This window comes from Talpa europaea (genome assembly GCF_964194135.1).
Source record: "Talpa europaea genome assembly, chromosome: X".
NCBI classification, from domain to species: Eukaryota; Metazoa; Chordata; class Mammalia; order Eulipotyphla; family Talpidae; genus Talpa; species Talpa europaea.
The window spans coordinates 5,412,745-5,555,391 of record NC_140081.1 but is presented as its reverse complement, the minus strand read 5'-3'; the positions used below and the strand labels follow the sequence as shown (position 1 = coordinate 5,555,391).

The 142,647-nt window shown below is 49.3% G+C and overlaps 4 protein-coding genes across 7 annotated transcripts; 2 read left to right on the top strand and 2 right to left on the bottom strand.

Moving 5' to 3' along the window:
• Positions 1 to 28,485: 28,485 nt before the first annotated feature.
• On the top strand, positions 28,486 to 62,508 carry GPM6B (glycoprotein M6B; the record flags this gene model as incomplete). Of its 4 annotated transcripts, none has more annotated exons than XM_084258286.1 (8): positions 28,486 to 28,546; positions 35,936 to 36,055; positions 53,317 to 53,503; positions 54,031 to 54,187; positions 56,978 to 57,149; positions 58,748 to 58,821; positions 59,684 to 59,749; positions 62,359 to 62,508. In XM_084258286.1, the coding sequence occupies 8 exons, from the start codon at positions 28,486 to 28,488 to the stop codon at positions 62,506 to 62,508; spliced, it is 987 nt and encodes a 328-aa protein (XP_084114412.1). The 4 variants fall into 4 exon arrangements, with proteins under 4 accessions (XP_084114412.1, XP_084114413.1, XP_084114414.1 ...); XM_084258287.1 differs by lacking the exon at positions 62,359 to 62,508 and adding an exon at positions 60,931 to 61,011; XM_084258288.1 differs by lacking the exon at positions 35,936 to 36,055.
• Positions 62,509 to 69,487: 6,979 nt separating this feature from the next.
• On the bottom strand, positions 69,488 to 92,063 carry OFD1 (OFD1 centriole and centriolar satellite protein; the record flags this gene model as incomplete). The annotated part of the gene is made up of 18 exons (XM_084258181.1): positions 91,959 to 92,063; positions 90,367 to 90,503; positions 89,898 to 90,071; positions 87,891 to 87,997; positions 86,263 to 86,382; positions 84,636 to 84,709; positions 83,406 to 83,497; positions 82,266 to 82,455; positions 80,999 to 81,129; positions 80,451 to 80,562; positions 78,025 to 78,639; positions 77,444 to 77,570; positions 76,162 to 76,262; positions 75,058 to 75,180; positions 71,004 to 71,158; positions 70,163 to 70,300; positions 69,582 to 69,649; positions 69,488 to 69,539 (listed from the first exon to the last, which is right to left on the bottom strand). The coding sequence occupies exons 1-18, from the start codon at positions 92,053 to 92,055 to the stop codon at positions 69,488 to 69,490; spliced, it is 2,613 nt and encodes an 870-aa protein (XP_084114307.1). The 5' UTR covers positions 92,056 to 92,063.
• Positions 92,064 to 109,555: 17,492 nt separating this feature from the next.
• On the top strand, positions 109,556 to 114,232 carry TRAPPC2 (trafficking protein particle complex subunit 2; the record flags this gene model as incomplete). Its single annotated transcript, XM_084258812.1, has 4 exons — positions 109,556 to 109,648; positions 112,296 to 112,437; positions 112,851 to 112,957; positions 114,134 to 114,232. 4 exons carry the CDS (start codon positions 109,556 to 109,558, stop codon positions 114,230 to 114,232), a joined length of 441 nt encoding a protein of 146 aa, XP_084114938.1.
• A 5,920-nt stretch (positions 114,233 to 120,152) lies between these two features.
• Positions 120,153 to 120,758, bottom strand: RAB9A (RAB9A, member RAS oncogene family; the record flags this gene model as incomplete). The annotated part of the gene is made up of 1 exon (XM_084258508.1): positions 120,153 to 120,758. One exon carries the CDS (start codon positions 120,756 to 120,758, stop codon positions 120,153 to 120,155), a length of 606 nt encoding a protein of 201 aa, XP_084114634.1.
• Between the last annotated feature and the right edge of the window lie 21,889 nt (positions 120,759 to 142,647).

Sequence of the window (142,647 nt, the reverse complement as noted above, 5' to 3'; positions counted from 1 at the left end):
CCTAGTGCCCTATTCGTGGGGATGGAACGCAGAGGCTACTTCACAGGTAGGGGGAAGGAGGCAAAAAAAAAACCCGCCAAAACCTAACACTCAAGAAATAATGAGACAGGGGCCTACTGAATCTTGCACTCCAATTCCATTAGTATGTTTTTTGAGTGTCCACTCTATGCAAAACATTGTATTAAGGTTCTGTGATACAGAGATTAGCAAGGGTTTCAGTGGTTTTCTTTTGATGCGTGGAATTTCGCAGCTGTGATGGGCCCTGGACTGGAGCTAGCTCACTTGCAGATGAGGAAACAGAGGCTGCAGTGACCTTTCCTAAAGGCACAAGTGAGTGACAGAGAAGCCAGGGCCTGCACGCTCCCTGCACCCCGCTGTGGGGGTGTTCATGGGCTCCAAGATTCACAATTGGTCATCTCTTTGGAGAGATTTACAACCAAGGTGGTCTCAGGATGCCTCTGGGAGAAAAAGATGGATTCTCTGCCTTGCCCTGGGGTTAGGTTACACACTTGTGTGTGTGCATGTACACCTGCGTGTGTAAAATCCATTGGGTTGTGTACTTAAGATTTGTGTGTCCTTGACTGCATGCCCATTATTCATCAACTCAGAATTTTTTTACCAGCATTTCATAAAGAGCATGCTGAACCCTCTTAGTCGCCCCAAACGGAAGCACCCCAAATGCCCTTCAGCAGAAGGCTTGCGTAAACAAAGTGGCCTGTTCGTGCAATTTCTACACAGGTTTCTACACGGCCCTGAAAGGAAATCGACTCCCTTAATGTACAGAGCATAGATGCTTGTTGAACGGAAGAAGCCAGATACAAAAAAGAACATTCCACATGATTCCATTTAGATGAAAGTCAAGACTAAGCCAGGGCATCGGTAGTGTTAGAAGCCGCAGTAGCTATAGCTGCGAGAGGGCTAAGAGGACGCTAGTGATGTGTCTTGTTAACCTGGTGTCTGGATACACAGGTATATCTGTTTTGTGTGGGGTGTGTGGCTCTTGGTGCATTTTATTTATATCTGTGTTTCCATTAAACACTGCGAAAGGAACGCGTCACACAGCTTTCTGTGGTTGAGCTCAGAAGAAGGCCGGTTTCTTGTAAAGACACGGCATGCATTAGAAAACCGGTGACCTTCAGAGACTTGCTAGAAACTAACCTTCTGTGGAGAGACGCCTCCCGCGCAGGACTGTGCATAGTTGCACCTCAGCTGTAAACCAAAAGAAACTTGTCCTGTCGTCTGCTTCCGCCCGAGCCAGTACACTCTTTTTTTCGTGACAATCTGAGAAGCCAGTGCCGGCCCTTGGCCCCCCTTTGGTGCTCTGCCGCTCTGCAGAATGAAAGGAGGGGGCATTTTTTAAAAGCAGCAGCTTGAAATAAACAGTAATTTGTGAGGAGACGCCGTTGTCACGCGGGGCACACTCTTCTGCAGCGGCGCCCGACCAGACCGTGGGGTTCAGATGCTGTGCAGTGGTTGGAGGCCGGCAGCCGGCCAATGGGGCGCTCCCTCGCAGCCAGCGTCACCCAGCCCACGCCCGCCTTCTGCTGCGGGCTCTGTGCTTGCCAACAGCTGGTCAGTTTACCTGAAATCTTAACCTTCTTTCATTAAGGCAACATCAGTCTACAGCGCTGGGCAGGTTTCGGGCACAGAGTGCCTCACCTCAGCCACGGCCCACCCTCACCCTCTCTGCCCACCCTCACCTCAGCCACGGCCCACCCTCACCGCCCACCCTCACCCTCACTGCCCACCCTCACCTCAGCCACGGCCCGCCCAGCAGCCCCACGGACCCACCAGCTCCCCTCCTCCTCCCTCCGGTAACCACCCTTCTGCTGTCAGCTTCGGAGGGGCTTTACTTTTTTTGCTCATTTCATATGCATTACCTCCTTCACCCATTTTGCACTCCCCCAAGCGCCAATCTGCCCTCTGTACCGGGGAGTGCTTTTCCCCGCTCCCCAGCTCCCACACACAAGTGAGAACAAATGGTGTTTGTCTTTCTCTGTGTGACTTATGTCATTTTTCTTAATGTCCTCAACGTCCATCCATGCTGTTGCAAATGGAAAGATTGCCTTTTTTTATGGCCGAGTGGTATCCCCGTGTGTGTGTGTGCACACGTGCACACACATGCACACATGTTACAACTTCCTGATCTAGTCATGCATCAGGGGACACTGAGGTGGTTTCCATGCATTGGCTATAGTCAGTAACGCTGCAGCCAACATGGGGGTGCAGTGATTTTTTTTTTTCAAGTCAGAGTTGGATTCCTTTGGATAAATACCCACAAGTGGAGTTGTTGGATCATATGGTAGTTCTGTTTTTAATTTTTTTGAGGAATCTTTGGCTGTTTTCCATAATGGCTGCACCAATTTATGTTCCCGCCAATAGTGCACAGCTTTGCCTAACTACCAATGTTGCAGTTAGTCGTTGCAATCCTAACAATACCACGCTCATTGATTGCATGGCCTAGGGCTCCACGTACTTTCACTGATGTCTTCCGCTGACATAGTGGAAGATGTGCAGTGTTCTCATTGTTTTCAAGGGGGCTAGATGTTGATGAACTTAAGTGTGTTGCCCATGCTCACCTGAGTGGTTCAGCCCTGCTCCAGAGGCCTAGCTCCGGTGCCCTATTCTGTCCGCTGTGCTACAAGGACTCAAGATTTGAATTAGTAAATGCGCACACCCTGAGTTAGGAGGACACGTGTTCTTCAGGAGGACACGTTCCTCTATTTTATTTCCCCCATACACATATATAGCAAATGTTGCTTTTAGCTGACTCTGATTCTGTTTTCTGTTCCCTCTTGCTATCAGTTATGGTGGTTATTTTCTCACAAATTGATTTTTACTCCACCATTATGTTGATGACTTTAGCAAACTCCTCTGTGAAGGTAATTGCTAGTTTTATTGTCTTAACGTTCTAATGACAGTTAATATAATCCGGAATAATCCATACTCTTCCTCCTGGGACTGATTATGTTCGGTCGTTTCACCATTCATTTGTTTGTATTTATGGCACACCCATGTACACATCTGGCTTCCAGGCCATGATCATGTCCAATACCGAGCTGTAGTGGAAAGTCCTGCGTGATTATGTGCAGATGAATGGGACAGAGTTTTGGTGCTGGAGGAGTTCCCAGAAGGCCGAAGCGGGAAGGGAAGGCCTAGAGGAGCGCCGAGCCGTTCTCTCTCTCAACTACTTCTAAATCCATCAGCGCCCCTCTCTCTGATGTCATGCTGACCTGCTCCAGCCACATCATCTCCGACCTGGATTACTGTGTCTGCTTTCTGACTGTTTCTCCAGCCTTTGTCTTTCTAAACAACTGTCTGGAGGTATAATGCACACACCATCAAATTCACCAGTTTTGAGACAATGGAATCCTTTTTTTAGTAAATTTCGTGAGTGGTGCCGCCATTACCACCATCCAATTTTAGAACATTCCCATCTCTCAGTGAGCTCCCTGAGCTTATTCACACTTCATCCGCGCTCCTACCCGCAGCCTCGGGTTCCCCTGGGGCCATTAATATTCTGTCTCTACTACTCGCCTTTTCTGAATGTTTTATATAAATGGACTCACAAGTATTTTACGTCTGGCTTTTTTTTCCACCGAGCATGTTTCTGAGGCCCCTCCGTGTTGTGGTGTGTGTGGTACTTTGTTTTTATCGCCAAAGAGCCGGCCACTGTGCATGAGCCCCATTTTGTTTATCCATTTTCCAGCTAAAGGACGTGCGAGTGGTTTCTGCTTTTTGGCTATTTGACTAGTGCTGCTGGGACCTGCCACGTGTACGTTTCTTTGTGGACATAGGTTCTCATTCCCCGTGGGTGTGCGCCTAGGGGCAGAACTGCCCTGTGGTAACTTGTGGAGCTTTGAGGGGAGCTCCCATGTTGCTTCCCACCGTGGCTGCCGCCTTTTGCCTTCACTGGCAGGTAAATGTGTGAGGCTTCTGGTTGCTCCATATCCTCACCTGTCTTTTTGGTGGTGGCCGTTCCAGTTTGTGAGACGTGGTATCTCGTCACATTTAGTTTTGCCAGATGAAGAACATCTGGGATGTGAGCCGGTGATCCAAGTAAACTGGAAAAGGGTGGGAACTTCTTAGTTCGTCTCGGCAGCAACCTTGATAACGTGATACCAGCCATTGAATAATCACGTGGTTGCAGGAATTAGACCATAGAAAGAAAACGTCGATGTTCTTCCTGTACCTCACCCTCCATGTCTTGAAACAAATGTAATTAAAGAAATAACTGAATTTTTAAAGTCAGTTCAGGTGTAAGTCACAGGGGTCATAAAGTGGTTTGTAAGAGAACCCTGCCGTTCTGCTGGGGTTAAACCTGTAACTGGAGGGCCTTCGGGGCTTTATTTTAAAGCCCAGCATTGGAATTGCTCGTTGGACGTGATGTACAGGCGCCCTGTTCTAATGTGCCAGCATTAATCCACTTAGTGCCGAGTGGCTAACAGATTAGCACACAGTACCATCTCCTGTGAAAAAATGGAGACTGTGAGGGCCTGAGTGACAGCAAGTAGGAGGCGGAACAGAATCATAATTCGTGCATTCAAACTATGCAAAAATATCGGGGCTGATGTTGCATTCAACTTTAGATGGGGTATGTATGCTTTGCATTTAGAAATAGTATGCTGAAATCCATAAAGAATTCGAATCCTTATTTGTCTAGACTTGGAAAGAGAGCAAGCGAGTCCTTGGTAAATACCAAAATTTTGGTCTCGGAATACTTAATCATATTAAAAGTTGTTTAGATTAAAAAAAAATGCCATACTGCACCTGTCATTGGTTTTCTGCCAAATTTGTCCGTCCAACCTTTGGAACTCCGGCAGCAACTCAAGTGTAATGCTAGCAGACATCAGAGATGGTGTCTTCCCTCCTCTCACATGGTTTCATAAGGCTTGATCTTTATATTATCCCGACTTAGAGATGTGGGATTTAAAGCGCATGTTTATGTATTTCGCATATGGAAACAGACAAGTGTATGGGGGAAGCCGATACAAACGCACATATTGACAACAAGCCCAGCCATCTGGGTCATCCACTAGCAGTAGATGCTCTGGTCTTGCTCATCAGAAGCGCTCGCCCTGACCACCGGTGCTTCAGATGAGGCCGGGAGAAGAGGCACGGCTGTGCGTGCTGGGCCCCACCCCAACGCTGGTATTTGCTTACAAAGTGTGAGTCAGTTCTAGGAATGGTGGCTGGGGAAGAAGAAACAGTCAAGAAAGAAAAAAGACAGGGCAGGGCGGGCCGAGGACCAAGTCCGTGTTTGCTCCGGTGGTTTGGAGCAGGTTTCTTGACTTTCCTAGCTGAAGCGAGAAAACAAGAGCGGGCTACAGTGAGAGCAGGGCAGCCTTCTCCCAAGTAGTGGAGTTTGAAAGAGCCTGTGTTGGGTTCAAGGAAGGCCTGGGATCATGGATCGTCGTGCCCAGGGACTTGGATCAGAATCAGACGAACAGTCCAGGAACTCTGGGAGAGGCCATGGATGTGTGGAAATTCCAAATTCATAGAAGACATTCAAGGGTGGAAAAGGAACAGCGTTTAGATGGAAAAACCAGAGGTTTAGGGAGACAGCCAAATGTCAGCACCAAGGGGAGATAGAAAGTGAGGAAGGGGGACAGGAATGGCTTGCTTTCCTGGGGAGCAGGCTCCCTTGTCCCCCCCGAGACAAGCCACCCCTTGGACACACTGCCCCTTCGTGGCCTGGCCAGGATGCTCGGGACACTCAGACTCCTGCGTGGAGAGAGGGAGGTTTCAGAGAAGATGCATGGTGAGGGCCAGGGATTTGCAAGTAGCACCGTTTCTGTGTGGGCGTGTGCCCCTTCCAGAACATGTGGCTGGAAATTTAACACTTGCTAGCGAAAAGTTTCCTTGCAAAGTTGCTGGCTATCCTTTGTCTAGAGATGCTAAATAAAGCATCTCGTGGAAGTGGTGGAATGTTAAAAGATTTCACCAAGCCCTAATATTAAAAGATTTTACCGAGCCCTAAGAGTTGATGTATAAATATATTAGTAGCGTCTTATCTAAGTACATTTTAGGTGAACAGAAATACCAAAAAAATCTGAAGGAGGATTTTTTACTCACATGCTACGTGGAAGGATAAAATCTGTCTTCTGTGTCTGTCAGAAGGCTTTTGTTTTTGGAATAGGTTGTTGGAATAGGTTGGCTAGAAGGCCATTTCACACAAACGAACACACATTCTGTGAGATGGAAAACGGAAGCCTATCCTAAATAAATACTGAAATTGCTGGAAGCCTTTCAGGTGCTTAAATTTCCACCGTAGGAAAGGAAATATTCTGGCAAATACTAGAAGGTATCCAACTAAGAGACAAAATATTTCCCCGCTTTCTTGGTCAGACTTCATGTTAAAGACAACAGAATGTCTCTGGTTTTCTCCCTCTCGTTCAGAGGTGGTAAGGAAGGTTCACAGAGCCCCGGGCCGCAGAGGACTCACTCATGAGGACGTGTGTTGGGAAGTTCTGAGGGGAAACTACCCACAGCTGGAGACAAGTGGCCATCACTCTAGACCATACCACAAGCTATTTTGTCTTTTCTGACAAAATCCTTGCAGATCCTTCTACATCCCAGCATTGACCTAGAGAATGACATTCTGCAGTTCCTGTGCCTCTGGGTTTCTGTGTCTAAGGCTGGGCAATCACCTTATTGTGTTCCAGCTGGAATAATAATTTTGATGTTATTCAAATAAGGGATTCAATAGGTGTTTCTCAAGAAAAAAAGATGCAAATGGGCAATGTTCTGCATCATCCATCATTAGGGAAATGCAAATCAAAACCACAGTAAGGTGGTACTGCACACCCACTAGCATGGCTAGGAAAAAAAAAAAAGACAACAGCAAGTGTTGATGAGGATGTGGAGAAATTGGAACCCTCACACATGGCCGGGGGGATGGACGATGGTGCAGCTGCTTTGGAAAACAGTCTGGCCACTCCTCAAATGGCTAAACTATAGAGCAACCCCATGACCCAGCAATTCCGCTCCAAGGTACAGACCCGAGAGAAATGAACTCTGAGGTCTGTGTGGAAACTTGGGCACAAAGTTCACAGCAGCTTTATTCACACTAGCCCCAAAGCGGACACAGCCCCAATGTTCACAAGCCGGTGAATGAATGCACGGAATGGGGCCTGTCCTGCCGTGGAGGATTGTTCCTCAGTGTAAAAGGAGGTAACGCTGCCCCATGCTACAGCAAGCAGCGCATTTGGAGACATTGAGGGAAAGAAACTAGTCCCAGAGGGACCCCTGTCACATGTCAGCCCAGGCACATTCATAAAGTGGATTCGCCCCGTGTTTGCTGGGAGCCAGAGTTGGGTGGGGGAAAGATGGGGTCCATTGCTTTTGGGGGCGACAGATGAGTTCAGAATTGCATGGGATGGTTGCAGCTGTAGACTTGCAGCAAGCAGGAAGGAAGGCACACACCAAGCTCACTTGAATTCCAGTCCCCTATAAGCGGGTGAGTGCAGGGTGGCGGGAGGGCTCAGTGGAGCTGGGTGCTTTAATGGGCTGTGACTTAATTCTACGTCATAACCAGTGAAGGAAAGAGGTTGAGTGGATGTTAATAATGCAGTATTTTATGCTGTGCCCGTTGAGTCATATTTTAATTAGGGAAATATACATCTCTAATTACTGCTGTCGCGTGCCCGAGGCTGCAGTGTTTGGCTCGGTCTCGTTGAGCACAGAAATAGTTGTTCTTTAATCGGGTCAATACGGCAATTACTGCTGACAGATGGATGTGCCTCCTGTTCAGCACTGAGGTCATCCTGACCCCCTGGGCTTCTCAAACTGTAGGTGGGAGATTAAAACCACTCAGTGTTTCTCCAGATTGAGCCCTGCCAATGGGTCATACTAAACATGCAACTTTATTTATTTATTTATTTATTTTAATGGTTGGAGACATATTGTTGCCTGTCATTTGAACAATATCTTCACCAGTAAAACATACAGAGAATCAGAACCCATTCTGGGTATTTTGAGCAAAAAAGATTACAAAGTTGTTGGAAAGTCTAAAGATGCAAACAGCGAAGTTTTTACTTGAGATCAGGAGCAGTAGGAAGGTCGCCGCCACTCAAAAAGCTGCTACCACCGTTGCCAGAGCCAGAAGGGACAATGAATGGCGGTGACCTTTCTTCTTTATAACGCACCGCGCCAGCTTCTCCCTCTCTGATAATGAAGTGTTGTTTACTGACCAGCTTCTTAAAAGAGATGGTGCTATGGGGTCCATTTTTATTTCTTTTCAATAGAAAAATTATGCTGTTATAAAAAAAGAAAAGCATGAACACTGCAGATATTCCAGTAATTATTTGACAGGTCCGGCTGGGCCTGGGCTCGGCGGCAGAGAATACACGTCCTCCCAGAAGTCGGTCTTCTGGGAAGGTAAGACTTAGACACAAGGAGGAAAGGGTAGAATGTGGTACTATGGTAAACGGGAGGGACATGGAGCTGAGCGTGCCAAGAACTGGATCAAGCTGTGGCCCGTGAGCTGGGCCCTGGACATGAAGAGTCAGAACAAGGGGACGGGGCGGGAAGCGTGGGCAGAGCGCGGAGCTGCCTGTGGGTAATGGGAGGAGCAGGCGGGTGCATATGGCTGACGCGCAGAAATATGTCCCACGTGGGCCTACAAGAGCTCGCCTGACATAGAAGGCTGGGGTTCCCCTGGAGGTTGGGGGAACAACTCAGTGGGGTTCCTTTTGGACAGACGCGCCTGTGCTGGGAGTGAGCTGGGAGGTTGTGGAGGTTGGTAACCAGCTAGGCAGCCGTGGCCACCTTCCCGGCCTGAGGCCAGGAGAGACTGGACCAAGGGGCCGGGGTGGACTCGACACACACACACACATGCACGCGCGCACCTGATGACCGCAGAAGTCAGCCCATAAGCACGTGTTTCAGAGTGTGTGTCCAACAGAATGAAATGACCGTTCCCAGCAGTGAGGGGACGTGGAAACGTACTGTGACCGCTCCACGGAGTAGACGAGGCTGGCCAGGGAGGGCGAAGTGAGAGAACGTCTCCCGGTGACTTCGCTGGGGAGCGAGGGGTGGGATTCCGAGCCCTGCCAAATACACCTGGCGTGACGGCGGCGCTTCGGGCAGGAGGGAGAGCTCTGGAAGGAAGAGGGAGGCGTCAGAGGGGGGCGGGGAAAATGAATTCAACTTGAGCACATTTTTGAGGATAGAAGGATGTGGAATGTTTGAAAGTGTATATATGCATAAATGTGTTTGTGTGCACATGTATCCATACGTGTAGGTGCGCACACACGTGCAGCCATGTGGTTATAGCACAGGTGTACCTATACCCCTGCGCGCGCGTGTGTGGGTGAGGTGTTTGTGCATGTGGGTATGATGTGTGCGCGTGTGGGCATGTCACCTAAATATTTTATATCCTTCTCAATTCAGAGTACGCTGAGCTGAATTAATCCCCCCAGGCCCCATCAGAAATGTCCTCCTCCCCCTTTACAAATGTGTACGTATATCCACACACACACACACACACACACACACACACGTGCTGAGAAGTGTGTGTGTGTGTGTTGTAAATGCACCACTGGAGCTTTGAGAAGCAATTGTAACCTAAAATTTAGAACTGGGAGGTTTCCACCCGGAGGATACATTGGAATCTGTTAGGAAGGGTGACGTCATGAAAGGGAGACCAGGCACCCATGCCACGCGCAGTCCCAGATGGGCCAGCAGGGGAACAGGAGGGTGGCCAGAACAGGGATGGGGATGCAGGGGAGGGAATTCTTTCTTTCAAGGGCAAGTGCTCGGGCAGAGCTCAGCTGGGCTGCGGAGCCCGACGGGTATCACCTGAATGGTGGTCAGTGTTGTTGTGTGCTGTTTATCGTGTACCTGTGCTGTGGCGGGCACTGAGTGCGGGCATGGGACATCCAGAAATCTCAGGCCAGGTACCAGTGCTCAGAGTCCCGGGCAGAGAGCTCGCGCAGGCCACTAGCATCACGCAGCGTGGTGAGCTACGCAGCGCTTCGGCTTCAGCGAGCGGACTTTGAAACTTACAAGCGAGAGGGCTTTGAAACTTACAAGCCAAACAGGACCTCCTGTCACTTTGGTAAAGGACACCTCAGCCCGGGTTTCGTTGGTGGATCGTGCTTTGGGCGTTGTGTCTAACACCCACTGCAAACCCAAGATGATGCCAGTGTTCCCTCCTGCGTTTTCCTCAAGAAGTTTTGTCGTTTGACATTGGACGTTGTGGTCTGTGTCTGTTTCGAGTTGGCTCTCGTGTGAAGTATCTGAGCTCAGGGTTTGCGTATAGACACCCCGAGCTTCCAGCTGCAGTTGTTGAAAAGAAAACCCATTCTCTGTCGCGTTACCTTTGTGAAAAGTCAGTTGGGTGTTGGCTTCGGCAGCACATATACCAAAATTGGAACGATACAGAGATTAGCATGAACCCTGCACCAGCATGACACGCATGTTCGTGAAGCATTCCATATTTTTGTAAAAAATATACATTAAAAAAAAATGTTAGAAGAACAGTCACCCAAAAAAAAGTCAGTTGACTGAATTTACGTGGGCCTGTTTCTGGGCTGTCTCTTCCACTCCCCCAGCCTGTGCGTCTGTCCCTTTGTCAAAGCCTCGCCGCCTTGGTTACGTGGCTTCACAAGGTCCTGAATGGGGTGCGTCAGTCCTGCAACTTTGCGCCTTCGCGGAATGGTCTCGGCCATTCTGGTTCCTTTGCCTTTTCCAGGAGAACTTCAGAGTTAGAACTGTAGAAAGCTACAAAAAGGCTTGCCAGGATGTCAACTTGATTGCTCAGACTACAGCTCAAATCAGAGAGCATTCATCTGTGGCTTAGAGCATTGGTTTGCTGCTCCCTAGAAGGCCAGGAATCAGCAGAGGCCAAGCCGAGACGGTCCGGACAGTGAAACGTCAGTTAACAGAGAAAAGGGGCCGGCGTGTGCTGGGGCTGGGAGCGAGAAGGGGGGAGCCTCAGGCTTGGGGCTGAATGAGAGAAGCGAAGATGAAGCCATGTGAGGATGGGGCCTGCAGGGGGGGGCGAGCACGCCCGAAGATGGGCCTTGGTCCTGGTGTGAGAGGCTGGTCTGGGGGAGGGGCAACATCGACTCATCTAATAAAGGCCGAGGCTACAAGAGCGGGGTCGGGAAGCCAAGCAGATGGGCCTGACAACATTTTTCATCATTTCCTCTCCCTGGGGCAAGGGAGAGGCAGGAGAGCCTGGGCCTCCCTCCAAAGCCAAGCTTAGGAGGACCCTAACTCTGGGGATCGCCCCACTTTTCATTTGTGGGCACCTGGAAAACCTGTGTGCCTGGGCCATCACGGGGGACCTGGTGCTCCTGTGAAGAGGGGTGTCGCTGGAAGTATGCCTGAGCTGGAGGAATTCACTTCTCCCCCTTGAACGGAGACGTGCTCTCTCGGAGGATTAATACTCAGTGCCACGGAGCACAAGTCATTTCTTCGGTTGGCCTCTTAGAGATGGATGGTTTTTTGATGACCTCTCGTGTGTTCCAGATTGGTCTGCCAGCCCGCGTCTATTGCAGCTGTAGGGCTGTCCTTTAGCGGAGACAAAGGTGACAGGGACAGCCTCGGAGGAAAAGTGATGTGAAATGATTGCGTGCACCCCGAGTCAGGTCTCGGGGGATCAGGGCATCCGTGTCGCCTTTCAGTGTTCTTTTCCCTTTTCATTAACTGCGATTGGAAACGTACAGAGAACCACGGGAGGGTGTCCCCTCTGACGAGCTCCTCCGTCCACCAGCGTAACTGCGTTTCCGCATTCGGTCAAGTGCTCCGGCGGGAGGGAGAGGCCACGCTCCATCGCGGGTCTGGAGGAAGAGTTAAGGGCCTGCAATTATTATTATTTTTTTAATCAAAGCATCTAATCCCAACTTCATGACCAGAGGGAGGATGTTTATTACACGCTGGCCCCATAAATACCTTCTAATCAGTTTTTAGGCCAGTTGGGAGGAGGCTGGCTTTAAAAGAATTGAAAAACAGGCAGGCGGCTGGGAAGGAGGGAACCATTAAATCTCCGACACTGTTGCTAAGAGCCGCCTTGCTCTTTCCTCCTCCTCTCCCTCCGCTGCTTTTAAGAAGCAGAAGCTTAAAAGCCTCCATTGTGCAGAGGGGAGACATATGCTAATGTGAGGCACATTTCGCCTCGCAGGCTTTCTGGGACTGTCATAGCTGAGATATGAATGATGATAAAGAGGGCAGCGGGCTCGGAGGGCTGGGGCTTGGCATTGTGCGGGCGAGAAAGGCTGAATGGGGTGGCAGCTCCGGTCACCCGTGAAGCCCCTCGGGCCTGCCGGCCGCCCCGAGTTGAGTGGGTTCTCACGGGCTTGCTCTGCCGCTCCTCCCACCCCAGGCGCTGCCTCTTGTCATCTTGCTACACAGCCCCTTTCTAGAGGGGCACAGGCGCCCCCTTAGCTGGAAGGAGGTGGACTTTAAATTATTCAGTGCGTCAGTGCGGGGAAGCACTGTGGGGCTGGGGGGGCTCCCACCTCCTAGACACACCCTAGCCGAGGAAAAAAGAAACCCGAGCTTGGCGGCAGCAAAGACTTGATGGCGCTGGGTGGGCCGGGACGCAGAAATCACCACGCTTGTACTTTCCAGGCCCTTCTGATCAGAGCTGAATACAGCTTGGGTTGTGATTCTTTTTGTCAAGGCTTCAGCTTAGCACCTGGCTCTCTCCTGGGATAACTGACGAGATGCACAGCTACATTTTTAATGCAGGAAACTTTGATTTTTCTGTGGCGAGCGGAGCCAGGATGTCAGTGCACTGGGAAGAGGGTATTGGCCACATACCCTAGGGCCACCGTTAGGGACAAGGTGCTTCCTTTCTGCCCTGAGTGGCCGCCTCTTCTCCAGGGCACTGATTTCCCCCCAGTGGAGTTCATTGAACTCAGTTAAGTTTCTTAAACTGTGCGAATTTTATAACTGAAGATGAACGCGTGCGTCACCGAACAGCCACGCAGACCTGCGACAGCGCTTCCGGCTGGAAATGCAACAGGGCTGGCCGGAGGCAGCGTGGGCGTTTGCGTCAGTACACTGGCGGCGTGGGCTAGGGAGTTTGTGCCTGCCGCTTCTGTGCCCCCGTTTGAAGCCAGAAAGTGAATGCTACTTATTCCCGGGGGGGGGGTGTGGGGGGGTATTTGTAGACCGGGAGGGTAGGATGCTGTCCGTGTGCTGTGAGAATCTAGGACTTGCCGTGGTCTCTAATCTGCTTTTTAAATAATTAAACATTGCCCCTGTGCTTCCCTTCATGCTCAACTCTAAAAGCTAAAGCACCCTCCATCTTTGCACAATCCTTACACCCGTGGAACTCTATTGGAGAGAAACCAGGGTTCGAGCTCATTCTTCCACTGGCACAGAGAAGTCCCTCCCGGCCCTCGATGCGCAGTGAATCAGCGTCTTCCTCAAAGTGAAGTCGGGCTTGACTCCGCGGGTGTGGTGAGCGTGGTGTAGTGCTTACGCCAGCCTGGAAACAGCTACGGTTTACCTTTTGCTCTAATTACCATCACAGCAGGTCAAGGATAGAGTGTAGAAGCACATCCGCCACCTATTTTAGCGACTTCGTGCCAGCTGCTCCCGGCGGCAGGTCTCAGACACAGCTCACTGGAGCGCGTCACAGTGCTCTGGCTTCGCGCACGTTCTGTTGGTCCGTCCTGTTAACCTCCACAGGTGGCAGAAGAGCCGTAGATGCCATGTTATTCAGGGGCACATCTCACACATGTGGAGTCAGCCTTGGCTGGCCTGGCAGCCCAGCCCTGTCTGGCAGCTATTGTGCACTTACCCGCATCGCTCTATGGTGTCTGGTGGAGCACCAGCTTTCCAAGAGGCCCATGCCAAGGGCTAGCTTTGATCCACACTGAGGTGTACTTCACGCTCACCTGAGTAGTTGGGAACTGCGCTCACCACTTTGCTACACACTCATTTCATCTAATAGTGTCCGACAGGTGCTGGACACAGAGGAGTTGAGTAGCTTTCTTCCTGGTAGAGCTGGGAAATTTTTTTTAATTGAGGTAACTGTATAATTTCTCACCTCACAACTGTAGATTCCCCCCACACACACCCACCACCCAATGTCCAGTCACTCTCTACCACCCACTAATGGGTTCCCTCAACTCCTCCCTTCCCTCATCCTTCCCTTCTGGTGACCCCCATTCTATTATGTAAGGGTTTCTTTTTGTTTTATTTGTTCATTTGCTTTCTTTGTATTCCACAAATGAGTGTAGTCAAAGGTATTTGTCTTTCTCCTTCTGACTTATTTCACCAAGCATCATCTACCCAGGTCCATCCATATTGTTGCAGGTGGCAGCTTTCATTTTTGAGGGCTGAGTAGTATTCCAGTTGCATAGATATACCACCTCTTCTTGATCCATTCATCCATTTTCAGGTACTTGGGTTGTTTCCTTATTGTGGCTATTGTGGATAGTGCTGCAGTGAACATAGGGGTGTATAGATCCCTTCAAATTACTGTTTGTATATTCTTTGGGTAAATAACCAGAAGTGGATTTCTGGATCATATGGTAGTTCTATTTTTAGGTTTTTGAGGCTGCACCAATGGTGTGCAAGAGCTCCGTTTTTTCCACAGCCTTGCCAACTTTTGTTCTTTCTGGGTTTTTGGATAACAGCCATTCTAACCCATATGAGGTAAACTCTTGTGGTTTGGATCTGCATTTTCCTAATGAGAAGTGATGTAGAACATCTTGTGTCTGTTGGGGAAAATCTTCAATTCCTGGTTTTTACAGCAGGTATAGGACTCACAAAGAAACTGTAGAACTCTTGCCAGTATCATAGGGATACTGTTCCTTATGCCGCAAGTTCCCAATGAGATGCTGTTCCTGCAAAGCCTAGGAAGGGAGCCCCCCCGTGCCCCCTAGATGTTCTCCCTGTCAGGTTCACCATTGCTGTATCCTTACCCTGTGGATCCATCTGTGGCAGGCGGAAAGATCAGTTCCCTCTTGTCGGCCAGGATCAGCTGCTGGAGAATGAATGGGACGTGGAGCCCAAGGGTTCTGGCTGTCTGGTGAGATGCGCCGTGGTCCCAGGCGCCACAGGAGCAGGCTGAGCAACAGGAGAATGTTGGTTTCCCGCTACTCCCCTGGAGTCCCTCAGCACCTCGATCCACAGTGCCTGGCACTGTCCTGGCACGTGGCTGTGCTTGATGAGCATGTGTTAGGTAAACAAATGAGCTTTTCAGAGTTACAGTGTTGAGAGCTGGTTTTTGATGCTGCTAGCAGTAAATTACAGGTATTTAAGAAGGAAAAAGTGGCCTTCGTCCACTTTGTTTCTGACAGTGAGCCTTCATATTTATTTTAATTGAGAAATCATAACTGATCTGGATTTTTGGTGAGTGAGGAAGAGAAGGACAAAGATAAAGGAGAGGAAATGTTCTGGCTGAAACATTCAAAAGTTAGAATTTTAGGCAAAGGCTTTACGTTAAGAACAGTTAGGCCCCCCTAGCTGAGATACATTAAAGCAAATATACTAAGTGACTGCTTTTACTGACAATGATAAAAATAATTATTTTTAATGATATAAGCTTAACCCGTGAAATCATTTCCATCTTTGTTCCCACCAAATGCATTAAAACACATTGGGGTTAACAGGTTTGAAATTCATATCTTATTTCTTTTGAATCCATCCACTAGGATGTATTAGCAGTAATTAGTGAAAAATAAATTACTTTTCAAAAGGAGTAAATATACTGGATAATTAACATACTGACTGATCAACTCTTTGGTGTGAACATGACAAATTACCTGTCACTTTCACCCATGAAACTGACATAGCAGCAGGAAAGATTACACAGCAAATCCCTCAAACAAGATTTTCGACATTTTAAACAAGCTAATTATCAGGATGACCAATTAGAAATGAAAGTGATTAAATTTTCTAAATACATTTGCGTTTCATGGTACATTATAGTGCCGTGTTCAGTCTTTAGATGCCAACCCCTAGGAACAGACACAGAAAAAAACACACAGGTATACACTCATTCAGGGATTAAAGAATTAGCCCAAGTTGAGGATTTCCTCATTTTTCTGTTCCTGCAGGTATTAGTGAGCAAGACAACAGCAGCAGCAACGGCCTGGGTTCTTCTAATGCTTACCCATTTTCATGTTTGCCCCGGAGCCCCCGTTCCGAGCCAGTGAGGGGAAGGTATTACTCTCATGTGCCACAATTATTGGTGACAATTTCAAATTTACTGCTGCTCCCAGTGCAGGGTGTGCTCTGATCTCATTTTTTCTGAACAGTTGCGTCTCCTCTTGCCACACACCACTGTGACTTCCCAGCACCTGGATACGTTTCGCTGAGTGGGTAGGAATGAGGGGTCCGAGCGTGGGAGCTGGGAGTCGCCCATAATCCTCGCCTGCCCGACTGTGGTGGCGCAGGTGACCATTAGCCATTCATTTCGCGCTGGCTGAGGCTGTTTGACAAGCTCCATCCTGGAGCTTTACTGCCTTCGTGGTAAAGCATTTCAAGCCCTACTGTGGTCTCAACTATCAGTCGTAACAGCTACTTTTTATCGAGCGTCCCTAGCTCTTGGGCAGAGCCCGGGCATGCATGAGCTCGCTCCGGCCGTGTCACGGTTTATCAGTGGCTTTTCATTAAAAAGGTAAATTGACGTTCATCATTGATTTCCAAAGATTTATGTTGTGTGCTCTCTTGTACTCTGTCTTGACCCAATCCAATTTTCCTTTTAACGGGTATTTTATAAAATACACAAAGGTGTTTTTGCAAAGCTGTTATGTGTACTTTTAGGAAAAATTATCTGTGGCTAGTGTATGCGTTACAGGTTTGGCATTGGGGCCTTATCCTAACAGAGTATTTACTTTGATAACTATGTGTCAGGCAAAACCAAGAGCATGTTTGGCTGTCAGTCAAGAGGACTGAGTCTCTAGTGCTGTCTTTTTTGATTACACATTGGGCAACAAGAGAAGAGCTAGGCAGTTTTTAATCTTCCTCCTGTTTTAGAAATTCCCTGTGTATATAGTGTTTAAGCAAGGGCAGAAAATCAGGGAAAAATCAAATACAGTTCTTCTCATGGTAGTTGGTGTGAAGAAATTCTAGGTTGACTGCAGTGACTTCTTAAATGTCTAGGTGGTCACATGACAGGAAGAAGCCATCCTCTCAGGACTGTATGTGACATGGGCGTCTCCGTAGCGCAGACCAAGGACAATGCCAAGGGCATAGCGCTAGATGTCTTCCTAAGTTGACATCCCTCATTTAGTAACCAATGTGAAGGCACGTTAGCCCATTCCGACTTCATTTGAGTCTGTGATTAAGTGACCTTAAGTTGTTTGTTGATTGCAAGCACAGGACGAACACAAGATTTTACAGTATCCAGGCACGTGGCCGACATCACATTAACTCCCACAGTTGTGGGGGGAAGGGTTTTATCAAGTTGTGAGGTCAGCTTGGAAGATGGACTTTGCCTCAGTTATCCTGTCTTAAAAAAAAAAGTCTTCGCTTTTGCGATACAGGATGCCCCTGATGCAGGACGCCATTGGCGTGCAAGTGACAATATGCAAATTGGGAGAAGCTGCAGCCTCCTCCCGGACGAAACGCTGAGTGGGTCTCTGTGGGTTTTGCGCTAAGTGCTGGGTGTCGGCTCTGAAGGAAGCAAAGATAATGGGCTCGGGGCTGTGGTTAGGTGACCCCAAATGGCGCCCCAGCGACAGCAGAGGTGCTGATGGGGAGAAGAGTCTGCATGCGTACTGTGTGAGAAAAGAAGTCTTTCTCACTTACGGTTACTGAACTATGTTAAGTGCACAAATTGAATACTTGAAAAAGGAAACAGGTTTGTTTGGTGTTAATCCTCAAGAACCTATCTGTGGTGACTTCTAGAAATCACACGCCTCCTAGGCATGTTCACAAGTCATCTGTCAAAAAACTGCTTCTAGATTTTTCTTGGTGATCAGAGGGAGCTCTATTCTCTTTGCTTTGGTTTTGGTTCCTGGCATCTCGCTTCTCGGTGATTACCTAGCACAAGTGTGCAGTCAGACCCGAAAGTTCTTCTGGGATCCTGCTGTGCATCGACCAGGCATGGAGACAATCCTTCATGTTTCCAGAAGATCATAAACACCCACATTCAGCCACAACAAACACATGCTAAGTCACAGACCTGGCTGTGCATATGCAGCACGTGGTTGGCTCCATTTCTCATGTCTGTTTCCTCCAAGATGCTCCGAACCTGTTGCTTTTGCAGTACAAACACATCCCTTGCCATTGGTTGGTGTAAATGAAGCCTTGCCGGTAGTGCTCAGGGAGACGGGCAAGACTTAGGCCTCACTGTTGCCCTTTCTGCACCCCGGGGGGGGGGGTCTCGTGTCTGATCTGGGCAGGGAAGGTTGTCCCAATGGTTGACTCAGTAGGTTCCAGTCTTCAGAGTCCAACTGATACTTTATTTTTCTCTCTTAAAAATTTTGTTCATGTTTGTTTTAACCACAATAGAAATTTCTGTTCTAAGCATTTTTCTCCCCGCCCACTGCCACCGCCCCCCCCCACCCCCGGAGTCTCATGTTGGCATTACTTTTTAGTTTTAATTTTTGCTTATTTTTTTCTTGATTGAGATCGCGTTGGTTCACAACACTGTACGGGGTTGAGGGGTACAGGGTCGCACCCCCTCAGATGTCTGTCACCACCCACCCCCACCATCCAAGCACCCAGTGCCCTTGACCCCGGGCCACTGGGCCCCTCCCTCCCCCTCTAGGAGCCTCCGTCTGCAGTCAGATTTCTAGTGTTTGTTTGGGTTAAGTTTTGTCAGTTCCTTTGTTTTTGTCTTGTTTTCTCTGTATTCCACCTGTGAATGAGCCCGCCGGTCTTGGTCTTTCTCCTTATTTCACTCAGCACCATCCCCTCCGGCTCCATCCATGTTGTTGGCAAACAGCAAGAGTTCACCCGCTGATATTTTAGTGGGTGAAGGATTTAAATGCCTTCCTCTTAGTTTCCCTCATTCCTGTCCCAGAAGGTAAACAGAAGAGGCGAGTTAATACTGCATTTGAATAAGTATGAAAATAATTGAAAGGGGGTGGTTTTTTCTTGGCTTCCCATCAGCCGTGGACTGAATGATCGAGTTGACGTTCTTGTGCAGTGGGTATTTTATACCAGTTCTGTACCCCCAGCAGCTGACCCACCCAGGCACCAGTTTCCTCTGGGCTTTCTTCTGAGAGCTTTTGAATTATGTATCTAAAGTCCTGGGTGTTTCCCCGAAGCAGCGAGAGCAGGTGAACCCTAACTCTAAACATTCCAGCGGCCGGTCTGACTTGGTCTCGAGGACCCAGAAACCAGGGTTGAGTCTGTGCTGGAGCCTGCCCTCGGAGCCCGCCTTTCTGAAATCCCTTTCACCCGAGTTCTGTCGATTCAGCTGTCGCTGACGCACAGGCACCCATCCGGGCCCACCTCCAGGGCCCTGGGGAAGGAGGGGGTCAGAGTGGGGAGTGTCCCCCCAGGCTAGGCAAGGGCACAGAAGTCACCCCACAGGGGCAGGGAACGATCTGGAAGGAATGAAATAACCAGTGATGAGTTTTTCTCTCTCGCCCGTGGACCCGGCTGGGGCAGCGGGAGCCTGAGGAGCTTTCGGGACGCCCCTCTCCTGTCCCTCTCTGCAGCCTGCGGGATACAGCGCCGTTTTGTTTGGGGTCTTCCATCCTTCCGTATGTGGGTTTCCACGGGCCAGCCAGCGCTTCTCCCGCCAGAGGTCTCCGATTTTACCTTGACGTTTACGACATCTGGCACAGCTGGCCAAAGACAGAGACTTGTCGCCCAGGGGGACAGCATCGAAGGTTAGGGTTGGTCCATGTGGCACAGGCTTTCGCGCCACCTGCGTGGGAGGCAGGTAGAGGCAGGTGAGCGCCTCCATGAAGTTGATGAGGTACGTGGAGTCAGGGGGTTTGGAGTGCGGGGTCCTGGGCCCGCCCTGGGAACGGTGTCCCCAGAGCTCGTGTTGCAGCGGCCCACGGCGAGTTCCCCAGGCGAGTTTCTCCACGAGACAGAGACGGGAGTTACAGTTGAAGAGCAGGTTTGTTAGGGAGTGGGACAGAAGAGTAAAAGACACTTGCACGGACACCAGCGGGCAGGACGAGCTGCCCCAGAAGGGACAGGTTTGCTGAGAGAGGCCTGCATGGTTGCAGGCGGGCGGCCTTGAGGAGAGAGGCCTCCGCTGAGGGAGGTCAGGGAGGAGAAGCCCCGGCAGGTACAGGGCACGGGCAGGCAGGAGGCTGCTGCCCTGCAGAGGGGGGGAGTGGGTGAAAAGAGGCACCTGCACAGTCACAGGTGGGCGGTGGGAGCGCTGCCCCGAGCCAGGGCAGAGACTGCAGGAATATGTCCTCTTCTGTTGGGGAGGGTCACTCCTTGTGAGCCTGCAGTTTGTTGCTGATTTGGGATAACCACGCAGAATTTGAAAGGGGCCAGAGATTCCAGGATGGGCCCCTTCTCCATATCTTTCCCCTCCGGTCTGTGCTCCACTCCCTACAGCAGTCTGTTCCTGCTGGGGTCTCATGCCTTGTGATAAGGCGCTGGCGCCTAAGGGTCCCGATCTCTACAGCTGGGTTAATGGTCATGTTAGTCCCCTCGACCCCCACCTCCTTGTGAGTCGGGTTCTGGTCTTGGGGCATCTCCTTTCCAGTCTTTCTATTCTTGTCCTCCATCAAAGCTGGCAGCCGGTCCTAGGGGTTTGCATTTATCACAGAAACCCAGGGCTGGGCACAGTTTGGAGAAGAACACCAGGGGAGTTAACCAGGAGGCTTCCTGAAGGAGGCGGGCTTTGGCCGAAGCCTCCAGGAAGGGAAGAGGATCTGGGGAGATCGCGTGGGCTGGGGTTTTGGCAGAGGATGCCAGGAAAGTCCCCCGCAGAGTGGCCCAGCCTCACCCAGCTTTGAGGCTGAGCCACCAACTCTCTCTGGGTAAGAGAATGTTCTAGCCCCCGCTAGCTGCAGTTCACCCGTGAGCGTGGGGCTTGGGGAGGGGCACAGACCTGGTCTTGCTCATGGGGTTGGGTACACGTTTGGTGCAGCAGATGATTTAATTGGGAGCCCTTGCAGGGGAGCTCTCGGCGGGAGCACCGCTTGGCATGGGAGATGCCAGCTCCCCGCGGGAGGCGATAATTAATCCGGAAGCGCGTTGCCAGCTCATCAGCTGTCTCTCCGGCGTGTGCCTTGTGCACACAGGAAGGGGCCAAAACTGGCCTTTTTTAATCAAAACCATGAGTTTAAAAACCCGTCATCTGGTCTTTGTTTCTTCTTGGGCCGGCTGTGTGGTTCCCTCACTTTGGGGTCCGCCCCCCCACCCCCGCGCCGCGATGAGCCACACGAACGTGCTGGCCTTCCGCGCCTCTGGATGAGCCACACGAACGTGCTGGCCTTCCGCGCCTCTGCTTCCCGACTCGGGGCAGGCCGGCCGGCCCTCCCGCCTTGCTGTCCCCCGCCATGGGGATTCAATCAAGTGACAAACGTCGTGTTCTCAGCTCTGGACAGGCTGCCCGTGAACTGCCCTGTCACCACCACCTCTTCCAAGATGAAAATCCCTGAATCTTGACTAAACTTTCCTCTGTCCCCCTTCCCTGGGCAGAGCACACCCCCCCCCCCCCCGTGTTAGGAGGTGGTGTTTCCTGTAAAGCAAAGTGTCATGAAGCTACAGGAGGCGCTGAGGAAGTAGATGAGCAGGGAGACTAAGAGGAGGGAGTCGGAAGGTATGAAAACCCACACTGGGTGTAAAATTAGAAGCTGAATGCTGCTGATGGGGGCCAGAAGCTTTGCCAAATGGATGAAGCTTCCGGAAGGTGTTACTATGGAAAGGACCCAGTGCTGAACAACTTGCTCTAACTTCCTGGCTCTGTCCAATATTTCTAGTTTTTGTGGTTTTTTTCCCCAAAAGTAATAATGTTTTAAACATGATTGCTACTTTCTATGAGTGTCTTTCCTGTCTCACAGGTAAGATGTAAGAATTCTTGCTGTCTGTGACTCTGATCTCTCCAGAGGCTCAGGTTTTTGCACTAGAGCACATCTTTGATTTATCATGAGGAGTGATATGAAAAGAGGGTCACACCACAGAAACTTTCTTTTAAACCACAAATGAGGTTCAATTCATCCACTCGGGCAGGTGAGGGGTTTTCATGTGGGGTGTGCAGGGAGGTGGCCTTTGGTTCTGGGCTTGTTGCCCTGGGGGTTGGTTTCAGCAGAAGCGTGGACAGGCGAGGTCTGCAGGAAGCCCCTTGGCCTTGGCTGTGAGGTGTCTGTCTCTTGTCAGATGTGGGCACCGTGATGTCTTCCACAAGTGCACTCTTACTCGGGTCCCAGGTGAAGGGGCTTGAGGGATGGAGGGGGCATCCTTCACTGGAGGAAAGAATGATCCAGAAAGAAAATAGAGCCAAGAACAGGAACTAGAGGTGAATGGAAAGGGCATGACTAAGCTCTGTCCCCAGCAACTGCATGACTCTAGGAGGCCCTGTCCTGGGGTACTGAGTGGAAGGCCCAAATGTGCAGATTTCTGAGGAATTAGCATTTGAGGGAATGTGGAAATACCTGATCTTGGCTATTCGTGACTCCCCACTGAGGGGACCTTCTGAGACCAGAAGAAACCTAAAATTTCATCCTAGATAGTTGGAAGTAGGCATTTGACAAACTTTACGGACCGTGCTGATGAGGGCTTATGGGTAGATCGCTGTGTACCTGCATGCGTTCCCAGTTGACTGAACAATTGTAGACTTTATGACAGAACAGAGACTTGATTTCTGCTGTGCAGTCGGTGCTTAATGAATCTTGGTTGAATGAGTGAAAGAAGAGAAACCTGACCAGGGTGATGTCCGGGGTGGCCTACACAGGATCCTCTCACCCTGCTTTTTGTGTTCAGCGCTTCCATCCATTACTTGACTCACAGGCATGTAAGATACACGAAGCAAATTTGCTCCCCTTGGAGACTGCGATTCTGTAATCTATAACAAGAAATATAGATTTGGTCTTTATCCAATTCCCAGCACTGAGCTCCTAAAACCCTTGGCATTTCCTGTGGCGGAGAGTGGCAAACATGTCTGGTTATGTTAATGAGGCAACTTTCAGAACCTAAGGATGGGGGCTGGTTGTCCAGGGGCTAGAACTTCCTGTCTGTCCGCATGACCTCCAGGAAGTAAGAGGGGCTGGAGATGGAGGTCTGTCCCCAGTGGTCAATGATTTCATGTTCCTGTCTCTGTAATGAAGCCTTCTCCATAAAACCCCTCAAAAGGCAGGGGTGGGAGGTGGGAGAGCTTCTGGATCAGGGGAGAGTGACGCACCCAGAGAGTGTGGGGTGAGGAAGCTTTCTGCCCCTTCCCAGTGCCTGGAGCCATGTCTTCGTTTGGCTTCATGTCCTATCAGCTCCTTTGTCATAACCTGGTGATTTAGAAAATAAAATATCCCTCAGAGTTCTGTGAGCTGTTCTGACAAATAAATCCTAAAGAGAGGTGGTCATTGGAATCCACAGTCTTCAGCCAGCTGGTCAAAAGCACAGGCGACAGGTAACAACCAGGTGACAGCCTGGACTTGTGATTGGCATGTGACGGGGGTAGGGGGAGGTGGGCGCGAGGGACCAGTTATGGGACTGAGCCCTTAACCTGTGGATCCTCCAGGTAGATGGCGTCAGAATTGAGTTGAATTGTTGGAGAGCTCCTTGATGGTGGGGAGACAGACAGAGAGAGAGAGAGAGAGAGAGAGAGAGAGAGAGAGAGAGAGAGAGAGAGAGAGGCTTATTAATGGACTAGATCATAGAAAAGAACCAAATTTTCTCTGCCAGTTGGAAACTAAACCAAGGTGTCCAGGTGGCACGAAGCCCTAGGTATGAAATAAAGATTTTAGTTGGACCACGGGAGCGTCCTTTTTTGAGAATAATAATTGTGAAAAAGACTTGACAGTCTTGCTCCTGTGCTTGTCATTCAACCAGACCTCTTCTAGGGAACTTCCAGCGGCCGTTTGCTGGTGAAAGGTACGTTTCGCATGCCCGTCCGCGCCCTCCTTTGCTCCGCCAACAGCTTGGGGCACCAGGAGCCTTATGCCCGTCATGGGACTCGCCTGCGATGCCATAACCCCGCTTTGGCCTTGTTCCCCTGCTTTTCTGATTTTTCTCCTTTTTTTGTAAGGGGGGGGGTGGGCAGTGTTAAGCTTTTATTTATTTTTGCATAGAAGAGCTGGGGTGCAGGCCAGAGGTGAGGAGGGAAGGTAAGAGGACTCCCGAGAGACAGAGCGGGGAGCAGAACGGACGGATTGACTGAAAGACACTGCTGAGGGGAGCAGCGGGGAGACAGGAGAGGTCTGCTGCGCCACGTGGGCCGCTCCCAGGCTGGGAATCAAACTCAGGCCATAGTGGTGACAGCACTGAGACTTAACCCCTCGGCCACCAGGGAGGGCCTAATTTTTCCTTCTTAGTCTCTTCCACCTTTGCTTAAAAGCTTTTCCTTTACCTTTGCGTTTAAGTGCTAAGGTGTGTTACATTCTCCTCTCAGTGCTATTGGTCATCTTTCTCCTTGGTCATTTGCTCCCTGTTCATTTAGGCGCTATTTGTTGAGGAGTTACTGTGTGCCAGGGAAGATTCTAGAAGCTGGTGATACAGCAGAGAACAAGAATAAACCAAAGAAAGTCTGTTCTTCAAAGGGCTTATATTTTAGGGGGGAAAGACAGACAGTAAACAAGTAGCTAGATCAGTGCTGGGTCATGGTTTCCATGATAAGAAAACCCCACTCTGGAAGGAGCCTGAGCATGTCAGGGCTGCCATTTTAGATTGGAGAGTCAGGAAGGGTCCCCTGAGAGGGGGCAGGGGTCATTTGTGCAGAGCTCTACCTTTGTACTCCCTGGACTACCTCCTGGCAGGAGACGCCCATGTTCTTGTTTGCAGTCAGCCCTCTCCTTGGGCGCTGTGTTCCCAGACGCCTGCTGGTCAGCTGTGGGCCGCCCTGGCCCCGGAACCCAGCATGCTCCTCTCCCTCCCAACCTCTCCCTCCACTTGGCTTCCCAGTTTTGCTTCACAGCAGACCATCTCCTCACTCACCCGAGCTACAAACAACCACACTCCCCTAAAATCCTCCTCCTCGCTCACCTCCAGGCATCAGCATTGAGGAGGCGGCCATCCTTCCTGTCCCCGCTTCCCCCCGGGCTGTACTTCCGGCCTCGCCGTCTCTTGCTGGCACCGTCTCACCGCCGCCGGCCTCACCTGTTCTATCCTTTGCAGTCCCCACAGCGTGTCCTTTGTGAGCACAGGTGGGGCCTGCTCTCAACCCCCCCCCCCCCACTGCTCCAGGAGTAGCGAGGTGCCCACTGCTCCGGTTCCCGGCCTGCTGGCTGACCATCCCCACCACCCACGCCCTGAGCTCTGGCCGCTCTGTCAGAAAAATCTTCTCCCCACCTTCTCTTCCTTGCCCTTCTCCATCCTCTGCCTTTCCTTTCCTCCCTTCCCTTTCCCTGCCCTTCCCTACCCTGCCCTTCCCCACCCAGGTTTCTATTGCAGTAGCCAAGTCAACTCTGTCAAACTTGCCTCAAATCCTCTTCCCCCTCCCCTCACCTGTCTTTGTTGTGATCCTATATTGCTTGCAGCAGGTAGGACTAACCTGCTTCTGGAGAGTTCTCTCTGGTCCATTAACCTGTGGGTTGACTGGAGACAGGCGCCAACTGTCCTGCCTGTCTGTTTTGCTTGTAGATGTTAGCCCTTGAAAGATTATTCCATGCGTGCTTACCGACCTGCCTGGAATTCTCTAGAAGACTTACAAATAGATAAGATGAACCCTGTGAAACTACTCTTCTTAGTATCAGCCATTTTGTATCATTCAATGAATATATCCGTTTTGTGTCCATATTTGTTATTCCTGTCTTTTAAAAAAAGATTTATTTATTATTTATGCATACAAGAACTGGGGTGCAGGCCAGAGGTGTAGGGGGAGAGGATTCACCAGAGACAGAGTGGGGAGCAGAACAGGCAGACTGACTGAAATACACTGCTGAGGGGAGCAGTGGGTGAGTCGGGAGAGGTCTGCTGCGCCATGTGGGCAGCTCCCTGTCTGGGGATCAAACTCATGCTACAGAGGCTGCAGATAGCTTCATAGTGCTGAGGCTTAACCCCTGCGCCACCAGGGAGGCCCTGTTATTCCTGTCTTGACTCTCAGAACTTCTTACCTCCCACTAGGTTGCCGGGAGCACAAGCCCAGAGAATAATGTCCCACTCTGAGCGCCATTTTCCATCTTTCTCTATAGGCCTGCGTTTGCCAAAATCATGGATGCGCGCCTCAAAGAGGTTACAAAATTGGCCTGTTTTCTTTGTGGCTGTGGTCAGTTTTTCTGTCCTGTTTTTTCTGACTCACGTGGTTTATGGTAAAGAGCAGTGAGGTGGGCGAGGCTGAGCAAGGTGGTAACTTTTGGAATTATCATGTGTTATCAGCCCAGTGAAAAGAACACGAAGTTATGCATCGGACACAAGGGCTGAATTGTCCCTTTGCAAGTAGTTTTCCTGGGTGAAAGTAGATCACAGTATCAGCTGGAGAATTTGTGACTATTTTGTCTAATAGTTTGGATTCCAGATGCAGAGCGAGAGGAGACTCTGCCTTCCCTAGCCCTCCGGCCCGTTTCTAGTGACATTTAAAAATAATATTCTTCAGTAAAAGACAAAGAGAAATATTTTTTCCCGCCGCTTTTGTAAATGAGTGGCTCTTTGCAAGACACTTTTTAAAAATGAACACCACAGCAAATCACAATGGCCCCCTTTTCTGCTAAATTGAACTTTTTTCTCCCTGGATCCACTGCGGGCCAGCAGGCCCATCACAGAGCAGCAGCTGCCATCTTTCCATCTGAATGGACCGACATTCTCTTTGCAAAAGTGTACAGGACACATCAGGGGGTTTCCCATGGAGCAGGGCACGTCACAAACAAGGCTCTTTCCAAAATCTGAACCTGTGGCCGCCATGCTTCTCAGCTCCCCGGCCAGGAGACCGTGAAATGAGCCGGGGCTGTGAGGTAAGGGTCTCGTTGACAGTGGGCGTGGCCCTCTTGGACTGTGGTTAAAGTGAAAAATGAGATGTCAAGTGAAAAAATGTTGAAGCAGGCCAAACTGGTTTGCAAAATCTTTCCTGGTTGAGCAGCGCCAGAGGTATTGAGTCTAGAAGGCTTTGGGAGTGGCAGAACGCAGGAGGAGATCGGGTTGTGAGAGGATTTTGATGCAGGATCTCACTCATTTGTTTGTTTGCTGTTGTAATTGGGAAGCAACAAAGCCTTAAACTTGGGAGAGTTTTTTTAGGAGAGTGGGGCCTCCAAGCAGCCTTCATGTTGGCCTCCAAGATGGGAGTTCAGCCAACTTGCAGCTTGTGTTCTGGGTCGGGGAACCCAGGGCCCTGTGTCTGACTCGAGTTTCTGTCATTTTAAAAAACAGGGACAGTGAGTACGAGCCGCAGGCCTGAGTCTGCAGGAAGGCCTGTGAAAGCAGCAGTCAGCGTGGTGATGGGTGTTTGCTGCTGACCGTTCAGCACGCTCTTGACAATACCCTTCTGACTCGAGGGAAGGGACTCTAAAGGAATAAATCTCCACATAGAAATAAGCTTTTCTGGTTTGCATTCCACGAAGCCACCTGCGCCAGCGAGGTAGACGTGTGGCCCGCGAGGCGTGTGTGCAGGTAAGGGCAGGGGATGATGACTTGGGCTCGAGCGGACGGCCGTCTCCGCGCAGCGCCCTCGCCGTGGCCCAGGAGGTGTGCTCCGGGGCTCAGCTGCTGCAGTGCTAGTGTTAGCTCCCGGGTCTGGGCTTTGCTCCTCTCTTCACTCCATGTAGTTCAATCGCTCCTCTAGGTAGAGGTGGGGTGAGCGACAAATAGCAAAGCAAGCAAACAAAAGAGAGAGACTGTGGGCAAGTCCTTGGAGGATGCTCTGCGGGGGTTGGGAGTGCATGAAACGAACGAACAAACGCCCCATGGAGGGGCGCCAGGGGAGGGAAGGCCGGCTCCCAGAAGCAGCCTTCTCCGGAGAGGCGACACACGTGGTGGCCGGCGGGTCACGTGGTGGGAGGGGGCGCTTTCCTTTCTCCTCCGCGGCCCCTCCTCTGATGTCACCAATCTGTTCTTCCTGGGAGAATTAATTAGCATTCTCCGGGCGCAGGGCTGGGAGAGAGAAGCTGCGGGAGAAGGGGAGCAAGCAGCCAGCGGAGAGCGTGTGGAGGAGAGTGAGGAGGAGCAGGAGGAGGGCGATCGGCGGGGGAGCGGGCTGGTCCCCCCTCCCCAGGAGGGAGCCGCATTGAGGCACCCGCGGGCACAGAAAGGCTGTTTTATAACTGGGATCCTCGGTGACGTATGGCTGCCTGTTCCCTGGCAGCTGCCTTTACGGACCAGTAGGCAGAGGGAGGTTGACGCCGCCGAGCCTCTCGCGGCTTGGAGAGGACTGAGCGCCACTGTGGTGCGGAACAGGACCGCTCAATCACGGGGTGTGAATAGGAGCCGGAGGGGAGCCTGAAAGACAAGGAAGAGGAGGGGAGAAGTGTGTGCCGGGGGGAGCGGGGCAGAGCATTTTTGGTGGATGGTATGAAGCCAGCCATGGAAACTGCGGCCGAGGAGAACACTGAGCAAAGCCAAGAGAGAAAAGGTACCCTGCGCGCTGGCAACCGTCCGCTCCAAGCTTTTCACCGGGGGTGCTTGAGCAGGGCTGCCCGATCCCGCGTCTCTGGCTCAATAGCTCGGAAGCAGCCCCCGTGGCCCGTGGCGGGGCCCGCCGTCGGGCTGGGTTTCTCCTACGGGCTGATGCGAATCAGCCTTTGCGCACCCCGCTCCTGTGCCAGAGCTTCCAAATCCCGAAGGCGGGGCGGTGAGCGGCGTGCCCGCAGGTCTGTGCCCGCAGGTCGGCACCGAGGGCTGCCGCCTTGGGGAAACGGGCTTTAGGAAAATGAACGCAGTGGCCGTGACTAGGTCCCAGGTCCCGCATGCTGCGCCCCACGGCCCGGGATGCGTTGTCTGCCGCTGCTGCCGAGGAGCCGCGGGCACGCATATTAAATGTGCTTTTGCTGGAGCAATTTGGACATTCTCTAATTTGCTGATTGAAAAGGATGGCTGTTTCGGTGTGGCAGACACGTAATAGCCATTTCCCGTTGGAGCTTGACAGAGCGGACGTTCCCTCTGTGGTCTGGTGTGAGTTGCGGGTGGGGGTGGCTGGGCTCCATTATTCAGGACTTGGGAGATTTAGGAGAGAAAAATTGATCAAGGTCCTGATCCTCAAAGGGAGTCTCAGAACAAACCAGATCTGGTACGATTGTGACATACGGAATGTTTTTTTCGGAGAAATCCGTGTTTTTGTGGTAAGAAAAAATGGCAGAAACTAGAAACTAAATGCATCTGTCCTTGCCTAGGTAATGACTGATTTCAAGTTTGATGCCCCAGGAATCGGCTCAGCCACTGTTAGGTTAACAGCATCTCACCGCATTGACATTTATCTCCTTCACTCAAAGTTATAGACTGTCAGGAAGACACCAGAACATGTCTAGTGACTCTGACATCAAAAACCCTCCTGCTCAGGTTATTTCTCTGGCAACTGGCAACCCTGACAGTCACAAAGGAATAGTCATTCCCAGGGTGGAGGGGCAACTCCGCTTTACTGGTGACGATGTAGGTTGGACCATCTGAAATTGCTGATTGTCAACCATTTTCCACCTACAGGGTGTCATGTATTTCAACTTACCATGCTTGGGGCCAGGCTGCTCGTGTGTACATGGAATTTCTTTCTTATGCAATACTTAAGTAGTATTGTATCCTAAACCGAGTAATTTCATTTTGAAATTCAGTTTTTAAAGTTTGCTAAAATCGAGGCAACATAAAATTTGCCATCTGAACCGTTTTAAGGGCGTAATTCAGTGGCATCAAGTACATCCAAGTTCACTTTATTAGTTCATTTCCAGCATCAAGCCTGCCCCACCCCCTGCCCCAAGTAAACCAGCAAAAAAATAAATCACTAAATGTTGCCTTTTCTTGTAGGAAATCTATTTAATTTGCAGGATTGACCAAGTAACAGTGAGAAAAGCTCTTGGGGCTATTTATGAGACTGAGGAACAGAGGTAAAAGTTTAAGGACTCATTTCCATGAGGATTACAGATGAAGTTTGGGGGATAAAACCATGTAATAGTATTGCTATGAGGAAACCTATTGCAATTTATAGTCATTTTCCCCCCAAATCGATGACTTTGTTCAGTCCACGCTTTATGAACATGGTGTTTGCCACTGGCAGAAAAAACCGTTTTGGACACCGCAAAAACATCTTCCATTTTTCTCTCCAAAAGCAAGCAGGGGTGTAACGTTCGTGTAAGATGCTCGTTACACCATCGCCTGGCTCGACTGCTGCTAGTCTGTCTGCTGTGGCACTGCTCGCACTTTATGTCAAGGAGATGCTCCCTGCTGCAAATCCAGCCCCTGCCTCCACTGGCTGCCTGGATACGAGCACTTGTTAGCTGTGGTTTTAGCCACAGAATTAGAAGGGAAAAAGATCTTTCCTGGAGGCGCTTGGAAAATGAGCAGCGATGATGAACATGAGCTGTGTGGCGGGGAAGTCACAGTACGAGCAAGTGACCAGATGCTGTCACGGGGAGAGCAGGGCTGGGCTGGGATTTTTACTGCAGTCGCGGGGGCTGTGATAGACGTGCTCCCCCCAGCGCTGTTCTGGAGGCTGCTTACCTGCTTACCTTCGTTTAGGTGGACAGGTTCGCATGTCAGCTGCACCAAGTCAGAGTACACACGTCTCACCTTTGTAGGCCCCCAGTTTGCTCACCCGTTTATCACTCAGGGCAACGCAAGCCACGTCACAGATGTCCGCTGCCTGTCTCTCCAGTGAGCCTTGGATTTCATTTTAAATTGATAAAATGTCTGCTTCCTTGGAACGAGTGTTGAAAAATTGCACAGAATTAGAGGCTGCGTTATGTAATTCTGGACCTGGAGGATCAGTTTTTCTTCTTTTTTTGTCCCCCCCCCCTTTTAAGCCTTTCAGCAAAGGATTTAATTTACTAAATTTAATCCTATACGTGTTGTCACTTCCCACAGAGTTTTTTTATGGATGGCTATTTTTTCTCCTCTGTTCCTTCTTCCTGTTGGTTTTCAGTCCTGAGCGCTGGGGCAATACCTCTCTTAATTTGGGGTGTTATTGCCCAGTGGCTTGCAAATGTACGCCTTTGGCTAATGATGAGTGTTTATTCAGAATGGAAGTTAAGTGTACCTTTGTCAGTTGACTTGACTCTTCCGGTCAGCGTCCCTCCCTGGGAGTTTCGCCAGGACAAAGAGAGGCGTTTCTTTAAATTAAATCCAAAGGACTTTTTTCTATTTTAAACAAAAGTAACCCGAGTCCTTAACAAAAAGAAAGCCATGTGTGTCTCTGAAACAGCCCCAGAGCTTTGATGGAACCCTCTGGATGGCCACACTCACAAGAAGCATTTAGTCGATAGGAGGAAATTTTTCATGAGAGCCAGCAGGTTTTCCCAGACAGATGTAAGAAATGCCAACTGGCCAAATTATTACAAATGACAGTTTTTAAATTGGAAGCATTAAATTAAATCAAAGTGTGAGGATTGAGTAAACAGATACACTGGAATGGAGTAAGTGGAGGAAATGAATAAGACAGAATCAAGGAAATAGATCACAGGACTCGGTAATAAGGACATGTGAGCTGGGCGCCTATTTATTCCAGCGGAGTATCACTCGATGGCAATTCATTTGCGAAAACCAGTGCATGTGGAATAGCTTGGGAGTGCGTAATCACGGGGGGGGGGGGGGGGGACAATCGAATCAATTGCTCTATTGTGCAAAAAAGAATCTCTACGAATCTGTGATGAAAGTTATTTTTATTACATGTGGGAAATTGGAATCTACTGAAACAATTATTGTCCGACTAGTTAAGCTCCTATGAATCATTACGGAAATAAATTGCAGAATTCCAGGCATCAAATTGAGTTCTAACCACACAGGGAAAAGATGTGGCAAATTGGAAATGATGTATAATTTAAACTAAATTACAGGACATAAAGTACAAAATGAGTTCAAATTGTTGACTTGTTTAAAAAAAATGTGCACATCCACTAAAATCATTTTTGCCCAATAGATAATTCATTATGCATTTAAAAAAAATTTATCAGTATGTGCACACTCTGGACCTTCCCTTTTTTTGTTGAGGAAGGAAAACATTCTTCTAGGATGCACGGCCCCTTGTGCTAAAAGCCCAGAGGGTTTAACCTGTGACTCTGTTCCCGGTGGTCTGTGAATTGCTTGATTCTGAGATTTTTATTAATGTTCTCTCACTTAATTATGTGACTATGGCCCAGAAAAAGTTTTAGATGCAGTTTTTCTCTATAAGAATCTGCCAAGGAGGACATTGGAAGAGAGGGTGTCTGGGGAATAGGCGGTAGAGAAAAGCGTGACCGGCCAGGTGGTGCTGGACATATGTGGTAGGTATAATGCAGCTTTCTCTCCTTGGTGGTTTTCTTTTTTTTAAAGAAAATGTTAATGTGGAGATCTCAAGTCATCTGGTGTCCCTCCCTTCTAGAAACGCTGTCTCCACTAGCATATTTTTCAAGACTTGGCTATTTCTTTAAAGAAAACGTGCTGAGCCACTTGTGGGAATGTAGATCTGCCCTCCTTGAAATGGAGCGGAGATCTTAGTTTAGATTCTAATTTTAAAAAGGCGGGTTTCGCTGCTAGTTGGAATTACAGGTCAGTTTAGAGGAAATAATCATAATAAAATGATTTTTTAGCCTTGACTTGGCTGTGGACCTAGGTGGCAGGCTGTGTCCCCACGACATAAAGTTCCCCTCACCAGAGCTGGTGGTGAGTTGTTCCAAAGACACTCTTGCTTTTCTCCCCTTGTGACCAAAGGTACGTCCATGTGAGGTGACGGGCTGGGAGTAGGGGTGGCTATGCATGGGATGGAGGGAGAGGGGGTGCACATAGGCATCTAAGAGACAGAGGCCACTACCCCAGCTTTACAGAGGTGCCTGGTGTGCATGCATTTGTTCATTTATTCATCTAACCATGTTCTCCCTGATGTCATCATCCTTCCTCTGTCTTCTCAGTTCACGTTTCAGCAGTGGAGGCGGGGCTGACTCATCTTAGGGACCACAGTGTGAGTCCAATCTTGGTTTTAACCTTACTGTGGCTGATTGGTGGTGACAAATTAAATAGCAGCTAATGCCAGAGAGGAGAGTTTTGATCCTTAATCTGCCCAGTGATACTTCTCTTCAGAGTACATGTAATAAGAGAGAATCAATCAGTTGTTTTATCAGTTGATTTGATTAATTGCATTAACTTTTATGAGTATGCAATACCAAGGCTCAGCACTCTTCAGCTCTAAAGGACCACAGGGTAAATATTTTAGGCTTTGTGGGCCACACAGCCTCTGTGGTAACCGTTCAGCTCTGGCATTGTAGCCCCAAAGCAGCCATAGATAATAGAGAACCAGTGGGTGAGGGTGCATGCCAATAAAACTTTATTTATAAAAGCAAGTGGACCTTTTTGCTATTGTGGCAAACAGTGTCACAGCTTTCCTTTACTATTTAAATAACAGCTCAAAATGATGATAAATGTGGTTTCCAAAGACCTTGTCCAGTGGATAGGGCCTTTCTAGGAAGCTTAAAGTCTGTCACTTAGTCGCTTCCTGTGATAAATTTCCTAGATGCTTCAAAGCCTGCCCATCTGTACTTATTTCAATCACATCAAATAAATATTGAGGGGGGGGTGGCAGGCAGGTGTAAGGCATCTGTTTCCCATCGTTCGTTTCATACCCACCTCTGGCGATGACCACCCACAGTTGTGTCTCTCTCCATCAGCCACCTCTGCTCATCTCGGCACCAGCCATAAACAGTACCTCAGATGTCAGTCTCTTGTGCTTCTTCAAGAAGCGAGATCGCTCTTTGGCCATCTCTAGCTCCTACTCTCTAAGCCTGAAAGGGTGAACATGTGCAGAATTCCCTCTTAGGGCACAAACCAGGAGCTTCCTGGCGGTGTATGTTTGCCCATTTCTTGTCAGGCCCAGAATCAAGCGTGTTTTAATACACCTTTCAAGCCAAGGCTTCTCTGAGCTGTCCAATCACTGCCTCCTAAGTGCCAGGGCCCTGTCCTTGGGCTCGAAATGTATGCTCTGCTTTGTGCAATTTTATAAATAGCTTTGTATTTAATGTCTTTATTTAAATTTGGCTCAAAAACATAAAGTAGACGTGATTTTCTTTCTTTTCCTATCTAAAGATTTAGTGTTGTAAAAAGGCCCCCCCGCCCCAGGAAGTATTGGGAAGCATCCGCCCACTTCCATCCCCACCCCCACAGCTGCCAGAGGAGTCAGGCTTTGCGCAGAGTTAAGCGTCCCTGGCATGGCTGCCATGTTTTGGTTTTGGAAGACCCATGAGCATTGGCTAGTCCGGGCTTCTGCCTAGTGTCTGTGCCTGACTGGCCACATGTCCAGAGACTCCCCTACCCTTGTGGGTTGAGGGCAGAGAATGAGTGTGCGCTATGCAGAGACTCCCTGAATCACAGGCCTGGCTTGGGTGAGGTCAGTGTGTAGAGACCCCAAAGGCTCCTGGCCAGCGACTGGCTTTCCCATGGCCCTTGGTTTCTTCATCTGTAAAGGCTGGAGAATGATAGTAGCTGCCTCACAGAGGGGTGGTGACACACGAGGGAGCCTCTCCCCATGACTGCTGGGGCCCCACAGCACCCGCAGCTTCAAGCCTTCACCATCATCCTTGAGAACAGATACAGTAGCAGCAAAAATGGTTTCATTGTGCAGTTCTGATCCTAGTATCTTTTTTTCCCTTTTCATTAAAACAAGTTTTACTTTACCTTGAAGCCAAAAAAAAAAAAAGTATTTTTCTAAACACCCCCTAGAAAAGTTAGGTCTCCAGGGCCTCCAAGGGGTTGAGATGCAGCCTATGAAGCTGTCCACAGCCACTGCAGCACGAGTTCGATCCCTGGCCAGGGAGCTACCCACATGGCACGGCAGACCTCTCCTGACTCGCCTGCTGCTCCCCTCAGCAGTGTATTTCAGTCAGTCTGCCTGTTCTGCTCCCCACTGTGTCTCTGGTGAATCCTCTCAGCCTCAGATCTCTGGTTTGTACCCCAGGTCTCATATGCATAAATAAATAAATCTTAAAAAAAAAAAAAGAAAAGAAAAGTTAGGTCTCCACTTCCCGATCAGAAATAGCGTGAGACTTTTCCGAGCACATGGAGAGTGGCCATGTTGATGTTGTGGTCTCTCTGGTTGTCAAGATTGCAATTCAGCTACCAGTTAGCGGCAGCCTACACCCTATCAGGCAAACGAGTGGATAGTTTCCTCTCCAGTCCCCGAAGTGGGAAATGCTGTCATTACCAGGTAGGGTAGATTGTCGCTCGTGTCTGACAAAGTAATGGTCCCGCCCGCGACCAGCAGCCCTTTCTGTGTAAAACCCCGGGAGATGACTGGAACAGGGTTGAATCGAGAGCATTCTGGACTCTGAGGTACTGACTTAAGAGAAGGGGGCGGAGAGTGCCACAGGTGCCCGTGGGCAGGCCAGAGTTTCATTCACGACTCAGCGGACTGTGGGGTTGGTCGCCAGGTTTTCGAGGCGTCCGGGCGCGCGAGCCTGTGCCTTGGCGTGCGCAGTCATGGCGACAGCGCTGGCGCTCGGTGGTCTGAAGGCCAAGAGAACAGAAAGAGACCTTGTGAGGAGCCAGATTTTTGTTTTTCACGATAAATAGCATGTGCCCCAAATGAGCGTTCTCAGGTGGGGGAAGGCGGAGGAAAGAAGGGCACAGAGACACCTTGGGGGACTGTTGTCCACTTGAATTCAAAGGCCGAGGCGGAGACGCGACTTTGTCGATTCATCGCGCGCTGCGTTGATAAGATGGCACCGAGAGGTTGCATTTCACAGCCTGTGTTTTAAATCCCCCATTTCCTTTATGTGGTAAAAGAATAAATAAAATGCTGATAAAGAATCTTTGCTGGAGATAGAGACACTGACTCTTTGCCACCTGAAATTGGCAGCGAACAGCAGAGCTGAAATGGAAATTGGCAGGTACCACTGGATGTACCCAGGCTCAAAGAACCACCAGTACCATCCCGTGCCAACACTGGGGGACAGGGCTAGCCCCTTGAGCAGTCCAGGTAAATACAGCCTCGGGGTGACTTCTAATAGCAAGTCAACTGTTATCTTTAATATTTGTAATGCCTCTTGCCGTTTGGTGATATTTTATGTTTTGCTTCATGCACTAATTTGTTCACAAGGGAGTGGGTGGAATTGGCCCCTGAAAACTTCCTTAATCATCTTTCTTTTTCTCTCCTCTCCATTCCACCCCATCTTTCGCCTCTTTCCTCCCTCCTTCCCCTCCCCTCTTCTCCAAGGAAGCAGTGTTCAATGACATATGCCTTTGGGTTAACCGCGAAACTTTCAAAGTCTGAACCAGGGGTGGGGTGGGGAGGGAGTCACACCTGTCAACCATGGGCCCAAGAACCGGGCTCCAAGAGTCCCCCCGGCGCCCCCAGTGTCCACCCTGTCCCGTTGCTTTGTACCTCTCTGAACATGAGCCATTGCCTTTGCCAAGGAAAAAAATTAAAGCCCCTGAATGGAGGCTGGGCTAGCTGGTACTCAGTCCCATCAGGTAGGTCGGGGGGGGGGGTGGGGGGCGGCGCTTTCCTGTTCCCTGCCCCAGGAACACAGGGTTCTCCGAACTGCTAGGTCTGGTGCAACGCGAGGGAGCACGCTGAGCGCTATGCACACCCACCTCCACTTTCTCAGCATCCACATGCGTCCTAGTCCTCAGTTCAGTTAGGGGTTTCCAGTGACTTTGTGGCTCTCAAGGGATGGTGGCGGGTCCCGTCCGCATGACAGTGGGCTTTCAGGGCTGGGGTGGTTGCGCCTGAACCGTGTCATTGCTCCCTGAGAGTTGCTTGCTTTTTCTAGAATAAATCAGAAGTGACAGTATGAAACCTGTAACTAACTCCAGAAGCAGCAGTCCCCGGGTACAATGTGAGACACCCATTGAATTATAAAGTCCTAAAATCTGTAATTGACTTCATAAAACTATTTCTTTTAAAACCAAGATTGTGATGTCGCGGTGATGAACATGCAATCTGACTCCGCGTTTACTTCTCCTCTGGGGGTTTGTATTCATGCCTTTATTTGACGTTTGGCTATCAGACGCAGGTCTGCCTGCTTGTGCTGTCTTGGTCAGAAAAGGTGAGCAAGAAGTGACATAAGACATTTGTCCTCATAGATGAGAAGGTTCTGGAATCTTCTGCAGATTGTCATTAGTCGTGCTATTTCTGTGCCAGGGAATACCACCGATGAAAAGGAGTGAGCCTTGAAACCGTGATGCTGAGGGGCAGGACAGGCACAGCAGGCCGCACATTGCATGAGTCCATTTCTGTGGAATGTCCACAGTTGGCAACTGTGAAGAAACAAAAAGGGGATTCAAGGTTCCCGAAAATGGTGGGGGAAGAAGTGGGGGGAGTAACTGCTAATAGGTATAAGGGATCTTTTTTTGGAGGGATGGAGATGGTTAAAATTAGATGGTGCTGATGGTTACACACCTCTGCAACTTCACCCCAAACCATTGACTGTACCCTGAAAACAGGTGAATTTCATGATGCATAGATTATAGCTCAAGAAGCCGTTTTTAAAAGTCTCCACCCCCGCCACCTCCTCCTATTAGATGTGCCCAATTCAGTGGTAAAGAGGGAGAAGCGAAGGGAGAGAGACAGGCACTAGAACATTCTCCACCTCTTGAGCAGTTGTAACAGCACTGGATTAAGACTTACGTGCTTTAGACCTGACAACCGAACACCAGAGTCTGGGCCTTCTAAGCAGCAGTGTTTCACAACTTTAGAAGAGTTTGGGTTTGAAAGGTGACATGGTGCTTTTATCATGTGCTCCTCTATGCCCCCCCAAGGTCTGGTGTACCCACATATGCAATGCATGGATCTTTCTGGAGAGCTGGGACAGGTCATGAGGTCTTGCAGCCACCTCTGTCAGATCAAGTGGGGTGCGGTACCAAGTATGTTCCCATCAAGACAGGGTTGGCTGCCATGCAAGCTAGATCAAAACACACCTTAGTCTTCACAGTTTGGGGGTGCCGGGGTGGCCTGCTGAGGAATTGTAGAGCGCGTGCTGTGCCGGGTTGCTTGTGGTGTGGTGAGAACTCCATGATGGAGCCGCCCCTTGGCTGAGGGAGAGGAGCGAAGCCAGGAATCATGGAATAATCTTCCAGGTCTCGCCAATGATGCTGCCCACGCGTGCTTCCGCCGCGGTGTGTGTATTGACGGGCATCCCCGGGCCATATGCCTCATGGCACAGACACTGGGACCATTAGCGTCTGTGGCCCCCCGAGATCTTGCTAGGAAAGTGCCCTGGTGGGGTACTGAACTCCCGCGTGACCGCCTTCCCGTTGCTGGGAGATTTTGTTAGCTCCTAGATCGATGCGGTTGCCATTCTCCACTCAGCTCCCCAACCAGATGGTGTGAGGGGAGAAAATAGAGAATTCCATATGGCTCTTGTGTCTTTTTTTTATTTCCTTGCATAATTTTCCATTTCTTTGGGGGTCGGGCGTGGTGGGGGCCGGGGTTCCAGCTAGGCCCATCGGGAAATCTTTGCCAAGGGAGAATGTGGCTCCCACCCCGGCAGTGATAGCAGCGACCCCCGCTTCCTCCCTCCCCATTGGGGAGGTCAGGGTGGGCCTGGTCTCCGCTTTGGGGTTCCATGCATTCCTTTCTGGGCGTCGCTTCCCAGTTGAACCCCATTCAGCTCCCAGCCAGTTCATTGTCCACCTTCTGTTTCTGCTCTTGTCTCCTCTTTTCATTTGTCACCTTATCCGGCTGGCCGGCTAACAGGGACAACTTCTCAAAGTACGGCGGCCACTTGGGCAAGCCTGTGAGATGCTACTGGAGGGGGAGCAAAATCTGCACCCCAAAATCTCTCCTGCGTAAGGATTATTGCCTAGGAGGGCTCCCAGAGTTGCCCTTTTGTCAGATGCATTTGCATGTGTCAGGGAATCCCCGAGAGCAGTCTCCCTCCTGTTCTGGAAGGTTTAATCTCCCAGTCTCTGGGCTTCTCCCTGGAGAGGCTGCAGTTGCCAGCTGCGACGCAGTCACACCCTTGTTTACTGGGCCTTTCTCCTACACCCCTGAAGTTCTGAAACCATTTTGGTGAGTTACTCACTTTTACTGGGTCTCTCCGAGGTGTGCTGGGGCTGCACGTTATCTTTCAACTTCTTTTTGTTTTTTCCTCTGGTCCACCTGTCTGATGTTGACTTGATTGTTTGCCAGCCTAGAGGAGCCAGGCAGGGAGGCGGCTCCCACACCGCCAGGGGGGCTGGGGCCCAGGCGGCGCAGGGAGTGTTTGTGAATGCCAGGTCTGCGTTTGATGGGAAATTGCACTCGCTGGAAGTTGGGGATATCTCAGGCGTCAGTAGGTGGGGTTACTCAGGCTCAGAAGCTGAGAGAATCGAGACCCTCTCTTCCAAGTGTGGTCCCTGGACCAGAGTCTGTCACCCGGAAGCTGATCACAAATGCCCCGTCCCAGACCTGCCGTCTCGGAGTCTGCATTTTAACCAGATTTCCAGATGGTTCTTAAGCACAGTGAATCTTGAGCAGTGCTAATTCAGAGGAAGGTTCAAGGGGAAGGAGGCAAAAGCCAGGAAGGTGCTGATCAAGGGATTTACTTTCAAGAAGTCTTTAGATCTTTGGAGAAGACGGAATTGTTTCCCGCTGGCCAGAGTCGCTCTTCCCCCGGCCAGCGAGAGGCAGTGCTAGGAGGTGCCAGGCGCCTCTGAACCTCCCACCTACTCTGGGAAGCAGCTGCCCCTGCTCCTTTGTTTAAAGTCTTGGCGAAGGGGGAGAGGGACAGAGACTTGGGGAAAGTTTTGTTTCCTTGGGGTGGAGCGGGCCGGGGAGGAAGATCGGGGAGAGCTCGGGAGAAATCCTCAGATGCCCCCCCATCCGCTTCTCTGCTCAAGCGGCGCGCGGATGTCCCCTGAAGAGACCGCGCTCCACTCAGCCCGCTGCTAGGCCTGGAGCTCTGTGCTCAGGCTGCGGCTGGGGACTTGAATGAGCACCCGCCGCCTCACTCCCCCTCCCCCCTCCCTCCAGCTGCCAACCCCCATGGCGCTGATGCTGGATGAAGGTGCCATGGATAATGCCAGAAGGACTCTGGAGAACATGGACGAATGTTGGTGTTTAGTGGAGAGTTTAGCAGGCAGCCCGGAGCATGGGAATTTCTGTCCTGCAGAGGGGATTCCTGGGGGAGGGGACGGCATGTGGTGTCGCGCGAGTTCACTGCTGTGACTTGCCTGGCTCCGTGCGGCTGCTCGGGTGTCTCCATGGGCCTGGCCTGCGGCTTCTCACTCACGGTTTTGTCAAGTGATGGCTGGAAATTGCTCTTGGGTTTTGGTCATTGTTCTCTACCCCTACCTGAGGTGGTAAGGCCGCTGCATTCGAGACTCATCCTGGAAACACGGGAGCTGTATTTCAAAGGAGACCAAGCTTTAACCGTGGTCAGGCCCCCTTGCGCGCCGTCTGCTCCCGGGCGCCCGCTGTACCGGTGCGTGATGGTGCCGTGGGGGTGCCGGGGGCGGGGGGGCCTGCCTCTCCCGACGCTGGCTGGAGAAACGCTTTCTTCGCCCACGCGACACAGGCCGAGGGAACTCTGACGGTTTCCAGCGAAGGCAGGTTTTCGGGTTACCTGGAGGTGAGCAGCGGCCCCGACGCAAGCGTATCGCAGCTCAGGCAGCCGAGGGTTTTAGACTTCCCCCGTCCAACAGTTACTTTGCTTTCCAATCATCTGCAGTTTTAACAGAAAAGCATGCGGTGGAGAGCAGTTAGCTCTTTACAGCACTTACCCACGCCATGGACGCGTGTTTCTCCCGATTGCCTCTGAGCATTCAGGCTCTGCTTGCTCAGCCCTTGCTTACGTAATGGGGGCCGGCCCTGGGACGCACCCAGCCCCCTGCCTTTTGGTTTTGTGTCCGTTTCTCTGCTCAGAGGAAGCAGACAATGCAGAAATGAAAAGCGTATCTACCAGTATGGAGGGTTGGTCTGGAACTTTCTCCCGGGCACAGCACCTGGTTTTAGGGACACCCACTCGGATTGCTCAAAGATGCGATTCTTAGTCTTTCAGAAGTGGAGTCGCCACGTCTCAGCCTCTGTCCTAATACCCTCCGTGCAGTTTTCACTTGCAGTTCATTCAAGTTAATTTTGCTTTGAGGCCTTTTGCCACCCTGAGAGCTAACTGGAGCTGCTCTGAAGCAGGTGGAAGCGGCCAGAGTCAGCTGCTGGAACTGGAATCTTCCACCCTCCCCTGGCTGTGTTCGCTAACCAGTAAGCCACACGCCCGCCCACGTGTTCCCATGTCTATTAAAAGCTTAGATAAGAGGCTTTTGTACTGAGCAGAACACTCTGGGTGTCAGACAATCATTTAGGTGGCTGAGGCGGTCTCTGAAGATCATCATGCTTTCATTTTAGCTGGAAGTTTCCAGAAACAGTGCGTTCACCCCAGAAACTCTAGAGGTAAAATATCAGGCTGGGAGGAGAGGGAATGGGGTCAAACACGTTTCCCTGTGGGCGTAAAAACACCCTGTTTGCGCTCCTGTGCTGGCTCCCAGTGGTGCGGAGATTATGGAGATTGCTGTGAGGACTTGGACCAGGCCACTTGGCCACCCACTGCGTTGTTGTAAATAAAGTTTTATTGGAAGTAGCCACACCCATCCTCTTACAGCTCCTTTGTGGCTGCTTTTGGGCTACAGCAGAATGAAGTCATTGCAACCATATGCCCTGCAAAGTCAAAAATATTTACCATCTGGCCCTATACAGAAAAAAATCAGCACCCTTTGGCTTAGAATAGTTGCGTTCTTGACACACGCCCCAGGTTCAGTCTGCTTCCGGCGGGCAGCACCTTGAGCGGGTGCTAGTTGCTCCGTGTCCTAAAATCTCCACCAGAGACCCCTGGCCCTCCTCTCTCCAGGTACCACAATCCTTGCTCCTGGAGGTCCCCCTGTTCCCAGGCCTTAGACTAAAGCTCCACACTGTTCAAGGACCTGCTGGCTGGCTTGTTCCAGAAGCTCAGCGCCTCTGTCTCTTCTAGGCCCTTCTCTGAATGTTCCCCCCACCCACACCCTGCAGGGGGGTGTCCTGGAGCCGCATTCAGCTGGGGCTGCATTCCGTGCACTTGACTGAGTTTCCTGAGATACGTGGACCCAAGATCAATTAATATTGTAGTGAACGTGACATTGGGGATCATTCCTTTAAGTGCCCTTTCAAAATAGGGGTCACCGATGCCCTCAATCAGAATTACCAGGGATGCCGGTTAAATATTCAGATTCCCAGGCCCCGCTCACCTTTCTGGGCTGAGTTGCAGGACTTGGCAGGTTTGCTAAGCTCCCACGTGCTGCAGATGCGCTAGAGGGGCCGCCGCTCTGTGCAGAGGAGCAGAGCCTCCGGGTGACGGAGAGGTAAGCGGAGCCCATTATGACGGCCCCGGGAACGCGGGGCCGTTCACACCCCTTCCGCAGAACCGCATGCACTGACTGTCAATGCCCGCAGCCTGATGGCCACCCCCTCAGCAGGCAGTGCTGCTGGATTTGAAGAAAAGGCCTTTCACTCTTTGTACTGGCACTGCACCTTGCGCTTTGAAAAACGCGGAGAGGGGCCTCCCCTGGTGGCGCAGCGCTTGAGCGCTGAGCTGCGAGGCTCTGTAGCGCCGGTTCATTCCCGGCCGCTGGCAAGGTGTGTCCCCCCCCCCCCCCCCCCCCCCCCCCCCGCTCCCCAAAGGCGATATTGTAGAGCTGCAGGCCCGCGCCAGCCAGGAGCGGCTATCAGGTGTCGTTGCATAACAAGTTCCTCTAAGGTGTAGTGCCCAGAGCGAGCTCCTGCTCTAGCTCAGTCTCTGGAGGGCAGGGGTCGGGCTTGGCCCAGCGGCCTCCAGGTCTGTAGCGAGGCTGACACGGGAAGAATTCACTGCCCAGTGGGCCGCTCCTGGCTGGCTGTTGGCAGGACTCGGGTCTCCGCAGATGGCTGTGCCGAGGCTTCTGCTCCTCGCTGGCTTTGACCTGAGACCTCCGCTCCGCCGCGGGGCGCGGCGGGGCCTCCTCCGGGCGTGAGCGAGCAGAGACGGGCGCGGCCAGCGAGGGAGGAGAGAGACGTGCTGGCAAGACAGACGCCGAAGACTTGGGCTACTTCGAGCAGGAGACGCCCCATCCCTTTTGTCACACTCCGATCACCGACACGAGTCCCGAGAGCCAGCCGGCACCGCGGCGGGGAGGGGGGCCGCGCCGGGATGGGAGTATCCGGAGTGCGGGGCACGGGCGTGGCTTAGCCAGCGGCCTTCCACGACCTGTGGAAGTGGCTCGAGACGGCGATGCCCCCGTGTCCTTCGGCGCCGGCTTCTCTCCCGGCAGGGGCCTGAGCACCCTCGGGAGGCCGCAGACGCCGGTGCCGAGCGGGCCTAGCCCGGCTCCAGGACGCCGCGGGCCTTCGCAATCGTGTGGCAGGACTCGCTCTGCTTCTCGAACTCGGGGCAGAGCGGCTTGACGAGACTTTGTGCCCTTTTAATGGCCAGTGTGCGGCTGGGAACTTGGCGGCTGTTCGTTCAGTCAGGTCAGAGCGGGTGGGCGAGTGGAGGTCTCCCGGGCCCCTGCGTGGCTCTCGGAAGAAAGGAAACCATTGGAGGACCCCACTGTTCCTCATTTATAGAATTGTTAACACAAATAAATCAGAACGTAGGACGTTGTCCTGTGGGGGGGGCACAAATTAGAGGGACGTAGCTGCGGGTAACTGTGGGCTGGGTGGGTTTTCTCCAGTCGGACGTGGTCAGCCTGGAGTCCTTCACCATAGGAGTCCCGCCCTGCCCCTCTCACGAGCTCGCGGGGGGCCAGGCGCCAGCACTGTGGAAAGCCCCTAGGGGTGCCCCATCAGGGGTCTCTGCCTTTTGGGGGTACTTGGCAATGTCCAGAGACATTTTGGTGATCACAGCTGAGAAGCGCTCCTGGCGCCGGGGTAGAGGCTGGGGTACCCCCAGCGCACGGCCGTGCACAGCCGTTGAGCCGGCCCCGCAAGCAAGATGGCGCCATGTCTGTCAACCCCGGCCTTCGCGTGGGCCCCTGCGACCCTCCCTCCCGCCCCCTTCTCCAGGCGATGTGGATTTGCTTTCTGGCTCTCTGCATTGGCCGACGTTTTCTGGAATGGTTTTCATAAAGATTTGCTCGCATCACTTCTCGCCCCGCCATTCCTATGAAATGTTGTGTGACGTTGACTGCTCCATAGCTCCGAGCTTTGTCAGATTCTCAACCTCCTGCTTCCATTGCATCCGCCCTGCACCCTTTGAATAAAACTCAAAAAAGACCCCATTCTGCTACCACCTACAGTGGAAGAGTTGCGTTTGCACCCCCTCCAGTCCAGCCTACACACCGGTGCCAGATTAGTCTCTTGACAGCGCGTCTGATCGTGTCACTCGCCTGCTCACAAACCTTCCCTCTCTTCCCACTGGCTGCAAAATGAAGCGCAGCGGCAGCACACCGACTCGGAGGCCTCCCACAGGAGGGGGCCCCACCTGCCTTCCAGCTTCTCCCCCAACACTGCCCTGGCCTCCTTGCTGAACACGGCCATCCCTGAACGCCCCCCCCATCTTTCTAGCCCTCTCAGCCACGGGAATCCTGCCCCCCAGGCCTGTGGACACTTCTGCCACCCTGACGCCCTTTCCTGAGCGCCCCTAGTAGACCTAGGAGCTCTGTCCCTACCTCACTCCCCCGCGTTCCGGCGTCACTTCTGTTCTACTTCGACGGACTAGTGCATGTTTGCATGTCTCGCCAACCCCTCACCCCGCAGTGTCTGGGCTGGGAGGGAAACCAGGCCCCAGCACAGTGCCGGGCACGGCAGACACTCCTGTGTCAGAGACGTTGGTTCGCACAGCTGCTGCCACCCATCGCCCAAGGAGCTGGTCCAGCTGACGGGCACGTCGCGCGTTCTTCTCGAGCGTCTCGGGTACCCCACGGGTCACCATGCTCTTCCAGTCTGTGCCGTCGGAACACAGAGCTACTGTCCCCAACTCGCTGTTCCCCTGATTCCTGCTCCCCCACGAGGCTAAGGCCACACACACGGTCTTTGGGGACCAAACCGGCTCCACAAAGGGCAAAGGAAGACAGGAGCAAGTGTCTGCTTCTGGAATTTGTTTATTCTCAGCCGTGCGGAGGTGTCCGCCCGTGCATATCGCTGCTGTGCGCTGCTGCGCGGGCCACACTGCAAACGGTAGCGGCTAATCTGCTGTGAGAGTCCTGCAGTGGGCCGTGAAGTGGAAATGTCTCACTGAATAGGTTTTAGGACAGGCTTTTAAAAGGGTCTGCTAAAAAGCGATTCCCTTTCTATCGTTAGAAAGAGCTCCGCCTTCTTAGCATCACGTGGTTGAATTTTTACGTGAAAGGCGTAAAATGTCGAGAAAGAACCGAGAAGCAACCTCGCTCTCGTTTAAATGGCTTCTCGACTTCTCGATTGCTCTTTCACAAGAAGCTCACCAGTCTGCTGGCTTCTCGAAAACTTCTTAATATACATCAGTAGGTCACAGCTTTGGGGGTATTAGGTCCCTTTACCCTCTAAAAGTAACTGAAGCCCCCCCCCCCATCTTCTTTTGCTCCTGTGGGTTATACCAATATTTTCTCTGTTGGAAATGATAACTGAGAACTTTATTATTAAAATAATATACTGGTTTCTTCTTCTTTTTTTACCATGAGTTCATGGCGGTGAACAATGCACTGCTGCTTAGTTCACTTTGTTGTCCCTGCCTGATTTGGGCTAAGGTGGCAGCAGTTTTACAGAGCACATCTCAACACAGTGAAAAAAGTCCACGCCATCTTAGAGCTGCTTTAAAGAGCCTGGCCTTGCAAACCTCCAAGAAGGTGTCAGGGTCTCCCAGGGCTGCATAGACACCCCCTTTGAAAACCAGTTTGCTGCCCTCATGGCTCAGAGTGGGGCTGGTGGACGGGCAGATAGAACCACCTGGGAGTGGGCAGGGCATGCAGCCCAGGCCACTCCCAGACCTGTCTACATAGAATCTCTATTTGGGTGAGATCCCCAGGGCATTTACCTGCACAGTAAAGTTGGGGAACCACTGCTCTGCATCAGGATCTGCAAAGTCTTCTGTGAAGGGCCAGGTGGTAAATATCTGTGGCAAATACTCAACTGCCTTTGCAGCTTGAAAATTTCCATAAGCGTCATCTAAATGAATGAGCGTGCCTGCCTTCCAACCCGGCTTTGTGTGTGGAGGCAGAAGTTTGAGTTCCATATACCTTTCACATATCATAAAATACTGAGTTTTAAAAAGTCACCCGGAAATGTGGGGGGAAAAAATCCTTAGTTCCAGGGCAGTAGGGAGAGCTGAACTTGGCCCAGGGGTCAGTTTGCTGACCCCTGCTCCATGGCACTTGTTCTCAAACTTGAGCGCTCCTCACAGTCAGCAGGGCCTCTCGCTCCTGGATCCCTCCAGTCCAGGCTTGCGGAGCGCACGCGGAACGCATCAGGGCTTTCCAGTGCTGTCCACGTGATTTTGGGCAGCAAATTTAGAGAACTTCTGCTGTAGAACATTTTTGTAAATGTTATATTGTACGTTGACTGTATTTTCAGCACTTTGGTTTTTTAATTTTAGAAATTGGCAGCGTCAGACCAGGACAGCTTCTCACCTTTGGCACAGTGGACATTGGGCCCATCCTTCTTTGCGGGTGAGCGCATGCGCGCACGGTGGCACCGTCTTGGGCAGCCGTGGGATGCCCAGCAGCATCCTGGTCACAACCCACTCAATGCCACACCTCAGCCCCAGTTGTAACCAGCAAAATTGTCTCCAGACACTTCTGAGTGACCCGGCCGGGGGCTGTCAGCCCGTTGACCCGCGCGCTAGGGCTGCTGCAGTCACGAGGCCCCTTCTCCGGGGTTCACGTCTGCTGCTCGGGTTCTCTCCGCCTCCGTGTCCCCGCTGCGGGGTCTTTTAAAGTCGCAAAGCTCCGTTACTTCTTTTCTTTTTAATTTTGTGGCTCATTAGGCATCAGGATAGGAGCAGGGAAGGCCGAGTTGGGGGAGGGGGTGGTGGTGGTGGTGGTGGTGGTGTGTGTGTGTGTGTGTGTGTGTGTTGGGGGGGGTTTCATTCCTTAGAGAAGAATCTGGGCCCTTGTTCCAGCCGGTCCTCCTCCCAAGGCCCATCCAGCCTGCGGCCAGAATCCAGACAACTTGGGGCAAATCCCTGGGCCTTTCTGAACTCCAGCCCTGGCAACGGCCGTCCACACACCCAGGACAAAACGCGTTTTATTCTGTTGTTCTGCACAAAAGGTTCTAGAGACGCTGGAGACAAAATGACCATTGAGTCGGGGCCTGGACGGGTGTGTTTTCTCCCTACTATGCGGTTTCTGTGTCCGCTGCCTTCGGCTGAAGCCCACTGCGGTGTTTGTGTGACTCCAAAGCCCAGAGAGCGGCGAAATGAAGGCTGCGGCTTTATTTGACCCCACAGAGGCCTGGGGGGTGCTGAGGGGTGCTGAGGGGCGCTGACAGTCGCCGGTCGGTGTGCTAGAAAGCCTTGCGCCGAGTCTGGTTCTGCCGTGAGTCGGCGGCGTCCCCGCGGCCCTTGCGTGTCCAGCTCGGGCTCACTGACGCCGCCTTCGCCGGTTTGGAGCTCGGCCCACCTGGGCCTGTGCCCTTCGCGGTGGTCCCGGGAACGCCTCGTGCCCCTCGCCACGTTCTTCACGCTGTGGCCCGGCCGCGGTTGGGCCCCAGCCCCTCTGAAGGCCGCCCGTCCGCCTTCCTGTGACTTCTCGTCCCCGGGCAGCCCAGACTGGAGCCACTGGGGCCCGCGGCTGGCGCGGCTGGCACAGGGGCCACTCCGCTGTCCCCGGCGGCCGACCCTGCTCTCGCACACCCTGCCTGTGGGCTGGCACCAGCGCTCCTTTTGAACCCGTCTCGGGGAACCCGTTCTTGCTTGCCCCGAATAACCTCTAGAGCTGTGCAACTTCCCAGACAGCTGGACAGCTTGGAACATTTTGTTTTTCTTTGCCGCAGCCCCTGGAACTTGCCGTTTGACTGGCAAGTGGCCGGCGTGCTCGGCCACCTCTTGGGGAGAAAACTCCGACCGAGTTGAACGCCCTGCAGGCCCTCGGGACACCACACCTGGAGGCGGCCAGAGCGCGCGCTAGAGCTGGGCCTCTGGAACTTTCGTGCACACACAGGTCACTGCTGGTGGGGGCGTCGGCGCTTAACGTGCGGTTTCTGATTCAGCGGGCGCGGGGTGGGGCCGAGGCGCCCTGTGTCTCCCAGGCTGCTGGCGAAGCTGCTGCTCGCCCTGGGGCCGCGCTTTGCAAAGCCCAGGTGGTCGGCACCTTCCTCGGAAAAACGCCCACGCATCTCTTCTTGCCTCTGAAAGTTCTCCCTGCAGCCCGGTAGCCCCTCCCCGCGCACTGCCTGCCCGCGTCCTCCCTTCGCAGGCGGCCGGTCGCCTCAAGCTCAGCAGGTCTGCGGCTCAAGGTCTGCGTCTTTAAAGCTTAGCCCCCTGGTCAGCCCTTGCTCGGGGAAGAGCCCCCGCTCAGGGGACGGCAGCTCCCATTCGGTTATGAACGGCGCAGTCCACCCATAACCCCGCCATCAAGGCCGCGCCCAGTGTTCGCGCTTGACATCTGACCCGCGTCGGGACCATGGAGCTCTCCGCCCCTTGCCCTGGCCCCTGCTCCCGCCGTCTTTTGCCTGAACCACTGCAGTGGGTGCCCAGGCATCCCGCGTTCGTGATCTTCACAACCCGTCTGTTCCCCGGGGCTACGGATGCCCCGTGGTTTCAGGGATTCCCAAGATACAGCCCAGAATCCTTCAGGTGGCCTGGAAGGCCCTGAGAGGTCTAGTTCTCATAGCCCCCCCCCCCCCCCCCCCCCGCCCCGGACTTGCTCTGTTCTGGCTTCTTCCATGCTGGGGAAGTGCCCTGCTCTCGTCCACCACGGCGCTTTTGTGCATGCTCTTCCTGCTCCCGAAGCACCCCCAGCCCCTCCTTCTCGCCATTGATGAACTAACTCACATCCTAGAACCGCTCGGCTAACGGCTGTTTACCCCGCAGACTGGAGGCCTCCCCTGTCTTAGCTCGCCGCCGCCAGGCCTAGCCCAAGGCTTGGGACGTCAGGCACGTGGTCAGCGTCGAGTGTCCCCTGATGGAAGCGGAGCGAGTGGACAGCGGCTCCGTCCTCTGCGGGCTCCCCCAGACCTGCACTCTGCTTCCCCGACATGCTTCATTTTAACGGGGCCTCTAGGAGCCCCCAATACCCGAGGTGGCGGGAGCAGCCAGGTTTCGGGGCAGTTTCTCTGAGGAGGCCTGCGCTGTGCCTTCCCGTGAGCCTGTGCTAACTGCTTCTGTGAAACGAGTTGCGGCTCCTCTAACACTGATTGTTTGGTTCCGCTGAGCACGTCTTGTAGCAACCGACCCGTTCATTCGCCCTGGATGGTTCTTTATACCGGGTCTGAAGACGGTGTTTCCTAGGTCTTGTCCAGTGTGGGGGCTGTTTTAGGCAGGAGAATAAATTAGGGCCCTGTTCTTCCATCTTGGCGGAAGCGGGGCCTTGTTCTATGGAGGCAGCTTTTTACTGCGGAGGACTTGGCTCGCGGTGGAGGGAAGCAGGCAGAAGGGGAGCAGGCAGAACTCGCACAGTTCCTAGGCTAGTGGTTCTCCACGGTGAGCGCGCTCGGGACTCAACCACAGTAGGAAAACCATCCCCTCCCGAGCTTCTGATTCAGGTCTTCTGGGGTGGGACCCAAGAGTCGCGGTGTTAATGTGATCCTGGGCGATCCTGACGCCGCTGGTCTGGGCCGCACTCTGAACCTGACTGCTCCCAGGCAGGGCTGCACGCTTGCTGTCGTCAGTGGCTGTTGCAGGCATTGGAAGCCAAGCCCTCGCCGTGCTCCAGTCTGCCATGTTAGGGTAAAAGTAGCCCCAGCCAATTTGTAAATAAGTAAGCGTAGCTCTGTTCCAATAAAACTTGACTTACAAAGCCCTGGGCTGTGGTTGACTGAAGCCCTGGTCTAGGGGAGTGAGAGGGACGCTGCGGGGGCGACGCCCTCTCGGGAGCCGGGCCCTTACAGCTGGACAGTGCCAGTAGTCAGGACGGCCTGTGAGGCAAGGCCACGGCTGCCTCCTTGGCTGTATTTCTATCAAACACTGAAACGAAGCGGAGGCTACTTGGACATGCGTAGCCAAAAGGCCTCCTCCCACATCAATATACCTGCGACTGGCTCCATAATTTGTAGGCCCGGTACAAAATGAAAAACTTCAGACACCCTTGTTCAAAATGTAGGAAGAATTTCAAGATGGTGAAAGCAGAGCGCGCAGCCAGACCTGGGCCCACGAGACTCGCCTGGGTCTCCGCCACCAGCCTTGCCACGTTGACACCTACGTGTATTTCAAGTCAGAAATGCCCGTGTGGGGTGATGCTGACAGTATGGACGTCCATTTGAGAAGATAGTTAAGTCTTTCTTACTAACTTGGTGCAGTAGTTTTGGGTCCTCTGGGATAAGTGTGTGGCAGATCACCTCACTGCCCAGTGCTTCACGATGCCTTGCACACTGTGGCTAGAGCTTCTAGACTGACATAGAAAGTACAGTGGGGGACAGTCCATTTAGAGATGATTGATGTCCACAACGTACGTGACTCCAGCCCAGCGGATGCCTCGTCAGCCCAGCGAGAATCAGCTCTGCGTCCACGTTGCATTCCACAAGCTCCAGCGCACGCTGGCCTGCAGGGTCCCTGGGAGTTTTATCTGCGAGTGTGGAAAACTGTAATAGCCCCACTTGCTACGGCCACACACAGATGGAAGAGCGCTGGCGTCTGCTGGGAGAGTATGATCCATTCCAGTGATCCCCTGGACCCTTGAGTCCCCGCTTTTCCCCTGTTATAAAACTTGCCCCACAGCACGGGGTACCTGGAGTTCTTGAAAGAGAGAGAGTGGAGGACATTTTAGCCTTGATCTTGTGGTGAATTTGGACTGACCGGCAGCATCTTGAGCCCGTTTGTCTTGTTGAGCCAGGGAGCGGGTGTGATGTTTCCTTTGAGAGAAGCAGAACGCGCTCTCCCTGCGGCTGACAGACAGTTTTGAACTGGTAATGGAGGATGTAGGAGGCCGTTATATTGTGGAAGGGCACGTGCCCTGCACTGGAACACCGACTCCTGGCCCCCGACGGTGAGCGGGGATGCGGGTGTATTGAAATACACACACAACAAAATGCTTAGAAATTAATGAGCACTTGGTCACTTCTATATCAGTCGCCATGTCAGCTGTTTACGTCATCTGCACACTTCGTCTTGTGTGGAAAGCCCTTCCTGAGCTCTCCACCGCGCCACAGTCCCTCCTCGCCCCTCTCCCCACCCACTAGCCACTGACCCTCCTCATGCTCCGCTTGAGTAATTGTGTTGCCTGTTGGCCTGCAGCATTAGCCAGGTCTCACATCTGTATCCCCAGTGCAAGCAGTGCTGAGCCCCCCTTGGGTCTTCAGAAAGGACTGAATGCGTGAAAGTCAAAGCAGAGCTCAGAACCCTGTGCAGTTACAGAAAAGTGAATAGGTGGCAAGTGGAATGTAGCTGCCAAGGCAGTGTTCTGCCATGATAGAATGTTCTCTGTCTGCTCTGTCCAACATGGTAGCCACACACACGTGGCTGTGGAGTATGTGACGTGCGGCCAGTGGGGCTGAGGAACTGATGTTTTTATCTGATGTAACCAAGTAATTGGAACAGCCGCATGTGCTGGTGGCTGCCACGCTGGCCAGCAGAGTCCCAAAGCCACGTCTGTGTGTAGGGCCCACACGCCAGCCTTCATCTTGTTCCTAACGTCATCACGGGCTGAGAACGCCGGAGAGCGGGGCAGGGATGGACACAGCACACGCACATCTGGTTTTTTCTTGGCATAATCGAGGCAGAGGACTTGGGTTTCTCTTGGTTTGGGAGCCTGGAGAGCTGCAGCGGCATGGCCGCCGCCTCACCTCAGCCCCAGTCCGCCAACGGCCAGTGAGCGGGAGCTCCGTCGTCCTTGCTCCGCGCCCCAGGCGGCCGCAGCTCTGTGAGGCGCTGACGTGCTGGGAAACGGACGCTGCTGTAGCCTGAGCCTGCGTCAGGTGGCGCCCGGTCATGCGCCGAGTGAGAAGCAAGGCCGCTCGCTCCGGAAGCCCTGGGCTCGCGTCTTCCCCCGCAGACTGACAGGTCTGGCGATGACGGTTGCTCGCGTGGGGGCTGAGGCGAAGGTGCTCCCCAAAGTGAACCGTCTCCCGCGCTTTCCGCGGGCCACTCCCGGCCCCCCGCGAAGACCATCCGAGGAAGGAAATGGAGCTGCCTGGGAGTGATGAGCGGCTCTCGATGCCCTTCAACCTCCCAAGGCCTTCGGAGGTCGCGTCCCCTGAAGCCGCGCACGTGGGGGTCTGAGAAGATCTGGGGGCGGGAGTCGGGGGAGGCGCTGCCTTACTCCGGGGCCGGTCGCTGCGGCGTCAGGGTCCCCGCGCTGAGGCGTCGCCGGGCTCTGCCGCCGGGAGGGCTCTCTGGGCCTGTGGAGTGCAAGCTTGTGTTTAGAGCGAGCAGGTTTCCTGTCGAGGTGAAAGGCGCCCTGTGACTTTCTCTCCCTCATTTCACTCCATGGACGCTCATCTTGTCTCTCCCTCCTCTCCCCCCTCTCCGGGCGCCCGCCGAGTTCCGGGCTGGCCCTCTGCGCTGGCGGGGGAGGGCCGGGGGGGCCCCCCTGGAGGAAGCATCGCGCTGCCCCCGGGGGGCATCCGGCCAGTGGCCTGAAGGGAACCGAGGCGGCCCCTCCGAGAGGGACTCGGTGACCTGGGCCTCGAGGCCCCGAGCGCGGCCTTTCGGCCTGGCCCGGCGCCGCTCCCGCCAGCCCGGCCGCGGTGGAAGCACTGCCGCTGCTCCTGCTTGCCAGGGGGCCCCGGGCGCGGGAGAGCCGCTGACTGCTGTGCAAGCAGCTGTCCTTGGACCCCAAAAAGTTGCAATTCAGGCGAGCCCGCCTCTCACTTCTCACAGAGCTCCAGCTTCACTGCTGTGCTGCTCTCTGGCTGCTCGCGGGATGCTCACTCCTCCTCCGCCCGCGCCCAGCCCCCAGCTCGCCAACCAGAAGCTCTAGAACTTACTCCGTAGCTACCCTTCCGTTGGCTGCTCTGCCGCTCACCCCCTTTCCGGGTCCCGAGCAAGTTATGCTCCCTCTCCGAGCCTCGGGGCCCTCCCCCACAGAGTGCGGGTCGGGTCGGCTGCCCCGCTCGCCCGGGGCGTGTTCCTGGCCGTGGAGGGCGAGGGCGGGAGGGCAGATGGGAAGGTAGAGCCTTGAGCGTGAGCTGCGCCTGGGCCCGGAGGCGTCCTGCCCTCACAGCCGCCGCTCTCTCCCCTGGCGCAGGCTGCTTCGAGTGCTGCATCAAGTGTCTGGGCGGAGTCCCCTACGCCTCGCTCGTGGCCACCATCCTCTGCTTCTCCGGGGTGGCCTTGTTCTGTGGCTGTGGGCATGTGGCCCTGGCGGGCACCGTGGCGATTCTGGAGCAGCACTTCTCCACCAACGCCAGCGACCACGCCCTGCTGAGCGAAGTGTGAGTATGCGCGGCCCGCGGAAGGCCTGCAGGTGCAGCCGCGCCACGTGGGCAAAGAGCGCAGCGCGCCACCCGGCGGGAGATGCTGCGGCTCACTGCAGCTCCCCGGGTGCGCAGAGAAGGGCCATGGGAGAGGGCGGAGGCGAGGGTTGGTCCCTGGACTGGCCCGGGATGGCCATCGCACACCTCGCACGCTGGCGCCGTGTTGTGGGGGGCATGCGGCGGGGAGGCAGGTGCCACGCAGCACCGAAGCGGTGAGCTCTGCTCCCACATCCCAGTGGCTCAGGGTCTTTCCAGGAAATGAGCGGCCCCGGAGACGCATGGGTGCCCCGGTGAGGACCAGCCCGGCCCAGGCCGCGGTGGGGGGGCGGGTGCCTGCCTGCCCCGCCTCACGGGCCCATCAAAGCCTCTGTGGGGCAGGCAGTGTGGCAGGACCACTGCCTCCGGGCCTCCCTGCAGAGGCCAGAAACGTCCTCTCACCTCCGGGCAGCAAATTTAACTTGTCAGGGCCCGTCTCCCTCCCCCAGGATACAGCTGATGCAGTACGTCATCTACGGCATCGCGTCCTTCTTCTTCCTGTACGGCATCATCCTGCTGGCGGAGGGCTTCTACACCACGAGCGCGGTGAAGGAGCTGCACGGGGAGTTCAAGACCACCGCCTGCGGCCGGTGCATCAGCGGCATGGTGAGTCGGAGGCGCGCGCGCTGGGGGGGCCGCGGCGGCCCGGCTGCCACGAGTAGCCGCTAGTGGCGGGGCGTCCCGACGCAGCCACCTCTTCCCAGTCTGGAGCTCATGATCTCCAGCGCCCGCGCGGTGAACCCGCCGCTGGCGTGAGATGGAGCATCTGCTGTCGTGAGCCCGGGTAACGGGTATTTTTCAAATACTGAGCTTCTGCTGGGAAAGGCAAGAGCTGTCAGGTTGGCTCAGCGCGTCCCTCCTGGAGTAAAAGCTGCCACGCGCTGCGCCACGCTGCCACCGCCTTTCTGGAAGTGTGGACCGAGCTCCTAGCAGGGGCGTGGCGGGTCACTGGGAGCGCGAGGGCTGCAGCGTAAGCGCTTGTCCTCGAGAAGCCTGTCGCCCGCGGCTCGCTGCTCCAGCGTGCGTGTGTTTGCCTGATTTGTGGGCGAAGACTGTTCTGTCCTTACGTCACCGTGGGGTGGGAACCAGTGACTAATGGGGCGCATGAGATGTGTACTAAACTCGAAGTTCGATGTCAACGGTCTGGGCCGGGGACCCGGGCCCAGGCGCAGCTGCCTCGTGGCCTCGGGTCCCCCCGCCCAGCCTCGGACACACCGCGGGCGCTGCCCTCCTGGTGTGGGGCGCCACGCGTGAGCGCATCGGGCGGGCAGGGCTGGAAGGGGCTGCCTCCCAAAAGGATACGCGGGTGGGTTGTGAGACTGGAGGGACAAGGCGCTGGCGGCGCCGCAGCCATCTGGCCTTTGAAAGCACGCTCAGGGGTGAGGAGAGCAGCTCGGGAGTCGCGAGGGAGGTGCTAAGCGGAGGAAGCAGCCCCCGTGGGCTGGGGAAGGCTGCGGGCTTGCTCCCGAGGCTGGAGAGCCCGCTCAGGCAGCTGGCAGAGCTGCTCAGTGAGCAGCTTGGAGCCTGGCAGGAGGGTCTGTGCGGAGCACACCTTAGGTTTCTCCAGAGCGGTGGCCTCCGACCCAGGGCAGGCGTGGCGGCCACAGCTACTTGTCCCCGGAGGCACCCGGGGATCCAAGGGAAGCTGCTGAATGTACTGCCCCCGCTGCGTCGCAGGCCTCTGGCTCCTGCTCAGCTTCTTCGCTGAGGGACCGGCAGGGACAGCCTGCTGCAGGCCCGGGCAGTGACTGCCCACCCCTGATTGGGGAAGAGGAGCAGGCAGGGAGGCCACTCCAGGGAGCCAGTGAAGGAAGGAAGGGCTCGTGCTGCTGGCCGGGAAGGGCCTTGCGTGGCAGCCCAGGGCAGTGGTGTGGAGGGAGGCGAAGACGTGGTGATGGCAAGGCTCGTGGTGCAAGACAGCAGAGACCTAAACTTCTGGGGGACAGGTTCAAGACTGGGCGAGGGGAGTATATTGGAGTAAGCACGAAAGGAACGAGAGCCAGGGGGAAGGAAGTAGCCACGGAGGTAGCCCAGAGTCAAGATCATGTGATGTAACGGGCGTCCTACCTCCACGCCCCTCCCCCCGCGCATGCGCCCCTCTGTCATCAGAGCCTGTGACCCACGGGCTCTGATTCTTGGGGAGATACCTACCCTCAGCCAGCTCAGCTAACTGTGCCCTCCAGCAAGTCGCTGCTCCTATCTCAAAGGAGGCCTTGCTTTCACTAGGCCTGCGGGGGCTCCCTGAGGACACAGTTCTGCAGGCTGGGGGTAGGGGGTGTAATCTCGCCAAGCTCTTTCCCAAATCTTTGGGTGATGGTAGAAAGTTAAACATTTCTTTTGAAGGGTGAGAAAAAAGGAACCCTACTTTGGAGTGGCTGATCCATGAGCCTCAGGGAGGGAGGGGGTGGCAAACCGCTGAAATCTGCTGCTTTGAGTATTTTTAGAAATGCAAATGCTTCCGGAAGGGAACATGTCCTTGAAATCAAAGGGAGAGTGACCTGTCTCCTCAGTGTCCCGGGGTGACCAACAGAAGGCGGTCTGTCTGGGCCTGACCCGACCCGCAGCCTGCAGGGGTTTCCAGAGGTAGGGGATGTCCGGGGGGGGGGGGGGTCTTCGGCTCAGCTTCCTAAAAGCCAAAGCAGAATTCCAAGCCCTCGCCCACACGCCCTGTGGGTGCACATTCTGAAAATATAATGCCACGGGGTTTTTGAAGCAGCCTTTCCAAGCTGTCTGAAAATTGGTAGTCAAGGCAGGAGGCTTCGAAGTAATTGCTGATATTCCTTCTGAAACGCCTATGGCAACGAGCGGGGGAGCGCGATGAGGCTCCCTCAGCCACCCTTTGCTGGCAGAAGTGCTGTGAGTCCCACAGACTAAAGACAAGCAGAGGAAAAGGAGAGTCTTGCCAGACTCACTGCGCATTAAAAGCGTGTTCAAGGCTAAACTTTATTGAAGGCTACACTTTTAACAAAAGTTCAAGCATCTAACAATAACGCCACAGGGTCACGTTTCCCGCAGCAGTCGCTGGTGCGCCACCCACGCTGTGCACTCAGGGGGCGTTCACGAAATGCAGTCCCAGTGCGCCAGAAGAACCATGCCGAGTTCTCCCCACTCATGCTGGGGAAGCAGCGCCGGGAGCCCCGCGCTAGTCAGTCTCGGGCCAGGCGAGACCCGCTCTCGGGCCTCAGGTCCTGGGCTTTTGATGAAAGGGATCCGAGGCAGCTTCGGCCGTGGGCGTTGTCCACGCCGTCCCTCTGGAGGGGAGCACCCTGCCCCTGGCTTCTCCCCGCGCCGGTACCTGCCGGGACGCACGGCGCCGAGTGCGGCCGATGGGGCTGGTGTCCGCTGAAGTTCGTCCTCTGGGCCCTGTCCTGACAATCCTTCTCGTTTCCATCGTAGTTCGTCTTCCTCACCTACGTGCTGGGAGTGGCCTGGCTGGGCGTGTTTGGTTTCTCTGCCGTGCCCGTGTTCATGTTCCACAACATCTGGGCCACCTGTGAGGTCATCAAGTCTCCCCAGACCAACGGCACGGCCAGCGTGGAGCAGATCTGCGTGGATGTGCGGCAATACGGTACCTCCTTCTGTCTCCTGTGGCCTTTCTCCTCTTCTCGCGCATGTGTCAGGGCCGAAGGGTTACGTGGGTGTCTGTTTCACGGTGATCGGGGCCGAGTCTTCTGAAGGAACAGCGTATTTGCTTCAGCATGCTCCTTTGCTGCTGCAAACATCAGACACTTAGTTGCTAAAGAAAGGAAACCTTTATGAAGGAATGCTACTGTATAATGCCAGTCAGTCACAGAAGATTTCTGGACCGCCACTCTATGTATTTTTTCTTTACTTTTCCATTTTGTACCCTCCAGCTTTCCACGCAAATATTGTGCATCCAACTTCTCAAATTAGGTCTTTTTAAAACGCCTTACTGCTTACACGTCCCCCTTTCTAAAAACAACCTAAGTCTAGAAGGAAAGCTGTCTGTCAGCGGCATATTTCCTAGTGAATGGGATCCCCGCAACAGGAGACAAAGTGGGTTCATTTTGACAAGCCCCAGCCGGGGCCGTTGGGCTGCGGAGCAATTCATCCGAGCCCAGCCCTCCCTGCTGAGTGAGACTCAGCCTCCTAAGTGAGGACTTGGATGGACGCTTCCACCCCAATAGGAAATCCTGTTCTTGGCAGGAACGACTGCCCAGGGGAGAAGAGAGCTTTCCATCCGAATTGAAGATGAAATAACTTGTTTCAGAGCCTTTCTGGCAAGAGATGACTATTTCATTTTTGCTGCTTTTCCTTGCCTAAAACTGCCCCTGGGACGCATCTCTTCTCAAAGATCAAGGCTTAACGCCACTGTTCTTTGTGAAGGATTAAAAACAGAGCCCACGTTGAGTCTCACGTGTTTGTCAGTGAACGCGCAGACGCAGAGCCTCTCCCTGTTAGTATTTTCACTGTTCCTTTTCGGTCATCCATCGTCATCTTTCCGAATCCCCTGTATCTGCAAGCACTGGGCTCACTGTCAAGTAGGGACACGTTCTTCTCGCCCACAAAGGCTTCCTGCCCTCACAGAGCAAAGGGTCGCCCTCCTCCCTGGCCTTCCGGGAGAAGCACAACTTGAGCTGCGTTTGCGCTGCCCCCACTCTCTGTGAAGGACAGCACTTGTCTGCTCACTTCAAACTGGACCTTCGCAAGTGCTGCCAATACAGTCAGGACACAAAGCTCTCCAGACCCCCACATGTGTCACGTTGCCACGCAAGGTTCTGAGCGTACGCTCAGTTTCGGAACTTAGCACGTGGCCAGTCCCTCCAGCTTGAGGGGTGAGGCCTTGGCCCGCACGGTGATGTTTGACCTCAGCGCGGGGTCTGTTTCCCGAGGGAGGGCGTCCTTCAGTTTGCCACTCACCAGTTCACTGCAGGACCAAACCTACCTGGCTTTGAAAATCAAGGTTTACAAATGTGAACCAAGCATCATTTGTAGGGGAACATCAAAATCAGACCGCTTGAGTCTCTTACCATCTAGTTGACTTCGCTCTCCCGTTTCCCAAATGTTCCAAATATGGCCCTTGAGCCACAAAGCCTGTTGCGCAGCAGGCGGGTGTGCCCTTCATGACGGACGATAGCTGAGACCCGCAGGGGCGAGGACCGCGGCGGGCACTAAAGCTCACCTGCCCTGCGCTTCGCTCCACAGGTATCATTCCCTGGAGTGCTTTCCCAGGAAGGATATGTGGCTCCGCTCTGGAAAACATCTGCAACACCAACGAGGTACCTGCGCTCCGCCAGGGGCCCGAGGGCTGAGGCTCGTGAGAAAGCTCTTCTGCAGACGCTTTGTCTGAACTGACCACAGTCACCACTGCGCAGCCATTTCACCTGGTCCAGTCGGTGACGCGCGTGGGAGTCAGAGAGCTTGCTTTTTTGGGAGTGACCCCACGCCTGCAAATCTGAAGGGGGGAAAAAGAAAAAATCTACATTCAGATAGTTTCTCTGGGTGGAACGTTTCAAGCGATTTCTCTGAATTGGGTATAAACCAAATCATAGTTAGCAGGTCATTCTGGAAAGAGAAATGGCTGTTTCTTTTAGACTATTTTCAGGCATGGGCTTGTAACTGAATCATAAGGGAACATTCTTAAATGCACTAGTGGGAGGGCCTCCCCTGGTGGCGCAGCGGTTGAGCGCTGGGTTGTGAGGCTGCCCTCAGCCTCTGCAGTGCCAGTTCGATCCCCGGCCACCAGCGAGGGTCCCACAAAAAAAAAAAAAATGCACTAGTGGGAGCCTGTACATGTCAGAGCAATCCTAACATGCTTTTGGAAAGCAACGAGTTACTGGACTCGCCAGCCCCTTCTGGCTAGCCAGCGCTTGTGTCCCTGACACGGACAGGCTTCCAGTACATCACCGCATCGTGCTGCACTCACGGCGGATACCCAGCCCAGATCCTCAGATTCAGCGGGTCCAGGCTGCCACCTGATCGTGAGATTTAAAAGCCCCCAAGGTGACAGCAGTGTGTGGCCAGGCGTGGGACCTGGGCTTGCAGGGGGGCAGCCAGCCTTCCCGAGCAGCACTATAGGAGAAAGATGAAGCAGCTTACCACGTAAAATACTGATGGTGGCTCCCTGGTGTTCTCTCCTAGTTCTACATGTCCTACCACCTGTTCATTGTGGCCTGTGCAGGCGCTGGTGCCACCGTCATCGCCCTGGTGAGTAACAGCTCCAAGACTGCCTACCCCTCCCCCGCGGGCACATGCTGACAGTTCCCCTCCAGCCATGGCCAGCCTGCTGGTTAGAATCGAGCTCGGTTAGCCGTCGCCTGAGTAAGCTTACTCACATCTAGACGGCAGGAGGTTCGGCTCGGCCATCTTGGCACCACATGTAGGTAATGTGACGTGGATTCTGTGGGAAGGAGGCACCGATACCCGTTAGCTAGGTCTGGGCCATGCGTGGCTACATAGTTCGCCCAGAACTCTGTTTCCAAATGGGAAGTACGCATGCATGGACATGAGCCCGCGCGGCCCCCCATGAAGCACAGCTGTGTGCGTGCTACTATCTCCTGGACACTGGCCATTGTCGGCACAAGCCACGCACACTCAAGGAAGTACGAGGGGCGGTTGCTACAGGCCTCTGGCACGGCGTGGTGTCAGTCCAGCAACACAAGCCTTGTGCTGGGTGCCACTTCACGCTGGCTACAGGGGTGGCCAGCAGCACTGCGAGGCCCAGGCTGAGTGGAGGTCAGTTAGCACCAGGCCCTCCACAACACTAGCCAGTGCTTCACACGACAGCCAGGAGCCATTTACAGAGTGGAATCACCAAATGCAAAACACAGCACTAAATAGTTACAAAATGCTTAACAGTCTGAGATCTGATTCAAGGTGGGTTGATTGAGGTTCCAAAACCAATCTTAGCAAACTGTCCAATACAGAACCGGTGAATAATGAGGGTCACCCGTATGAACACACTCATGGGCATGTCTGTGTGCATATGCACAATTTGGGCAGCACTTGCTCTGTGACTTCAAGACCCCGGAGCTGCTTGGGGTAAGTTGCACTTGCCAGCACAGCGCCCCCAATCCCCCCAGGAAACCTGCCCCAGGCAGGAAGGGCACTGCTGCTGAGCAGGCAGTCTGGGAAAGAGGAGGGAAGCGTGGCCTTCAGCTTCTTTCTCCAGCTGCCGACCTAGCACTTTTGTTGTTCTTCAACCCCCTCCAAGTCTCTTTTGTAAACTGAGGAGAAAGTGTGCTAGGTATGAAAATCTCTTCTCCTGTGATTAAAAAGGGAGAAAAGAAACCCCTTAGACCATGAGCGCCCCCTGCCCCCAGCTTAGACGTGTGCGGCACCGGCCTCATGCCTGTATCTTACTGTCCTGTTCTGTTCTCTTCCACCAGCTGATCTACATGATGGCTACTACATATAACTATGCGGTTTTGAAGTTTAAGAGTCGGGAAGATTGCTGCACTAAATTCTAAGTTGCATAAGGCCAATAAGGAGCTTTAGTGAGCAGTATATACCATGTAGCATGCAGTGACCACTGACACCCCAGACTAAAGCAGAGTTTAGATTTCTGCAGTTTTGTTTCAGTAATTTGTAAATAGCGCTACTCAACTCACTCTACATGACAGCTTAATAAGATGACTTACTGTGCAGGCATCACAGAACAACGAGAAGGGTTCAGTTACAAACTGGTGGTGGTGAGCGTACATTGAAAAATAGTATTCTTAAACTTTGAGCAGCATCTCCAAAGGAAGTGTTAGAACTTTGGAAAAATTACCTGCATTTTCTGTTCTTTTTGCTTGCTTGAGAACCAATTTCAATGATGCAAGTGGAAACAGGTGCTCAAGATGAACTGGAAGAGAACCGCTGTAATCTGGATTTTATCCAACTCTTTCTGAAAAATATTTTGCCAGTATATAAGAAATTTTTATGATCACGTGGCTTGATACCAAACAAATGCCCCTCAAATAAGCCAGATGGAAATTTGAAGATAAAAAGCACTTTCTGTGGTGGTTTTTTTTTTTTGCACAAACCCAAACATTTCTTCCAGAGCCCACAACATGGACAACCGTAGGTGGTTGTCTTGGTGAGCAGTAACTGATTCCTCGTAGCTGGTTCTCAAACTGCACGTAAGATTTTAACAAGTGAGAAACTGTGCCTGGCCCTGACAGTCGCAATGTGTGGAGAGGAAATATGTGCACTAAGGAGGGAGAGGAAGTGCTTGCCACATCAGCTGCACAGATAAGGCTCTGCCAGTTTGTGGAATGATGTGAAGGCAGTTGTAAAATGAAAAGTATAGTTTCACTACTCAAAATGTTAACATTTTGCTGATAATCCTTAATTTTCATTTTGATATTTACTTAATTTTTCCATGTTGAATATGTACTTTTTCTTACTGACGCAAAGTAAACATTGTTCACACTTGCAGGCAGGCCCTTTGGGGAGCTGATTCTTCTCCACAGATAGGAAAGCTGTTTGCACTGCACTTATTTAAAAAAAAACGCCCAACGTGCTTCTGAATTAGTCTCTAAGTAACTCTCAAAATGGTAAAAAGCACCCGCTCCCGTTTCGTGTTTGCTTTTCTTAACAATAACTTTGGCCATTTTTTCCAAGTTCATCATGTCCGTGCACTAACTCTCCTTCAGCCTTTTACTACTAAGCACACCTAGTAGTGCATGCTGTCAGCCCCGGCCCCTCTGATAGCAGAGAGAGTATTAACAGAGTAACCCTCTCCCCCTTTGGAAGTCAAGAAGTCTAATCTGACTAGCCGCATGCTTACCTCTGCCGTGCTCACTAGCATCATGCTCACCCTTCTTTTCCAGATCCACTTCCTCATGATACTGTCTTCTAACTGGGCTTACTTAAAGGATGCAAGCAAAATGCAGGCTTACCAGGATATCAAAGCAAAGGAAGAACAGGAACTGCAAGATATCCAGTCTCGGTCCAAAGAACAACTCAATTCTTACACATAAGCGTTTGCCAGAGTCTTTCAGCCGACGAATTTACAGCTCTGACAAATCATCAGACAACTGCTCTGCAGTACAGATGTGTATCCCACCAAACAAACTCATGTAGAAGTACAAACACTTCACTGTCTCAAGCTGCTGGGAAGTATTTCTAGGAAAATCTTCCAGTGGGTAAATCTTTTCTCTTTAGAACAGATATTGGAGGTTTCACGTTAGCCATTTTAAAAGGCAACACTTTAATTATTCCTCTTTCTTAAATTCCCAGCATGCTCTTTTATTGTTACAGCAGTCCTACGACTGGGGCTACATCATAGTCCTTGATAGTGACCCAAGATGTGCCAGCATCAAGGGATGCAAGCCTAAATTCACACGTGTCATCTGTCCTCAAATAGATCTATGTAGGGAATAAAGTGAAGTTCCCTTTCTGACAACTGACATTTATTAAACTTTGGCTCAAAGATAATGTAATTCTTACAATTGACTTTAATTAGCTGACTGTCCCCCCATAAGGCCAGGACACATTAATTTCCTGATCTAATCAGAAATCCCCACCCTTTCTAACATGAGCTACTCTAACTCTGCTACACCTACGATTGAAGCTGGATTCTGACTAATGGACAAGCTTTCCTGAATTAATTTTATAATAGATTCATTTTTAAAAAATTGTCATTCTTCTTGGGGGAAAAATGTGTCAGCTCTGCCTTAATGGATATTTGCTTTAAATTTCTAACAACTTATACAACAATGGGAGACCCCAAATCCTTCATAGAATTTTACTCCACAAATGTTTTTCTTAAGAAGTGTTACCTTGTTAAAATGATCACCATTCTAAACTATTTTTACATGGTCTGAATAAGCGAGTTTACAGTTTCATACCAACCATCTAAAAACCCAATTACAAACAGACCACAAACCTCCTACTTTTATAGACTTGAATACTTAGAGTTGGTATTTATTTCACTTTTATCTAAATCTTAGTTTCCTTGGGATAATAAAGTTCAATGTTCAGTAAAAAAAAAAAAAAACCTGCTTGAGTTGAAGCCATTTTCAAATGAAACTTGCCTTCTAAATCATTGTGTTTCACAGCATTAAGTGACTATAGGTATTGGGTATTAGTGATGGTAAACTTTGTGTTCTTTATGAAATGATACATATAACTGTTGGGTGCATCAGTGCTTTTTAAAAGGGGCTGCATAATATAGGATTAACTATGTATATTCATGTTAAGAAATAACTTGTGGTTTGGCTGTTTCCTGGATTTTAAAACACATACATGTGCTGAAATGTATTAAAATGAAAGGAAGCATACCTTTATCAAGATGCTATTAAAATCGAACATCAAGTATAATATTTCATTTGGATTCTTTTTGTTGTTAATGCCTAAAAATGCCTATTTGGATCTTGACTTTTTTTTTTAATTGGGAGAAGCTCTTCTATGTAGAACAGTTGTTCCAGATTTAGCTTGGTGTTTTATTTTCCTGTTGCATGACTGACAAATATTTTTTCCAGCAGTGGAGGTGCTGTTAGAGTCCAGTGTTCTAGAAGAGGCAGTGTCTTAATTAAGTCTTAATTTTACTTTTCTAATTCTGGTAGCTATTACCAAGAATTTCTGAGAGTTTTGTTTAAGTAGTCTAATATTTTTTATGTAAAGAGCATTAAATTTTGCTATGTATAAATTTTTGTAACCTAACAGTGAATCAATATTTTCTATCAGTGCCAAGGGCTTCCTGTAGTTCTATTCAAGTGTTACAATAAATATTTGTAGATAATAGTCAATACTTGTGTATGCTTATTTTAAAGATCTATTTAGGTGGAAACAGTTGTGGATGTACTAAGAGTAATGAAATAAAATTATAGCTTCATTCACTTGCCTTCTTACCATACATAAATACTATCTTTCTCTGTCCTCAGTATGGTGTCATTTTTAAATGTCTCCTTATGGTTACATATTTGTATGGAAATCAAGTCTGAGTGCTGACAAATGTATTTTAAGCAAGAACAATTCGAGAAAATATTGTACTCCACTGGGCTATACTTTACACAAAATGCCATAACGCTTCATAGTTCTTTGTGAAAAGTATACAAGTTCTGACCAGCTTCCACAAATAAAAGCAACATACCCATGGGATTAATTCAGTGCTTAAGTTTGGGGCAAATCAAAAGTGACAAATCTATGCCAGTGGCTATTAACAAGCCCAAAGAAAGATAAAGTCAGGAATGGTAACAAAATATGTAGCACTAGTAGTTATTCTCAAATGCAGCAGGAATTTGTTAAGTAGGATTTCATTTTGTAATGTTTGAGCTACTTACCTGTCAGCATGTGGCGCTCTGTAGTGAGCTTCCGCGGTCACGGCCAGCTTCTGTCACTGTGGAGCATCCTGCTGAATGAGGATCACAGGCCTCACGCACGCCTGGCAGGGGAGCAATCAGCCGTCAATCCCATTAGCATGGCACTTGTTCACACTGCCTAATACCTTCTGTTTACATAGCACTCTGTGCACCTATTTCTGAAATCACACGAATCACCTGAGCAAGCAGTGCGTGAAGCACGCCTAGGTAAGATCACATGCAAGCTTGTGACCGTGGCCCTGCCACCAAGGGAAGGGGCCTCTAGAGGGTGGGATAGCGAGCTTTCCATTTCTCCAGTTAGACCTGCCAACTCTTGGCTTTTAAAGTCAAAATTATGAGAGAGGGACCTACCTATCTATTTAAAAATCACCAAGTAAAATACTTTCAGGTCCATTAACAATGAGGACCAAAGATTCCACAGTACAAAAAAACTGGTAAGATTTAAAAGAGGCAATCTACTTTGTTAGTATCCTTTCCTAAATGTGGCATCTTCAGCTAGTACAGGGCTAAATTTTCTTCAGATGTTTGTGGAAAAAGTATTAGGCTAACTTAGCTAATGAGTATTCGGATCAATAAAAGTATGGAAAGTTTTGCAGAAAGAAGAACACAAAAAGAGCTAAGACTGGTCTGGCAAAGAATATTCTTTTTCCCAACTGCCCCTAATCTTTCTCACCATTCTGATATTTACTTGTTACTGTGCCCAGGACCCACCTGGGGAAGACTGACGCTTGCCGGCCCACGGAGTCCTGGGGAGGTGGGAGCACGAGATCCTCCGGGCCAGCTGGCTTCCGCGTCTGCGCACAAGGCATTCTCGATGACGCTGCCATCCCAAGTGCTACATAAAAGGACTTCCTCTTAAGTGAACTCTGCCAGGATGTGGAGTATTAAGACTATAGGAAGTAATGTTGCCTGGAAAAATGAATGAATGAAGCTATCAAATCCCAAGGTGGAAAATGAAGTATACAATGAATTAAAGACAGGCTTTTGGAAATACAAAAGCCTTGTATCTACCTACCTTGTACTAGAAAGTGTTAAGATATTACCTGGGGGTTCTAGTCCAAGATGGCGACATGGGCTCTTGCAATCCCCTCCTCCTATGGACACACCCAAACGTACCATTCCACATGGCGTAATTCCCTCTGAAAGAGACCCAAAGCTAGCTGAACTATTATGTAGAAGACAAGCAAGAAACGGTACGAAGAGAGACGCGCTGGCCCTAGCCCTCACCTGCTGCACGATGCCGTACCACTGGGGAGGGCATGCCCACATCCCATGTTCCCCCCTGGAAAATAAAAGATTTGGATCCCATATCTAGTACCTCAACTTTTAAGAATCCCTCCTGGAGTTGGGCCTCCCAACACCCAGCTCTTAAAGCCAACAGGCCTTGAATCCACAACACCCACAAAGCTCTACCAAACAGCTCTTAAGCTGCTCTACAGGACTCATCAAGTTCGTCTTTCACCAAAAAGGGCCTATTGGCATACATTAAAAAGTGCTGCCAGAAAGTCAGACTTCTAATTTAGCACACATCTGTGGCTCACTGCCACCCTCAGACTGGCGAGGCCAGCGTTTACACTGCCTCCAGTCCAAATCACCCCTCTAGTCCAGTCCAAATCCCCAGCATCTCCCAGGAAGGAGCCATACACAGGTCTGCACCCCAGCTTTCACAACTGCGGCCTGAGGGACAGTCCGCAGATAGCCTGGCACGCAGCCAGCGGGCTTGCCTTCCCGAGTCCCCAGCCCAGTGCACACAAAGGCAGTTCTGAAAAGCCATTCTCCTAGGGCTCGGAGCAGAGGGCACAGCCCCAGCTCCCAGTCTTTCCCTGAAAGGGGTATTTTGCAGACTTTAAAAGCTGCTTCCTGGGAAATGCAAATGGCCAACAGGCATATGAAAAAATGTTCAACATCACTTGTAATCAGGGAAATGCAAATCAAAACTACCATGAGATACCATCTTACACCAGTGAGAATGGCACATATTAAAAAAACTAGCAACAACAAATGTTGGCGAGGGTGTGGAGAAAAAGGAACTCTTCTGCACTGTTGGTGGGAGTGCAAACTGGTCCAACCACTGTGGAAAGCTGTGTGGAGATTTCTGGACCTACTAAACATAGAGCTTCCATATGATCCAGCAATTCCACTCCTAGGTATTTACCCAAAGGACACAGAAACATCAATTCCAAAGAACACCTGCACCCCTATGTTTATAGCAGCATTGTTTACAATAGCTAAGCTTTGGAAACAGCCCAAATGCCCAAAAATAGATGACTGGATCAAGAAGATGTGGTCCATATATACCATGGAATATTACTCAGCATTCAAAAAAGATAAACACATGCAATTTGCAGCAACATGGATGGCGCTGGAAGGGATCATGCTCAGCGAAATAAGCCAGAAAGAAAAAGAAAAATACCGGATGGTCTCACTCATAGCAGGAGTCTAGAAAACCTAAATAAGGGACCAGGAAAAAGAATAACTATAAGATAGTGAAAATCAAAATCAACAAAAAACTATGAACCAGAGACACTTTTAGGGGGGCGGGAGGGGAGGGATTGGGGTCAGAATGGGGGGGCTGCAATTGTATGGGGAATATAACAATAAAATTTATTTAAAAAAAAAAAAAAAAAAGCTGCTTCCTGGGGTTAAGCTTCTAGTTTACCATGACTCTGGGGCTGAGATCATCCCAGAAGGCCAGGTCAGCCTGGGAGCCTCTCCCTGGAAGCAGCTTGTACACACACCTGGCACACCAGCTTTTGTGGCTGCCACCCGAGGTCACCTGTGCTGACAGGGATTACAGTCTCTAGTCTGCAGGGCTAGCAAATGAAGAATTTAGTATCCACAGGAGCACCCTCCACAGCCATATAACTGGTTGAGCGCAGAGGGAGGCGGCAAATCGCGGATCTCCCTGTCTGTCCCAAGGCGGGGTAAGAACAGACTTTCCCAGCTGTTGTCTGAGGGTCTGGATTCCAGTCACCTGCGTCATGGTGCCGATGCGCCCTCGGCTGCTGGGAAGCGCCAAGGAGGCAGCCTGAAAAGTCACAAAGGTTTGAGAGGCAACAAGCCCTTGGGACAGGCTGACTGTAGGTTCATCTCCTACACAAGAGATGAACCTTGTCAACACGGAGGCAGCTGTCCTAGATGCACAGAAATAGCAAGTCAAGGAAAATGAACAGTGGGATATGTCCCCAGTAAGAGAGTAAGATAAAACTGCACAAACAGACCTTAATGAAGCCAATCACCTGATAGAGGTCACAGTAGCAATCACACAGATGCTTGCTGAGGTCAGGCGCATGCTACGTTGAGAGAGTTTCAATAAGGAGAAGATACTTCAAAGTGCCAAAAAGGATGGTTGTTACCCTCGGAGCGGTCCTCTGCGCGGGCTCTGGTGACCACACTGGCAGGTCATTACGGAACTCTTCCAGGACGTGTCCCCGGGCCAGATACTGGACTGGGAGAGGCAGTGTGCAAGGGAGACAGGAGCGAGAACTAAGTCTCTTCAGGAAGTCACGCTGGTGCTGCACTTGAGTTCAGAGGATGACCCGTACAGGTCCCGTGTTGTCCTCCACCGCAGCTGCTCCAGACTAGTCAGGCCAGAGGCAGTGCTGGTCTCCACACCTGGCACTTGATGGCCACGAGACCTCAGTCAGGCCATTAAACTCTGGACCTCGCGTTACAGTGAAAAATCATCCAGCAGGATGGAGAGCAGGAGATGGCCCATCGGGTGCCAAGGCTAGGGACAGGCTGTCTGTAGGTGCGGGTGCGAGGGCTTCTGTGCTGTATTTGAAAATGTCACAGTACCTACATTTCACACGGCTGGTAAGACCATTAAGCGAGTTAACACAGATGAAGGTTTACAATTATACCTGGCACAGAGTAAGAGCTCATTAAATTCTACCTTTTCTCTTCATCACCATCTCAGAAGAGTTTGGTTGTTCCTCAAGAAAAAGATGTCCAAAGTAAGAACAGAGGCAACACTGAACCATCCTTAGAGCTAGAATGGAAAAGCCTGCATCTTTATGTTCAGGGAGCAATCAGGAGAGTATTCCAGAAGACTGCCTCCTGCCTGTTTGACAGCAGGCCTGCCTGTTTGACAACTTACAAAATGGAATATGACCAAAACAGTGAGTTTTCAGACAAAAATGGACCCCCCCCAAAAAAAAAAGGCCCAGCTCATTCTAGCCTACTAGCCTACTGAAAGGCTGAATGAGAAATGCCGAGCTGTGACCCATGGAGACTATTTTTGATTTATACACTATAACACAACTAAAATTAGGAAACCAAACCACATTGGTTACATAAAATTTTTATTGAGCACTTTGTCTTACAGCAGAGAGCACACAGCCCTGTGGTTACGTTACGTGAAGCTGGGGGCACCCACGGTCACCAAAAGTCATCTGCTTCCTCTTGAGAAAAGCCCGTGACACTAGTTAGGGAAAGACACATTCAAACATTTTGTGAGTTGAAAAAAAAAAGTGTGAGTTCTTGCAAGTTTATTCAGGGAACGCTACAAAATTTCATTCCTTCCCTGGGGGGGTTTGCCCTTGCTTACAGCTTGTATCAGAAGCAATTTCATACGTTAAAAAACAACTTTTTTGAAATCAGTAACTTGGAGTCAATAGTTTCTTGCAGACGACCCTCAAGAGCTGGCCATCAACCCTGGCTGACACCACCAGCCCCGGGACACCCCTCTGCCAAGAGCACAGGGCTGGGGGGGGCCATGGGGGCCATACCTCCCGTCCTTCTCGCTAGATGGCAGCGTGTCCGCTTGGGAGAGGTCCTGGGCCGCCTTCCTCGAGTTCTGAGACGAAGGGGGAAAGGAGGGCTTTGAAATGAGATAGACGAATCCTATCAAACGATTTCTAGGTTTTCTGAGAACTACTTTTGAAACATATTTGTAAGTTAAGAAGTCCATGAAACGCAGCAAGAACATGAAAATAAGCGAGCCAGCGCGCAGTCTCGACACCCACAGCGCCCCAGACTTGGATAAAAATAGTAACGTTTGCCTGGACCGATGCATTCATTACTCACTGACAGGCATGTTTCAGTCCATCTCTCTTATTCTTGAAACAGTCACCCCAACTTTTACAACCTATCAAAATCTCTTCAATCTTTTACCCCAGAAAAGTGATGACATTTCAGCAGGAGTTTAATAGAATTAAACGACTCAAGGCTCCATCTGAACTCTGGATTTTCTATACTTGTATCATTTTGTCTCAAATGGAGAAGCCAGATTTCTGTCCCAAGGTTCTCAAATACACCACACTGCCCTCGCACCCCCCACCCCCGGACAGCCCGTGCCCCGCCGTGCCACCTGGTCCGCCGCCGCCTGGTCCTGGCCCTGCTGGATGATTTTCATGTATTTCTCTAGAGGGTTTTCACTGCAAGCAGATTTCTCTTTCACTTCTAATTCCTTTTCCATTTCAATCTTCAAGGACTCTTCAATCATCCTCTATGAAAAAGGTAAGCACCAAAGTAGGAGACACACAAATACATTTTTAAAACCTTTCAAGAGTGTGCAAAACACATGGTAACCTCATTCACATCCTTCCAGCGCGAGCCTCACGCCAGGAGCGCTGCGTTCATCTGAAATGGCAGCCACTGCTGCTGGCGGAGGCAAGCGGCCCCATCACCTCAAGGAAGGGGTCCCCCACCCAGTGAGGAGCTTCAGCCGCCCCCTAGCCAGGAGCGCGGGGAACATGCCCGTGGAAGGCTCACTGACCAGGGACACTGAGGCAGGGGAAGTGCAGTGTGAGCACCTGCCTGGGCGCAGGAGCAAGTCAGAGAAGGCTGGAGGGGCCCCAGAGGGCAGGGGGCCAACGGGAGCCACCCTGGGTTCTCTAGTCCCAGCGTGGGGACCTTGGAGCCTCTGTGTTATGGCCCATTCACAAAGGGAAGACCTAGAGCCCAGCACAGCCCACTCCTTCCCGGGCTTTTCCAGGCGCAGAGGGGAATGCGCGCTGACAGGCCACACGGACGGTCTTCCCTCGAGGCCTTCCTCAGGGTTCTTAGAAAAAGAGGCTCAAGATGCTACAGGAAGCGTTTACAAGTTAGCTACTGCTCCTATGGCTTCAGTACACACTAAGGATGCCTCCTCCCCGACAGCGAGGGTGGAGAAACCAGTACTGAGACTTCGCTTGACTTGTTCATATTACCCGTTCTTGATCCAGTTTTTCTAGTTCTCTTCGTTCCCTTTCTAGAGCTTCTTGTCGTTCACTATGCCATTTTTCTTCTCTCTGCCTTCGTTCCTCCGCTTTCTGTTTCCATATGCTGTCTTCCTCCTGCTCCTCAACTTGTTTCTCGTCTGTGTCTAATAAGGCAGGAAATAAAGAACGAATCGCTTCCAGTGAGACTTTTCAGAGGCGCATGGGACCAGTTTTGCAGGGGGCCTTGGCAAGGCTCAAGGAGGCTGCTGGATACTTAGCCGACTGCTGGTCTGCGCGGAGCGGCTGGTCCAACTCCCCCGCCCCCCAGCTCCCATTCCCACTCCGAGCCGAGCCGCGGTTACATTACTGAGATGCATGCAAGCCCCCTGAGCGCAAGCACCTCCACCCCCTTCCTCCAGGCCACGCTCTCATCCTCCCGTCTCCTCCCCCTGCATCCTTACCAGGGCAAGCCCTGCATTTCTGCCTCTGCTTTTGAGCCTGATCTCTCCCTGTCTCAAGAACGGTCACTTAACCAGTGGTCTCCCTTTCTTCACACAGATTCAGAACTCTTCCCCGCAAAGGCGCGCTAGGCTCTCCTGCCCTTCGCCGTGGCCCCTGCCATCCTCCAGCTCCTCCCCACGCCCTCCAGGCTGCTCCCTGGCTAGGATTTTAGCTTGGCCTCCTTCCTGATCATGCCCACGTCTTTTTCTCGGGCCCTGATCTCTCCCCCACCTCTCATGTGTACCTAATGAGTTCCCCGCCACCAAAACATGGAAATCCCACGCACCGGCTTCCTACCTGCAGTCCTCACGTCCCTCCCTGTCATCAAGCTCTCTACACTGTGTGCTCTTGGCCCCTGGGGCCTCCTCCTCCTCCTGCTCCGCTGCCGTGTGCTGCTGGGCTGCACCATTGCGGTTCGGCTCCCGGTGACCGCTTACCTGCAGCCACACTCACCTCCTCTTTGTCCACGCCCCTCCCAATGTCAGTCTCTGCCTTCAAGCAACCCGCCTCCCTCACCTGCCTGCCTCAGCACCACTTGTTGGCTCAGAGAAGACCTGGTCTTGTTGAGCGCTGGCTCTGCCCTGGGAGGGAGCAGACCCATGCAGCCCAGGCTCCGGCCAGCAGCCTTCTCCTCAGGCTGACTCCTGACATCACCCTCACCTCTGCGTCACGAGCGTCCATCCCGACACACTGGCGAGTACCTGAACACGGCTGGGTTTCCTTACTCTGGGCCTTGCTTTCACTGTCTCCAGAAGCCATGCATGCCTGTCCCCCCTCCAACCCAACTGACTAAACGTAAATGCCACTGCTCTGTGGTCCTCCTCACTCCTAACATGGCGGGGCCCTCCCCAGCACTGGACTGCACGGCATTGTGTGTCTGCCGCGCCAAAGCGCCTTTGGCTTCTTCCTACTGCAGTGGGTCCCGGGAAAGGCCCACACGGTGAGTTTCTCTCTAGTCCCCACAGCCCTGGGCACAAGTGGTTCCCACAGGCTGGACTAACCTCACTCCCACAAGTGTGCTTGCTGACCTTTCTCTTCCAGCTGTGGCCCAGAACCTCGTCTTTCTCCCCTTGAGCAATGCTGGAGGTAAACCCACAGGTTCACCAGGGGATTTTCTGCTGTGCCCTGGTCTAAGTCACTAGCAGGCACCAAGTTCATTTCCCTAACAGGCCACACAGTTCCCTTTATTCTCTGTGGCTCCTGATCCTGGTCACGAAATTCAAATACCAAGCAGAGGCAGCTGCTCATTACCACAGGCAGAAACGCAACCCCTTCGCTGCTGTGGGGAAGGTTTCCTCCTGAATGCCGTCGCTGCCGTGCATGGCCGCACTCTCAAACAGAGCCCAATTCTGGAAAATCAAGGAGAAAGGGCTGCTTCCTCGCTGTGGGCTCTACTGTAGCTGCAGAACAGCAGGTAGAAACCTCTTTGTATGTCAGAGCAAAAACGAAAGCAGCATTTCCACTGGGTACCTCAAATAGAGCCAGTTTTGGCCTCTTATTTCCCTTTGTACCCAGATGATGAAGTCAAAAGATGACTATAAGAGAATTTCTCTATGGTCAAAACATGAAATACTATTTAGGAATTATTTTGAAAGCCATTATTACAATCTACTATCTGCTCCACTGGCTTTCCTTATTCGATGATGTATCTTTACCCCCTACTTACTCGGTCTCTGCCAAATGACTGCTACCAGATGCAGGCAGCCACTGTGCACCCCTCCCCCTCCCCGGCCAATCCCTGTCCCCACTGGGGATCAGGTTGGCTCAATGAGGTAAGCCCAGCTCAGGAAAGTGCCAACAAGCACAGAAAAGCCTCTTGGCCAAGTCTTACTGCTTTTCAAAGCAGATTTACTCTGGAATCAGCAAAACCTCTAGTTTCTTTTAGCAATTCTTCATATTCTTGGGTCCTATGACTGAAACCAAGAAACTGCCCACAAGAGGCTTTGCAGAGAACGTTTTCCTGATGTCTAGGAGGGACTAGCGGCACTTTTACTTGAGGAATTTCCTTCCAACTTGGAGGAATAAACACTATGGCCCAAGCAGAAAAGGACCTGGCTGTTGGCAGAGCCCTGGAATGAGGCTCAAATCCCCCTACAGCTCCCCTCCCTTCCTCCACATTGGAAGTGGGTTATCTGAAGAAGGTAAGAGGAAAGAGAAAGCAGGCCAGTGAAGAGAAGTCTGAAGATCAGTTTCCTCCAGCGTCTTAAAAAACAAACAAACCTGAAATATAGGGCTTCCCTGGTGGCACAAGTTGCTAAGCACAGCACTGTGAAGCTATCTGCAGCCTCTGCAGCACGAGTTCCATCCCCAGCCAGCCAGGGAGCAACGCACATGGCGTAGCAGACCTCTCCTGCCTCGCCCGCTGCTTCCCTCAGCAGTGTATCTCAGTCAGTCTGCCTGTTCTGTTCCCTGCTCTGTCTCTGGTGAATCTTCTCACCCCCCAACACCTCTGGCTTACACCAGTTCTTGTATGCATAAATAAGTCAATCTTTTTTTTTTAAGATTTATTTTTATTTATTTATTTATACAAGCACTGGGTACAGTCAGAAGCGCGGGAGGGTGAGAGAATTCACCAGAGCCAGAGCGGGGAGCAGAACAGGCAGAAGGACCGAGGTACACTGCTGAGGGGAGCAGCGGGTGGCAGAAGAAGTCTGTGCGCCATCTGGGACCCTCCTCCAGTGGCCAGGGAGCAGCTGGGGATCGAACCAGCGCTGCAGAGGCTGCAGGCAGCTTCACAACCCAGCGCTCAACCGCTGCGCCACCAGGGAGGCCCCATAAATAAATCTTTAAAACAAAAAAACTGAACGGTTTCCCCGGTGGCACAGCGGTTGAGTGCTAGGTTGCGAAGCTGCCCGCAGCCTCTGCAGCACCGGTTCTATCCCCAGCCGCCGGTGAGGGTCCCACATGGCGCGCACACCTCTCCTGCCGCCCGCTGCTCCCCTCAGCAGTGTACTTCATCAGTCTGCCTGCTCTGCTCCCGGCTCTGGCTCTGGTGAATTCTCTCACCCTCCCGCACTTCTGACTGTACCCAGTGCTTGTATAAATAAATAAATCTTTTAAAAAAAAAACTGAAATATAAAGGTTTTCCTGTGCTAATGTTTTGAGGCAAAGGAAGCAAAGAGATAGAAAAAAAAAAACAAGTGTACACTGTCACAACATGTTAAAGTTGTACAGTGGGTATCAGCTATAATTTCCATTTTCCACCATGACCTCTCAAGATGCTAAGGTTCTCTGGAGTGACTTTTACAGAAGTATCTTGAACAAAAGGTCACTGTTCTGTCAGACTCTAGGCAACTAAAGAAACACCTTTTAAAGCAAATGGTACAGAAAAATGAAATGACAAACCTTTCTTTCACAGAGTTTTTACCTCAGCACTGTCTTTACATGTTCAAATTGAGAGTTACTTCAGGAAGTGTCTCTAAGGATGACAACACCCCAACCAAGCCTTCGAATAATCTACACTTACAGTAAGTCCATCAATGACACATGAAATGATTGACAGAGCACACACACAAACTGGCTTTCAGCAGGTGGCCATGCTATTTATTAAAGACAAACTTACTTGCATAGTGACAGGAGGTAGGCATGGCGGCGGCGGCAGCGACAGGGGCAGCATCCATGTGAGGCATGTCCCCAGCAGGGTGGAGCCTATCCACCTCAAACTGCCTTGGCACGCTCCCTGCATCTGCACAAGGAACAAGCAGTGGCCTGTGAGTCCCCAACCCTAGCAGCCAGACAGAAGTGTGCTTCCCTGTGGGCGTGACTTATCGCGGGACACTTCAGTTTCAGCCAAAGCAACTAGGCCAGTCCTTCCCTATAGCAAACAATGCAGCTGCTCGCCGATATGTGCTTGTACTTGATAGAATGTTCTTACACTTCAAAGAATTAGGTTTTCAAATTAGATTTGTTACCCAATAGGAAAAATTCAATGACAGAAGAATTCACCTGGCCGGTGATAATCATTTGATTTCTATTTAAATATCAATAGTTTAAGTTAGTTACTAAGAATTTATAAAGTCTCTCATTTAACTGTTCAAAAGGTTGTACTTTTGGACTTGGTGATGAAGATCACCAGGCTAAACGGCTGGTTGAATACAAATAAAAGGACTTCTCAAGCTGGAAGGACCTCAGATGGACTTTCCACCTCGATTGTACATGGAAGTGGCTCCAAGGTGACCACTCCGAGAAGGGTCCATAGCCCAGGGATCAGCCTCTAGACTCAGCTGATGTTGAGTCACTACCACTCTTCCAGGAAGAGTGGGCTTTCTACACCTGAGACAGCCAATAGAATCGGTGTAACTTAAAGAACAAAAAGCTCACCATCTTCATATCCCACAAAGAGGGGAAAAAAAAAAAAAAAAAAGAAAAACATCACTTTAAATGTGAGGCAATTCCAAACTTGGTAAATGAAGTTAAGGAATCACTATGTGCTTAACTTAGCTGCGACTTTCAAATAATTACTTATCTCGAAAATTTTTAAACAAAAATTCAGACACAACTCTGAAAATATTTGATATAAAAATAAGGCAACTTGTGTGTCTGTGGTTTTATAGCGAAATACAAATGTCCCAATTTATAATGCTTTGGTTTTTATAATGGCTGTTTCATGAAAACTAAGCTTTCTACATTAGCAACTATAAAAATCAGTACTTATATTTGAACTTACAGTCAAAAGACAATTCAAATTCCTCATTGTCCTTAAAAGTCGACTTGTCTGGATTTGAAATTTCACTTTTGTCTTGAAGTTCAGTTTGTCTTTGGTAAAGACTGGAATGGAAGAATAAAATTCACGAATGTGAAGGTAATAAAGTTAAACTCTCAGTAATGTAAGCCAATGGTACCTCAAAAAAAAAAAAAAAAGTAAAACCCAAGAGCATAGGGTGATGATTTGAAAAAATGCTTCAGAAAATTAATTTTTCTTTGGCTCAGAGAAAAAGAGCCCTGTCATGCCAGAGGCACTCACCGCCCCAGCTATGGATATGGGTGAGGGGAGCACTTGCCCCAGCCACTGCTCCCCCTAACCACACGGTGCTAAGCAGGCCCTCCCCTCCTTAGTCAACAAAGAGTAATGTTGTACTCTCAAAGCTAGTGCTGGGAGCTGATTTTTAAGACCCAGAAACATCTCTGAACAAAACTAGTGCTGCACCCCGGCAGCAGCGCCGGCCCGGGTGTTACAGTGCCCGAACTCGGCACTGCACACCTGCTTTCCTTGTGCTCCGCCACAAGGAAGGGCGATCCAAACACAGCACGTCTCCCTCTCCCAGCATGAGGGGCACAGGCGGCAGTTCTCGCCTCTGTACAGCAGACCAGAAGCACCTTGCTCCAATCCAGGCTCTAGCCCAGGAAGTGAGGAGTCAGAATCTTCCACCACGGGGACCAGGCCCAGGCCGACTTTCATGCGTGACTGGAATCCCGGCCTGGGAGACCCAGAGTCGAGCGTCTACACACATCCATCCACCCTGCTTCAGCAATCACACTCGAAATCCTCCCACCCCTTCAAAATTCATTTCTGTGACATATAGATTGGAGCCTTATTTATTTTATTTAAGTACCAAAATGTCTTCAATTGACTTTTTACCAACATGAAACTATTTCAGGTTTAAACTGAAACTTACATGCTTTTACAAAAACGTGCTTTCATAGACTTTACAAGTTGGGTGTTTTCTTTTTATAAACCAAGCCTCCTCATGAACTATAAAGATGCCCATTAATTCCATAGTGCATATTTCTGTATGTCCACTTCAGCAAACATAGGAATTACTTATTTGCTAAAGAGAATCTTTTTTCCCCAGATAATTCAGATGATTCTCAAAATTCCCATGCAATCCTCCAATCTGACTGCAAATTCTTTACTGCCACATGGTTTTTAATGTCCCCTGAGACTACCCAACAGGTATTGCCCACATAGCGAACAAGACTCAGCACAGGCTGTGCTGCACTGTGTTTACCTGGCCTTCAGCTCCAGAGCACTAGACAGCAGGTGGATGGAGGGGCTGTGCCTGGAGTCAGCTGGTAATGGCGGGGACGTCCTGTCGGGACCAGGAGTAGGGGAAGCAACATGGGATTGGACCAGAACTAAAGGGAACAAGGAACCAGGGCAAGAACATTAGCGATGACATGCAGAGGACAGCAACATGGTTTCTAAAGGGGTCTATTACTTTGAAGATAAATTCTATTATCCTTACAAATAGCTGAGTAGGATGGATAAAAGAGCCACAAAATGAATAGTCCGAGCACCTAGTGAAACTGCTGTGACAGCACCAAAATACAGAAAACTGTTCAGCAGTAAAGAAATCCACGTTGCTCTCTGAACACCCCTCTGAGTGCCCTGCCAAATGCTGGAACTTGACACCACCCCATGCTTCCCTCCTCCCCTCCGCTATGCCTACCCTGAGAGACTATGCAGGGGCTAGGCCTTCCCAGGCCTGGCCCACCACTTCCTGTTGTCCAGGGGTAGCACGGACTCAGGCCAGAGGACCAGATCCACCCTTGGCCCGGGCACCCCACCACCCTTTCTGCAGCGGCTCACCTTCTGGATACATGTCGCCATCAAGGCTCCTCTTGGCCTTTGGGAGGGGAGTGGAGGAGAGGCGTCTGGAGGAGGCACTTCTGGGTGGTGAGGCCGTGCTTCCCATCAGCGCTTCAGATGCCATGCTCTTGTCCCCTCCAAGCACGCCCTCCGTGCCCTCTGGAGGCAGCTCACAGACCACCCTGCCCTCTGCAAAAATACATCTTTCGGGAGAACTTGAAGCCATGTTCTTGAGAGTTCTCAGCAACTGCAGGGGTGACGGGCTTTTGGCTGCTGCTGGGCTACTGGTGGGTTGTTCACTGATTCTCTGACGGTAATTTTGGAAAGCCTTCCCTAACCGCTCAGCCTCCTGGTCGAGTGCTTTCACCTTAGCCTTGGTGTTGACGACGAACTCCAGGTCCGAAGCAGGGGAAGAGCCCTCTGTGCTGGCATTGGGGTAACTTGTACTCTTTGACGAGACTGCATTCACCATCAGCTTTTCCTGTTCCAGAGAACTTTTCAAGAAGTCTCTAGTTATATCATGTTCATGAGGCACCACCTTGCTACTCATGAATGCACTGACGGAGCCATCTAGGAGGGGCGGCTTGGAGTTGCGGTAGACTTCATTCTCGAGGGCTGGGGGTTATCAAGGGAGAGTGTCAGGGTGAGGGGAGGCCGAGATGCACTCAATACTTCTTACATGAAATAGTAAACTTGCACATTAAGCAGTTTCTGATGTGGCAGTAATGACAGTAATTAACATTATCAAGAGCTTCTCTGTATCAGCTGTGGCTCCACAGCCTGCCTTCCTAACGCAGGTTATTCTTCACTTTCATCTGTTATGTACTTTCTTTTCAACATTTATTTATTTATGCACACAAGAGCTGGGGTACAGGCCAGAGACTGGAGGGGTGGTGAGAGGATTCACCAGGGACAGAGCGGGGAACAGAACAGGCAGACTGACTGAAATACACTGCTGAGGGGAGCAGCGGGCGAGGCAGGAGAGGTCTGCTGTGCCGTGTGGGTTTCTCTCTGGCTGGCCAGGGACTGAACTCGTGCTGCAGAGGCTGCGGATCGCTTCACACTGCGGTGCTTAACCCCTTGCGCCACCAGGGAGGCCCCCTTGAGCAAAAAGCTCTGAGGACTGAAAGTGCATTCATAATTTATTTCGTAGCAAAACCTAACCAGACCTGAACTCATCTGGTTAAAAATTTGACCTGAACTGATACAAACCCATTATAATCTTCAATTGCTCCACCCAGCATGGAAAGTCAGACAACTGGTTGCAAAGTAACGACCACGCTCCCGACAGATGGTGCCCCGTCCTCCAAGCCCACAGCGCTTGCACACGTTTCCACAAGGGGATGAGAAGGTGTGGTCACAACAACGCTGTGGCTCAGAACTCACTGCCCCTTTCACAGAGGGAGACTGAGGCCAACTGAGGCCTGGTCAAACAGGATGCAAAGTGTAGAGCGGCTATGGTTTCCTAAAGCAAAGTCAGTCCACACGTCAGCTGCTCTCCTGCCATGCCTCCACCACGATGTTTCAAGAGAGGTTCGCGACAGGCAATGCATGCGCTCAAAAGGTTCCATCCTTGAACTGTTTTTCATTACAAGAGATAACTATGATTTCAGTCATGGGAGTTTGACAAACAGAATTGTTGAGTGAAAATGAAGATCAGGAGAGCAGAAATAAGAGCAACATGAAACTACCACAGGGGGTAAGGGAACAAGAGATGGAGGAGGAGGGGTGATGCACAGAAGTGGCCTCTGAGGCACAGTGGGCGGCACCAGGGCCACAGGACGCTCTCCCAGAGGAGGAGAGGGTGGCCACACGCATCTGCAGTGAAGACGTGCAGTAGAGCCACAGCAGTGACCATTCCCCAGGTGTTTGTGTGTCCCAGGCCGCTCACCACGGCACGGTAGGTGTTATTATCCCCACTACAAATGAGGAAATTGAGGCCCCAGCACATGAAAGGAACGAGCGCAGGCTAAACGGCTTATTTCCAAAATTGGGTCCAAATGCAAATGCAGTTTCTGATTCTAGCAGCAAGACTCTTCTTGCTAAGGCCACCCCCGCTTCACCCACAGATCTGGACATCTGTCTAGGAAGACACAGAACCACTGAATAATCCCCTGGTCTTACTATCAAGGTAACATACTAAAGTCTCGGCCCAGGATGAACTGGGGGACTTCTGTGTCACCACCACACCTTTATTTGAAGTTTGAGGCTCACCCAAGATATGGCATATCTGTGAAAGCAAGTCACATTAGCTGATGGCCTAGTTGGTGTTACTGACATGGACATGGAGTTCTGCTTCTAAGATGACACATATTCCTATGGCTTTCCCCCTAAATGTGAATTACTAAACAGTCAGTGAATAAGGAACATTAATTTCCACAAACCTGAGAAGCTTCACACATTATATATTAAAAAATGTCACTCACCTGTCTGAGCTTCTCTCAGTTGCAATTTTAAATCAGCCACCTGCATAGTCAACCTCTTTACAGAAGCATCGTATTCTAGCATTTGGGCCTTCAGCTGTACAGAATGCTCAATCTGAAGAGGTTAGAGAAAGAAATCAATATAAAACCAACCACAGCTCACTTCATAAAAAAGGAACGGTTCTTTCACGGGTTTATTCTTGTTTTGCTAATCTGAGATGCTTTACACCCATCGCCCAGTGTCTATAAAATAACAGACATGACACACACAGTTTCCACCTTCTTTGTCATTCATCTCCAAGAAGAGCTTGTCCAGGGCATGCGGCAGGGGAGGCTCCAGAGACACCCCTCATGGTCGCCACTACCAGCCCTTGAAAATCTTGTGTCCTTGTGTTTTTGCTTTCCCTTGGCTCTTACTATTCAGATGAAAAAGGATATGCCTCATGTAGCTGACGTCAGGATAAAACTGGTGTGCTGTCTACCAGGTCCATACATCTACAACATGAACTGCCTCACACCCAGGGGAGCACCTCACACCTGGCCATACTCACTTCACTTTGCAGCTGTTTTTGCAGAGCTTGTTTGTGGGTTTCAAACTCCTTATGCTCATATGCTATAGCATTCTCTGCTTTCCTTAGTTCTTTCTGAAAAACTACCAGTTCAGGAGATGGCTTAGCTAGGCCTAAGAAGATTAAAAGAAAAAGAAAAAGCTTGCTCAATACCAAACAGAAGTTCTCTCATTTCATTTAACAAAGGCATATGAAGAGGTTTTCTACTATTCTTTCTTTTCTTTATAGGCACACAATTATTTATTAAATGGACTAACAGCAATCCTGACTCACAAATTCCTGAACAAAAAAACTGACTGCACTAAAGGAAAACTTCGCTACTCTTCAGAGCCCTATTCTGCATGAAAGCATTCTTTCAGATGCTCACATCAACCTGAACGTCCACCCCAAGCATGCAGGGAAGGCACAGAAGGAGCTCTCCCCATCAAAACCTGTGGAGACATGGGCCTCCCTGGTGTCACAAGGGGTTAAGATGCAACCTATGAAGCTATGCTTCACGAGTTCGATCTCCAGCCAGGGAGCTACCCAGATGGCACAGCAGACCTCTCCTGATTCATCCGCTGCTCCCCTCAGCAGTGTATTTCAGTCCACCTGTTCTGCTCCCCACTCTGCCTCTGGTGAATCCTCTCACCACCCCCCCATATCTCTGGCCTGTACCCCAGTTCTTATATGCATAAATAAATCAATCTTAAAAAAAAACCTGTGGAGACAGCCCCAAGGGTCAGTAAGACCTGCACATTTGTCAGCAGTGCCCTGGGGTCCAGGCAGGAAGTGGAGGGTGTCCCCAAGTTGGGTCACTGGAGGATCCTTTAATAATAGGCAAGTGACACAGGGTAGCTGCAGTTGGCTGTGACTCCACAGACTGGTGTCAGGACCCCGCTGTGTCACTCCTTGGGCCAAGAAGGCCAGGGAGGGAGCGAGTCCCAGAAAGGGAGAGCGAGCTGGAGGAGGCAGAGCTCCAGTGAGGGGGTGGGGCCGGCCCAGTCCACAGTGAAGGGTAACAACCACCTCAACCTCAATCTCTCCATTTGCTTGTGGGGGCCCCCAGTGGCCAAACCTCATCAGCAGTCAGAGGGTGAGGGGACTCTGGCATCCAACAGGCAGATCTGTACTTTTTATACAATGAGATGCTGAGAATCTTAATGCTAGAAAATCTTCTCAACTGAAGCTCTCCTCACAGTTACAAATACATCTGCAAACCTAGTACACATTATAAAAACATGCAAATTAGGGGGGGGGAAGACTTAACGGTTTAGGAGGTGCACATTTTCATTTCTACTTTCTTCCAGTTGTTGCTTCAGTAATTTATTTTGTGCCTGAAGCTCCAGTTTCCCTTCCTTCAGTGATGAATAGTCACTCATCTCTTCAAGCTTTTCATTCAGCAGGTGGTTTTGCTTTGTTAGAGCCATGAACTTGTCTTTGACAGATTCTAACTCAAGCTGGAAGTGAAAGAGGAAAACTTGCATTTGAATGACTTCAGGGCGCTGCTTAAGTAAAAGCTGGCAGGCTGCTGGCAGCCCAGCGTCACAATTCACTTACGGTCACCTGACAGAGGTCTGGGCCGTGCTGGGAGATGCTGACCCCGACAGTGCAGGCCCCCTCTCGCCCTAGTGTCAGGGCAGGGGCAGCAGATTCCTGCAAGTGCTTCTGGTTCAGATTATCTGGTTCAGATTATCACCCCATTTTCCAGATTATAGTAGTATTTCTTTTAAATATGAAAAGCTAAGGTATCTGTGGGGTGCTTACCTCTTCTTAGTGTAGCTCATGTTTGGGTACAGAAATCTACAAAGTTGTCAAATCAGTCACAGAGTTGCAAAAATACATTTCATGTGCAGACTATATTTTGAGTATCGAAAGTTCCACGTCTGTCCTTTTAAGAGCAAGCACACCAATGAAAGAACGTAATGGTGGCCTGTGAAAAACAGCTTTTTGTTTTAATCAAAAGATCCCAATGTAACGTAAGACAGGAATTTTTACCTGCTGTTGACGGGAAGGGAGAAGGGGCTGAGCTACAAACTGACATCAGTCAGCTCACTCATTCAATTCCCTCAGCCACCACAGGATGTGCGCAATACCTCAAAGTTTATGGTAAAGGAATCTGAGGGTCACAGAACTTGGCCAAAGACATGCAAGTAGTAAAGGCAGGAGGCAGGATTCAAGCAGGACTCTAGGCTCCCCCCCGAAGACATGCTCTTTCTGTGCTACCCAGATGAAATGAACTACTCAGATGAAATGAACTACTAACTTAAATCCAACAATTACCTTCTTAGTCACATAATAAACAGCCCAAACATATCAAGAGGATGATTTCAGATGTGTATATATAGCTCAAACTAAAATTTCATATATTGTTTTACATTTTCTTCAAAAAACCAGGCTTAACAATTACCTCAAGTTCCTTCACACGATTTACAGATAAATTGAATTCCTCCTTTTTTGAATTAACAGCAGCGAGCTCCTCTTGCAAATATGTAGCTTTTTCTAAAAGAATCAACCAATTAATCACATTTTTCTAATGAATACAAAGTCATTCAATCATTTATGGCCAAACAAAAAAAAAAACACACACACGCAAAACAATGGCCAGTACACCAGACCTAATGACCATTATTTCATTATCTAAAAGAGCAGATGCTGGGGTCAGAACATCGGTGAGCAAGTAAGAAATAAGCCCTGTTACCCAACAGGTGGTGACAAGTTCATTGTAACTGCTACTTCAGTGTAAGCCTCTTCCTGCTATACTCTGACCAGCTTCCCACATCTGCTCAGAGAAAAAGGCCCTCATGCAGACAGATCTGAATTTCCTTAAGGACAGAGACTTGGCCTCTTAGGATTTTGTAGTAACTCTTTTGTCACTTCCATGTCACCTACCATGTCTACGTAGATATATCAAAAAATAATTTGCTGAAGATACAAAGGCACTATTTCCTAACAAATATTAGCCTCTGCAAGACAGTCACAAAAGGAAGATCAATACGCTGGGTAACCTGGCTGGTCAATATCAAGAAGCCAGCCCCGGCTTATTCGCAGGGATCCACCTGAAATTTCCACTGAAGTTGAACTTCTTGACACAGGTGAAAGTCCTAGAACATACTGAAATGTGAAACACCTGAAAGACTAGAAAAGTCTCCCACTTTCCTAATCTCGAGTTAATGCATATGAAAGCTTAGGAGGTTACAGGTCAAATGAAGATATCCAGAAACAAAACTATATTAGAAGAGAAGAAACCAGGTCACAGAGAAGTTAAAATAAAACTTCACAAAAGTCAAGAATGAAGTCTCTCACGGTTAAGAGTAATTGTACTGATGACAGCTAAGTTGCTGCTGCCTTCCTGACAGTCACAGGTTGATTTATCAAAGTATACTGAAATAAATTTGGATAAAATCCTGCTGATAAAAATCACTGATCTTTGTGAATATACAAAAGGTTAAACATGCAGGTTTGCAAAAACGTAGTGAAAGACTTGTAAAATTAGGAAGGCCAAAACCAGTAATTTTGTATGAACAATGAGGTGTAAGTTATACATTTTTTAGAACACAGAACAGCCCCCACTCAGCAAGTTAATAGCCTGTGTCAGAACTGAAAGGTACAGACACCCCCACCCCCAACCAAGAATCACCTTTACTCTTCCTTTCATTCTCAATCAGACTGTTAGTTCTGCTGATGTAGTCCTCCTTCAGTTCCAGCTGATACCTGAGAATCAGAATGACTGAAAATGAGTTCCTTGTCACTGTCCACACACTGGGGCACCAAGGGGCACATGACAATGCCTCAACTTCAGACTGGCTGAGCAGGAGGGCCAGAGGCCCGACTTCTGAATGTGAGAGGTCTGACGAAACCCTGTTGCAATCCTAACAGCTGGGTCCCAAATCTCAATCAGAGAAAATGAAGCACCTTTTCGTGAAGCTGCCAACAGCATTTCTCAGTGGTTCCTCTCTGTGTTAGCAGAGACCACTGAGTTACATTTACACTGAACACAACAAAGTTCCAAATAACAGCTGGTCACTTCCGATCCACCAGTCAAGACTCCCCACCTCCAACCAGGATAAGAACTTCTGGAGCCTCCTTGGGTGACCTAGAGGTTGAGTCTCAGGGCTATCACCACTATGGCCTGAGTTCAATCCTGGCCAGGGAGCTGACCCACATGGCACAGCAGACCTCTCCTGTCTCGCCTGTTGCTCCCCTCAGCAGTATATTTCAGTAGATCCGCCTGTTCTGCTCCCCACTGTTTCTGGTGAATCCTCTTACCTTCCCTCCCCACCTTTGGCCTACACACCAGCTCTTCTACGCAAAAATAAAATTAAAACAAATATAAAAGAACTTCTGCCCTCGGGGGCTGAGCACTGTAGTGAGGGCCAATACCAGCTGCATTACATAAGGATTAGATACCAAAAGGCACATTTTCATGGGATTTACTTCTCTGCACCAGCTGTTACTAACTGGCTTTCTGGCTCAGAGGTGGGAGAAAGGAAAGAGCAGCATTCCTGGGGTGAGTATCCTCCAAACTCCAAAAGCTGCAAAGTCATACACCCAAAGCCGGGCAACTGACCCCAATCAGCTCACGTTCCCCATGGTTTGTAACATTAACACCCACTCTTACTCACTTATCCCTCAAGTTTAATGGCTACTTCAATGTTTGCTATTATCTTAGAGGAGCTGACATGCAATCAGTAGATAAAAATCCATCATTTCAGAAATGATACATGGAAAAGGGGAAAGGCTTCTTTTTCAATAAAATTCTTTTAAAGAACCTCAAGAAATCTTCGCAGCTACCATGTAATGGAGTATCAGTGATAAATTATGAGCAAGGCAATAAAGAGAAGCCAATGAATCATGTCTTCACTATGCACTCAGCAGTATAATTTATAAATCGCTAGCTATCCTCATCTTAGCAGCATCTGAGTGGGCCAGAGGAAAGGATAACTTAAAGTGATAATTCAGACCTGATAGGTGATCAGCTATGCAAGCTGCGCGAGTCACAGACGCCCTAAAAACTAAAGCAGATCACAGGCTGTCAACAAGATTAGAGAAGGTTTTAGTAAGAACAAACAGAGGGTGCTATTCTTTATTGTGTATCTTTTAAAACGATCTTAATTCAAATACTCATGGAAAAGGCCAGGGTGTCGATGAAAACGTGTTTTTTTTAACACTAAGTTTTGCCATAAAGTGTTAGTTTTCATCAGTGTCACCACAATTCCATCCACTTAATTCAACCACATCATTGCTTTCAAAATTCAAACAATTACCTTAGAAGTTCATTTTTGAGCTTTTGGTCATAGGTCTCCTCAAGGCTCTTGATATTCAGCTCCCGTCTCTTGAGTGCATCATTCACGCTCTTGTTTTTTTCTTCCTGCATTCTCTGGGCCCTGCAATTAGCAAATATATATACAGCGAAGAAGAAAACTACAACATCTGAAGTCATGAATTTAGGGGGGAAAAATGACATGTTTCTTAGCTCCGCAGACTGAAACACTTATGTGAGTGTCCTTACTAGAAAGTGATAGAAAGAGCCTTGAAGAGCCAGCAGTCCGCCACCTATTTTACGCAGTGAACTAGTTACACTGAATCTGAGTGAGCAGATGGAGCTATAGCGGTACCTGGCTGGGGGAAATGTGAAAGTGTCAAGGCCAAAGTGAGCTCTCACAAAAGATGCCCGTGTAAAAGTGTTACAGCTGACAAATGGTCATAATCATTCAGGGGAGAAAGAATAATGTATTAGTTACAAAGCTACAAACCAAATTTAAGTTGGCGAAGTTAAGTGCTTGCTACTTCTAGAATACTGTTTGTACCTGTGGGATGAAAATGATTAGCCCATAGAGTAAAATATTCCACTGAATATTGAAGTGAGCGTTGAGAGATAGAACAAAAGATAGGGGAAAAAAACACAGAACTTCCAAATACCAAAGAATGGAATGACCTTCATAAGGAGGTCTCACATCAATCACAAAACTCGACCCAGAGCCAGGGAAGTGGGTGCACAGGTAATTGGTCAGGTGACCATGAGAAGGGCTGGCGACCAATATCCCAGCGAAGGATAAAGGCCCGATGTGTCAGCGCCCTCTGCTGGCTAATCAGTGAAGAAAAGGAGCATCTAGTTGGCGCGTGTGCCCAGAAGGGAAGTGAATAGGAAAAGCGGAAAGGAGTGAATTACCTCCGCCCAAATCTGGTTTTTTCTTTTCTCTCTCACAGTCAATCTACTTTTCCAGTATTGCCCAGAAAGTAACGTAGACAGAAATCGGATGTACTGAGTCCATATAAATGGGAAAACAACATTAATGAAGAGGGACACACATTCTTTAATGAAGTAAGATTCTTAAAGTATCTGGAAGTATCAATACACAACAGAGCCCAAATGGCAAAGACTTAGTTCACAAACAGGCTGGTGAGCTCACAATTAAACCCAGATAAGATGTGAAGGAGAGAACATTTATAAGTCTTCAAGAAAAAGTAAATCTCACACATACCACGAGAAATAACTTCACCCAGCACAACCAAAGTGGCGGCACTTATGCCCTTACTGACGGCGAGCTGGGCGATGTGGCACCCGGCTACTTGAGGTGCAGCCACTGTTGCATGCGAAGCTGTCGGTGAACAGCAACACCAAGCACAGGACTTCCCAGACCACTGTGGACCCCTCACATTGAGTTGCCTGCTCTTACTGTAGCCTGATGATGGTATTTGGCTTTTCATCCTCATGTCTAGTAGTTCAAAATTAAATATTGTTTCTCTTGCCCTGTGCCTTTTAAAGCTAGGTGGTTATCACCTTGACAAGCAAGAACTCAACATGGCCACTAACATGAAAATATAAAGACACATTTGGTATCTTTGGAATTTCAGCCACTCTGAAAATCCAAAACTCACATGCGTTACTTACAATTCAAAAGCATCAATTCTTTGCTTCAGGTCTGCTTCTCTGCCTCTTAGCACATCTATATCTTTTAGTAGAAGCTGCCTTTGAGCATAAATTTCTTTTGTTTCAGTCTGTGGAGGAAAACATCAACTTTTAACAAGTAAGCTAAAGAAAATCAAGCAGATTTGAATTCATACACTGCTTGGTCAATTCCAGAAAACAAAGTACAGACATTTAGACTAATAATTTTACATACAAGAGGCTCCGGTTTGCAGTATGTTTGCCTATTTCAGTTACACAAAAATTTACTCTCCCCCAATGTGTGTGAAACCACATTACCCTATACTCTTAACATCCCCTGTCTAATTATTCCACTTAACTAACATCTCTCAGATACTTAAAAATTTGGTAAATTCTTCAGCCAAGGGGACAAAAACCCTGCGCTTTCAGCAGTACAACTTCAAAAGAGCAGAATTCCCACGGTTTTGTTGTTGTCTGAAAGTTTCAGTTCACAGGTCATTCTGACTCAGTGGTAGCAAGTGAGCAGACGGGCCACGCTTCCACCCGAGATTTACCGAAAACCTATCAGGTGCCAAACTGCACACCAGGAGCGGGACATACAAAGAGACTAAATCTCACAATTCAGTCAGACAGAAACAATCACACTACAAACTGAAGATTTCATAACCAAAATACATAGACTTCATGGCAGGAAGGCGCCTGGGTGAGCCGGTCATGGGCGCCAGGGAAGGATTCCCCAGGGTCGGCACTCAAGCGGACTCGGCAGGACAGGGAAGAGGGGAGGGCGTCCAGGTATGAAGGCACAGGGCTTCTCAGGAGGGTGGCCCTCTTCTCCCCAGCTGTCAGAGAATATCAGTTAACAATGGGGGTTTGGGTCTGCTAACTCATTGACCTGAAGATGAAGTGCTAGTCTAAACATCATCTATTCATCTCAAAGGCCTGTGCTGCCCACATTTGTTCTTGTAGCTAAAACAGGGCCAAGTCCCAGAAACGCTATCCCTAAGTGTAGCGGGGTGCCAGGTGTAAGTAACCAGACCTTACTAAGAAGTCCCCGTGAGGGTGGTCGCTGGCAGGAGGCCCTACTTTCACCACCTCCTGCCATGTGGGTAGGCTTTGGAAACTGCCCCAAACCAAGTCTGGTCTAAGACTCACCCTTGAGAAAGGAACCCGCTTTTCCTAGAGGAGCTGCACGTGCTCTGCCCCTGCGACGCGCACTCCCTGCCCACCCACCTCCCACCGCCTCCAGGCACCGAGCCACCTACTGCGCTGCTCTGGCCCAGCACTCCCTCCAAGGCAGCACGCCGCACCTGAACCCTCCATCTGCAAATCTGTCCTCGTGGGTCCATCCTTATTCTTCCACCTGACGGTACTTCCACGCCTGGCCTGTGATGTCTTTGAGACGGCTACTGCCTCCCAGCTCCTCTAGGTTGACAGCCACCCACCCTCCCTTGGGGTTCCCTTCACCACGGGGCCCCAACCGTGTCTAATTAAATGGGCTGCTTTTCTCCAATTAAGCAAATTCAGCTCTATAAAGCCCTACTTCCCAGCACCTTTCTGCCCTGGCCGACCTTACAAGTCCTCCCAAGAGCTAGAAGAGAATGACCGACCACCTATAAGCGCTCGGTGGGGTTCCACAGCGACTCCAGGCTGCCCCTCTCAGCTCTATCAGTCCTGCCTGCTGCCCTTCTTTTACCCCCAAGCACTAGCCACACCTCCAAGCCTCTCCTCCAGCTGCCACCTGGCCCTCACACCTGCTCCAGAGCGAGCTCGGTCGTGACAGCGTCTCAGAGCCCAGCATGCACGCTCACATCTGTGGTCCTCTCCTTCCAGCAGTCTTGGAAGGAAGCCATGTGTCCTTGTCAAGGCCGACCCTCGCTTATGCTCCTGACCCCAGCCAGTCCCTGCCCCTTCCCTAGGCTGGTTCCCTGGATCCTCTCGCTCCTGGACCCTGAGCCAGTCTGCGAGCAGTGACAGGAAAAATCCTTCCATTAAATGATTTTAAAATATTACCTCCTGGTGCTTTTGAATTCTCTCAAGGGACATCTTTTCCCGAGAAATGATGGCTTCGGATTTTGCTTGACAAGCTCTTTCAAATTCATTCCGCAACTCGGCTAATTCCTTCTCACATTTTCTTTTCTCTTCCATTTTAACTTTTCCTAGTTCAGTTTCTTTAAAATACGCCAACTGTCGATTGATCACAAATAATCGTAAATACCAATAACTATCTCAAAGAAACAGTAACACTCTCTCCACGGTTAGGTTTAATATTAATGCTGACTAAATATATTTAATTCATCTTTAGCTTCACTTCATTCACTGTACCAGGAGGCATAAATGACATTAACTGAGAAGAAAATATGAACAACAATGTAGTATCACATTCACCAAGGAAGATTCTAGATATTTTCCCATATGCTTAAGATAAAGAGATTGTAAGCAAAGATATCACACTTAATAACAGCAACGAGGCAAAGCTTACCTTATGAACCATTTCTGCCCGAAGTTGCTTTTCTATTTCTTTTTTATACTCATTTAGCTTCATCTCCAAAGATTCTAACTTTGGATGTTGCGGGTAACTATCTGCAAAGTGATCATCGATACGCTGAAACTTCTCGGCTGGTAAAAGACAGCACAGGGAAGAAGGGTAGAGAAATGTGCTCAGATGAACAAGGCCAGAGCTCTGTCCAAGAGCAGAGAGTACACTCGCGGGGAGGGAAGGGAGGGGTGCATGCCATTTACTTCGAAACAGCAAAACCTGAGAGACTCGTGGGTGGACAGTTAAGCGGTTGAGCAAGGAGAATGCGAGTCACTGTGGGAACCTGCAGTGCTCACTGTAAACAGTCCCGGGGTTTTCGTGTGTTTAGATGTCCATCATAAAATGTGGGGGAAAGGAAGCAAGAGTTTAGTTTACGTCAGAAAATGCTGGCATCTCTTCCCAGACTGCAGGTGCCAAGGTGGAGACTGTGGTTAAAGATGACTGACACACTCCAAACACTGACCTTCAAATGGGTCAGAGAGCACATGCTCCAACTCCTCCACTTAACAGAGAAGGCACAGATGCCTGCAGGGTTGACGTGACTTACAGGGCGCTGAGGAACTACCTAAGGACATAACTAGGACAAAAGCCAGGTCTACTGATGGGCTCTCACTCCAGAGGACCCAAAGCTCTCAAACCAGTTGTGGACAGGAAGCTACCATGCCACGGAGCACACGCCTGGAGCACCAGCTCCACCAGGGCAAGCACTGAAACCCCCCAAAGAGTAAGCAGAGAAGGCGGCTGGCAGAAGTAGGTAAAATCTTAGCAGTAGCTTGTCTTTGGCAGATTGAAGTTCAGACATGTTTTTCCATCTACTTTTTTTTTTCAGAATAATGATAATGATAAAACAGCATATCAAAATTTATTGGATATATTAAAGCCTGTAGAGGGAAGTTTATAGATGTAAATGACTAACTTAATAAAGAAAATTCTATACACAATTACCAAAAGGTCCTCTTTAAATCAAAGGAAAAAGAGGAGCAAAGCTAAATCCAAAACAAGCAAACCAAGGAAAACTAAATAAGTCGGAAATGAATGAAATAGAGAAAAGAGATACAATACATAAAATAACTCAGTTTAATGTGTTCCATTGAAAGTCCAATGAAGCTGACATATTTTCAAGTAGACACACTAAAAAAAGAAGAAAAAAGAACCAAACTTTTTGTGTATGTAGTGAAAGAGGGACTTTATGCGACCATACAAAAATAAAGGGAATTACTCTGCAACTGTACTACCCAATACATCCTAGCCCCAAAGAGCCACTGAGAGGTTCTGTCCAACACCCAAGGAAGAATGGGGAGCTGTGGGATCCCCAAGTGATTTGGAAAGTGTGGCCCTGGGGCTTCTGAGGGGGAGGGAGCAGCACCAGCCCCATCTCTTCTAGCAAAGATTCCAGAAGAACGGAGCGCCGCTGCCACCTGCAGGCCACATCCCTTCCTATCAAGAACATGTAATATAGAATACAACGCATCAAGTCATTTCCTTCACTCAAAAAGAAAACGGGAGCGGAGATTATGGAAGAAGGCCAGCATTACCAAGAGTGTCTTTGCCGGCAAATGGCGCTGTCTGAGTTTCCACATCACAGCTTGCTTTAGTCTGGTGATATTCTGCCAATTCTTTTAAAAAGTGCATGAGGAAACCTGAAAAACACAATGTGTTTTTAGGTTTCCAATTTTCTTTCATTCAACCACTGCTCAATCACTGTTTATGCAATCTATAACAGTATCCTTTTTTTTACATTATAGATCTTTTAAGATTTAAGGTATGATACAAAACGTAGAAGCATAAGAAGAAGTATCTATCAATCCACAATATAAAAACTTAAAAAATATGGCATGAAATAAAATGAGATAAATGCTACACTGGAAAAAAACATTTGCAACAACATGGAGATGAAGGATCAAAGAATTCTTACCAATCAGTAAGAAAACAGGAAAATGGGGCAAGGCATGAAGAGTTTACAGGAAACAATGTTTACTTATCAAATAAACATGAACAAAATCATAAAATGCAAATACTACAGAGAGACAAGAAAGCACAGTGCAAAACAGGGCAGCACGACCCCTCTTCTGCGTGTGTCTTACTTAGATCCAGACTTTCACGCTCATCAACTTCGTCCTCGTGGGATGAACAAGCCGCCACTAATGCTCACTATCAACATCACGTGAGCTGAGAGACTATGGGCAGGCATTTCTACTTTTCTTTTACTTTATACCCTTCTCAATGTTTGGAATATCCTTTTAACCATATCAATTTTATTAGAAGTTTGTTGTTTCTTAATACAGAGTTGAAAGGACCCTGATGCTTCTGCATCAGCCAAGGAAGGGACTCTTCTGAAGATTTTTAACTTTTTAAAAAGCTGATTTGATTTCCTAGTGTAGCTATAAATTCTTTCATATTTATCTTCTTGCATTTGTCTTCTCTACCTCTCTCCTTGACCCTTTCCAGCCAGTCTGCTCTCTCTTCACACCTTCCTGCTACTACTGCTCATGCCAAGGCACGTCCTGTCTCCCTCCGTGGAAAAGGTAAACATTTTGCAGAATTATGTTCGTGATCCTGCAGAAGATCACCTTGGAAGATGTGGCCTCCATCTAAGTATTTCTCTGCTCTTGCCCCTTCTGTTCCACAGCACTTTCCACAGGTCCTTAACTTTTCCACTTCCTGGAGCATCTCCCGGTGCACACGCGCGTGCACGCGTGCACACGTGCACACATACACACCCCTCAATACACAAGAGAAAAAATAAACTGCCTACACTTTAAGATTAAACATTCTACTACTCTGTGAAAGAGACTGTTGAGAGAATGAAAAAACAAGTTACAGAATTGGAGAAAGTATTTGCAAAGGACACATCTGACAGATGATTTGTATTAACAATAAACAAACTACATTTGTTAAAATGGATGAATTGTTCTATTTACTGTTTTGTTTATTTAAAAGGTAAAGTACTGTCAGCAAGGAAAATGAAATGATTTAATTTAAATTCCCTACTCTTCCTAAAAATAATTAGTTTCATACTTTTATAGAAAAAAGTACGTGACAAAAATGTTGCTATTCTCTACAAAAATGAAAGCTCCTACCTTTTTGGTTTTCTTGATCAAATCTTGAAATCTGTTAAAAGAAAGTATTTTACCTTTATTCAACTAGTCAGTTATAATTAACAAAAAAAAGCAGGCTATGAAAAGTAAACAATCCTACCAGTGATTTGTAGAGACTGGATGCGGGGTTGATTTTAATGAGTTGTAACAGATCCTGCATAGTAAGTACCTTAAGAAAATAAAAGGATTAATTAAGTAGACATTTTTCTATCGATGTTTCATGATAAATGAGGATGTTTCTGAATATGAGATTAAGGTTCATGCTTCGGATTAAATAAGGTTATAACTGCTAATAATGCAAAATTTGAGCTTTTCCTTACACTGTTTATTACAACACTGAGCTCAAATGAGTAAGATATATTTCTTGATCAAGCAATCAATCTCCATGTACTTCACATCAAAGGTGGTATGGCAAACAGAAATTACAAGTGCTTAACAATGTCTTACAGATGATAAACAATTAAGTATCTGATAAACCAATGAATACACCAGTAAATTCCAGGGTTGTCAATTACAATGCATTTTTTAAAGTATCATGGCTTCAAAATGTACGTAAGATAAATGTTTACTGACTTTGTAACTATGAATGACTAAAACGTACCTAAACTATTTTTCTCAACCTCTCCCCTTGAGGCCTGCCCAGATCAATCACATACAATAGGCGGCCAAAGGTGTGGGAGATGGTGTGTCACTGTGGAGGGAAGACCGTGGCTTTAAAGCCAGAGACCCGGGTTGGAAACTCAGCTCCACCACTCTGTGACACTGAGCAGGTGACACCCTCTCCGAGCCTCATTCTCATCTGTAAAGATGAAGTAACGCTCATTTCTCATCTCCCAAGGTGGCTAGAGGGAGTAAATGAATACATATATACACAAAATCTCCCATGTAGGCCAAGGTGGCCTGCCTTTTGAAATTCAAAAACGTTTGCTTGAATCTCATCTCAGCCTCTGTGCAAGAAATAAGATCCACTTACAGATTTCTCCCCACCCCCATCCCTACGTTCCCTTGTCCCTTTCTCTCCCTCCCTCCTCATCTCAGAGCCCTCAGGATGTTTACTGACATTCACTGGTTTTGAAAGTGTTTTAGGTTATTGAATTGTCTGCTACATAAATGTCCAGTATTTTTTTTTTATCATTCTGACTCACTATGCTACTCAGGGTATTTTTATTATATATTTCTGCTAGAGAATGTATTATTTCCTGTGTCTACCCTGAGAATATTGACATAATTTGCTTTCTATTGGTTTTCCTCTCAAGAAAATACAGAGAACCATGCACTGTGTATTAGAAGTTCTCAAGTGTGTGAACTGGACTAGTTACCGCTAATCATAACTGCTAGTCATATAAAAAGACTGTGAAATGTAATTTGAAACTTAAAGATTGATGAACCAAAAAACTTTCTAGCGTTGATAAATACAATTTGATTGCTAATGAAGAAATACAGCATATTTAGAGATTTTATTTAAATACCAACAGTGTTCTTGTTTTCTTAAAAACTTCTGACCATGAAGCTTCTGGACAATTATACCTGAATTTAAAGAGTAAAAACATACACCACCAAGGGTGACCCCTGAGTAAGCTATGAACCACAGGTAATAGTGTATTGCCATAGGTTCAACCACTGTATATTGTGCATAAGAAAATGCTGATAGTGAGCAAGGCTGTGACTGTGGGGGGCAGGATCTTATGGAAAATCTCCGTATTTACCTTTCAATTTTGCTATGGAACCTAAACTGCTGTAAAAAAAAATATATATATATAGCCTTATTCTAAAAAAAAAATAGGAAGAGTTTGCAATTGCCTTTAAAATAATGAAGTGTGACTAATCTAGTCATCATGCAAGAGAGAAATAGAGGTGGTCCCTCGCTATCTGAAAGTAGGGTGGTCCAATCTGGTATATTTAATTTTGGGTCTGGGAGTGCTGTTCCCATTAATTTATATGAAAAAATTTTGAGCATTCCCAGACCCCCAAAATAACCCACCAAATCATACCACATAAGAATGTGCAACTTTCAAATAGTGAGGGAAACTTACAAAGTTAAAACAATTAGAAAGGTGGTAAAAACATGTTTTAATATTAGCAAACTCTACAGATTTTAAAAATTAGATATTTCTCGCTTCTTTTAAGTAATCACAAAGAGAAGCACCTGAAGCCACTGTAACATAGTCACACTTCAGAGAGCTCAATTTACTGCCCTGCATTGCTACCTTGAGCAAATCTCCTTACCTCTCCAGACTCTGGTTCCTCATCTGTAATACCCGCAATACCCGTAACACCTGTAACGTGTAGTGTGACTAGCACGGAGCCAAGGTCACAGAAGACATTTAATATAAATGGCAGTTAAGATTTTTCATAGATAACCAAGTATGAGATTAATTCTAGCTCCAAACATTTAGAGATTCTACACATCACAATTTTACAAAAGACTAAATGAGGTCCTCCCTGGTGGCACAAGGGATTAAGATGCAACCTATGAAGCTGTCCGCAGCCACTGCAGCACGAGTTCAATCCCCGGCCAGGGAGCTACCCACATGGTGCAGCAGACCTCTCCTGTCTCACCTGATGCTCCCCTCAGCAGTGTATTTCAGTCAGTCTGCCTGTTGTATTCCCCACTCTGTCTCTGGTGACACCACCACCCCCAACACCTCTGGCCTGTACCCCAGTTCTTGTATGCATAAATAAATACATCTTTAGGGGGAAAAAAAGACTAAATGAGATTGCAAGGAATTGATAAGAATGACAAGCCAACTTACTGAGCCTTTGTTACCTATGATGTGAAATCAAAGACGAACAAGAAACGGACCAAGCTAGCCGAGAGCACCTGACCGTTATCTGAGAAAGAAGCTATTAATACAAAACTGAGAAACAGAAAAGGGAAGACCTTACCTTTTCTTTTGCCAAGCCGCTTTCCGGAAAGAAAACAGAAAGTGAATACTCATAGCCACACCTTTGTAAGTGATCTGCGACCAGAGAATTAGAAGCACCGGTTAGGAGGGCGCTCCCTTCCACAGAAATGGACTGGGGCTGCAAATCTCCACTCAACACAGGATGCATCAACTCATGAATTAGCTGGTTTCGGAGTTGTATCTGCTCAGAAACAAAAAAAAAAAAAAAAAAAAAAACAAGGGGGGAGAATTTTTTCAGAATTGTTTCACAAGTTTGTCACCTGAATAGAATCCTTCCTTTTATTTCCAAAATTGTTCTTCTAGATCTGTGGCCACAAGTTAGGAAGCTTCCACGGCACACTTTGGGGGAGGAAAAACCCCAGGGAAAAGCAGCTTGTGCTCACCAGCTCCCGCCTGAACTGGTGGGCAGACGCACTTCACTTCCCTATAAGCCCATTTCATCAGCTTCTGATTGGGATAGTAACACCAGGAGAGAATTCTGTCACTTCCTCCTCACTTCCCTGTGGCCTGCTGGAGGATATAAAATTGGATGAAGCCAATTTAGTGGGCATACTGATCAAAAGAAAACCCAAGAAAGGCTTACTGAGATGCCCATACAGTATGGACACTTCCAGGCACTGAAGTACAATCATTTTCTCACATTTTATTTGAAGAAATTTAGGCTCAAAGGGGGTCATTTTCTCAAGGTAACACCCCTAGCTTTATTATTCATGTGTGTTTTAATCAGACTACTGAATATTTGTTCTGATCTACGTTGTATTTAAGGTGAAGACATACAATTGGGCTGGGCTTAGGACTACGTTGCCTGATTCATGGAGTTTGGTCTATGACATCTCAATTTGGATTACTGGGATACAAGCAAGAAACAAGTGGAATTCTTATTATACCACTTTCTTTCTTCTAATACCTTCCTTTTATCCTCTGGCTGGAGCACAGAACAGTAGGTAATCACCAGGACAGGAGGGTAAGAAGGTTATCTACACTGGATGGATTACACTTGCACTGCCTCATCTAATCAAGTTCAGTAATAACAAAGCAAGAGAAAAGACAGCATTGTCCACCAGGAAAATTCACAAGTGGTTCAATTAGATCTTAACACACGATAGAATATATTTAGATTCAGCATAATTAAAAAACAGGATTAAGGTGTTTTGCTATAAGATAAAATCTGAGTGATCGAAGCAGGGTGAAACAAAAATGAGTACCAAAAGAATGAAATGACGTCACAGATGAACTCTCATCTTGGCATAGACGTCCTACAGCACTTACTAGAACAGCTGGAACGTTCCAGCAGACACTGCAAAGAGGGAAATTCATTCAGAACCCCAGTTTGCAAAGGCCCAAAGGTAAAAAGGACAATTATTGCAGGGTAGGGGAAGTGACCAGAAGACACTAATGAATCCCCAACACCTCCCTCTCGGAAAATGACAGACCACACGGGCCCAAAATAAGGAAACAGGGGCCTCCCCTGTGGCGCAGCGGTTGAGTGCTGGGTTGCGAAGCTGCCCGCAGCCTCTGCAGCACCGGTTCAATCCCCGGCTACTCCCCAGCCACCGGAGGAGGGTCCCACATGGCGCGCAGACCTCTCCTGCCGCCCACTGCTCCCCTCAGCAGTGTACCTTGGTCCTTCTGCCTGCTCTGCTCCCCGCTCTGGCTCTGGTGAATTCTCTCACCCTCCCGCGCTTCTGACTGTACCCAGTGCTTGTATAAATAAATAAATAAATAAATAAATAAATAAATAAATAAATAAATAAATCTTTAAAAAAAAATAGAATAAGGAAACATAATTTAATAGACGCTCAGATGATCTTGTACACTTAACCATAAATATAAATTCTTCTCAAATACCCATGCAGAATGTGAATTAAGCCACTAAAAAAAAATCAGTAATTTTTTTAGAATTCACCCAGGCCACATTCAACTGAGAGTGCACAATTTAGCTCAGACCAAGACAGTAAAAATCTGCCCTGCCATTGAGCAAGTTGGCATAACAAAAACTAAATACAGCAGGAAAAGCATTTCTCCCAAAGGTACACTGCAGCTGTAGAGTGAACTATCCTGAGGACCAGAGTCCCCACGGACAGCTCAAAAAAATGATAACTGGTCACAATCAACTGTAAGGAGAGATGATATAAACACTATCAAATCTAATCTAAAAGCACAGCAAAAGGAAATATGCCATTCCCAGGAATGCAAGAACGATTAACTCATTAGAAAGTGTCCTTTCTAATGCATTACACACTAACTTAATTCCAAGTCGGTTAAATAGTTAACTGGGGGAAATGAAGCCTTTTTAATTTTTTTAAATGAAAAGCAAATATTCACTCTTAGTGAAGAACTTAGACCAATCAGCCAAAAAAAAAAAGACATTATAAAAATGTAACATCAGTATTCTTAAAGCCAGATAAAACCAAGCCAGATAAAACCAAAAAAAAGACCTTATAAAAATGTAACATCAGTATTCTTAAAGCCAGATAAAACCAAGATAAAGTACTGCCAATAAAAATTGGAAAAAAAAAAACCATAGTAGTTTCTATTAACAGAGTTCTTATACATTAACAAGAAAACAGATACCCTAAAAAAAAAAACGGGAGTGGGTAAGGAACATGAACTGCCCATCCACAAAGAAACATACAAATGGCCAGAAAATATAAGCAACCTCATTTAATAAAGAGATGAACATTAAAATCATTTTAATGTTTTCCAATCTTAAGTCTAAAAAGTGTCATGATGATAATACTGGAGTGACTCAAACATTCTCAAATTGCTGGTGGAAAATAAACCAATAGTTTAAATTCTAAATATATAGTACAGAAGAAGGTATATACACCAAGAGTCTTAAAAACATTCACGCCCTTTGCTGCAGTAATGCCATTTAATCTAGCCTAAGCAAATGAGACGCAATGAACGGACATATAGTCTTGGGTATGACCTAAATCATCACCAGCAGGACTACTACATAAATTACCCATATATCCAAAGGTGAGCCTGGTGCCACTGAAAACGAGAATCTCAAGGAACTTTTTAAGGACACAGAAAAGTGCTCACCATGTAAGGACACAAACATCTCTATGCTCTTCTGTATTTTTCAGATTCTTCTGAAGTATTTTTCTCTGTTACTAAAACAGTGGGGGACTGTGAGCCTGTAGGTACAGATACTGCCCATCCCACTGGGAGCCCCAAGCTTCACAGATAACCACCACACCCGCCCCCGCCAGACTCAAGGCACAGGGAGGCGGGAAGTGAAGACAACCTCAGCGAAAAACTAGAGGAGGAGGTGACTGCCGAGACTATTAAAGCCCTAGAACCCCTGCTTCCTCCACCTCACACCAAGATAAAGAAGAGGACACGCAAGGATAAATCCCCAACACCCCAACCACATACATGTGCATAAATTACCATAAATAAGGCGATATACATGCCCAGGAAACAAGGAACATCTCAACACAAGATGGAAAAACAAAGTCCTGGGACAAATATAAAGGAGACACAATTAGAGAAACTATCTGATGACGACTTTAAAACAATAATATTAAAAATATTAAATGAGATACTGGAAGGTAAGTCAAAGGCAGAAAGACAAATGTAAAATCTCATAAGGAGATCGAGAAACAAAGAGAGTTCTTCACTAATGCGACTGAGTATATGAAAAGATCACAAAAAGATTCTGAATGAAATGCAAACAGTGCTTTAAATAAAATAACAGAAGGAAAATTTTCAGCTGTAGAAGACTCAAATGAACAAATAACACATTTAGGAGAGAGTGTCAAGAAAAAGGAAAAATGAGGAAACTATGAGAACTATCAGACTCAACTGGAAAAGGAAACCTAAGAATGATCAGGCTCCCAGAAGAAGAAAAAGAAATAGGAATAAAGACCCTATTCAAAAAAATAATGAGAACTACTCAAATCTACAGAATGAATTAAATATGGAAGCCCAACAAGCAGAGAGAATACCTAATTCTTTAATGCAGAAAGACCTACACCCAGATACATCACTGTCAAATTATCAAATATGAAGGTGTAGGGCCTCCCCGGTGGCACAGCGGTTGAGCGCTGGGCTGCGAAGCTGCCCGCAGCCTCTGCAGCACCAGTTCGGCCACCCGGCAAGGGTCCCACATGGCGCGCAGACCTCTCCTGCCACCCACTGCTCCCCTCAGCAGTGTACTTCGTCACTCTGCCTGTTCTGCTCCTCGCTCTGGCTCTGGTGAATTCTCTCACCCTCCCGCGCTTCTGACTGTACCCAGTGCTTGTATAAATAAATCTTTAAAAAAAATAAATAAATATGAAGGCGTAATAAAGGTTCTCAAACAGAAGCTAATGGAGTTTGCCACCACCAGACCTGCTCAATTAATACTAAAAGGAGTTCTACAAGAAAAGAAAAATGGAAGCACAAACTCCTTAGCAAAGTGACAATGCAATGTTAACACGAGTATCAAGAGCAAGAATACTATGATTATTCTCCAAATACTGAGGAGGAGGAAGAAACACAACTAGTAAAGTGTCAGTGAGCATACACTAGCTCATAAAGGACCTAAAATAAGAATTTAAGTAAAACCCCCACAGCAATCACTAACCAAAAATTCAGAATAGACATCCATAGACAAAGAAGTGAAGAAAATGATAGAAACACTAAGGAAAGCTTTCCAGAAAGAGAGGAACAAAGGGGAAAAGAAACAGAAAAATGAAACAATCAACAACCAAAAAACAAAATGACTGAAAATAAACAGCTCATATCAGTAATCACCCTAAATGTGAGTATTCTGAATTCATCGATAAAAAACATACAGACTAACCATGTGGGTGAAAAAATTCCAGTCATCAATACTGTGTGACCCATTTCAAACCAAAAGACAAAAACCAAACTAAAAGTAATAAGCTGCAGTAAGATCATACATGATAATAACTCAGAGTAAATCAGGAACTTCTATTCTCATAGCCAATAGGCTAGACTTTCAACTAAAAAAGGTAGTCAGACACAGAATCATGATGAAGGGAACAACTCATCAAGAAGATATAAGTCTGGGCCTCCCAGGTGGCGCAGCGGTTGAGCGCTGGGTTGCGAAGCTCCCCGCAGCCTCTGCAGCACCGGTTCGATCCCCGGCTGCTCCCCGGCCCCCGGAGAAGGGTCCCACATGGCGTGCAGACCTCTCCTGCCGCCCACTGCTCCCCTCAGCAGTGTACTTCGGTCCTTCTGCCTGCCCTGCTCCCCGCTCTGGTGAATTCTCTCACCCTCCCACGCTTCTGACTGTACCCAGTGCTTGTATAAATAAATAAAAATAAATCTTTAAAAAAAAAAGATATGTCTTATTAATAGTTATGCTCCAAACTTAGAAGCACCTCTATAAAGCAACAATTTAAAAACCTAAAAGAATGTGTCAACAAAAATACAATCATTGTTGGAGACTTCAACACACCATTAACACAAAGGGATTGATCATCCAGACTGAAAATTAACAAAAAATGAAGTATTAGATCAGATGGGTTTACTGGATATTTACAAGAGTTTTCCATCCTGAAAACAAGGAATATACTTCTCAAGTGCACATGGAACATTTTCAAGAATAGATCATATACTAAAACACAAAATAAGTCTCAAAATATAGGAAAATAGAAATTATATCAAATATCTTCACAGATCACAATGCTATAAAGCTAGAAATTAACCATAAAAGGAATCCTGAAACAAACCAAAATATGCAGTGACTAAATAAAATGCTTAAACAGTCCAATATCAAGTGCTGAAATTGCAAGAGTAATAAAAAGTCTCCGTAAGAACAAATGCCCCTGAGGCCTCCCTGGTGGCCTAGGGGTTAAGTCTCAGCACTGCCAGGGAGCTAACCCACATGGCACAGCAGACCTCCCTGGCTAGCCTGGCCTGCTGCTCCCCTCAGCAGTGTATTTCAGTCAATCCACCAGTTCTGCTCCTCACTCTATCTCTGGTGAATCCCCTCACCTTCCACCTCTAGCCTACACCCCAGTTCTTATATGCATAAATTAAAAAAAAAAAGGCTTCCCCAGTGAATTCTACCAAACCCATTAAGATCTAATACTTAGCCTACTCATACTCTTCAAAAATAAAATCAAATAAAATCAAACTCCCCAGTACATTCTACTAGACCAGAATTACCTTGATTCCAAAATCAGACAAAGATAATACAAAATAAAGAAAATTATAAACCGGTATCTGATGAACAGATGCAAAAATCCTCAACAAAATCCTAGCAAACCACATACACAACATATCAAGAGAATCGTCCACCTCAATCAAGCAACCCTGTGAGAATGGCCCATATTAAAAAAAAAATGGAACAAATGTTATTATTTACTCTAAGGAATTTACAATTAGCATCTTCGTTAATAAGTATGCATTCATTAATAATATTGCTGTGCTTTGAAGGCACTGGTTTTTTGCAATTATACATATACATTGTATATGTTATATTTAACTTTATATCATACAAAGGCAAAAAGAGACTACTAGCTTAAAAGCAGAATCTGACTTGGAATCTTCCCTGTTAACATTCCCAAGTCTGTATGTAAATTAGTTGTTTTAAGCAGTTTTTCATTGGGCCAGTGTTTTAAGTTGTGGTTCAATTCCCAGACAAATCCACATAGGTCTTCACCAAAATTTAAATGAATTTTACTGCCATGCTTAACTGACACAGAAACCATTCACCAATTTGCTTTGGTTTGGTTCCTCTCCTGAGGGAGTTGGTTTTTATTTTTTTAAGATTTGTTTATTTATGCATACAAGAACTGTGGTACAGGCCAGAGCAGAGGGGGGGCAGGTGAGAGGATTCACCAGAGACAGAGTGGGGAACAGGCTGACTGAGATACACTGCTGAGGGGAGCAGTGGGCGGGACTGGAGAGGTCTGCTGTGCTTTGTGGGTAGCTCCCTGGCAGGGGCTTGAACTCTGTGCTGCAGTGGCTGCAGGTATTTGGGCCCAGGAGTTTTTAGCAATGGGACTAAGGAAACCTATTCCTTCAGGGTTAGAAACTAGAAAAAAGGAACCTTAAGTCCTTGACTACAGAGTGACAGTTTAGATGTTAGATAAGATGGTCATGAACCACAGGAACAGAGAAAAGGAGAAACAAAAACAAAGCAGAGGCACATTATATTAAAAAAAGGACTCGGCCTCCCTGGTAGCACAAGGGGTTAAGGACAACAATGTGGAGCTGTCTGCAGCCTCTGCAGCACCAGCGCAGCACGAGTTCAATTCCTGGCCAGCCAGGGAGCTACCTACATGGCACAGCAGACCTCTCCTGTATTGCCTGCTGCTCCCCTCAGCAGTGTATTTCAGTAGATTCACCTGTTCTGTTCCCCACTTTGTCTCTGGTGAATCCTCTCACCCTCCCGCACATCTGGCCTGTATCCTGGCTCTTGTATAAATAAAATAAATCTTTAAAAAAAAAAGTAAAATAACTGTGGTCGTTAGAAAAAAAATAGTACTAATAAATATTTGCTGTTCAATTATTTATACCTTACAATATATTTTAAGGAAGAAATTTCTCATCGGCCTGCTCTTCCAGAGCAGTACTCAGTATTTTTTATATGGTGCAATATCCTTCATTCAGGTGTATCATAAAACTTATTAATTCAGGAGGATGTAACCCAGATTTCGAAAACAAACCTACCCTTACTAAAATGTGTTCATTTTATAAAGTTACCCACTCCAATCTTAGTGTCAGTTCCATAAATCCATTATTTGAACGTGCTCTTTTAAGACAACTCAAACTCTTAAACCACTTCCAAGAAGTAACTATTCCAAGAGAATTATATAGGAAAATAGTGTGATAGACACATTTTCACAGTGAACGTTCCTGTGTTTATAAACCCAAGACCTGGATACACCTGGATGAGGACTACCCGTTACAGGCTCCACTTGCAAGGCACAGAACACGTATGCCTAGAACTAATACCTTGAGCGTGTCCAGTATGCCTCGATCCTTAAACGTCTGGTACAGCTTTTTGCGCAGTTCATCTTGACTCAACACGTCAAATTTAGGGGACATGGACTGGAAGAGAAAATGGTTACCGATTACCGGCTGGCAGGGGGAATGTGCATTTCTGAAACAGCCCAGGGGGCTCCGAGCAAGCCTGAGTCGGGGAGGGGAAGGCGCTTTAACGGAAACAAACAAGAAGCTTCACTTCCGCCGGGCTCGGAGGGGGCCCGAGTCGCTACCTGAGCCATCCCGGGTCCGCAGGCTCCCGAGCGGCCCCGCGTGAGGAGGCCCTAGGTGGACCCAGCCCGGGCAGCGGGCCCGTAGGGAAGGGAGTCCCGGCCCACGGCGCGCGGCCTCGGTCCCTGGGCATGGAGAGGAACAAGGGAACCGAACGCCGACGCTCCGAACTCAGAACGCTGGCGGCGACGCGCACTTCCTCCCGCCTCCCTCCGCGCTCCGCCGGGTGGGCGGGTCGCGGCCCACGCCTGACTCTCACGGGCGGCTGGGGGCGGAGAGACACCGCCCCTCGCCCCGCGGGGAATTCTCACAGCCGCGAACCCACCCCGCCCTCTCGGAGGCTCGCCAAGCCCAGCCCAGCGAGGGAGCAGCGAGGCGCACGCGCAGAGCTGCCGGCCCCGCCCCCCCGCGCCCTTGGCCGGAAGTGCCGCCCACGTCCCGCGAGAGCTCGTCGGCGGAGTCTCGCGAGGAGCGGCCTGGGAGCGGGGCCCGACGCGGCGGAGCGCCGGTGTCTGCGCGGGATCTGACAGGCGGCGCGGCGCAAGCAATCCGTTGCAGGTAGGAGACAGAGCGGGCGGGGGCCGGGCGCGCCAGGCCTCGCGGGGCGCCCCGGGCTCGTCGCCGGGCAGGTCTGGCGCTCTCCACCCTCCTGGGTTAGGGGCCGCACCGACCCGCCGCGCACATCGAAGCCTTCCAGCCTGTAAACCTGCGCCGGCTCGGGGGCTTTGCGATTCTTTTGCTCGCCACTCACCCGGGCTTCTTAACCGCATCCCCCAGAGACTGAAATTAGGAGGGGGAACTCGTCTCGAGAAGCAACAAGGAAAACATTCCCGCCGGATAATTGGGTAAAAACTATGCCTGCGCAAAGAGTCTAGAAGGAGGTGGTGGGAAAGTGGGGCTTCATCAGGGCCTTGATGGGTAGCGCCCAGGTAGCGGGCAAAACAGGAGAGCCATGGAGGCAGGAGCAAGTCTGCAAAGGAATCAGGAAGTCTGGCCTCCCTTGGGGGCAGTGAGGAATGTTGCTGTGACTGGAGCTGTGGATGTGAGCAGCTAAGTCCTACAAGAACCAAATTGGGTCAGTGACTGTTCTGCACAGCACTGAGGAGTGCAGTGGATTTCGACCGCTGGCCATGAGACTTAGGAAGAAGCAACAAGAATGACAGGACTTGATGGGGGGGGGGCAGAGCTTGTAGGTGGGGTTTGGGACAGACTTTGAGGAGGAGCGCCTTGGTTGGACTTTGAAAGGCCGGCTAGGTTTGCACACAGAAATCAGGGAGGAAAAAAATGAGACCAGCCAGTTCTAGCAGAGCTGGAATAGTAATGTTGAAGAAAGGCAGTGGAGCAGCATGGGAATAGATTTTGAATTCTGGTGTTAGAGTTTGTAGATGAGAAGTAGTAACGCTTTTGAGAATGAAACAGTGAAAAATGTTCCAATGGGATGTTGTAAATAATGTTGAGTAGAAACCACTTGTCTCCTGTTAAATAAAAACCATCTGTGTCTGAAGAGCCCCACCCCCCCACCGCCACAGTCTGGTCCCAGTGTTGACCAGAATGAGAAAATATCGTGCAAAAGAAATTCTCCATCTCACTTGGATGTGGAGGAATTGCCAACTGTGCCACCTTAGAGAGCTGCTGTGTGGGTGGCGTGCCTTCTGCTCCTTGCAGAGGTGCCCTGTGCCATACCTGGTCACTCTTGTAGCCCCAGGTCTGTAGAACAGAAACCACTGCCACCAGCAGCAGGGGGCAGCTTTCTGGAAGTGCCTCTGCAGAGGCTGTACAGATGGGGCCTGGGAAATGTATGGGTTGGGAACTGGAGTCCACGCCTTTTGTCTTGCATTTGTCTGCAACTCAAACTTCTTAAAATGTAGGAGCTGTAATTTCACGGAGTTCACCCTCCCACTCTGACCCTGGTGGTCTTCCAGCCTCCCCTTTGCACACTAATGGCACATGGTGAGGAGGGTTAGTCCTCTTGCCAGGGAGCCTGATAGTTCTTTAAATTGCTCGCAAGTTCTCAGTTACATTAACCCAAATACCTTCCCATGTTGCCTCAAAGGGCGAAGCTTGCCCAAAGCTTGCCTCTTGGAGCAGTTTGGAATAAGTCCGTCTGGCTCAGGGTTAGCCAGGACTGGGCACTGCCATCTCTGTCTCCCGAACCCACAGCAGACCTGGCTGATCACAGCCGTCTCACGCACTCTCCCAACAAGTGCGTGTGGGGCACCACCAGGTGGTGAGAATTGGCGCGGGAGAGGAAACCCATTGGCGGCGCCTAGTCGGAGACCTTTTCCCTGAGACAGGAGAGCCTGTTTACAGATGGCATTGTGCTGCAGCCCATGCCCCGCAAGTCTCTTTCCTTTAACATCCTCAGTTCCTTCAGTAGCTCTTGTCTTGTCTCCACAGCGTTCCGTAGCCTAGGTGCCACCCTCCCCCCAAATGTGCAATTCAGCATTATTGATCCTTTTGAAATGTTCTTCCCAGAACTGAGCGCCCCAGAGACATGTCATCAGGGACGAGGACAGCGTCTTCTGTTCACGCAGCCCAGGGCTGCATCCGCTGGCCGCCACTCTAGCCTGTTGCCTTTTTACTGAGCTGGCAGTGAATGAGAACTTTGGGTCCCGGCAGGCGGACTGCTCTTAAACTAGGAACAGCTGCTGTTCCCACCACAGGTGAGCATCCTGGCTCCCCACTGTGCCGCCAGCAAGTGCAGCCTCTCGCCATGGAGACTTTCTCTGTCAGTCCCTCAGCACCAGCAGCAGCTTCTCACAAAGGCGCGGTTCATCTCCCGACACGGACCTCCTGGGTCAGACCCGAGCCCCCGGGCCTCAGCAGCGCGCCGCGCCTCCCGCCATGCCTCCTTCCCGCTTCCCCTCGCAGGTTTCCAGCAGCGGCCGCCACCTTCCCCACTCCGCCAGCCCGAGCACGGATGTGCTGGGCTGTTAGGGCCCGGGCGCCACAGCCTCTGTTCTTACGGCGTCCCCGTGTCGTCCCTAGAAGCTTCGTCTGGCCGCACCGTTGCCCACCCCCCCCCCCCGCGCCTCCCCGCAGTGCTCCGAAACCAGGTCCCAGGGTGAGCGGACTCCGCTTGGCCCTGGTCTCCTCACCCAAAGCGCCTCTGTCTTTTTGCTGACACTTCCTTGGGTGTCTCTCTCCCTCACACCTGCAGGCTTTTCCTTTGCCGCGGCTGTTCGCGTCCTGCCGCTCCCGTAACAACTCCCCAGCCCTCGTGCCCTCGTGCCCGCACAAACTCACCGGCTCCCGGTTCCGCAGCGTGCGCGTCCGCGGGGGGGGGGGGGGGGGGGGGGGGAGCCTCGCCGGGAGCAGGACATCTTCCTTCCGGAGGCTCCTGGGAAGAATGTTCCTTGTCCTTCCCAGCTTCCAGAGGCGCCTTCCTCCAGTCGAAAAGCCAGCGACGCCGCCCCTCCGCGCCCGCCCTCCTCGCGGGCTGCACGTCCCCTTTTAAAGGCCCCGCTGATGGCAGGGGGCGCACCTGCGTGCTGCTCGCGCTCGCCCTAGGGGCGCGGCCGCCCTAGGGCGCGGCCGCCGGGCCGCCGTCATCACATGTGCACAAGCGCTGCTGTGCTCCCGGGCCAGGGCGGGATGTCTCCACGGGGGAGGGTCACCGCGCTGGCTCGCGCTGGCTTTCACCCCCCATCATTCTCGGTAAACAGCATCGTCGTCTCGATCCTCCGCTTGCTCCCCCAAGTCACACGTTCGGGGACATTGTCGATTCTTCCTCACTTCCTGGTTTAATCCATTGCGAAGTTCTGTGTCCAGGCCTCGCCTTCCCTGCAGACACTTGAAGGGCCCGCGGGTCAGGTGAAGGGGGAGTGCAGCAGACACGCCCTCACCCGGCACAGCTGACGTTGCAGTTGTGCTACTACTTGCTCGGCGGGTGCAGGGGATGTGGAGGAGGTGGCAGGACGTCAAAGACACGTTGAGCATCATTGGCCTAGAGTCGCTCGGCCAGGGACAGCGGCCACAAACCACACGTGGCTGTTTACATTTTAATGAGAGTGAAATGAACATGAAAGGTCACTTCCCCAGACACTCGAGCCACGTTTCAGATGTTCACTAGCCGCGGCTGCTGGGTCAGCACAGGCGGAGAACACATCCGTCCCCACAGAAAGTTCGCCTCCTCGCCAGCCCAGAATTCCAGAACGTGTCTCACCTTTGCCCACTACCAGGCATGGGGACCCCGGAGCAGTGAGCTGGTGCAGACCGTCCCTCCTGACGCGACATGTCTGCGGGCTCCCCAGGTTTCCTTTCCTGGCGCCCCGCCTTTCCATTCTCCTTGTCAGGACAGAAGAGTTACAGCGTCTCCCTCAGCTGTTGCCAGTCACCTTACTGACACCCACATTCTGCCCAGCTGGGGAGTTTGTGGGGGGCCCTCTCCTCCGGCTCCCTTTCCCGCGTCCTCACGCTCGGGAGCGCCCTGCTCCTCTCCCAGGGCAGATTTCCTCAGAGGGGTGAGTGTGTCGGGGGGTTATCTTGTCTTCGGCTGCTTCTTAAATGTGAGGGGAAGGGGAAGGAGAAGAATCCCTCCTCCTTGTATATATTTTTCCTGCTGCGGTTCCTCTAATGTTCAGGCTGAAGAAAGGAAGCCCTTCGCTCGGCCGACTCCGGCTAGGAGACGTAGCCCAGCACGGAGGAGTGACGTCCTCGCGAGTGCCCGCCCCTCCTCCCCTCACTGTCGCCCGAGAATGACTGCCAGCTCTGCTTTTCTCCTCCAGTCTCCCCATGACAGGGAGCACACTGGATTCCACAGGACATGGGCCGGGTGGACACTGGGACCCCGGGAAGCCTGCCAGCCCCAGTCACCGCCTTCCCGGGATCAGGGTTAAGGGAAACACTGAACTCTAGACTTCCTGTTAACCACTCCAGGTTTTCGGTATCGAGTACTAAAAATACCTTTCTTTTCATTTCTTTAGGCCCTCCATACTGAAGACAATGTCTGGAAGCTACTACTTTGTAATTGTTGGCCACCATGATAACCCAGTTTTCGAAATGGAGTTTCTGCCAGCAGGAAAAGCAGAGTCCAAAGTACGTATAGGACCTCAGAGATTCCGTAAGGCTTGTTGTGCTGTTGTGATGCTAGTGGTGTGATAGGTTTGCAATCTGGAAGGCCCGGATAAATGAAGGAACTGGAACCTACCATAATGAGACGAGGCTTGCTCCGCAGTCCCCAGGTTGATAGAAGCCAGCTGGGGAGGCCCGAGTTGTCCTCCGTCCTGTAGCTCAGCACACACCTCACGCACGCTAACGGGTTCACCGGGTCCTTTTCCCTGATACTTGGTTCACAAGTCACCCACTGAAATGCTGCTCCTCACACATGGACACTGTCCACGGAGAGCAACCCTAGAACAGTCATTGCTGCCGTGAAATGCCGTGACTGCCCATTCTGTCCGAGGGAGTCGCATTTCCCTGGGACATAGGTAGCAGGTGCATTTAGGCTCGGGGACGTCACAGAGACCCTGCTTCCACGTTGCTTTCGCCCCCCTGAGTATAGCCACAGTTTCCCGTGACCTTCTGCTGCACTTACTGGCTGGGTGGTGCCTCCTGCTCTCCTTCCCATGACTCCACCCAGCTTTCTTGTTGTCAAGACCCATCTGGAAAAACAAGCTCAGTGTAAAAATATGTTGCAATTCGGCATGCACAGAGCAGTGGAGATAAGAATAGCTGGGTCCCCTCCATCATAAATTGCTGCCAGTTAGGCTGAGTTCCTCCCAACCTCCAAAAATAAGCTGGGATGTCCTTTAAGACAGGAATTGATTTTTGAAATTCATGTAATGTATGGTGTCCAGTGTGTGGTGCTTTTTGACTGTTTAGATCTTGCAAGTAGACTAGGACAGAGATTTGTTTTGCTTTGTGAGCTAATGTTGGTTGACATCACTGTACGTGACTCAGAGGAACAGGCCCACGCCTCTTCAGAGGTACATCAGCACACCCTCCACCCAAGAGCACCCACACTCCTTTGTCAAATACCATGGACGTCTCCACTTTGTTCCCACCCCTCCCTCTAGCAGCCTCCATTCTGCAGTCATTTCTAGATGGATGAAAGACTTGGCTATAAGGCCAGAATCCATTAAATGCATATAGACAAAACACTCCACAGCTCTGGCCGCGGGGATGTCTTTTTTTGCCCAATGTCTTTATGTGTCCAAAGACAAGGGAAATAAAAGCAAAAATAAATGGGACTACATCAAACTAAAAAGCTTCTGCATAGTGAAAGAAATTCATGAAAACAAAGGCTAGAGCTTTGTTTTAAGGCATCATCTGGGTTTTAACACTCGGTTTCCAGGCCTCTCTGTAGCCCCCGGTGCTGTGTTGTATGGGTGGCCTGCATAGTCCCTGCACTCTGGGGCCCTGGGGGAGGCAGGGCAGTGCCTCAAAAAAGACTTCGTCCCACAACTTGATCTCTGTTCCTTCTGGTACCGCTCACCCTCTCCAAGCACTTCTGCGCATTCCTCCTGTGCTCCCGAGAGTGCTCGAGCGCGCGAGTGAGGGAACGCACTGCGGGGCGCCTGACACAGGCACATCATCTCTCTGAGGAGTAAACCAGCTGTGTCATGGCGACGAGCATGGAGTAAACATGCCCTGTGTGCTAAGGTTTCCCGGGCAGCTGCCCCTGCCTCCAGCCCAGGCCCGCGATAGCTTCCTTCGAAGGGAGGCAGGGAGACAGGGAGGTGGGTGATTTGCTCCGGTTGCTGCAGCCGAGTAATGGAGGCTGCTTTCACAGTGGTGGCTCGGAAGCGCAGAATTTATTCTCAGTTCTGGAGGCCAGAAGTTGGAGATCAAGGTGTGCGGGGAAGGTCTGTACGGGCCTCCCTAGTGCCCTGGCTTGTGGCAGGCTTCCGGCACGCATGTCTCCACGTAGCCCCCTTTGAGAAGACACTGGTCACACTGGAGTGGGGGCCCATTCTACTCTTACCATCTCGTCCTAGCTGATCACATCTACAACGGCCTTCTTTCCAGGTAAGGCCATATTCCTAGTGCTGGGCTTAGAACGTCACAGAGGCACTTCAGGGACACACGATTCACCCCCAGCAGTATTTTTGGAAAAGGCATTTTTGAAAGAAAGAATTGCACACACGTGAGACTACATTCCCACCTTCTCTAGTTCCGCCATGTCAGCCCACAAAAGCCCCCCCTGCACCCCCTTCCCCCCCCCTTCCTGGACCAGCTCCCCTGTTGACACGGTGACGGCTGACAGCGGGGGCAGGTGCCAGAGGCCTGTACCAAGCCTTGAGGAAGCCCACCTCAGCACACGGAGCCCCCCACGCCCACCTCCCCCGCTGCCCCTTACCATCAGCATGAAGGTGTCTTGTCTCCTCTAGCGAGACGTGAGAGCCCCGGAAGCAGGATTTGCTGTTTTTCTATTTTTACACAGTATGCTTTCATCGCCGCACTTAAGTGGTGAGAGAATTTGCTAACTTCCTTCTTGCAACATTAAGAAAATAATCTTCAGTTTCTTGAACACATTTTGTTCGACTTGTTCCTATTTGTTAAGTGTTAGATACCAAGTTAAAAGATAGAAGGAAAATGCAGTTTTCTAGGCCTCGTGACCGTCATCGCGTGGAAGCAGGAAGTTCCTGCTCCCCACAAGGAGCGAGGTGTGGATGTGGAGGGAAGTGCTGGCCTCGCAGGCTGCACAGAGACACTGACTGGTGCTGCCCTCGCTGTCCTCTAGGACGACCACCGCCACCTGAACCAGTTCATCGCTCACGCAGCCCTCGACCTCGTCGACGAGAACATGTGGCTGTCGAACAACATGTACCTGAAAACTGTGGACAAGTTCAACGAGTGGTTTGTCTCAGCGTTTGTTACTGCGGGTCATATCCTTGCCTTTTTACGGGAACCCCCCCCCCCCACTAAAGGGTGGCATGGCAGGTGGGGCAGCATGGGCCAGAGCTGCCAGGCCCTGGGTCAGACTTCAGGGTCAGGTAAGCTTGTCAAGTACGGGGCTACTTTGGTAGTTTTAAGGGGAAAAAAAAACATTTTAACCGATCTTTTTAAACCCAAGCCTCTTCTGTAAGACTAAGGTTTATCTGAATCCTATCAAGGGTGATTTTATTTTATACTTATTCTCTAACCTCACAGGATTATCTTCTCTTTAAGATAAAACTAACCTACCTTTAAACCCAGTTTATGTAGTCAACCTTCCCATCACAAAATACACTGCGTGTGACCCATTTAAAGAGTGTTGTATCACGTGATCGCTTTTTGGTTTTCATTTCTAAGAAAGATGATACCTTAATTCTTTCACATATGAGATTTATTATGCTTCATGACATACGGCAAGAAGATGGAATAAAGAACTTCTTCACTGATGTCTATGACTTGTACATAAAGGTATGGTATTTTCTTTCAGAATTTACTTATAAAAGGGATTCTCACACCAAAAGGAAACTTGCCTATAGAAGCAGCTCTCTTACTCCCCAGTTTTCATCTCCGACTTCCTCTCCCCCTCTGAGAACTCTGCTGGCAGCCCCTCAGCAGGCAAGTCCCCACCACCAGCTCAGTGGCACTTAGGGAAAAACTCATGGTAGTTATTGTTAAAGGGGTTTCATTCTCCCCTCTTGGGTGCATACACTCGATTTTATTAGGGGGCTCTAATGAGAGAAAAGGAAGCAGTCTGCGGAAGGAAAATTGCCTCATACTTCTAACCTAAAATGTTTCCCATCTACTTGACAAGTTAAAATGCAGTGACTACGGATCATACACTGGCAGGAAGTGATTCTTCTATTATCAAATAGTCACTCAAGAACCAGGGTGCCAGCTACATCTCCTGACCCTTAGTTGGAAAAATAGTGACAGGATGTCAGTGGTTAGACTGCAGTGCGAACGACAGCGTGCCTTACTTTAAATGTCCTGGTTTTGGTCTAGATTCCTTTCATATCAGATCAGTTAACAATCGACAGGCCTTGTCAGAAATAGCAAGTAAGAATTTTTAGCCTTCTTGTGAAGATGGTCAGCACCAAGTGTTCACGGAATAAAAGCTGGTATTCCTTTCCTCATTAGTGATTCCATTGAATATAATAATTTTCTGATGTATTACAGTGCTCGAGATGGGTCATTTAATCTTGTATTAAAGAAGAACTTTAGAAATCTGATTGTTTAAAAAATCACAAGCGCAACATTGATGAGCAGTGGGGTATAACTTTTTCTTTACTCTGAACAGTTTTTGTTTGTTGTATGTAGCCAAAGGGCTGTGCAGATTAATCCATGTTTATAATGTATAGATCAGTATTGCATCCAGGGTGGATCCTGAAAGGGAATCTTTCATATCAGAAAGTACTGGTTTTGCCACCAGTACTTCTCGAAAGTAAAACACCAAGACAAACATTTCCTTAAAAGGACCTTAGTATTTAACAATGGAACATTTTTATTGAAACTTCAAAATGTAGCCTTAGACTTTGTTTTGAATGTTATTGGTTTCTTTTATTTTAAAACCTTAGATTCCTCTTAGAGACCTATGATTTGTCAGCCTTTTTACTCTGAGCTCACTAATTTCTTCTTCTCTCCTAGTTTGCAATGAATCCATTTTATGAACCCAATTCTCCTATTCGATCAAGCGCATTTGACAGAAAAGTTCAGTTTCTTGGGAAGAAACATCTTTTAAGCTGAATGCAGAAAAATTCAGAAACTATGCCACTACAAGGGGGTATACTCAGGCATGTGACATTGTAACTTGATTAAACAGCCTAGAAAACAGTTATTGTGATCTCAATTTAATCTAAACCTAATGTAATTCCTTTTGTATTTAAAAACAGTAGTTCGGTTTCTTACGATTATCAACAGATCAGTATTCACTTCTGAATAGTGTTATTTATAGTTCTTTATCAACAATGTTGAAATATATTTTGAAACTTGAAAATAAGCTTTTGACTTTCTATATTTAAATAGCTTGACTGATGTAACTGTCCAGAACCAATGTCGTTGGCAAGATTTAGTAGCCAGATTTAAAAGTAAAAGCTTCATGCGCATGGACTTCCTTGGCCATCTAGAGATGCCGTCACAGAAGCACAGGCGGGAGGCACAGCAGTGCCCACGAGGCTGAACGGCACCTTTTGCAGTGCCCGATACCACATGCCTGCCTGTCAGAGACCAGGGACCGCGGGCCTGCCGTCATTCTAGAAGCTGCCACCATGTTTGTAAGATAGGAGGCAGGGACCAAAGTGACAGATTATGTTCTCATATACAGTTCATTTCCCTTAGACAGTAAGTAGACATTAATAAACCTGTGGATTTCTGTACTGGTGAAGTGCTGTAAAGCAATTTTAGAATTGTAATTTTTAAAAGCTTATAGTACATTAACAGTTACACTGTTAGCCTCCTAGGCTGCATACCAGAGGGGGCAGAAGTTGTCTCTTGTTCCATAACAAGTGTGGGATCTCACAGTAAAATAGTCATTATCCATTAAAAAACAAGAGACATCATCAGGTATTTTTTGCGCTAAAAGAACTTAAAGAATTTCATTTCCTTCGGAATGATTTCAGCAAGTAATTCCTCTAAGTTCATTCTTGTATCCTTATGTGAAATCACTATCCTAATTTTTTTCACTGCTTCTATTTATTTGATTTGTTAAATAAAGATATTTATCCAAGGTTGTGGTAGCTTAATATCAAATTTTTCAAGTGCTACCCATGCTGCCATCACTCATTTTCATTCGACGTCCCCCTATTGAAAGTTTGCAGACTAATCCACATTTGAACCCGTTTTACAGAGCCCCGTTTGCCTCAAACTTGGTGCCAGAGCTGTGGGAACAGAAAAAGATTCACCTGGGGGGACCTCCCTGGTGGCCTGGGGGTTCAGTCTCAGCGCTATCACCGCTATGGCCTGAATTCAGTCCCCGGCCAGAGAGCTACCCACAGGGTGCAGCAGACCTCTCCTGTCTCCCTGCTGCTCCCCTCAGCAGTGGATTTCAGTCAGTCTGCCTGCTCTGGTCCCCACTCTGTCTCCGGGAGGTCCTCTCACCTCCCGGACCTCTGGCCTATACCCCAGTTCTACACAAAAATAAATAAAATCTTTAAAAAAAAAAAAAGATACCCGAAACCCTCGGAGTGACTTCAGCCACGCCAACAGTAGAGCACTCCAAGGCCACCTGCTGCTGCCCTGGCCTCCGCGGGCCTCAGCGAGCTCGACTGCACACAGCTGGGGTTCGGGGTTCTGGTCAGCCAGGAGCAGCAGCATGGCGTTAGGGCAGAAGGCAGAGGGTGGCAGGCCTGCTGTTCAGGACCTGGGTCAGCCACACGACAGCACCCTGTTCCCCAGGCTTGTGAGGGCTGGCGGGGACAAGGAATGGGAGGCCTGAGCAGTACTGTCGCCAAGGACCAAATGGCGCCCGTGACTTTGAAGGCGCTTGAGGGCGAGGCTGGTGATGAGTGCAGGAGCGGGTGGGGCCTCCAAGGGGGTATGTGCGCATGGGAGGATGGTCCTGGGCGTGGGCTGGGCCAGAACCAAGACTGGCGTGAGGGGAAAACCAGGGACAATATATAGGAAAGCAGGCCTGGAAAGCTTAGATCCTGGTGGGTGGTGATGCCACTGAAGGGCCCAGACCCCTTGAGCAAGCAGGGGACAGCAGCAGCACCCTGGGTGTCAGACATGAATGTCAACACCAAGTCTGATCTGTTCACAATCCCAAAGGGGTCTGCGGGAAGCGCAGCGACCCGCGTGCGTTTCTGTGCACAGAGACCCAGTTTCCGCTCGGCCCGGGGTGCCCATGTCCAGTGTCCAGCCGTGCTGGCACTTCCTGGTTGTCGGTACAGAGTGGTGGTCTCAGAACCTCCTGCCGGCTCACTGGGCTCTTTCTACCTGCGGTGCACCGCCCCACCAGGCGCTGTGTCACCAGACCTGGCCTGATGGTGTCTAACAGAGTGAGAGCTACAGTTTGTAGAGAAAAGTAAAATGCAGGGGTTTCCTTTAAGGCAAGGAACACCTGGGATGTTTTAACCTCAATGAGGAACTTTTCACAAGGGTGAAGACGGTAAGAAAAGCATTCAGTAACCAGCCCACCGGTGGGCCTGCACTTTCCCGTCTTCCGCCCGTAACGCTCAACTGTCTTGTGCCAGCAGGCACCGGGCAGGTTCGCTGTCAATTTGGGCAGATGGAGAGCCCGGAACCCTCCATGGATTTCCCAGGCTTTTTTTTTTTATATAGATTTATTTATTTATACAAGAACTGGGGTACAGGTCAGAGGCACGGGAGGGTGAGAGGATTCACCAGAGTCAGAGCGGGGAGCAGAACAGGTAGATGGACCGAAGACACTGCTGAGGGGAGCAGCGGGCGAGGCAGGAGAGGTCTGCCACGCCATGTGGGTTTCTCCCCGGCCGGCCGGGAATCAAACCCGCGCTGCAGAGGCTACGGACAGCTTCACAGCGGGGCGCTCAACCCGCTGCACCACCGGAGAGGCCCCGATTTCCCAGGCTTTAATGCTCTCTGGACCCAGGCAGGGAGGCTGGGAGGCGGGCAGGCAACCAAGCCTCCCAGCCCCCCATGAATCTTTACTCTTTCTCTGGGCGAGTACTCTTTGGAATTATCTCATGGTCTCGCCTCTTTCGCAATCACTCTTCCTCTCGTAGCTGTAATCTTGTCTGAGTGATGCTGCCCTCATGGCCCTGACCTCTAGGCGCAGGTGTGCACTTACGCATGCGTGCAACCCACACGCCAGATGGCCAGTCAGGCACACGTGCCCCACACCCACGAGCCTTCTACATTAACAAGATCAAACCCACAGGTGATAGCCACAGAGGCCAATGGCATAAAAAGCACGATCAACTACATTTACCCCACATGTCTCAACGGCTCTCCCTTCAGGGGCAGCCTAAGAACCGCGTCAGAGGTGAGCCAGAGTCTGGCCAGGGGCAGCGCTGGGGCCCGGGCTGGGGAGCAGGCTTCATGCCTTCCCTTCCCAGCCCCCGCCGCCTGCTTTGTTCCCCAACATTTTCCATGTTTCTCACCCCAGCGAGCATAGTGCCCACCCGTGAAAGCGCCTTTTACTTACTTCACAAGGATCATCAGATTTTCAGCCACCTTTGGCTGCTGGCAGGGGAGCGCTTCCTCCGTTGGTTGCTTCTTTCAAAGTGGAAACTACTCAGGTGTTGCTCCTCTTCTTCATTATCGTATTTTAACATCTGTGTTTGTAGAATCTGCCCCTTTTCATTTCCTGTTAAGTCCTGGTCGAAGCTGGATTGCTTCCCTTCGGCCAGCCTGAGCTTTGAACACCTACTGAGGTTACTGAAAAGATACTTAGGTTTCTTGTAAAAACCACTATTAGTTACACCTATGTAAGTATCAAAATTACACACTTGGTGAATACCTGCACACCTATGTGTGGGGTATGGACTGAACTGTGGCCCCACCCCTAACTCATGCTGAGGTGCTAGCCCCCACTCTCTCAGACTGCTCAGAGATTGGGCCTTTAAAGAGGTGATTAAGTCAAATGAGCATAGGTGGACCCCATCCAATCTGCTGATGTGCTTCTGAAAGGAAATTTGGACACAGGAGGAAATCTGAGGGGCGAGGGGCGTGTTTGGAGGAAAGGCAACCTGCAAACATAGAGGCCGCAGGAGAAACACCTTGATCCGGGTGTCCTGCAACCATCCCAGGCCAGATAGGTTCATCATCAGTTTGGCAGCTTGAAAGAGAACCTTGGAGCCCTTGGGGACTCTCCACCCTACGGTCCCCTACAGCCTCCCGTCCTCTGTTGCCGCGCTTATATCCTCACCCTCCAGGCTCAGCTGCGCCCACTCACACGCGCTCACTCACGCACGCCCACACCATACTCAGGTGTCCGCCATCAGGCATGCGTGTGAGGCCACAGGTGTCCATCACAGATGCTAATGGCAGGAGGACAGAAAAATCCTGTTAGCTTCCATTTACCCTACAAGGCACTTCTGCCAGAAGTGTGAGAAAATAAGTTTCCGTTGTTTACGCTGCCCAGTTTGTATTTTGTCATGGCCGCCCTAGGCCACTGTCTCCAAATGCTTCTAAGAAACTGACCGCGGCTGCCTTCAGGAACAGGAGGTGGTGGCAGGGGTAGAGATGTGTCCCTTTTGCCTTAGGATTTTGAATCATGTGACTATTTCCTATTCAAAGGTAATTTAATTACTCTCAATTCCCACTGTGTGACTGGCCCTCTCATGTACAACTGACGGATGTCTAGCAATAGCAAACAGCCTGAATACAGTTGATGATGCAGAGCTCCTGTAGTGGAAATGTGTCCCGGTATATCAAAAGGGCAATTCACAAAACAATAGGTCCTGGGCCTCCCCTGGTGGCGCAGTGGTTGAGCGCTGGCCTGCAAAGCTGCCTGCAGCCTCTGCAGTGCTGGTTCGTTCCCCGGCCACCGGCGAGGGTCCCACAAAAAAAAAAAAAAAAACAATAGGTCCTTCTAATTTATAAAAGGAGAGTCCTTAGGGCGAGTCCCCTAATGAACAAATGAAAATATACACCAATTTGTTCATGGTGGATTCTTGGTTTTCGGATGGATTCATGTTCTGGGAAAACACGACTAAGTAATAAAAGCTACAGCTTTAACAGACCGAAGTGATGCCATTACCCCAAATTTAAAATGTTAAAATGTTTTGCTTATGGCACAATTGTTAGGAAATTCAATTTCAAAAGCTTGGCTTAATGATCGTCTTTTTCAGGGTTCCCCATGGGCGGGCCAGGGAAATTTGTCAGTCTAGTTTTGGTAAATGTACCCCCCGACTCCACCTTGCCGCATGTCTTCTGATAACCCACCGTCTACCGCCAAAGGCCCAGTCCTCACTAACAGGCGGCCCAGGCTCAGTTTGCCTCTGCAGGAGGGGATCAGCGTCCATGGTGCAGCACACAAACTATGCTTTATCGATAAGTGGTCATCGCAAACCCTTATTTTGGAGCAGAAAGAAATCTCCAGAGGACACCACTAAGCAACACTCCGTGATGACATGACCCTCCAAGTACAATTCTCAGTATCTCCTCCAAGGTGAGGCTGGCTTCCATGCTGGGAGTGGGGCGTGGGCAGGTGGCACTGAATGAAAATATGAACATTTAGGTAATTTTGAAGAGAATGAAAAAGGAAATCAAACAACTGCAGCTCAAATGCATTAGACTTTAATCTTTAATATCTAACATTATTGCTTTAGGAAAGTATTTCCCTGAACCAAGAATAGAATGCTAATTACATAAAAATACACATATAAAAGGGTCTCCATTTTTCCCAGGAAAAAAAACCAGTAACTTCTAGAATATTCAAGTGTTTTGTTTTAATTATAATTAAAGTCTGGGTCATCTCATTTATTAGCACTGTAACTTAGACGTTTAAATTAAACAGATTAGACAACCGTTACAATGTATGCATGTAAGGCGCCGTTACTGAGTAAATAGATCCTTCCAAGAGTGGATGTGTCCCTTCTCCTACCCACTCAGGAAGCAGCAAATAGGTTAGTTTCATTTTATGAGTAGATGATCCTTGCTGCAAATGCTAATTCCCCCTTCCACCCCGCCCCGCTCTGTGTGTACACGTGAGCGGGTTAGGATGCCCGGGCAACCCCGGTCACGGTCAACAGCAGGAGGAGCTAGGTTTGGGCTTGCGGTGAAGACTGACCGTGTCTGTCTGAATCAAGTGATCTGACCTATCCTCGCTAGCAAGCACTCTCCGAACTGCTTCCTCGAAGGCTGCGGCGACATTTGTGGCATCTTTTGCACTTGTTTCAAAGTAAGGATAGTCGCCGTTGTCCCTGCACCAGGCCTGGGCTTCTTCCGTAGACACTTGCCGTTCGTTTATGTCAATCTTGTTCCCCAAAATTACGAAGGGGAAGCTTTCAGGCTCTTTCACATCTGCATAATATATGAATTCTTTCTTCCAGTTACTCAAGTTCTGGAAGCTTTGAGAATCATCGACACTAAAAGTAAGCAGGCAACAGTCAGAGCCTCTGTAAAACGGTGTCCTCAGGCTTCTGAATCGCTCCTGACCAGCGGTGTCCCAAATCTGCATGGTCACAAAATGTCCATCCACCTCCAGATCTTTATTTAGAAATTCCACACCTATGGTATGGAAGAGCTGGGTATCAAACTTATTAGTCACGTATCTGTTCATAAGAGAACTCTTCCCAACTCCACCATCTCCAAGGAGAATTACTTTAAAAAGTGATGATTTTCCTGCCATTATTAAACTCAAGATCTGGACTTCAGAACCCTGTAAAATAAAAAGGTACCATTATTTTACTTCAGAGCTGGACACTGCTCTCCACAATGCTATGAACATCAGCGTGCACGGGAAATGAAAACATTTGTTTTGCGTAACAATTCCTTTCTGCACCCAGTTAATTCAGCACAAGGCTGTCCTTTACTCAACCACACCTACCATGACACCCCGAGATAGCTGGGGGGGGGGCGGCTCGCTCTTCCCCTTCCTCGAGTCACAGCTAAAGCTGGCACTCAAGGCCGCCAAGCCTGACCCCAATGACCTTGCTCTTAACCGCTCCGCTCTCCACACAAGAAGCCCTGCCACTGTTTGTTAGAAATGCGGTAAGAGACCCAAGGAGACAAGTTTTTGTAACAACTTCAAACCCCTTTGTTGGCACGGTGACAGTGTTCATGGATGGCCTCTCCTCTTGTGCCAAGGGTTTTCTCAACCACCGCCCCAATCCCCCACTTTTTCCCAATGCTGTCACCATAGCAACTGGTAACCAGGAAACCAGAGACAGAAGCTGTCTGATCTGGCTGTGAACAAAAATAAGCCAACCACTGAGTAAATGGGACTCGAGTCCCTTTGTTAGGAACACTTTTGAGTCTGTAAAATTAATGTCAGCAGCAATGGCATTTTTTAAAAAAGATTATTTTTATTTATTTATTCAGGCAGATCTGCTGTGTCATGAGGGTAGCTCCCTGGCTGGGGATTGAACTTGTGCTGCAGTGGCTGCTGATAGCTTCATAGTGCTGTGTCTTAACCCCCTGCGCCACCAGGGAGGATCCCCAGCAACGGCATTTTTAAAGCTGTAATCTAATACATTCTACTCATCACACTCAGTCGGCCAGTTCTCTCTCTTAAGTGTGAGTCTGTGCCGTTACCTGGTTTTCCAGGGGCAATGAAGTAAACCTTAAACCAAAAAGGTGGTCCTAGACACAGCCTCTGGGGGAAGCCCTGGGGCAGGATTACAAGCTCTTCTACACTACAGCACCCCAGTCGGCAAGATCTCAGATGCCGATGGAGAGCCAGCTGCTTTGAAGCACTGAGGAGAGCACAGTGACTATTTAAGGTTCCTGCTTTAATTCTTTATTGTGGGAAATTCCAAACATACACAAAATTTCTGAATAAATGTAATGAAACCCCACGGACCCTAAATCTAGCATCACCGATTACCAATGCATGGCAAATCCTCCCCCGCCCCATAATTCCTTATTTTCCCTTCTCAGTTATTTTGAATCAAATTATACCATTTCGACTTTTACACAGATCAAAATTTGTAAAAATAGGCAAGCTTTAGAATAGTGCTGCCTAGTAGAATTTCTGCAACAGTGCAAGAGGCCTCCATCGCGCCATCCGAAATGACAGCCGTGAGCCGCTGGTGGCTGCTGAGCACCCAAGGGCCTGGGCAGGGGAGTGAGGAACTGAATTCTACATTTCACTTGATTCTAAGTAATGTGAATGGCCACATGTGAAAAACCGATAGTTGTCTTGGACAGCACACCTCCAGAGCAAAACTGGTCGTTAACTTTATCATGGAAATGGTTACTGTGGATCCCTTACATAATAAAGACACGAACAATGTTGCCCGGGATGAATTTGAAAAATCCTGGAAGTCAGGTCTGTCTGGCTTTCTCCAGCTTATCTGAAAAGGTGACCCAGTGAGTCGCAACTGAACACTTCTTGTCACACACAAGAGTTCTCTCTGCATTTCCAACGATACTCTTCTGGCTAAACCTGTAGCAACTTGTCCCTAACTCTTACTGGCTCTTTTAAATTATAGCTACAGTAATTACTACTATAATTAGTACAATTTAAATTGGCTAGTGTGTGAGGCAATCAAGGTATATACCTCTTGGAAATTTTTTTGATTTCCATCCTATTGCTCTGCCCAATGTCCACACTCAGTTGATGTTAGAAAGAAATTAAAACAAGCTCAAGGCCCTTTATTTCCTGACATAGGGAACAGTCAACTAAACTGTCCCTTTAATTCCTTGGAGTCTTGCATAAATAACTTCAACTTACAGAAAAAGAGTAACAGAAGCAAAAAGACAAACCAACTATTCTGACACAGGGAAAGCTATGTCTCATATCCTTCCTGAACATTCCTCAGTGGTTCTCCAGAGATTCAGGTCTAAGTTCTACTTCTAAGGTGACATTTCTCCCCCGGCCTGCCTCACTCTGGCCACCTTCCCTGCTCACATTTTCAGCTTAGGCCATTCTGAAATGCAGTGAAATGGACTTGAATTTCAATTCCACTTGCTCAGCCCCGCACTCTCCCTTGCCTTCACTCTGACACCTGCTGCTCCCCCTGCTCGTGGTCCACCCCACTTGACTTCACCTACCCATTCAGCTCAGTCATCATCCATACTGGGAACCCTCCCCAAAGACCCCATGCCAAGGTTGTTTCTGTCACACAATGCTTGAGATACAGAAACACAGAGGTTCCCTGTGGGGTTATGAGGGTTAACAGACACGCTTTATTCCAGTCTCTCTCTTGCTTAACCCATTATTTTAATAAGTCCCTAGTTGCCTTACTGGACACAAAGTGTACTGTACAGCATTGAACTGCTAGGATCTTTACATCAAATTATAAACCAGATTATGCAATCTAACAACCTCCACCCAGATGACCGGCTGTACATTTCTACCAATGTAAATCTTAAGGGCTCCTTGAGATGTGATTATAATTTTATCAAGACATTTTCATAGTTTTTTTTTCCATAACAATGTGGGATTTCCTAGTTTGTATCATTATTCTGATCAAACAAATGTGGGGTGTGAGACCTACATACAGAAAACAGGGTACAATTTTCTACATTTCACATCTACAATTTGGGGCCTCCCATTCTCCTATTTGGGAGTATGTTGGTATTTGCTAAAACAACTAACATACACACAAACATCTCTCTGTAACTGTAGAGCTGTTTGTAAATGTACATGGCGATAATGCTCATTAACAAACCATCTTATTTCCCATTAACATCTCACAAAAGTTAACATCACAGAATCTGTACATTAACATCATGACCAGCTTGTAAACATTAAACATGCTCCATTGTTCTGCTCTAAAAACAGTAAAATCATTTAAAACTTCTCTAGTATAAGTGAATAAAGGTATCCTATTAGATTAGTTTTGAAATTTACCTTAAAATGAAACGTGAAGTCTTTTACACTCCACACTTGGGAATGACTGCCCAAAGGTGACAATCTCCAGCAAGGTTAAAACATGGCTTTAGCAACTCAGCTAAATTCTATAAAGAAATATGAATAAGGTTAAGCATATAGGTCACAAATCTTACCTTAATTGTTCAGTTCAAGCATTATCATGTCCAAAGAAAAAATTAGAAAACTCACCTTAGCACTGTACATATATTGCTTTTCATAAGTTTAAGAATATAAAGAAATAACATGTAAAAAAATAATAAAAAGACTGAGTTCTACTAGCAACTAGACTCAGTGGTTTAAAAACTAAACCGCTCCTGGAGCTATCCATGGCCTTTCTCAGCCTAAAAAAAATAAAGTCCTAGAAACAAATTCTATGCTTTAGTTTTTTTTCCAAAAAGTTTTTTAAGTGCCCGCTCATCTGTTCTAAGTTTCATACTCAAACAGCTATAAAAGTGTGTTAAGATGAAATGTAAAATATTTCATTCATTCTTCCAAATTTGCCCAAATTTTGAGTGACTTGATTAGCCCTGTTGCAGAGAATAAAGCTCACACAAGCAAGGAGAACAGAAGGGCCACGAGAGCGCAGGGCACGGGTGTGACACAGGAAGCCAGGGGAAGCTTCTGGGGAGCCCTGGCAGAAGTGAAAACTTCCCTGGTTCCCGGTGCAAAGTCCAGGAGCACAGGCCCGCAGCCGCCCGACCGCCGCCCGATCTTCGCTGGCCCACAGCAGCTGGCCTACCTCCTAGGGCCGGGGAAGGCCGGGACCCTCACCAAGGCAGCCGGCTGTGGCGGAGAGCAAGTTCCTGTGGCGGGAGCGCGCCAAGAAGTGCTTACGGGCGGGCAGCTGGATGGAAAGGTCTCATGGCCACTTCAGCAAGGGCCGTGAGCAGGACAAACAGGATTATGCGGGCAGGTGTGAATGTTCTTCCCCATCAGCCTTCCTGGGAGAGAAGGCACGCGCAGTAAGCGTCACTTGCTCGGATTCTAGCCCGGGAGGCCAGACTCAGTGAGAAGCTTTCCCAGAACCGACTGCGAGTGGCTGGAGCCCAGCCTCTCTCGGCTCAAGGCCCCTCTCCACCTGGTGTCAAAGCACGGGGCATCTCTGTGACACACACGTTCTGCAGTCCTTAACTTCAAAGTTCAATCAACGAAAAAAATCTTGACATTGGGGGTTAAAGAGAAAATAAGAACAGCTGCGCCTGTGCTGCCCAGGACACCGACGCGGCGATGCGGGGCCTGCCTGAAGCCCAGCACTTGGCCCCTCTGTGGCCTCAGCGCTCAGGCCTGGCTTGTGAGGGCTTTCGTGTGCCCCAGGTAGGAGGAAAACAAGCAGTCACACTGGCAGCCGCCTGCTGGGTTTCAAGATTGGCAGGAAAACAAGCTGACCCGACCCAGCCAGTCCACATTCCACCTGTAACATAAAGTGCGGCATAAAGCGCCTCCGAGCGTGACTGAGCTTTCTGGCAGTTCAAGAGCGGAAAACGAGTTCCATGTGAAACGTGACTGGAATTTCTGCAGAACTCTGGAGGGGCTCCCCAGGAGCCCCGAGCTCCGGGGAGCGGTGGGAAAGCAGTGCTCCACTTACTGAGAGCCTACTGCGTGCCAGCGCCTGAGGAATCTTTCACACGGAAATGTGCTACACCAGTATTAAAATGCCCGTAGTATCTCCAGACTTGTCAGTTTTCTAGACAGCAGGAAATACATGCTTTAACCCACACTCACCACGGAAAAGCTTAAAGTCTGCAAGAAAACCTAGAATAATCAAACTGAGTTCAATCTTCAAAATTCTGATTTGATTGCACAGTCATACTATTTCCCTTTGCTTGCAAAAGTATTTTTTTTAAGCTCCATTTTCATTCAAAGCCTAGTTCGACTGAATGCCGCAATTAGAATGAAATGGAAATCATTTTAAGTTCTCTTCAAGTACTGCTACCCACCAGACCACAAGGACAATTGCTTCCTATACTTTGCTGTAACTCACATGGTATAAAAGACAACTCAATATTACATCAAACACATAAGCAACAAAAAGGAAAAAAAGATAAAAGGACTCCATCAAAGTTAAAAGCTGTTGTGCTTCAAAGGATACCATTAAGAAAATAAAAAGGGAGCCCACAGAAAGGGAGAAAATATTTGCAAACCATGTATCTGAATAAGGAACCTATATCCATTCTATATAATGAACTCTTAGAACTCCTCAATAAAAAACCAAATAACCCAATTTAAATGGTCAACACCAAACATTAGTAGGGAAGCACAAATTAAAACTGCTCTGAGCTACCACTCCACACCAGCTAGGACAGCTAGAATCAAAAAGACACATAATGACAAGGGTCGAGCGGGGACAGGAAGAACCAGAGCCCTCTCACACTGCTGCTGGGGATGGGAAATGGTGCGCTGACATGGGACAACAGGCGGGCAGTTTTGCACGCTGTGGTATGGCAGAGCAATCCTCTCCTAAGTATGCAGCTAAGAAAAATGAGAACATACCTCTACACAAAACCTTCTACCTGAGTGTCCACAGCAGCATTCTTCACAATAGCCAAGAAGTGTAAACCGCCCAAGTGCCCATCAACCTGAATGGCTAACAAGAGGTGACATACCCACACGACAGGAGACTAACCAGCCATCAGAGGAGTAAGTGCTGATCGACAACACGGATGAACCTCAAAAACGTAAGTGAGAGCCGCCAGAGGCAAAAGTCCATTATATGATTCCATTTATATAAAATGTCAGAATAGGCAAATCCATAGAGGCAGAAAGTAGGGTCCCTGTTCGATAGAACTGGGGGTGGGGAATTTTAATGGGGGGTGACTGCTAATGGGTACGGGGCTTGTTTTTAAGGGAGGGTGATGAAAATATTCTGGCATTACAAAATGGTGATAGTTGCACTCCTCAGAGACTATAAAAACCACTGAGCTGTATACGTTAAAAGGGTGAACTCTGTGGTATTTAAAACAATATCTGCAGAATAGTTACACACAAACACACACGTGGCCTGAGTTAGCAATGAAACTCTAAAATCAGATTTACATAGAGCTACAAATGATTTCCGTATTCCATTAATAGTGTCCTTCTAAACAAACCCGTGACGCAGGCAACAGATGCTCCCTCCCGTCCCACACCAGGTGCTGGCGCTCACGCTCCTCCTGTCCACGGCACATGCTAATCTGAGTGGGAAGAAGTAGCTCACTGGCAGGAAAGGAAATGAGCCATATTTTCAGCAGACACCTAAAAACTAAAGCTAAAAAGACAGCATTGGGTGCCAGCCCTCTCCTCTAACACTATCCTCTGATGGCTCCAGTGTGGACTTGTACCTTGCACTGGGGTGGATGGTGAACAATGTACCCATCGCACCGGCCTCTGGCCCGGCCCCGCCGGAGCTGTAAGCTAACTGCAGCAAGCCCGGGGGAGTCAGATGCAAGCGTCGAGGATACAAACCTCCACTAGGGATGCGTGTATAGATGAAAGGTAAATTTTTTTTTGATCAAAAATCTAACCGCCTTCATTCCTACAAATAACTAAACCCGAAGACACATTATTTCTTCGGTGACTTCATTATAGAGGGTTTTCAGCACGGCACCCAGAGAGCCAGGGAAGCTCGCAGCTACATTCTCACAGCCGACAGCACCCAGCACCATCACGGACATTCACCGGGGAGCCTTTGCTCAGGCCTTGATCTTGGCCTGGGAAGCCCCCACGCCCCGGGCTCCATGGCTCGGCAAATCCTACTCCTAAAAAGGCCTCGGCCACCTCATCCAAGAAGCCGTCGGGGGCAGTCCCGGAAAGCTCATCTCCCTCTTCTCGCCACTCTCACAATCCTCCCCGCTACTGCCGCAGCGCTCTGGCATGTAAGGCTCCAGCCACCGAGTTTCTGCTCCCTCACTCAGCTCAGGGGAGGGGAGCAGCGCCTCACGCCAGCCGGTCGGTGTTGTGTTCTGCAACATCCTACACGAAGCTTCCATCAGGTGAGGTACCAAGTAAGGCTAAACTGAGAGAAAAGGGCAAACGACTTCCCCCTCTATTCTGGGCGTTCTATTCGTCATCGTCTATGCACACTTCCCATTCTTGCAACTCTTCATTTCGCTGTCCGCTCAGCTCTTCCCCATTCTGTTTCTGAGGTCTATGAAAATGTGTGGGAAGGGACAGAAAAATGGATGCTCACTTGCAAATCGAATGAGAGAACCACCTGAAAATGAGTTCTGCTGAGGCGACGGCGCTGGCGAGCTGTGCGAAAGGACAACATTCCTCCGAGAAGCTGCCAAAGGGACAGCGGGCTGGCCGCGTCGACGGCGTCACTGACAATTTCAGGTTTTGCGGCTCATACCCTGTAACCCACTGGCTAGTTCTCACGTTCAGAAGCAAATTAAATTTATCACTCTTGGTTTAAATTTAGGATTTTTTTTCAATATTACACATTCCATTCACACTTAGCCTCATATCCTAGATAAAGATTTATCAGTTGCTTCATTTCATAGCTTGAGAAACAGGCTCAAAGAAACTAGCCAGGCAAGCAAAAGCATAGATATAATCTCAAAATGATTTCTATTTTCACATGAGCTGTATTTATTTCCTTTTTTAAAAAGATTTATTTATTTATGCACACAAGAGCCGGGGTACAGGCCAAAGGTGTGGGGGAGGGATGAGAGGATTCCCCAGAGACAGAGTGGGGAGCAGAACAGGCAGATCTACTGAAATGCACTGCTGAGGGGAGCAGGGGGGAGACAGGAGAGGTCTGCTGCGCCATGTGGGTTGCTCCCTGGCTGGTCGGGGATCGAATTCGTGCTGCGGAGGCTGTGGATTGCTTCATAGTGCGGTGCTTAACCCCTGGCGCCACCAGGGAGGCCCTGTATTTATTTCCTTATGTCTTAATTTAGGTGTGTCTTATTTAACAGCCTAATCAGTTCTACTGTTTCCAGTCTTCCTGGTTGTCTTGCTGAAATGTATGAGCAAGAAGCAAGTCAAAGAAGTCATTAAGTCTAATGGTGTTATCTCTACAGCAAGAGGTGGACACCCTCCCCCCAAATATCACTATAGGAACAGACCGATTTGGAGACAAGTCTTAGCAGATGAAATCAACTAAGTAGTCGTCCATTGCGCATCCCCGCACGGAAGCCAGGCGAGAAAAACCCACATTATCAAACAACACTAAACAGTGTCAGAGCAGCTCACCTATTTAAAGTGCTTGTCTCCATAAGTACTCTAAGATTAGTCACGTAATTTAACTTTTAAGAAATATGTATCAACAATGTTGTTTAAGACAAGGCACCTTTGTAGTTAAGTACACACACTAATCGTTAGCTGTGGTGGTGGGGGGGGAGGGAGGGAGGGGGGAGCAGCGGCTGTGGCTGTGGAAGCAAGTCTTACAGCATCATGAAAGCGCAGAGCAGCAGGACCCCAGGAACTTGCTGCAGTGATGGAAATGGGCCACATCCGCGCTGGCCAATACAGTAGCCACTAATCGCACATGGTTGCTGAGCATTTGAAACGTGGTTGCTTATTTAACTTTAGTTAAACTTACATTGCTCCATGAGCACAGTAGTGGACAGTGCAGGGACAGAGTGTGCCCAGCTGGGAGTCTCTGAAGGAGCTGCAGGGGGAAATGCACCCCACCCCCTAGAGCCCTGGAAGTGAGGATAACATTTCTAGTCTTTGTTTTGTTTAATGAGGTCCTTGAAAGGACCAGGCATAAATCTAGCCATGACAGCTGCAAAAGGCACTTAAAATGTTTGGCAATAAAGAAAAGCCTAGGCACTTGTGGGGAGGGGGGGGATTGAAATGCTAAGAAAGGGCTAAAGGTCACAAATTAGGAATACAGGTATAGCAATCATGGTTGTGTGTTTCGCGAAGAAACAGATTCTGAAAGAAACGAATTTTAATTTGTGTTTTGTTACTTTAATGTCTTTTTCTTTGGTGCATGTTCAAATTTAAATCTGATCTATTGTAAGTGAAGGGAACATGGGTTCTGACCCCCCACTTCAAGTTAGACAAGAAACTAGGTGTGATCGATTGGAGCCAGCAAAGGTAAGGGGCAGGAAAAGTCCACCTAAACTTAGGGAAGAGTTCGTGTACAAACACTGCCCACAGGCCTGTGGCCACAGCACGTGAAGTGCTGGCTGTTAGACAAAGGAAGGGGGGGTTCCCAAGAAGCTGTAAGTCTGCCAATGACTCACAGAGATTAGAGGCTCCATCCCGTGGGGAATGTTGTCACCAGCTCAAAGTGAGAAGAAATGTAAGGGCACTACAGGGAGCTTTCCAGAAAGTTCACTTGATCCCACGCTGCCATCAGTGATGCCCCGGTTTGGCCCCATCGAGGTACTGATGCTGACTGCTTACAAAAAGCTTTCCAAGCCCAGGCTCTGCTCTGCCATCACCCCCATGTCACCTCCTTGCCGTGGAACCCTCTGCTCACCCATCCTGTGTCCCTCCCCCCCATGCCCTGGAAAGTCAGAAGAGCGCCAGAGGAGCTCAGGTCAGCCCTCAGCTAAGTGCCTTAAGGCACACACAGGCCTACAGTGAGAGGACAAAGAAAAAGCTCTCAGAACACCACTGTCTTTCTAGAAAACAGACTGATCGGTGTGCCCCCACCTGAGGCCATTTGTTAGCTAACAAGTCTCCCAGAGTAGCCTTTTGTCTGCACGTAGAAATGGCTTCAGAGACAAATCTTAGAGGCTAGCCAAGCTTTTTCTTTTTTCTTTTTTTTTAATAAAAAGCACAAGAAGGAAACGGAGCCCCAGATGGGGAAGGGTCTCGGGCCGTGCCGCCCCTGCGCGAGGCGCAGCTGGGAGCCGGTCACCACCACCTGAAAACGCTTCCTACCTCACCGTCCATAACGCTGCTCTGACAACAGCTCCTGCTTTTCTCCCCCTTCTCCCCATTTTTCGACCCAGGCAGCTCCCCTTTCAAACAAGCCCCCAAACAGGCAGCTGAAGCGCTGACCTCTTCCCAGCAGCATCTCCCCGGGCTGTGAACATCAGCGAGCCCACCTCTCCCGGCCCCTCCCGGAAGCAGAGGACCACAGCCCCACGGACCGGCCGCTCGCAGGGCCCCCTGCCCGCAAAGGCGACTCCCTGCAACCAAGCCAGTGATGGCCCCACTTCATTTGCCCCCCAAGAAACGTGTCGGCTTCCCTACCTAGGCCGCTGCTTGGTTCATGCCAGTGACAGCGCTATGGCCAAAACATTTCCCAGAATGCCTCCTAGTCCTGGCAGAGGGCACCTTAAGATCACAGGCAAGCCGGACACAGTCCCCCATGTTTTACAGATCAACTCACTCAAGTTCGCAAAGATTAAGTAACTTCTCCCAAGAAATTAAACAGGGCGGCTCAAAACATGTTCCCTTCCCTTCCCCCAAATGATGGAGAAGAACTAAAACATGAGAACAAGAGGGAACAACTGTAGAGCGAGATGGCTGGGCAGCCTGCATCCTCCACTGACAAACCAAAAAGCTGAGGAAGCCCAAGCCAGGAGATGCAGCCAGTGAGCACGCCGGTTCCCAGGCCAGGCCCAAGAGGCGCAGCCCTGAGCAGCCCTGGCCCTTCCTGCCACTCGCACAGGGCTGTCTCCTCTGGCGGGGCCTCTGGCCACACCCCTGCCGCGGTCAGGCGGCCTTTCTCCTCCAGATCTGCTGCCTAAAGAAGCATGGGTAGCAGAAAATAGGGGTAAACGGGGACATCTGGGTGCAAGGGGGCAGAGGAAGGGAGCAGGCTGCTTAGGAAACCTGCCCCGCCCTCGCCTCAGCAAAGACACCGTTATTGCTCCAAACTATGATTCCCACTGTGGAAACAGGGACCCAAGGGAAAGGCTGACATGGGGGAGGGTGGGCGCTAAGCAACCGTGATGCCAATGAAAACCGATCTCTCTGGAAGCCTTCCCTCCTTAATACACCTCGCAGGCCGGAGACTGCACTGCAAAGGCCAAGCCTCTCATCCTGCAGCTCCACACTTCAGGCAGAGATGCTGCCTGCCGCCTCCCCGCCCCCGCACCACGGGCAACGCGCAGGGCAGGGCGGGCTATGGAAAGTTCCGCGGGATCCCCAGAAATAGCAGACACTTATAGGACCCCATGCAAACTAGCACTGGGAGCTGACACCACGTCCTCTCAGCGACACCACAGCCTTGCGAAGCTGTGTCGTCCAGGGTTGCGGTGATAGAAATCAAGCACTTTGCCAAAAAATGGATGTGGACAGGAGACGAGGGTGGCAGCTGCTTGCTTCAAAACAATCATTTACTGTAGGAACATCCGGGGCTCAATCTGGGGCACCACCTGTAGTGGCCGACGCGGCCTGCGTGTTCTGCCTTCAACCCACACAGGCGCGTTTCCATGCGCGCTCATCTGGTCGCGGCTCGGCTAAACACCGTGTGACGAGCGCCGACTGGCGCCTACCACAGCTCAGCGGGTGCTGACACTCCGGAGCCTGTTGGATCATTGCAACACTTCTATGTCAGAGTTCATGTGTCTAGAAACAAGAGTCTGCAAGGCTTTTCTCAGGCTTCTCTTGAGTAATGCAAGTGCAGGTATGGAAACCAACCTTCTGGAAACTACCTTAGCTTCTTACCCAAAAACCTGATCCAATTCACAAGAACCTGGAAATCAATTATCAGTTTGCACTGCCTTGCTGGCCTTCACACTTGGATAATGAATGGGGCAACAGGATGATGTATTAGATTGTTGCAAATGGCCTCTCCATGCCTCGCCAAACAATAGCCTACATTCGTGAAGCATCAGACCTCAGACAAAAGTGGGGTCTGTTTTCAGACTCCCAGCAATGACTGAGCCTCAACTGTCTGCTTCACTTCTATATTTCTTCTATTTCTTCCATCATACACACCCCGTGCTGATCTAGCTGCTCCTCATGTGCACTCATTTACATCTGGCCGTCCTATATGTTCACGAGAGCACTGTAAAGCCTGCACGCACCACAGCCAAGAATTAACAAAAATAGAAAAATCCAGAACGACGTGAAAGGAACCCATAGTACTGCTTCACAACTTGTACAAAATTAAGATTCAGACTGGGAAACAGACTTCTCTGCCCAGTGAGCTAAGAAGCACAAGCACCCCCAGGCTTCCAGCAAGCCTCTAACACAAGGATTGGCCTCCACCCACAAACCAGCCCCTCCCTCAGGTATCCTGACCTTTCACATCACAGCTTTCCAAACTCCCTGAGGCACTTTGTGAGTTCACCCCCCCCACCCCCAATTCTTAATAAATGCTCTCTGTTAATGACCTACTTAGTCACAAGCCCAATTTTCTTGTCCTTGGTTTTTGACTAACAAATTTATCATCTAGATAGCTTTCAAGTGAGACGCCTTTCCCAAGCGCAAGTGGACTCGCGCATGCACACACGCGCAAGCGCGCACACACACGCGCACACACACTTCTATTTGGCTTATTTCCTCCTGCTGCTTAAGCAGCAAATTGCCTAGGGCAGAACTACTGGAAGCCAATAATTTGATGTCTCTACTTGGTATCATATAATCTCCTGGAGATTATAAACTACAACTGTCCCATTTTACAAAGAAAGAAACTGGTGACCTGACTTAGCCAGAGCAGTAAGCAAACTACAGAAGGAGCCACACTCTTCTGAGACCAGTGGATGTTCCTCCTGCCCTACTTCCTCTTGACCCTCCCCAGAATAAAGCCCCTCCAGTAAGGAAAGAACACATAGCCCTTTGCTGGAGCCCGTGGGACAGAAGTCATTTGTAGGTGCACAATTTAGCACCCCCTCTCCCCCACAGCTCGTGAGAAGAGACAGAGAAATCTATTCATTAACAAAAGAACACAAAACCCATCAGCACAGTCAAAAAGCAAAGCCACCCAGCAAAAGATGCCACGTTGGCTGTGGGAAGAACATTCACAGCAATTCCTAAAGAGAAAGCCAACCCTCTGTCACTGCTCTCCATCGCTCATTCCCCAAATTCATCCAAGAGTGAAGCGATGCCTGTACTGGACGGCCTAGTCCTAGATGGGCATGGCGAAAACAGGCTGGAAAACTCCAGACAGAAAATGATGCCAGAATCTTTTTTTTTTTTAATTTCATCATTTCATTCTTGATTCCAAAGATAAACTACAAGTATAACTATTTTCTACTGGGGCTAAATTTAAGGAAGATGTTTATGTTCAACAAGAATGGCTTCTCCATTTGATTCTTCTAAATATCTGCAAGTCATTGACATACAAAGTTATCAAGAACACATCAATATGTCCCCATTTCACCTAAACCCACCAAAGCAAACACCATGACTCAGGGACCTGTGTGCGACTGTGCAGCTGCTTTGTTTGTTTTTCAAGGAGTGCCAGGCCCCTGACCTACTTGAGTAGCTCAAGCCATAAATTTTGTTTTAGGATGAGGTGAGAACCTGATTTTATGATTGTGATTAGATTGAAAGCTTCGGGGAGGTGGGGACGCCCTACTACCCTTCATATTACCAGCACCTGGGAATCAGTGCCCCACAGGCAGCTCAGACAATCTTGAAGACTGGAATAACGCATACACCCAACTCCCTAAGTCTGTTAACGCCTCTTAATAGCTCTCAAGTTCTTTTAGACACTTTTGCCTTAAATATCAATTGTCTTCAGAAATTATTTGCTGACTCCTTAATCCTTCAAAAGAAATTATTCATGTTCTCAAACCCCCCCATTCTTTCTTTAAATGAGGAGCAGGTACCCTAAACAGGAAATGACACTGCATCTGAAAGAACTACAGCAGCATTGAAACGTGAGCGCTGGAGTTACAGCACGCTCTAAAGGAGGGCTTCTCAACCGGAGCACTAGTGACATTTTGGCCAGACAAGTCTTTGTTGTGGAGGGCCGTCCTGTGCACTGCAGGATGTCGAGCAGCATACCCCACTTCTACCCACCAGATGCCAGCAGCACCCGCTCTCAGGTATGAACCAAAATGCCTACAGATGTTGTCAAATGTCTGTGAGCTCAGGCCTGCCTTGAATCCTGGCTCTGCAGGCCCTAGCCAGGCCTAACCCTCGCCCTCCAGAGTCATTATCTGTACAATGGCACTAATATGGCAGAAATGCTGGGAGAATGCAATGAATGATGTATATAGTGGATTTCCCTGCTCAGAACATCCGATGCCAAAGTGACAGCCCAAGAAATGAGGGAAATTAAAAGCCAACTGCTAGAACCAAAGGAATTTATCTTTAGGTCTCCAAGTACTGTGATCTAGATGGAAGATGTGGCTGACAGAGAAACGAATGAAAGGAGAAGAGAGGTTGGCAACGAGGAAATAATACTAAAGTATTTCCCTAGTCACCAAAAACCCTGCTTGGAGTCAGGGCCAAATTTGTGCTACTGAGTAGACTGAGGCTACTCTAACCTCCCAAATAGTAAACCCAAACGATGCCAAACCACAAAACTCTCCCAAATAAATAAGTGACCAGGTCAGCAAGAGGAATTCACCACAGTGTCGACACAAAAACACCAGAAAGTGGTGAAAAGGCCAGACTGCCACTGGCTTAGATTTAGGAACCTAAATAGGATATGGAGAGTTCTAGACAATAGTGAGGACGAATTCAACATAAGCTTCTAGAAGAGACCAAAACAGTCTTCTCTAAAGTCCCTGCATAAATCATTCTGGGTTTCCTTCATATCTGCAGCTGTGCTGCACTGCACGGTTAGGATTAAGGTAACTTTGGACTTTTCCATTACAAGGGTGCCAGCGACAGAAAGACAAGCCCCTTTAAAAATAAAAGATCTGAAAAAGCAATAAAATGCTATTGATTTTATCCGGCTGGGCAAATCCTATAAAAAGATCGCGATCACGTGACAACTTGGAACCTCGCAGAAAAGTCATTCCTCCGAAGAGCCACGGTCACGGGACATGTCATCACTTACAAAGAAAACCCAGCCCAGGCCAACATGTAATACCTCCCGCACGCTCAGGTCCGTCCTCCGCGTTCTCGTCTTGCCATTTCACACCCTAAGTTGGAAGGAAGCGAGGACCGATTGTGGAACCTCGGCCCGCGCGGGGGTCGGATCAGCCCTGGCGGCGGCCGGCCCGGGACGGGCCGCGCGCTCCCAAGTCCTCGGCCGAGCGGCCACTAGGACGCGGCCCGCGCCGGGAGCGCGCCAGCCCCTCGTCTTTCTCGGCATTCATCGCTCGGGGGGCGGCTCTGGCTTGGGGCGCGGGTGCGAGTCCCCGCGCCGCCCGGCGTTCGCTGCGTGCGTGCCTCCCCGGCGCTCGGGGGTGACCCTGCGTGTGCGTGGAGGGCGCTCTCCCCGGGGGGGTGTGCGCGTGTGGCCCGGCCGTCCCGGCGTTGCTCTGCGCGTCCCCGCGCGTGTGGGTGCCTGTTCCTCCCCTCGGCGCGCGCCGGCGGGACCCCGTCTTTCCTCCTGCGTCAGTCAGCAGCACACGGGGAACCCCCGGGCCACCCCCTTCCCGGGCGAGCTAGAGAGCCGCGCCGGCTCCGCGCGCCCCCCGCCGCCCCCTCGGGCCTGAGGCCCAGGCGCCCGCGGGTCTCCTCAGCCCCCCGTGCGCGCGCCCCGAGACGGCCCGAGGGCAGCCCGCGCCCCGCTCACCTCGCGGCCACACGGACGACGCCCGGGAGCTGCGGCCCGGCGCGACCGGCTGCAAGGAGCAAAGCGAGAGGCTCAGGGGCCCCTCGGGCAGAGGCGGCGGCAGCGCGAGGCCGACTGCACTTGCTCGGGGCCGGCTCCGAGCGGGCAACATGGCGACGGGCCGGGACGGACCCGGGAGGCGGGGCGGGGGCGGGGCCCGGGCGGGGCCTGGAGGCCGCGGTCCGGCCCGGGGGTCCCGGCGGCCACGAGGTTTTCCTCCGGTGGGAGCTTCCCGGCTGCCCCGGCCGCGTTCTCGCGCGAGACAGCACGAAATGCGGCCTCTTCCCAAGTGCACGCAGCGTGGAAAGCAACGACTGGCTTGGGCACCACCCCGCGACGTGCTGATCACGATGGGAAAACGAATGTGCAAGGAGACAAAGAACAAACGGGTGGAGAAAAATAAAAACAGCTGGGAGACTGTCAGGGAAATGGCCATGGTTGAACGTTGTTTCCTTTACGTCCTTTATGTAGTGCAAACACTGCCTCTGTCATCCCGAAATAGAAAGCAGCCGAGGGGCAGGGCGGTCCTGGGGATCCCTTCTTCACGCCTCACTTGAAACAGGGAACTGAGCTCCTGGGTCTTAGGATACAGGGGCTTGGAGACCATTAGTGACTTTTCCATACGTATTGTGCAATTTAGTTGGATTTTATTTTTCCAAGAGAAGGATGACACTTTCAAGGTTTCCTGGATCCACAATCATTCATTTTTAGGGAGTCACTTTCAGGTAATGTCTCAGACATGGTCTTTTCATTCACCACCAGAAAGGTGATATTTGAGAGAGTTTCTCACAAGCATAAAAGACAACTTTAGAAGACGAAGATGTGTGAAAGCGAGGCATGTAAAAAAGACTGAGTTCTAGTTTGAGTTTAGATGGAATTTTCTTTTACAGAAGGAAATCTACTTTTTTATCCATGAAGGATTTTTTAAAAAAGATTTATTTCATTTACACATACAAGAACTGGGGTACACGCCAGAGGTGTCGGGGGGAGAGGAGTCACCAGAGCCAGAGCGGGGAACAAAACAGGCAGACTGACGAAATACACTGCTGAGGGGAGCAGCGGGCGAGACGGGAGAGGTCTGCTGTGCCATGTGGGTAGCTCCCTGGCCAGGGAATCAAACTCATGCTGCAGTGGCTGCCGATAGCTCATGAACGATATTTCTCATAGGAAATATGACTAGACGTTTAATAAAAACACAGACCTGCTCAAACGGGGAACAGCTACTCCGTACCTTATTTTAAAACACATGATAATGATAGATACATAATCTATTGGCAAATCAGTAAAACTATAAACAAACATAATAATTGAAACTATATAGCAAAATATCTGAGAATATTAGAATTAATTTTCCAAAAGAAAAAGTATCACATACCTTGAACTATAACAAGCAATCCACAGAGTTACTAACGAAAGGAGAACTGCAAATTGTATGTGGTAATCATAGCACTCTTATGGAATTATTGTTGCTTAAAGTAAGCCTCGAGAAGTCCAAGAGTTTTCAAGAAAAAGATTCTAGGACGGTCCGTCCTACAAGTGATTCTTAGGCTGTTGGAAAATTTAAGTGATCCATACAACATACGGGAGTGTAGCTTCCAGTCAGCACCTGAAAACAAGAAGGAAAGTTACTTTTTCTGAAATTACTATTTCTTGGACACTAGCCAACTGACAGTTAAAGATACTAGCACATTCTGGTATCTTCCACCATTCACTTCTTTACCTAGTTGGTTTGATGAGTAGAATGGGTCAAAAGACTTCCCTGAGGAGTAAATTTACATTTGGTTCTTGGGTGTGTGTCGTTGGCAAGCTGATAAAAATTGGATAAATGTTTTCTCTGGCTTGCTCCATGAACTCGGTTACTGACCAAAACAAAACAAACAACAACAAACAAAAAAAAACCCCAAAACCAAAAAACCTCTAAGAACTGATACAGTTTGACTCCTAGTCCCCTGACTAGGATTTTCTTTATATTTTGTAAACACCTAACTTATCACTCCTGGAGGAAAAAGAGGTTGATGCGCATCAATGACTGCTTCCCTTAAATGACACCTACTTATTACTATGAGCACTAGGAGTTAATCCTCCATTTCAAGCTGGGATTTGAAAGAAATCACATCTGGTGTCTCTGATAAAAAGCTACAAGTAAGTGGGCTCCAGATTCAGGTATAATAAACACTGATTGTAATTTAATTAGTTGTACTTTTCACATACAAGGAAAAACACAAGACTCAATGGCAGGCAATTTTCACCATTAAATGTCATATCCAAATGATCAGAAATTTGATATTTTCCTTAAGTCGGAGGCCAAAATAAGAGATCTGTTCTCAATATTGCGTAGACGTTCCAGATAGTTCTACTAAGAGGGGAGAAAAACATAAAAAGTAATTCAAGATTGATTATGTTTGATTCCAAAGCCAGAGTGAAAATAGGTAACAATGTTCAGTGAAAAACAATGTTAGCCAAATAGTATATGGAGGAAAATCCCAATTTGGTGGAGGAAACATTTTTTATAATATGTAACTATATAACTTTTATGTAACTATTATGTGAAAAGGGCCAACTAAACTGACTCCATCTTGGGCCCTAACCTCCATCTTACTGAACTTCAACCTTTAAGAAACCAGTTTCCAGCGAGACATGGCTTTCTCTGAGAACTATGCAAAGACAGGTTTTTTTCTTCTCCATAGTAACCAAGACCAGCTTGACTAAAAGTCAACAAACGTTAAGGAATATAATCCATAACCAATCCAACTTCTTGGTAAACAGCTTTTGCAATGCTGTCCTTTCTCCCCCCTCTTTTGTCTTTTAACAAACCCTTAAAGACTCCAGCAAGGGACAATTTGGAGTGGTATCTAAAATTAGTCTCCTTAACCAGCAAATCCAAGACCCCAAATAAATGCTATTGTTTCATTATAACTAGTTGTGGTTTTCTCCAACCACATTTCAAATAGTTATCTAATTTATTTATGTCTATGTATGTGTGTATATATAATAAATATATATTTATATATCATATATGTTATATTTATATAACATATTTATATATCATATACACGCTCAGAACATTTCAAACCAATGCCCCAATCTCTCAGTTTACCTGGAAACTGAATTGTGCATGTTTCTTACTCATGCAGATTTTTTCCTTCCTGATCCTTAAGTCAGATGAAATGTTAACCTGAGAAGAACTTGCAGAAATCTGATTTCTTCACTGCTTAGCGTGGAAAGGAGTCCTGGAGCCACAAATGAATAGTAGATCAGCCTTAATCTGAGTATTGTCAGTGAGCAAATTCCAGAATCGACAGTCCTCTAGTTGTTGTGATCAAATGGAAAGTCTCACCCACAACCATGAAGGCTCAGAGTCTTACATGGGTGTCTGGGATTCTGTGCAGTGGTTCATGTTGCGTGGCAGCCTGGGAGTCACATGCCACCCACATGCTTCCTTCCATCGGCCTGCCTGCTGTCAGAAGAGAGAGGCCGTGGAAATTAGAAGCCAACACAACTGACACCTCCCAAATCTGTGGATGACCACCACACCCGCCCAAACCCTTCCAAAGCCGGCATCGTAGACATACCCTCTCCTCCTGGGTGGTTTTAAATGTGTGGGAAAGGCAGAGCCACTTCACACCAATACTTTTATCCAGTGAATCTAGAGAGTGCCCATAGTGCCAGGTATGGACCAGAGGTAGATGTAATGAGGAGGAATTCAGGGGTGTCTCCAGGCATCACCCCTCCCTTCCCACATAGCCCCCATCTGCTAGCTATGTTTCTATCACATCACCTTATTTTGGTGAATATGTTCGATTTGGTCCCTTTCCTAAGAGAACTCAGAAGAGCAGAGGAAACAGTCAAAAAGCAACTAACCAAATATGCAGTTACAAACTGGATGAAAAGCCTTGCGGGAGCTAATAAGCAAGGTGTAGTGAGCAGATGGGATTGCAGGGTGCAGGCACCAGAGGAAAGAGCAGGTCACTAAGAACCTGGCCCAGAGCAGCACTCAGTACATCTTTCCAAATAAAGGAAAGGTGCGAACAATTACTAACTCTTCATAATTGATGGAAAAACTGAAATTATAATAGTTCTCTAGCCGGAACTAGAGCTAATGTATTTCTTAAAAAACAATATGTGTGCACTCTAAGCACAGCTTACAGATGGCAGTATGGAACAGCCATTAAAATTCAGGAATGGAGTGGGAAATGTGATCCTTTGCTGACTTCCCAGTGAATGCCAGCCATAGCCTGAAGTTCACTTTTAAAGGCAGTGGAAGGAAGACCGCAGACATGCCAGGGTTACAATGATTTTTTTTAAGATTTATTTATTTATTTATACAAGCACTGGGTACAGTCAGAAGCACTGGAGGGTGAGAGAATTCACCAGAGCCAGAGCGGGGAACAGAACAGGCAGACTGACGAAAATACACTGCTGAGGGGAGCAGCGGGCATGGCAGGAGAGGTCTGCACGCCATGTGGGACCCCCACCAGCGGCTGGAGATCGAACCAGCGCTGCAGAGGCTGCAGGTAGCCTTGCAGAGCAGCGCTCAACCACTGTGCCACCAGGGAAAGCCCGGTTACAGTGATGTTAACAGTATATTCGTGTGTATTGGTGTGAGTATGTGTGCACGTACATGTTTAATTTCTTATTTTTATTTTTTTAAAGATTTTATTTATTTATGCATACAAGAACTGGGATATAGGCCAGAGATGCGGGAGGGTGAGAGGATTCACCAGAAACAGAGCGGGGAGCAGAACAGGCAGATCTACTGAAATACATTGCTGAGGGGAACAGCAGATGAGACAGGAGAGGTCTGCTGAGCCATTTGGTAGCTCCCTGGCAGGGGATGGAACTCATGTTGCAGAAGCTGAGGACAGCTTCAAAGATTGCGTCTCAACCCCTTGTGCCACCAGGGAGGCACCATGTTTATTTTTTTTTTAAATGAAAAACAACAGTAAAATCAAAACATTTGGATTTTTTTTTAATTTTTTAAAAGATTTATTTATTTATTTGTACAAGCACTGGGTACAGTCAGAAGTGCGGGAGGGCGAGAGAATTCACCGGAGCCAGAGCGGGGAGCAGGGCAGGCAGAAGGACCGAAGGACACTGCTGAGGGGAGCAGCGGGCGGCAGGAGAGGTCTGCGCGCCATGTGGGACCCTCCTCCAGTGGCCGGGGAGCAGCCAGGGATCGAACCGGCGCTTCAGAGGCTGTGGACAGCTTCACAACCCAGCGCTCAACTGCTGCGCCACCAGGGAGGCCCAACATTTGGATTTTTAAGGCAGTCTGATTCCAAGTAATTTTTTTCACTGAATTTTTAAATTATATGTTATAAGATTCTTTTGAGCAATATGTGGACATTTCTTAATGAAGCAATTTTAAGCAACCTTTAGAAATACTCCTCCAGAACTCAGGACAGTGATGCTGAGGCGCTGCCCCTCTTCCCTGCCTGCTGCCAGGCATCTCAGTAGCCTGTGCCACTAGCAACTTTCTGGACCTTTTGGTTAAGAACTGAGACCAGGGCCTCCCCCATGGCGCAGTGGGTTGAGCACCGCTCTGTGAAGCTGTCCGCAGCCTCTGCAGTGCAGGTTCGATCCCAACCAGCCAGGGAGCTACTCATATGGCACAGCAGACCCCTCCTGTCTCGCCCGCTGCTCCCCTTAGCAGTGTATTTCAGTCCGTCTGCCTGTTCTGTTCCCCAGTCTGTCTCTGGTGAACCCTCTCACCGTCCCGCGCCTCTGGCCTGTACCCCAGCTCTTGTATAAATAAATAAAATCTTTAAAAAAAGAAGAGTTGAGAGCACTATGGGCCTCACATTAACCAACTTTGGTCCCTTGGTCGTCTGCTTCCACCACCACCATGTACACAAACGTAAATAATCCAAGGAACTGTGGCTCCCAGTCACCTTTGTAGCCAGACCCTCAACCCAACCCCTGACTGGAATAAAGTGGGAAATCCCTCACCCACCTGCCCGACAGAGGGCTGGGGTACTTCTCAGTGGCATAAGACATTATCTGGACCACTTATATGTTATTTATACACAATGTCCAGCATGCAACAAAAAATATTAGACAGGAGAAGAGGCAGCAAAAAGTGACCCCTAATCAGGAGAAAACGAAACAATAGAGTTTAAAGGCATGACA